The 129,442-nt window shown below is 38.7% G+C and overlaps 2 protein-coding genes, 2 long non-coding RNA genes and 1 pseudogene across 10 annotated transcripts; 3 read left to right on the plus strand and 2 right to left on the minus strand.

Annotated features, from left to right (window-relative positions):
• Positions 1-14,636: 14,636 nt before the first annotated feature.
• LOC141275883 (uncharacterized) lies at positions 14,637-95,944 on the minus strand. Its single transcript, XR_012324426.1, has 3 exons — positions 95,719-95,944; positions 94,516-94,619; positions 14,637-14,722 (listed from the first exon to the last, which is right to left on the minus strand). It is a non-coding gene; the product is annotated as an uncharacterized lncRNA (long non-coding RNA).
• On the plus strand, positions 44,522-45,451 carry LOC141275882 (olfactory receptor 5BS1-like; annotated as a pseudogene).
• Positions 63,241-65,376, plus strand: LOC141275884 (uncharacterized). The gene is made up of 3 exons (XR_012324427.1): positions 63,241-63,360; positions 63,521-63,706; positions 65,332-65,376. It is a non-coding gene; the product is annotated as an uncharacterized lncRNA (long non-coding RNA).
• Positions 67,922-81,190, plus strand: ZNF641 (zinc finger protein 641). Of its 7 annotated transcripts, none has more exons than XM_073788755.1 (7): positions 67,980-68,078; positions 68,850-69,073; positions 70,746-70,954; positions 71,578-71,669; positions 72,862-72,991; positions 73,790-73,903; positions 74,772-81,190. In XM_073788755.1, the coding sequence occupies exons 3-7, from the start codon at positions 70,771-70,773 to the stop codon at positions 75,524-75,526; spliced, it is 1,275 nt and encodes a 424-aa protein (XP_073644856.1). In that variant the 5' UTR covers positions 67,980-68,078; positions 68,850-69,073; positions 70,746-70,770; the 3' UTR covers positions 75,527-81,190. The 7 variants fall into 7 exon arrangements, with proteins under 7 accessions (XP_019790087.1, XP_019790085.1, XP_073644856.1 ...); XM_073788756.1 differs by having other exon boundaries at positions 68,054-68,078; positions 68,861-69,073; XM_019934528.3 differs by lacking the exon at positions 68,850-69,073 and having other exon boundaries at positions 67,922-68,078; positions 72,904-72,991.
• On the minus strand, positions 86,078-86,893 carry H1-7 (H1.7 linker histone). The gene has a single exon (XM_004327372.3). It carries the CDS (start codon positions 86,891-86,893, stop codon positions 86,078-86,080), a length of 816 nt encoding a protein of 271 aa, XP_004327420.1.
• Positions 95,945-129,442: the final 33,498 nt, after the last annotated feature.

Genomic DNA, 129,442 nt, shown 5'->3' on the forward strand with positions numbered 1-129,442 from the left:
GGTCTTACCAGTGGGGTTGCCTATGGATCATATGATTATTTATTTCATTAATTCTTTTACTTATTCAATAACCAAAAATATTTTTATGATCTCCTATGTGTGGTGCATTAAAAATAGAACAAGCTTATGCAAAATCTAGGTTTGTGGTGTTTTCATACGTTTATTCTATAAACCTTTACTAAGTGCCAGGCACTGTGCTATAAGCTCTGAGGAGATGATGAAAAATACTGACATTGTCTGTCTTCACAGAACTTACTCAAAAATCAGACAGATGTGAAACAAATGCATTCAGTCACTTAGTAAATATATACTGAGCCCTTTTCACATGTTAGGCACTCTTTTATGTGCTAGAGATAGAGTAATGACCAAAACAGACAAAATCTTTGAGTTTACATTTCAGTAGAAGAGAAAATTGATAATAAATGTATTTTAAAATAGCAGGTGCTGGTAAGTGCTGTGAAGACAAAGAAGGGTAATAAGACAGAGGTAGTCTGCAGGGAGTGGGGACAGGTTGAGGGAGGATGGGAAAAACTTTCTTACATGCTCTAAAAAGGTTTTTTTTTTTTTACAATTATAACTAGAATAATAAAAGAGAAACAAGTATACCAAAAGAAAATTACTGTGTCGGGATGGACAGTGAGGGCTTCCCTGAGGAAATGACCCTTGAACTGAGACATGATGGTTCTTAGCAGGTTAGGAAGAAAAAGAGAAATAGGGATGATGGGTGGGTTAGTGAGTGATGGATCTAGAGGAAGGAGTTATAGGTCACTTCCCCCTCCTTGGGACCCAGTCTCCTCACCTATAGAGGGCACTGGGCCTCATGACCTCTAGTGGACCCTTCAGATCAGAGAGGCATAGGTGCATGATTGACCATGCTGAATGAGTGCAGGGACCCTTTGTGAGTTTTTCTTTCTCTCTTTTCATTAAATTTTTCTGGTATATGAAACTCTGTCTGAGAGCATCTTCTCTTATGAGTGGGCTGTCTCTGTGTAAGCTTGTTGATGGTTCTTTAACTCATATATTCAGCCCAAATAATTTTCCTGAACTTCAGGACTCTAGCTTCAAGTGCCTCCTGGATGTCTCATCACTGTCTCATAGGCTCATCAAACACAACATATTCAAAACTGAGTTTATCATCTTTCCCGCAAACATACTTCTTTTCCCAGGTCACCTTTTTAATCAATGGGACCCCTCAGTCATCAAGGACAGAAACCTGAGAATCATTTTTTATTCACTTCCTTTTACCCTATCATCTAATTGATGATGAAATTCTTTTGGTGTTTTGTATGTTTGGTTGGTTTTGGGGGTTTTTGTTTTGAGAAGTATCAATGTAAGTTCTTCTTTTTATGGTTGGTAGAATTCCCCAGAGAAGCCATCTGGTCCTGGACTTTGTTTGCAGGGGATTTTTTAAATTACAGATTCTACTTCACTTCTAGTGATAAGCTGTTCAAATTATCTATTTCTTCTTGATTCAGTTTTGGTGGACTGTATGTTTCTAGAAACTTGTCCATTTCTTCCGGGTTGCCCAATTTGTTGGCATGTAATTGCTCAGAGTATTCTCTTATGGTTTTTTTGTATTTTGAGTATCAGTTCTCATTTTTCCTTTCATTTCTTATTTTGTTTATTTTGGTCCTCTCTCTTTTCTTCTTGGTGAGCCCTGCCAGAGGTTTGTCAATTTTGTTTACCCTTTCAAAGAACTAGCTCTTGGTTTTATTGATTATTTTTCTAGTTTTTTAATCTCTATTTTATTTATTTCCTCTCTGATCTTTATTATTCCTTCCTTGTGCTGAATTTAGGTTTTGTTTTTTCTTCCTTTTCTGATTCTTTTAGGTGGTAGATTGTTTATTTGATATTTTTTTCTTGTTTTTTAAGGAAGACCTGTATAGCTGTGAACTTCCCTCTTAGGACTGCTTTTGCTGCATCCCATAGACTATGATCATCCCACAGAATTTGTATGGTTGTGTTCTCATTGTCATTTGTCTCAAGGTATTATTTAATATCCTCTTTGATTTCATTGTTGACCCATTGGTTTTTTAGTAGCATGTTATTTAGTCTCCAAATAATCATTTTTGTCTCATTTCTTTTTCTGTGGTTTACTTCTAGTTTCATGCTATTGTGTTCAGAAAAGATGCTTGAAATAATTTCTATCGTCTTAAATTTGTTGAGGTTTGTTTTGTGTCTATCCTAGAGAATGTTCCATATGCACTTGAAAAGAATGTGCATTCTGTTTTTTTCTGATGTAATGTCGTGAAAATATAATTAAGTCTAACTGTTCTATTGTGTCATTTAGGATCTCTATCTCCTTACTGATTTTCTGCCTGGAAGATTTGTCCATTGATGTCAGTGGGGTATTAAAATCCTACTATATTGTATTCCTGTCAATTTCTCTCTTTATGTCTGTTTGTGTATTGATATTTGCTTTATATATTTAGGTGCTCCTATATTGGGTGCATATATGTTAACAAGTGTAGTATCCTCTTCTTGTATTGATCTTTCTATCATTATATAGTGTCTTTCTTTATCTTTCTTTTTGGCCTTGGTTTTAAAGTCTTTTTTTTGTCTGATACAAGTATTGTGACCTCCACTTTCTTGTCACTTCCATTTGCATGAAATACCTTTTTCCATTCCCTCACTTTCAACCTATGTGTGTCCTTTGCCCAAAGTGGTATCTTGTAGGCAATATATCATAGGCTCTTATTTTTTTTAATCCAGTCTGCCACTCTATGTCTTTGGATTAGAGCATTTAGTCCATTGGTATTTAAGGTAATTATTGATAGATATGTATTTATTGCCATCTTAAACCTTGTTTTCCAGTTGATTTGTATTTCTTCTAGATGGTTTCTTTCATTTTCTATTTGTTTTTCCTTTTGTGGTTTGATGGTTTTCTTTTGTATTATGCTTGTGTTCTCTTCTTTTTGGTTTTTGTGAATCTATTGTATGTTTTTGATTTGTGGTTACCCTGTTTTTCAAGTATGTCAACCCATTACTATATCTACTTGCTTTAGACTAGTAGTCATATAGGCTCAAATACATTCTAAAAAAAAAAAAAGAAAACGAAAACTACATTTTTACTCACCTCCCCCACATTTTATGATTTGATATCCTCTTTTACATCTTCATGTTTATCCTTTTGCTGTTCATTGTAGTTATCATTGCTTTCACAAGTTGTTTGTTTGTTTTTAAATCTGTGTGCTGGCTTATTTAAGAGATTTACTTTCCAATTGTGATTTTCTCTTTTCTATAGATTGTTTCTTTTCTAAAGATGACCTTTCAATATTTCTTTTAAGATAGGTTTAGTATTGCTGTATTCTTTTAATTTTCGCTTGTCTGAGAAATTCTTTCTCTTCCTTTCTATTCTAAATGATAAACTTGCTGGGTAAAGTATCCTAGGTTGCAGGTTTTTCCCTTTCAGGGCTTTGAATGCAACGTTTCTGTATAGAATCAGCTGATAGCCTTTCAGGGCTTCCCTTATAATTAACTCTTTGTTTTTCTCTTGCTGCCTTTAGAATCCTCTCTTTAACTTTTACCATTTCAATTACAATATGTCTTTGTGTAGGTCTGTTTGGATTCACCTTGTTTGGGACCCTCTGTTCTTCCTGTACCTAGACATTTGTTTCCTTCTTTAGGTTTGGGAAGTTTTCAGCTATAATTTCTTCAAATACATTTTCTATCCCTTTTCTCTTTCTTCTCCTTCTGGGATCCCTATTATGCATAGATTAGCATGCTTTATATTATCCCATAGGTTTCATATCTTGCTTTCGTTTTTTTTTTGTCTGTCTGTTTTGATTGGGTGATTTTCATTTTTCTGTCTCCCAGATCACTTATTTGTTCTTTTGCATTATTTAGTTTGCTATTAGGTTGGCTTTTGTCTCAGCAAATGAGTTTTTAAATTTTAATTGGCTCCTCTTTATAGTTTCTAGCTCCTTTTTACAGTGATCTGTATTTCTATCGATAGCCTCTCTTAATTCCTTCAGTATTTTTATTACCTCCTTTTTCAACTCAAGATCTAGTAGACTGGATAGGTCTGTTTCATTGTTCTTTCAGGAGGATTCTCTTGTTCTTTTAATTGGGAATGGTTCCTCTGCTTCTTTGTTTTATTTATATTTGTCTGACTCTATGAATTTTGGAGAAACAGTTATCTACTGTGGTCTTGAAGGGCTGTTTTTATATGGGAGCATCCCTGCGTAGCCTGCATGAGTCTAATATTTTTGGCATGAGGGCTGTTTTTAATATGGATGCCTGCCACGTGTTTCCTCAGTGTGTGCTGGCTGTTATCCCCTTGATAGGAGGTGTGATTGGTGTTGTGGTGACCAGAGCCTGCACCGTATGTTAAGCAGCACGTACTCTTTGCTAGGTGGCTTTCACAGCCCTGCTGGGGGCAGGGTCTGCTCCCCAGTTGGAGTAGAAGCCCCCAGATCCTTTTCTGAGCTGTGGTGTGAGATAGGCCCAACTGGAGTACTCCCACTGAGAGAGGAGTCACTGAGTATTCCTCTGCAGGAGCTGTCCACAGGGAAGTGTGTACGCTTTGTGGTGTCACCTGTCATCTGATGTGCAGGCTCACAAAATACACTGTTGTTGGCACTGACCTCAGCCCCATCTCAACCAGGGGAATGCAGGCAATAGGCCCAGATGTCCCTCAGGTGCTGTATTCACAAACCACCAGTGCAAATCTACCAGTACAGATCTGAGGAACTCAGGCATTGGGCCCATCTGTGGGAGCTATGGAATCAGCCCAGACCCCAGCCCCACCTCCACGTGCACGTGCTTGCAAAGCCCACAGCTGCTAACACTGGACCCACCCCAGCCACTGGGGCACCAGTAATCCTCTCGGATGTCCCACAGGCCCTGCGCTTACAAAGCCAGTGGTGTAAATTAACTGACTTCAAACAGCCTCTGGGACACAGCCCAAATTTCAGTCCCACCTGTGCATGTGGGCAACCCACCAGCGCTTGCACACTCCCAGAGCTCATAGAGGTGGAGCCGTGCCCACTGTGAGCAAGGTGAGAATGAGGCTGCAGTGGTGGAGCCCCGCCCCTCACCTCACACACCCATTAACAATGGGACTTCTATGGCAGACCCGAGCTCCGTCCTGTATACACTCTTGGTTGTGGCCCAGATTGAACTACAGTCTCTTCAGGCTGTCTCTATGCAACAGACCCCAGTCCTATTCCTGGATCTGTCTGCTGAAGCATGAGTTTCAGCACCCAGCCCCTGCATGCACCATCAGATGTGTGTCTCAAGCTGGGCAGTGCAGTGAGGTGGCCAGATTGTCTGTGCTGCTCTCTCTCCATTCTGCCTGCCACAATCTGGCTGCTGTACTCTCCTCTGAGTCTCTGAAGCTCCCTGTCTGTCCCAGCTGATCTCCCAGCAGAGGAAGGGGGTTCCCAGGGTGAGAGAAACTTTCTCCTTCACAGCTCCCTCCCAGGGGCACAGGTCCCATCCTGATTCCTTTTCTTCTCCTTTCTTCCTACCCAGTTATGCAGTGACCTTTCTTGAAGCTTTGATAGTATGATATCTTCCGCCAGCGTTCAGTAGGTATTCTGTGAAAACCATTCCACATGTAGATGTATTTTTGATGTATTTGTGCGAGGAGGTGAGCTCCTTGTCCTTCTACTCTGCCATCTTGATCTCCTCTCTAAAATTAGTATGTTTATCTTCTTTCAAGATAATATGAAGGCCATAAAACACTTTAACTCAAAACAACATCACCCCCAATTTATATGCCCTTTCAATCCAGTAATTTAGTTTTTCCTTTCCCCCCTTAAATTAGATATTATTACTATTTTATTTATTCAGTCAGTTTTTACTTAGGTGTGCCCAGATAGTTACCATATCATTGCTTGCCCTTTCTTTTTAAAAATACTGTAATATGGTTGTTATTTATGTGGTGCTTACAGAATGCTGAAGAAACTTGATTTATGACAATTATACTTATGAAGGTACAATTACAAACAAAATACAAATTGTTATAAGACCATAATGATGTTTTACAACATATAGAAAAACCATAGGAGACTTTATATGATGTGATTTTTCCTATACATGCTATAGATCACATAACTTATTAAATTAAAAAAACAATTATTTACTAGAGTATACAATTAAAAGTTATTTATATCAATATTGCCTATGCATGCCAATGAAATGAAATGCTAACAATAGAATTACATACTACAAATATTGACTTTTCTGATATTTATCAGTAATTTTGGTATTGTTTTATTAAACCATAACACTTGGGATTTGTATGTATCTTTTATAGAAGGCACTCAAAACACTTCATAAATATTGAATATCATTTTGGGTACAAGTGACAAATGCAATACCAGCCCACCTCCACATGAGACCTTATAAAATATAGGCAAGCTCCTTGAACTCACTATGTCTTTTTGCATCTCAAATCTTCCATTAGGGATCATTTTCTCACGTCTAAATTGGATCCTTTAGAATTCTCTTTAAGTATCCGTCTCTCAGTAAAGAAATGTTTTTGTTTGCCTGAAAATGACTTTATTTCCCAAAAGATAATTTTTCTGGTCATAAAATTCAACGTGTGGTCTGAGTTGAAGTTTCTATTTTCACAGAAAGGATATTTATTTCATTCTAATTGTTACCTGGGTGTCAGCCCCACTTTTTAAAATTGGAGTATAGTTGATTCACAATATTATATTAGTTTAGGTGTGCAGCATAGTGATTCACTATTTTCACAGACTATATACTCCATTAAAAGTGATTAGAAGATAATGCTTATAATTCCCTGTGCTATACCATATATCCTTGTTGCTTATCTATTTTATGCATAGTAGTTTTTTATCTCTTAATCCCAAATCCCTAATTTGCCACTCCCACCTTCCCTCTCCCCTTTGCTAGCCACTAGTTTGTCATCTATATCTGTGACCTGTTTCTGTTTTACATTTACATTCGTTTGTATGATTTTTTAGATTCCACATATCATACTGCTTGAGGGGTTTCAGACAAAAAACAAACAAACAAACCATGGCATGAATTCAGACCTCAAACTTTTCTGAGCACCAGCTGTAGTTAAGAATTTTCAAGAAATACCCTCCTCTTCATTTAACCAACTCCAATGTCAAAAGACCCAATTTTATCATGGCCCCTGTCCACATGGTGAATTATTCCTTATTTATGATTACACACATGTTGTTGTCCCTATTTATAACAATTATATAGTTCTTGCTATCTGCTAGGCATTCTAAGAACTTTATTTTATTTAATGTTTGATATATTTATATTTGTATAGCATTTTAAAAATGTTTTATTTTATATTGGAATACAGTTGATTTACAATGTTGTGTTAGTTTCAGGTATACAGCAAAGTAATACAGTTATACATATCCATATATCTATTCTTCCACAAATTCTCTTCCCATTTTGGTTATTACAGAATACTGAGTAGAGTTCCCTGTGCTATACTGTAGGTCTGTGTTGATTATCTATTTTATATATAGTAGTGTGTATATGTTAATCCCAAACTCCCAATTTATTCCTCCCCTCTCTTTTCCCCTTTGGTAACCATAACTTTGTTTTCTAAGTCTGTGAGTCTGTCTATATTTTGTAAATAAGTTCATTTGTATCACTTTTTTAGATTCCACATATGTGATATTTGTCTTTCTCTGTCCACCTTACTTCACTTAGTATGATAATGTACACATCCATTCATGTTGCTGCAAATGGCATTATTTCGTTCTTTTTAATGGCTGAGTAATATTCCTTTCTATATATGTACCACATCTTCTTTATCCATTAATCTGTTAATGGACATTTAGGTTGCTTCCATGTCTTGGCTATTGTAAACAGTGCTGCAATAAACATTGGGGTGCAAATATCTTTTTAAACCATGGTTTTCTCCATATATATGGCCAGGAGTGGGATTACTGGATCATATGGTAACTCTATGTTTAGTTTTTTAAGAAACCTCCATACTGTTCTGCATAGAGGCTGTATCAATTTATATTTTCACCAACAGTGTAGGAGGGTTCATGCTTCTCAACAGCCTCTCCAGCAATTACTGTTTTTAGACATTTTTGATGATGGACATTGTGACTAGTGTGAAGTGATGTCTCATTGTAGTTTTGATGTGCATTTCTCTAATAATATGCGATGTTGAGCATCTTTGCATGTGCCCCTTGGCCATCTGTATGTCTTCTTTAGAGAAATGTCTATTTAGATCTTCTGCCTATTTTTTGATTGGGTTCTTTGTTTTTTAGATATTGAGCTGCATGTGCTGTTTGTAAATTTTGGAGAATAATCCCTTGTCAGTCACATTGTTTGTGAATATTTTCTCCCATTCTGTGGATTGTCTTTTCATTTTGTTTGTGGTTTCCTTTGCTGTGCAAAAGCTTTTGAATTTAATTAGGTCCCATTTATTTTTGTTTTTATTTCCATTACTCTAGGAGACAGATAAAAAAGATATTGCTGCGATTTATGTCAGAGAGTGTTCTGCCTATATTTTCCTCTAAGAGTTTTATAGTGTCTTGTCTTACTTTTAGGTCTTTAATCAATTTTGAGTTTATTTTTGTGTATGGTGTTAGAGAACGTTCTAATTTCATTCTTTTATATGTAGCTGTCCAGTTTTCGCACTACCATTTTTTGAAGAGACTGTCTCTTCTCCATTGTATTATTCTTGCCTCCTTTGCCGTATATTAATAGACCATAGGTGTGTGGATTTATTTCTGGGCTTTCTATACTGTTCCATTGATATATGTCTATTTTTGTGCCAGTACCATACTGTTTTGATTAGTGCAGCTTTCTAGTATAGCCTGAAGTCAGGGAGCCTGATTCTTCCAACTCCATTTTTCTTTCTCAGGATTGCTTTTGCTATTTGGGGTCTTTTGGGTCTCTGTATAAATTTTAAGATTTTTTTGTTCTAGTTCTGAGAAAAATGGCCTTGGTAATTTGATAGCAATTGTACTGAAGCTGTAGATTCCCTGGGCAGTATGGTCATTTTGACCATACTGATTCTCCCGATCCAAGAACATGGTATATCTTTCCATCTGTTTGTGTCACCATTGATTTCTTTCATCAGCATCTTATAGTTTTCAGAGTACAGGAGTTTTGCCTCCTTAGGTAGGTTTATTCCTAGGTATTTTTTTCCTTTTTATTGTGATGGTAAATGGGATTGTTCCTTGAATTTCTCTCTCTGATCTTTTGTTATTAGTGTATAAAAATGCAACTGATTTCTCTGTATAAATTTTGTATCCTGTAATTTTACCAGATTCATTGATGAGCTCTAGTAGTTTTCTGGTAGCATCTTTAGAATTTTCTAAGTATAGTATCATATCATCTGCAAACACTGACAGTTTTACTTCTTTTTCAATTTGGATTCCTCTTATTTCTTTTTCTCCTCTGATTGCTGTGTCTACAACTTCTAAAACTATGTTCAGTAAAAGTGGGGAGAGTCAACATCCTTGTCTTATTTCTGATCTTAGAGGAAATGCTTTCAGCTTTTCACCATTGAGTATGATGTTAGCTGTAGGTTTGTCATATATGATCTTTATTATGTTGAGGTTTGTTCCCTCTATGCCCACTTTCTGGAGAGTTTTTATTATAAATGGGTGTTGAATTTTGTCAAAAATTTTTCTGCATCTGTTGAGATGATCATATGGTTTTTATTCTTCAGTTTGTTAATGTGGTGTATCACACTGATTTATTTGTGGATATTGAAGAATCCTTGCATCACTGGGATAAACCCCACTAGATCATGGTGTATGATCCTTTTAATGTATTGTTAGATTCGGTTTGCTAGTATTTTGTTGAGGAATTGTACATCTATGTTCATCAGTAATATTGGTCAGTAATCTTTTTTTGTGGTGTCTTTGGTTTTGGCATCAGGGTGATGCTAGCATCATAGAATGAGTTTGGGAGTATTCCTTCCTCTGCAGTTTTTTGGAAGAATTTCAGAAGGACAGGTGTTAACTCTTCACTAAATGTTATAGAATTCACCTGTGAAGCCATCTGGTTCTGGACTTTTTGGGGGTTTTTAAATCACAATTTCAATTTCAGTACTTGTGATTGGTCTGTTCATATTTTCTATATCTTCTTGGTTTAGTGTTGGGAGATTGTACCTTTCTACGAATTAGACCATTTCTTCCAGGTTGTCCATTTTATTGGCATATAGTTGCTTGTTATAATCTCTTATGATCCTTTGTATTTCTGTGATATCCGTTGTAAGGTCTCCTTTTTTATTTCTAATTTTATTGATTTGAGCCTTCTCCCATTTTTTCTTGATGAGTCTGGCTAAAGGTTTATCAATTTTATTTATCTTCTCAAAGAACCACCTTTTAGTTTCATTGATCTTTTCTATTGATTTCTTGGATTCTATGCCATTTTTATTTCTGCTTTGATCTTTATGATTTCTTTCCTTCTGCTAACTTTGGGTTTTGTTTGTTCTTCTTTCTCTAGTTGCTTTAGTGTAAGCTTACATTGTTTGTCATTTTTCTTGTTTCTTGAGGTAATATTGTATTGATATGAACTTCCCTCTTAGAACTTCTTTTGCTGTGTCCTATAGGTTTTGGATCGTCATGCTTTTGTTTTCATCTCTCCAGGTATTTTTTTTTTATTTCTCTTTGATTTCTTCAGTGATCCATTGGGTTTTGAGTAGAATATTGCTTAGCCTCCATGTCTTCTTGTTCTTTACAGTTTTTTTTTTCTTGTGCTAGACTTCTAATCTCATAGCATTTTGGTCAGAAAGTTGTTTGATATGATTTTGATTTTTTAAAATTTACCAAGACTTGCTTTGTGTCCCAGCATGTGATCTCTCCTGGAGAATGTTCTGAGTGGACTTGAAAAGAATGTGTGTTCTGCTGCTTTCAGATGTAATGCTCTATAAATACCAGTTAAGTGCATCTGTAGTCTAATGTCATTCAAGGCATTTGTTTCCATATTGATTTTGTATCTGGATGCTCTATTGATGAAAGTGAGGTGTTAAATTCCCCCACTATTATTGTGTTACAGTCAATTTCTCCTTTTATAGCTGTTAGCATTTGCCTTATATATTGAGGTGCTCTTATGTTGACTGCAAAGATATTTACAATTGTTATATCTTCTTCTTGGACTGATCTCTCTCTTTTTTTAAATTTTTATTTATTTTTTTAACATCTTTATTGGAGTATAATTGCTTTACAATGATGTGTTAGTTTCTGCTTTATAACAAAGTGAATCAATTATACATATACATATGTCCCCATATCTCTTCCCTCTTGTGTCTCCCTCCCTCCCACCCTCCCTATCCCACCCCTCTAGGTGGTCACAAAGCACCGAGCTGATCTCCCTGTGCTATGCGGCTGCTTCCCACTAGCTATCTATTTTACATTTGGTAGTGTATATATGTCCATGCCACTCTCTCACTTTGTCCCAGCTTACCCTTCCCCCTCCCTGTGTCCTCACGTCCATTCTCTAGTAGGTCTGCGTCTTTATTTCCGTCTTGCCCCTAGGTTCTTCATGACCTGTTTTTTTTTAAGATTCCATATATATGTGTTAGCATATGGTATTTGTTTTTCTCTTTCTGACTTACTTCACTCTGTATGACAGTCTCTAGGTCCATCCACCTCACTACAAATATCTCAATTTCATTTCTTTTTATGGCTGAGTAATATTTCATTGTATATATGTGCCACATCTTCTTTATCCATTCATCTGTTGATGGACACTTAAGTTGGTTCCATGTCCTGGCTGTTGTAAATAGAGCTGCAATGAACATTTTGGTACATAACTCTTTTTGAATTATGGTCTTCTCAGGGTATATGCCCAGTAGTGGGATTGCTGGATTGTACAGTACTTCTATTTTTAGTTTTTTAAGGAACCTCCATACTGTTCTCCATAGTGGCGGTATCAATTTACATTCCCACCAACAGTGCAAGAGAGTTTCCTTTTCTCCACACCCTCTCCAGCATTTATTGTTTGTAGATTTTTTTTTCTTTTTTTTGCGGTACACGGGCCTCTCACTGTTGTGGCCTCTCCCATTGCGGAGCACAGGCTCCGGACGCGCAGGCTCAGCGGCCATGACTCACGGGCCCAGCCGATCCGCGGCATGTGGGATCTTCCTGGACCGGGGCACGAACCTGTGTCCCCTGCATCGGCAGGCGGACTCTCAACCACCGCACCACCAGGGAAGCCCTGTTTGTAGATTTTTTGATGATGGCCATTCTGACTGGTGTGAGAGGATATCTCATTGTAGTTTTGATTTGCATTTCTCTAATGATTAGAGAGCATTCTTTCATATGTTTGTTGGCAATCTGTATATCTTCTTTGGAGAAACGTCTATTTAGGTCTTCTGACCATTTTTGGATTGGGTTGTTTGTTTTTTTGATATTGAGCTGCATGTGCTGCTTGTAAATTTTGGAGATTAATCCTTTGTCAGTTGCTTCATTTGCAAATATTTTCTCCCATTCTGAGGGTTGTTGGACTGATCTCTTGATCATTATGTAGGGTCCTTCCTTGTCTCTTGTAATAGTCTTTATTTTAAAGTCTATTTTGTCTGATATGAAAATTGCTACTCCAGCTTTCTTTTGATTTCCATTTGCATGAAATGTCCTTTTCTCCTCACTTTCAGTCTGTATGTGTGCCTAGGTCTGAAGTGGGTCTCTTGTAGACAGCATTTATATGTGTCTTGTTATTGTATTCATTCAACCAGTCTATGTCTTTTGGTTAGAATATGTAATCTATTTAATTTTAAGGTAATTATTGATATGTATGTCCTTATTGCAATTTTGTTAATTGATTTGGATTTGTTTTTGTAAGTCCTTTTTCTTCCCTTCCTCTTTTGTTCTCTTCTCTTGTGGTTTGATGACTAACTTTAGGGTTGTGTTTGGATTCCCTTTTCTTTTTTTGTGTGTGTATTTATTGTAAATTTTTGGTTTACAGTAACCTTGAGGTTTTGATATAGCAGTCTATATATAAACAATATTTTTTTAAGTTAATGGTCTTTTAATTTCAGACACATTTCTAATATCCTGCATTTGTACTCTCCTTTTCTCATCATTTCTAGTTTCAATATCATATTTGTGTGTGGATGATTTCCTACATTTAGTGTATTTTTGCCTTTTTCAGTGAGCTTTCCCATTTGTAATTTTCTTGTTTCTAGTTGTGGGCTTTACTTTTTCTGCCTAGAGAAGTTCCTTTCACATTTGTTGCAAAGCTGTTTAGGTGTGCTGAATTCTCTTAGCCTTGCTTGCGTGCAATGTTTTTGATTTCTCCATCAAATCTGAATGAGAGCCTTGCTGGGTAGAATCTTCCTGGTTGTAGTTTTTTCCCTTTCATCACTTTAAATGTATCATGCCACTCCCTTCTGTACGGCACAGTTTCTACTGAAAAATCAGCTGATAATCTTATGGGAATTCCCCTGTATGTTATTTGTTGCTTTTCCCTTGCTGCTTTTAATATTTTCTCTTTGTCTTTAATTTTTGATTAATAAATGTCTTGACAAGTTCCTCCTTGACTTTATCTGGTATGGGGCTCTCTGCACTTCCTGGACTCGTGTGACTGTTTCCTTTCCCATGTTAGGGAAGTTTTTGCTTATTATCTTTTCAAGTGTTTTCTCAATCCCTTTCTTTCTCTTCTCCTTCTGGAACCCCTATTAATGTGGATGTTGTTTTATTTAATGTTATCACAGAAGCCTCTTAGACTGTCCTCATTTCTTTCCTTTCTTTTTTCTTTAGTCTGTTCTGTAGCAGTGATTTCCACCATTCTGTCTTCCAGCTCACTCATCTGTTCTTCTGCCTGATTTATTCTGCTATTGATTTCTTCTAGTGTATTTTTCATTTCAGTTATTGTATTGTTTATCTCTTTCTGTTTGTTCTTTAGACTTTCTAGCTCTTGGTTAAACATTTCTTGTATCTTCTCAGTCTGTGCCTCCATTCTTTTTCCGAAATCTTGGATCATCTTTGCTATCATTACTCTGAATTCTTTTTCAGGTAGATTGCCTATCCCCACTTCACTTAGTTGTTCTTCTGAGGTTTTATCTTGTTCCTTCATCTGGGACATACTCCTCTGCCATCTCTTCTTGCCTACCTTTCTGTGACTGTAGTTTCCATTTAACAGGCTGCAGGGTTGTAGTTCTTCCTGCTTCTGCTGTCTGCCCCATGATGGATGAGGCTGGGTTAAGAGGCTTGTGCAGGCTTCCTGGTGGAAGGGACTGGTTCCTGCCCACTGTTGGGTGGAACTGGGTCTTGTTCCTCTTCTGGGCAGGGCCGTGTCAAGGCATGTGTCTAGTGGGTAGCTGTGGGCTCAGGAATAGTTTAGGCAGCCTGTCCTCTGATGGCTGGTGCTATGTTCCCACCCTGTTGGTTGTTTGGCCTGAGGTGTCCCAGCACTGGAGCTTACAGGTTGTTGGGTGGGGCCAGGACTTGGTGAGAAAATGGCAGCCTCCAGGAGGGCTGATGCCAATGAGTACTCCCCAGAACTACTGCCACCAGTGTGTTTGTCCCCACAGTGCACCATAACTGCCCCCCACCTCTGCAGGAGACCTTCCAATACCAACAGGTAGGTCTGGTCCATGCTCCTATGAGGTCAGTGCTTTTCCCCCTGGGTTCTAGTCATATGAATCCTTGTGTGCACCCTCCAAGAGTGGAATATCATTTCCCCCAGTCCTGTGGAACTCCTGCAATCAAACCCTGCTGACCTTCAAATCCAAATGCTCTGGGGGCTCCTCCTCCCACTGCCAAACCCCCAGGTTGGGGAGCCTGATGTGGGGCTCAGAACTTCACTCCTGTGGGATGAAATGATATAATTATTTTCCAGTTTGTCGGTGCCCCACCCAACAGGTAATGGATTTGATTTATTGTGATTGTACCCATCCTACCATTTCATTGTGGCTTCTTCTTTGTCTTTGGATGTTGAGTATCTTTTTTGTTAGGTTCTGTTGTTTTTAGTTGATGGTTGTTCAGCAGTTAGTTGTGATTTTGGTGTGTTCATAAGAAGAGTTGAGCTTATGTCCCTGTACTCTGCCATCTTGTCTCCACTCCCCGTCTCTAAGATCTTTATATATATTAACTAATTTAATGCTCTGAACAACCATATGAGATAGTTACATTATTATCCTTATTTTACAGATAAAGAAACTGATGCAAAGGGAGGGAAAGTGCCTTCTTCAAGGTCATTGGAAGAGCTGGGATTTAAACCCAGGCAGTTTGGACCCAGAATCTATGCTCTTAACTGCTAGGCTATAATGCTTCTGGATTCATTCCAGTGAAAGTGTAACATTCTCCCTGTTGGAGTTCTCCTATTAGGATCATTTCTATTAGAATTTTCCTATTAGACTCACTAGCCTAGATGGTCTCTACGTTTTATCTCCTGCCCTTGCATCTAGCTGGTTTGGGTAGATGCTTAACTTCTAGGATTTCTGCTTTCACTTCATTTGTGAACTGTGAAGAGCTAAAAATGTCATCTTGGCAACACATTAATTTTTTAAAATTCAGCTTGTTAGTTATTGAAACCAAAAACATTGTTTGAGTCAATTAGTGTACTATATTGTCAGAAGTAGAAGTCATCTCCTCAGTCAGTAATTCTTGATACTTTCTAATCCTACCACCCCAATTTCTGGCCCAGGTGTCTCTGGCTTCCAAATTTGTCACTGACATTTTTAGTATTTTATACTGAAAGGTAAGGAAGGTAAGGAAGATGTATCAGATGTATCAGAACCTCGTTTTCAATAAAACAATTTAATTAAACAAAAAAATCAATAACTGCATTATATTGAATTACAATACTCATACTAATTTTTTCAAAAATAGAAATTAATCCTTTGGTGTCAGCTCCTTATTTATTTTGGAGGTAACAAATTTACTCCTTCAGAGATAAAGGGTCTTGGTAAAGAACATAACCAGCCACATATCTTATTTAGAATATCTGATTTCCCTAGAACTTCATCTTTAAGAAGCCAACATCTGAGAAATATTTAGAAAGTGGAATTAAGACAACTTGATAACCCATTAGATCTGATGAATGAGGGAAAAGCAAGAATCTGGCATGCTTTAATTTGATTTGGGTTAATGTGAACTCTTTCATAATTATGGAACTATTAGACTTTTTGTCAGGTTTTTCTGTTACAAGTAATATTGTTCTTGACATCTTTGTGCCTAAATACTGGTCTGTATTTTAGGTTCTTTGCTTTAAAAAGAGTCCCAGAAGTAGAATCACCAGCTCAAATTGTTTAACATGATATCCACATTGCTCCTGGCCATACCTGGGCATGAAAGATGGAGTCACATAAACTATTTGGAAGGATTTGGCAGAGGGATGCTTGCTTTCATGAGCTACTATTAGATATGTGTTCCCTCCCTTATGACCTGCCTTCATTTACAGGAAACCCCAGGAGTGTTTATTGGTTCTCTAATCATGTCCTCCCAAGTTCCATAAACTTCCAAGAGCAGTTGAATGGGAGGTATTGAAATGGCCCTAAACCACTACCACTGATGTCAGTGCCTGAGAATATTTTGCAATATTCAGTATTCTGATCCAGAAAAGTGAAATTCTCTACTCACTGAGATCTTCTACTTAGGACAGAAATAGGTGTTTTTTCTTCATACTGATTCCACGTTTCTTGTTCAGGATTAGTCTTAGTGTTTTTTTATAGATTATATAAATGGAATCTATTTTTCTGTTATTGTGATTGTATTTCCAGTGATTGTTACTGGAAAACAGAATATATAATAGTGAAAACAATGATACCATATACATGATATTTCTGATACACTGACAAATATATATGTACTAGTAGTGTCCTGGGAAAATGCTTGGTGTTTTCCTTTACTCTTACGCTCACGCTTCTGTGACCAGATGTGTGGGTTTTTCCCCACACTGACCAATTCTGACACCAGTCAGCTGTCCTACAATTCAATTCAATTCTGATACTATCTACCTATGGTTAGCACAGACCCCAAAGTTTAAGGGCTCAGTCCCACACGACTGCCCTCCACCCAGACTTCAGATATCAATCACAATCCAGGTTGTCACCTGTGCTTCTGACCCACCAGCTATAAATCAGGGATTCCCATGACCCCCTCCTTGGATTTGATAATTTGCTAGAGCAGTTCACAGAACTCAGGAAGACATTTTGCTCACTAGATTACTTGTTTATTATAAGAGAATACAACTCAGGAATAGGCAGATGAAATAAATGCATTGGGCAAAGCATGTGGAAAGTGGCACAGAGCTTCCATGCCCTTCTGGAGGCCACCCACAGGCATCTCCACAAGTTTAGTTAGCTGAAAGCTCTCTAAACCCCATACTTTAGGAATTTTTATGGAGACTGCATCATGTAGGCATGATCAGTTAACTCATTTTCCAGCCCCTCTCTCTTCTCCAGAGGATTGGGTAGGTAGGGCTGAAAGTTACAAGCTTCTAATCATGGTTTGGTCTAATGACCATCCCTCATCCAGGAGCCCACCAAGAGTTGACACTCCTATGAGTCTGGAAATTGTAAGAGATTTAGGAGCTCTGTATCAGAGACTCTTATTGCTCAAGAAATTACAGTCATCCTCCCTTATCTGTGGTTTCACTTTTCATGGTTTCAGTGACCCACATTAAACTGTGGTCCAAAAATACTACATGGAAAGTTCCACAAATAAACAATTCATAAGTTTTTAACTGCACACCTTTCTGAGTAGCATTATGAAATCTCGTGCCATTCTGCTCTGTACCAGCCAGGACATGAAGCATGCCTTTGTCAAGCTTGTCCATGCTGTATACACTACCAGCCCATTAGTATAGGAAAAATCATAGTACAGTTGACCCTTGAACAATGCAGGGACTAGGGGCATGGACCCGACACAGTAAAAAAAATCTGCATCAGCCTTGCATATCTGCAGTACCAAATCCATGGATTCAACGAATCAACTGCAGATTTTCTAGTACTATAATACATATTTATTGAAAACTAATTCTCGTATAAGTGGACCACCACAGTTCAAACCGTATTGTTCAAGGGTCAACTGTATATTTAGGGTTCAGTACTATCTGGGGTTTCAGGCATCCACTGGAATTCCTGGAACTTATTCCCCATGGATAAGTGTTTAAGAGCCTTATATCAGTAATTGGGGTCAAAAACAAAATTTTGGTAGAAACATGGGGGCAGACCAATATATATAATGTACATATTACATATACTATGTATTTGTTATTTCACAAGTATTTATTACACACACACACACACACACACACTCATTTTCACGGTGTTGTTTCTCTAACCCAAAAAGTGTATATACCCATTTAAATAAAAAAATCTTTCAATATTATCAATCTTTTCCTGCATTATTTCATTATAACATTTAAAAATATGTCCAAACAAGAGGAAACATAACTTCCTTACCTTTATAACATATAATACTGTGAAACCAAATCAAACATATAAATTAAACATGTACAATATTACGACTCATAAAACTCCAAGTAACTACCTTAATGGGATGGATACTATCATTTGCTGTATTTGCTTGCTTTGTTTGGCCAATTTTATTCATTTGATTCTGAGCATAATGGTTTATCATTTGAGTCACTGTAATTATCATTATTTTTAACAACTGACTCTTTTTATCTCCAATGTGCTATTTTGATTAAATAGTTTAATGTTATTTCAGTGAAATACTGAATAAACATTGTTTAATTAAAAGACTTTCATTCATATTTAATAATGCAGTTACTGCTAATTACCTTTATTTTTTACTGCACTGTGATGTCTTTCACCCTTCACTTCACCCAAGAAATGAATAGTCATCAGTATTTTCTCTCGATTGCCTATAACAATTAAAATATCCCCTCACTGTGGAAAAGTCTTTTAACTGTAAATTAGCACTGTAACAGAGGAACACATTCTAACTAGTAATTAGGAAAATAATTAATCATTAATAAAACAACGGGAGAGGATTATTGTAGGGTTTCTACATTGAACATGCAAACCTAATGGCCGCCAGAGTGCTTAACATATCAAATTAACTTCCATTGTTATTCCTTCTCTGATCTGTGGGTTACATGTAATTATATTGCTTTTTCACCAAACATTTAAGGTTTTCTAGCTATTTTTATTGATTTGTACTTAAATTAGAGACCATCATGCTCTGTATGATTTCAATCCATTGGAAATTTATTTAGATTTTTAAAATATTTTTATTTTATCTTGGAGTATAATTGATTAACAATGTTGTGTTAGTTTCAGGTGTACACAGAGTGATTCAGTTTTACATATACATGTATCTATTCTTTTTCAAATTCTTTTCCCATTTAGGTTATTACAGAGTATTGAGCAGTGTTCCCTGCACTATACAGTAGGTTCTTGATGGTTATCTATTTCAAATATAGCAGTGTCCTGGCTTATGGTGAACTTTAGAAAATGTTTCCTGTGCATAAGAATGAAAACAGCATTCTGCAGTTGTGAGCTACAATGATTTGTGTATGTCAATGAAGTCAAGATGTTACTCATTCTTTTCCAATCTTTCACATACTTACTGGGTTTTGGTCTACTTTTCTATCAGATGGTTATTAAGGGTGGGGTTTGTCTATTTCTTTTTTTAGTTACATTTTTACTTTATATATATATGTATATATATTGAAGTTTTGTTATTAGGTGATCTATCAGTCATTTGTTGTTGCACAACAAGCATCCACAAAATCTTAGTGGCATACAGCAGTAACTACTTAGTTAGTTCTCACTCATGGGCATACAGATCAGCTGAGGTAGCACAGCTGCAGATTGGCTGGACTTGGTTCCTGGCTGTTATCTATTCCAAATGTCTCATTCTGGGGCTTAGGTTGAAGGGGCAGTGCCTTCCTGGGGCTGTTAGTTTCATCATGGAGGTTAGAAACTCTCAGAAAGACAAATGGAAATATGCATTCCCTCTTAAGGCCCATGCTCAGAGCTGGCAATCTGGCACTTCTATTTACATTCCATTGGACAAAGCAATTCATTCCCATGGACAAGCCTAACTTCAATGGAATAGAGAAGTGTATTTCTCTATGGAGGTGGTGAGGAAGGGTTAAGTAGTAGGTATTTGCTGAACAATGATCTAATCCACATGTGCTTACAATTAGCATTTTTATATGATCTTATTGGATAGACTCCTCTATCATTGTTAAATGTGTCTTATCTCCAGTAATTTTTTTTTGCTTTAATTCTACTTTGTTATTAATATAGTTTCACCAACTTCCTTTAGGTTAGTGTTGCTTGATATATAATTTTCCATCCTTTTAATGTCATTCTAAGTGTCTTTATATTTCAAACATGTCCCTTATAAGTAGCATATACTGGAGTTTTGTTTTTTAATCCAATATGATCATCTTTATCTTTTAATTGGAGTGTTCAGTAGATTAACACTTAATATAATTATTCATACATTCTGGTTTAAGTTGACTATCTGACTGTTTTCTTTAAGTTCCATATGTTCTACGTTCCTTTTTCTATCCTTTTATTTCCTTGCTTTCAATTTACTAAGAATTTTTATTATTCTATTTTTCCCCTTTACTAACTTGTTAGATATAAATTTTTTTCACTATTTTTAGGAGTGGCTCCAGAAATAACATGTGTTCTTGTTTTATTCAAGTCTAATGTAGAGTAGTACTTCTGTTACTTTCTAAATAGCAGAAGGACCCTAGAACCTTTTAACTGCATTTCTTTTTTTTTTGCCTTTTATTCTACAGCTAGCATATATTTTGATTATATATATTATTTATAAACAGTTGAACCTTGAACAACATGGGTTTGAACTATGTGGGTCCACTTATACATGGATTTTTTTCAATAGGAAATTCTACAGTACTAAGCAATCTGTAGTTGGTTGATCCAGGGATGTGGGACAGCAGATGTGGAGGAACCCAACTGCATATATGTAGGGCTGACTATAAGTTATATGTGGATTTTCCACTCCACGGAGGGTCAGTGCCCCAACTCTCTCTTGATTCAAGATCAACTGTATATATATATACATATGTATATAACTTCTGTATGTAGATAACTGTATATATATACATATATATAATATCACAAGATATTGTTTTTTTAACATCTTTATTGGAGTACAAGATATTGTTGTTATTTTATTATTACTGTTGTTATTTCATGCAGTCAATATTCTTTCAAATTTACCCATGTATTTATCTTTTATTTTTTTATTGAAGTATAGTTGATTTTCAATGTTGTATTAGTTTCAAGTGTACAGCAAACTAATTCAGTTATTTATATATATGTATAGATATTCCTTTTTAGATTCTTTTCCATTTTATAGGTTATTACAAGATATTGAGTACAGTTCCCTGTGCTATACAGTAGGTCCTTGCTGTTTACTTATTTTAGATATAGAAGTATGTGCACGTTAATCTCAAACTCCTAATTTATCCCTCCCTGCCCCACTCTCCCCACTCTCCCCTCTGGTAACCGTAAATTTGTTTTCTGTCTGTGAGTCTTTTCCTGTTTTGTAAATAAGTTCATTTGCATCATATTTTAGATTCCACATACAAGTGATGTCATACGATATTTGTCTTCCTCTAACTTACTTCCCTTAAAATGATACTCTCTAGGTCTATCCATGTTGTTGCAAATGGCATTGTTTCACAAGTCCAGGAAGCACAGAGAGTCCCATACAGGATAAATACAAGGAGAAACAAGACACATATTACAAGACACATAATACAAGACACATATTAATCAATATCAAAAATTAAATACAAAGAAAAAATATTAAAAGCAGCAAGGGAAAAACAACAAATAACACACAAGGGAATCCCCATAAGAATAACAGCTGATCTTTCAGCAGAAACTCTGCAAGCCAGAAGAGAGTGGCAGGACATATTTAAAGTGATGAAGGAGAAAAAACTACAACCAAGATTACTCTACCCAGAAATGATCTCATTCAGATTCAATGGAGAAATCAAAAGCTTTACAGACAAGCAAAAGCTAAGAGAATTCAGCACCACCAAACCAGCTTTACAACAAAAGCTAAAGGAACTTTTCTAGGCAGGAAACACAAGAGAAGAAAAAGACCCATAAGAACAAACCCAAAACAATTAAGAAATTGGTAATAGGAACACACATATCAATAATTACCTTGAATGTAAATGCATTAAGTGCTTCAAACAAAAGACACAGACTGGCTACATGGATACAAGAACAAGACCGATATATATGCTGTCTACAAGAGACCTACTTCAGATCTAGGGACATGTACAGACTGAAACTATGGGGATGGAAAAAGATATTACACGCAAATGGAAATCAAAAGAAAGATGGAGTAGCAATACTCATATCAGATAAAATAGACTTTAAAATAAAGACTGTTACAAGAGATAAGGAAGGAAACTACATAATGATCAAGGGATCAGTCCAAGAAAAGATATAACAATTATAAATATTTATGCACCCAGCATAGGAGCACCTCAACACATAAGGCAAATGCCAATGTTCATAAAAGGGGAAACTGACAGTAACACAGTAATACTGGGGGACTTTAACACCCCACTTTCACCAACGGACAGATCATCCAGACAGAAAATAAATAAGGAAACACAAGCTTTAAATGACACAACAGACCAGATAGATTTAATTGATATTTATAGGACATTCCACCTGAAAGTGGCAGAATACACTTTCTTCTCAAGTGAACACAGAACATTCTCCAGGATAGATCACATCTTGGGTCACAAATCAAGCCCTGATAAATTTAAGAAAATTGAAATTGTATGAAGTATCTTTTCCGACCACAATGCTATGAGACTAGATATCAATTACAGGAAAAAAAATCTGTAAAAAATACAAACACATGGAGGCTAAACAATACACTACTTAATAACCAAGAGATCACTGAAGAAATCAAAGAGGAAATCAAAAAATACCTAGAAACAAATGACAATGAAAACACGACGACCCAAAACTTATGGGATGCAGCAAAAGCAGTTCTAAGAGGGAAGTTTATAGCAATACGCTCCTACCTTAAGAAACAAGAAACATCTCAAATAAACAACCTAACCTTAAACCTAAAGCAATTAGGGAAAGAAGAACAAAAAAACCCCAAAGTTAGCAGAAGGAAAGAAATCATAAAGATCAGATCAGAAATAAATGAAAAAGAAATGACGGAAACGATAGCAAAGATCAATAAAACTAAAAGCTGGTTCTTTTAGAAGATAAACAAAATTGATAAACCATTAGCCAGATTCATCACGAAAAAAAAGAGGACTCAAATCAATAGAATTAGAAATGAAAAAGGAGAAGTAACAACTGACACTGCAGAAATACAAAGGATCATGAGAGATTACTACAAGCAACTATATGCCAATAAAATGGACAACCTGGAAGAAATGGGCATTGTTTCATTCTTTTTTATGGCTGAGTAATATTCCATTATATATACTTATATACACCACACCTTCTTTATCCATTCATCTGTCAATAGACATTTAGGTTGCTTCCACGTCTTGGCTATTGTAAATAGTGCTGCTATAAACACTGAGGTGCATGTATCTTTTTGAATTAGAGTTTTCTCCAGATATGTGCCCAGGAGTGGGATTGCAGGATCATATGGTAACTCTATATTTAGTTTTTTGAGGAACATCCATACTGTTCTCTATAATGACTGCACCAATTTACATTCCTACCAGCAGTGTAGGTTGGTTCCTTATTCTCCATACCCTTTCTACCATTTATTATTGGTAGACTTTTTAATGATGGCCATTCTGACTGCTGTGAGGTGATACCTCATTGTAGTTTTGATTTGCACTTCTCTAATAATTAGCAATATTGAGCATCTTTTCATGTGCCTGTTTGCCATCTGTATGTCTTCTTTGGAGAAATGTCTGTTTAGGTCTTCTGGCCATCTTTAGATTGGGTTGTTTTGTTTGTGATATTAAGCTATATGGGCTGTTTGGATAGTTTGGAAATTAATCCCTTGTCGGTCACATCATTTGCAAATATTTTCTCCTAATTTGTAGGTTGCCTTTTCATTTTGTTTACAGTTTCTTTGCTGTACAAAAACTTTTAAGTTTAATTAGGTCCCATTTGTTTATTTTTGTTTTTATTTCCATTACTCTAAGAGACAGATCCAAAAAAATATTGCTACAATTTATGTCAAAGAGCATTCTGCCTATGTTTTCCTCTAGGAGCTTTATAGTATCTGATCTTATATTTAGATCTTTAATCCATTTTTAGTTTATTTTGTATATGGTGTTAGAGAATGTTCTAATTTCATTCTTTTACATATCCAGTTTTCCCAGCACCACTTATTAAAGAGACTGTCTTTTTCCCATTGTATATTCTTGCCTCCTTTGTTGTAAATTAATTGACCATAAGTGTGTGGGTTTATTTCTGGGCTTTCCATCATGTTCCACTGATTTATATGTCTGTGTTTGTGCCAGAACCATACTGTTTTGATTACCGTAGCTTTGTAGTATAGTCTGAAGTCAGGGCGCATGATTCCTCCAGTTTCATTCTTCTTTCTCAAGATCGTTTTGGCTATTTGGGGTCTTTTGTGTTTCCGTACAAATTAAAAAAAAAATTTGTTCTAGTTCTGTGAAAAATGCCCTTGGTAATTTGACAGAGATTGCATTGATTCTGTAGATTACCTTGGTTAGTATGGTCATTTTAACAATATTGATTCTTCCAATTCAAGAACATGGTATATATTTCCATCTGTTGTTTTGTCTTCAATTTATTTTACCAGTATCTTATAGTTTTCAGAGTACAGGTCTTTTGCTCCCTAAGTAGGTTTATTCCTAGGTATTTTATTATTTTTGCTGTGATGGTAAATGGGACTGTTTCCTTAAGTTCTCTTCCTTTTTTGTTGTTAGTATATAGAAAATCAGGAGATTTCTATATATTAATTTTGTATCCAGCAACTTTACTGAGTTCATTAATGAGTTCTAGTAGTTTTCTGGTAGCATCTTCAGGATTTTCTATGTATAGCATCATGTCATCTGCAAACAGTGACAATTTTACCTTTTCTTTTCCATGTTAGATTCCCTTTATTTCTTTTTCTTCTCTGATTGCTGTGGCTAGAACTTCCAAAACTGTGTTGAATAAAAGTGGTGAGAGTGGGCATCCTGGTATTGTTCCTAATCTTAGGGGACATGCTTTCAGCCTTTCACTGTGGAATATGATCTTATCTGTGGGTTTGTCATATATGGCCTTTATTATGCTGAGGTACGTTCCCTCTAAGCCCACTTTCTGGAAAGTTTTTAACATAAATTTATGTTAAATTGTATCAATAGCTTTTTCTTCACCTATTGAGATGATCATATGGCTTTTATTCTTCATTTTGTTAATGTTAATATTATTCTTTAATTTGTTATCACATTGATTGATTAGCAGATATTGAAAAATACTTGCATCCCTGGGATAAATCCCAGTTGATTATGGTGTATGATCCTTTGAATGTATTGTTGGAGTCCATTTGCTAGTATTTTGTTGAGTATTTTTGCATCTATGTTCATAAGTGATATTGGCCTGTAATTTTCCTTTTTTGGTGATATCTTTGTCTTGTTTTGGTATCAGGGTGATGGTGCACTCATAGAATGAGTTAAGAAATGTTCCTTCCTCTGCAGTTTTTTGGAATAGTTTCAGAAGGATAGGTATTAACTCTTCTCAAAATGTTTGGTAGAATTCACCTGTGAAGTCATCTATTCCTGGACTTTTGCTTGTTGGGTGTTTTATAATCCCTGATTCAATCAGTACTGATAATTGGTCTATTCATATTTTCTATTTCTTCCTGCTTCAGTCTTGGAAGATTGTACATTTCTAAAGATTTGTCCATTTCTTCTAGGTTGTCCATTTTATTGGAGTATAGTTGCTCATAGTAGTATCTTATGATCCTTTCTTTGTATTGCTGTGGTGTTAGTTGTAACTTCTTTTTTATTTCTGATTTTATTGATTTGGGCCCTCTCCCTTTTTTTCCTGATGAGTCTGGCTAAAGGATTATCAATTTTGTTTATCTTTTCAAAGAACCAGCTTTTAATTTCTTTGATCTTTTCTATTGTTTTCTTCTGTATTTCATTTATTTATGCTCTGATCCTTATGATTTCTTTCCACTACTAACTTTGGGTTTTGTTTGTTCTTCTTTCTTTAGTTGATTTAAGCATAAGGTTAGGTTGTTTGTTTGAGATTTTTCTTGTTTCCTGAGGTAAGCCTGTCTCACTATAAACTTCCATCTTAGAACTGCTTTTGCTGCAAACTGTAGGTTTTGAATCATCATGTTTTCATTTTCATTTGTCTCTAGGTATTTACCTTTTCTTATTGATCTTCACTCCGTCTTGCTTCTGGCTTGATTCATTGTCCTTTTTCCTGAAGGACTGTTATTAAATGTGCTGATGATGAATTCTCCAATTTTTTGACTGTCTATAAGTATCTTTCTTTAGCCTTTTTTTTTAAAGAATATTTTTACTGGCTGTAGAATTCTTGACAAATATTTTCTCCCAGTGCTTTGAGGATCACATGACTTTGTCCTTCAGCTTCCACTGAGAGGTTAGCTCTAAGTTTTAGTATTGCTAATTAGAAGGACTATATCATTTTATTCTAGCTGCTTTTGTTATTTTGGTCTTGGTCAGCTATTTCATTATATATTTTGTTGTGGAATTCTTTGTATTTATCCTGTTTGGAGTTTAGAGATCTTCTTAAATCAGTAGCTTGATGGAAGCTTGTGTCAGATTGGGATAATCTTTAAATATTGCATCTGCCTAATTCTCTCCTCCCTCTCCTTCTGTGCATTAGATGTTTCCACCATTCGCTACATGTCTTTTATGCTCTTCTCTATATCTTCTGTCATGTTTTTCTCACTACTTAAGTCTGGATATTTTCTTCCAACCCATCTTCATCAAATCTCTCTTCTGTTATATCTAATAGCTTATACATATCCATTAAATTATTAATTTGGGTTATTTTTGTTTTCTGTTCTAAAACTCAAATGTGGTTTTTTTTAATAGATTTCAAGTCTCCTGAAAATGTCCATTTAGTCATCAAATTTCTTAAACATATTAGTTATATGCGAGTCCATGTCAATATCTGGATCTCCTATGGATCTATTGCTTTCTAATTTTCCTATTATTTTCCAATCATGTGGTATTGCCTCCTGGCATCCCTGATTCTTTTTTTAAACTGAATTCTGAGCATTTTGTTTAACAAATTATAGAAATAATTTTACCCTATGTAATATTTTCTTTCTTCAGAGAAGATATAGCAATGAAGGTAGATGAAAGATAACCTTAATCCAATCAGATTTATGCTGCTTTGAAACTGACCATCAGCCTTTAATGATAGCTGGTCTATTTCCAGTTTATACTTACTCTCTTAGCATGTAGCTCTTCTGAGGTCCTAACTAAAAATCTGAAGTGCTTACCAGATCCTCTCTTCTTTGGTGGTGTTAAGCACCAATTTTTGTCCTCTCAGACTTATAGGACAATTAGCATTTCTGCTCAGATGCCACTTACTGTTCTGATTTTTAACTACTCTGCTTCTGATTTTGTGTTAAAAATCAATGGACGACTTAAGGCAGAAAGCAGTATCAAATGTCATCATAACTTCTCTTCAGTTATATTGATCCCTCAAATTTCAGCTGTTTTGGTACATCTCTGGTACTATCAAAATTCAAAAAAGTATATACTTATACATTTACATTTGCTTAATTTTTAAAGTTGTTTTGGGGAGGGAATTTGGTCTTCAATACACTAGTCTGCCATTACCAAATACGACATCAAATTTAATTGCTTTCACTTTAATTTGGCATCCTTGCCATAATCAGAATGCATATCAGGTGCTAAAATCAGATTCCACTATCCAAATGATTTAGAATTAAAATAGTTTTATATTGTTTTGATGTGAAAACAATTAAAAGTTGTTCTAAAGAAATACAGAAATATCCACTAGACCAGAGAAAAAATACCTGATCTAGGAGCTGCTGATAGGAATACTCCCGTTGAAATGGCGATTAAACAACCTAATTAGAGTCTCCTAATTTATGGACACTAAAGATAAAAGTCATAGGCTCAATGTTAGAGAAACAATATCCATGAGGAAAGTGGATTAGGGCTGCCTCTAATCTGAATGTACTCCAATTCCAATCCAACAACCTCTCTCTTTTTCTTAAACTAATCTGACATTCTCCTTGTCCCTTAATGACCATAATGTGATATCAATCATATTATCAATAAAAAAGCAAGTTAGGTGTCCTCCTTTCTCATCCTTAAAATGTCCATTTCTTACTCCTATCTTTTAACATACACTAATAATTCCGTAATAACAGGAAAAGAATAATAGTTTGAGTGGTCAGTCTTGTTTAGTATCTAATTGTAATAAAAAAAGCCTCTGATAATTCACTGTTAGTATGATGTTAGATGTCAGCATATAGCCCATGTTTTTATCAAGTTATAGTGATCCATTTTAGTTGTAAAGAGATATTATCAAAATAGATATTGAACTTTGTGGATTTTCAAAATTTATTGAGATTATTATATATTTCTTCTTGTTGGACCAATTATAAAATTTTCTAATATTAAAAGATCATTACATTCCATGAAAAAACCTATTAATTGATACACCATTTCATAAACCATTAAATTAACATGTATTTGAGAAGTGTTAACATATATTTATAATTAAAAGTGATTGATATTTAGGTTTCAGTATCTAGATTTTCGTAACTTAGTTATTTTTCTCAATTTAATTTTTTATATTGGAGTATAGTTGATTTACAATGTTGTATTAGTTTCAGGTATACAGCAAAGTGATACAATTATACATATACATATATCCACTCTTTTTCAGATTCTTTTCCTATGTAGGTTATTACAGAATATTGAGTAGAGGTCCCTGTGCTATACAGTAGGTCCTTGTTGATTATTTTATATATCGTAGTGTGTATATGTTAATCCCAAACTCCTAATTTATCCCTCCTACTGACCTTTCCCCTTTGGTAACCATAAATTTGTTTTTGAAGTCTGGTGAGTCTGTGTCTGTTTTGTAAATAAGTTCATTTGTGTCATTGTTTTAGACTCCACATGTGATATCATATGATATTTGTCTTTCTGTGTCTGACTTACTTCACTTAGTATGATAATCTCTAGGTCTATGCATATTGCTACAAATGGCATTATTTCATTCTTTTTTATAGCTGAGTAATATTCCATTGTATATAGGTACCACATGTTCTTTATCCATTCCTCTGTCAATGGGCATTTAGGTTTCTGCATGTCTTGGCTGTTGTAAATAGTGCATGTATCTTTTTGAATTACATTTTTTTCCAGATATATGCCAAGAAGTGGGATTGCTGGTTCATATGATAGTTCTATTTTTAGTTTTTTAAGGACCCTCCATACTGTTCTCCTTAGTGGCTGTACCAATTTACATTCCCACCAACAGTGTAGGAGGGTTCTTTCTCCACACCCTCTCCAGCATTTATTGTTTGTAGAATTTTTTGATGATGACCATTCTGACCAGTGTGAGGTGATACCTCATTGCAGTTTTGATTTGCATTTCTCTAATTAATTAGTGACACTGAGCATCTTTTCATGTGCCTTTTGGCCATATGTATGTCTTCTTTGGAGAAATGTTTGTTTAGACCTTCTGCCCATTTTTTGAATGGGTCATTTGTTTTTTTGATATTAAGCTCATGAGCTGCTTGTATATTTTGGAGATTAATCCCTCATCAGTCACTTCAATTGCAAATATTTTCTCCTATTCCATGGATTGTCTTTTTGTTTGGTTTATGGTTTCCTTTGCTGTGCAAAAGCGTTTGAGTTTAATTAGGTCCCATTTGTTTATTTTTGTTTTTATTTCCATTACTCTAGGAGACAGACTGGAAAAGATATTGCTGCAATTTATGTCAAAAGTGTTCTTTCTTTGTTTTTCTCTAGGAGTTTTATAGTATCCAGTCTTACATTTAGGTCTTTAATTCCTTTTGAGTTTATTTTTGTGTACAGTGTTAGAGAATGTTCTAATTTCATTCTTTTACATGTAGCTGTCCAGTTTTCCCAGCACCACTTATTAAAGGATTGTCTTTTCTCCATTGTATATTCTTGCCTCTTTTGTCATAGATTAATTGACCATATGTGCATGGGTTTATTTCTGGGCTTTCTATCCTGTTCCATTGATCTATATTTCTGTTTTTGTGCCAGTACCATACTGTTTTGATTAGTGTAGATTTGTATTATACTCTGAAGTCAGGAAGCCTGATTCCTCCAGCTCCACTTTGTTTCTCAGGATTGCTTTGAATATACAGAATCTTTTGTGTTTCCATACAAATTAAAAATTTTTTTTGTTCCAGTTCTGTGAAAAATGCCATTGGCAATGTGATAGGGATTGCACTGAATCTGTAGATTGCCTTGGGTAGTATAGTCATTTTGATATTTATTCTTCCAATTCAAGAACATAATATATCTTTCCATCTGTTTTTGTCATCTTTGATTTCTTTCATTAGCATCTTATAGTTTATAGAGTACAGGTCTTTTGTTTCCTTAGATAGGTTTATTCCTAGGTATTTTATTCTTTTTGATATGATGGTAAATGGGACTGTTTCCTTAATTGCTCTTTCTGATCTTTTGTTGTTAGTGTATGGACATGCAACAGATTTCTGTGTATTAATTTTGTATCCTGCAACTTTACCGAATTCATTGATGAGGTCTAATAGTTTTCTGGTAGCATCTTTAGGATTTTCTATGTATAGTATCATGTCATCTGCAAACAGTGACAGTTTTTTCACCTAGAATTTTATTAGTTTTAGATTTTACATTTAGGTCTATGAGTTGATTTTGCATAAGGTGTAGGGTATTGGTCAAGGTCTTTCTTATCTATGTATACATACAAATGTATGTGTATACATATATATATATATACACACACACACACATACACACATATATAATACATATATTATTTGCTTCTAAATGTCCAAATGTTCTAGCACATTTCTTAAAAAATACTGTAATTTCTCTGTTGAACTGTTTTGTAGCTTTATCAAAAATCCACTGACCATAAATAAAATGGTTTATTTCTGGACTCTCAATTCTGTTTCATTGATCTATATTCCTATCCTTTTGACATTATCATACTGTCTATAAGTCTTGAAATTAGGTAGTATGAGATCTTCAACTCTGTTCTTTTTCTAATTTTTCTGTTTGTGTATTTTAAGCTATTCTGGTTCCCTTGACTTTCCATATAAAATTTTTGTTTGTTTGTTCTTGTGGTACGCGGGCCTCTCACTGTTGTGGCCTCTCCCGTTGCAGAGCACAGGCTCCAGACGTGCAGGCTCAGTGGCCATGGCTCACGGGCCCAGCCACTCCGCGGCTTGTGGGATCTTCCCAGACCGGGGCACAAACCTGTGTCCCCTGCATTGGCAGGCGGACTCTCAACCGCTGTGCCATCAGGGAAGCCCAAGAATTGACTTCTTAACAATGCTGAATCTTCCAATTCATGAATAGTGTATGTCTCTGCATTTTTTAAGATCTTTGGTTTTTCTCATCAATCTTTTGTAGTTTTTAGCATATACATTCTGCACAAGTTTTGTAGGTTAATACCTAAGTACTTCACTTATTTTTGATACTATCGTAGATGGTATTTTTTAAATTTTGAATTAATTGGGATTCCTTTTATTTCTTTTTCCTCTCTGATTGCCATGGCTAGGACTTCCAAAACTATGTTGAATAAAAGTTGTGGGAGTGGACATCCTTGTCTTTTTCCTGATCTTAGAGGAAATGCTTTCAGCCTTTGACTGTTGAGTATGATGTTAGCTGTAGGTTTGTCATATATGATCTTTATTATATTGAGGTTTGTTCCCTCTCCAGTTTCTGGAGAGTTTTTATCATAAATGGGTGTTGAATTTTGTCAAAAGCTGTTTCTGCATCTGTTTAGATGACTGTATGGTTTTTATTCTTCAGTTTGTTAATGTGTATCACACTGATTGATTTGTGGATATTGAAGAATCCTTGCATCCTTGGGATAAATCCCTCTTGACCATGGTGTATGATCCTTTTAATGTATCATTAGGTTCGGTTTGCTAGTATTTTGTTGAGGATTTGTGTGTCTATGTTCCTCAGTGGTATTGGCCAGTAATCTTAGTTTCTTGTGGTATCTTTGTCTGGTTTTGGTATCAGGGTGATGGTGACCTTGTACAATGAGCTTGGGAGTATTCCTTCCTCTGCAATTTTTTGGAATAGTTTCAAAAGGATAGGTTTAACTCTTCTCGAAATGTTTGATAGAATTTGCCTATGAAGTCATCTGGTTCTGGACTTTAGTTTGGTGGGAGTTTTTAAATCACAGTTTTAATTTCAGCATTTACTTGTGATTGGTCTGTTCATATTTTCTATTGATTCCTGCTCAGTGTTAGGAGATTGTACATTTCTAAGAATTTGTCCATTTCTTCTAGGTTGTTCATTTTATTGGCATATAGTTGCTTGTAGTAGTCTCTTATGATCCTTTGTATTTCTGTGATGTCAGCTGTAACTTCTCCTTTTTCGTTTCTAATTTTATTGATCTGATCCCTCTCCCTCTTTTTCCTGATGAGTCTGCCTAAACGTTTATCAATCTTTTTATCTTTTCAAAGAACCAGCTTTTAGTTTGATTGATCTTTCTATTGTTTTCTTCTCTATTTCATATATTTCTCTTCTGACTTTGTTCTACTAATTTCGGGTTTTGCTTTCTCTAGCTGTTTTAGGTGTAAGCTTAGGTTGTTTATTTGAGATTTTTCTTGTTTCCTGAGGCAAGATTGTACCACTAAAAACTTCCCCCTTAGTACTGCTTTTGGTGCATCCATAGGTTTTGGATTGTCGTGTTTTCATTCTCATTTGTCTCTAGGTATTTTTTATTTCCTCTTTGATTTCTTCAGTGATCCATTGATTCTTTAGTAACATATAGTGTAGCCTCTACGTGTTTGTGTTTTTTACAGTTTTTTTTTTCTTGTAGTTGACTTCTAATCTCATAGCATTGTGGTCAGAAAAGATTCTTGATATGATTTCAGTTTTCTTACATTTACCAAGGTTTGCTTTGTGTCCCAGCATGTGATCTATCCTGGAGAATGTTCCATGTGCACTTGAGAAGAATGTGTATTCTCCTGCTTTCGGATGGAGTGTTCTATAGATATCAATTAAGTCCATCTGGTCTATTGTATCATTTAGGGCCTGAGTTTCCTTATTGATTTTTTTCAGGAGTCTGTCCTTTGATGTAAGTGGGGTGTTAAAGTTCCCCGCTATTATTGTGTTACTGTCAAGTTCTCCTTTCATAGCTGTAAGCATTTGATTTACATATGAGTTACTCCTATGTTGGCTGCATATATATTTACAAGTATTGTATCTTCTACTTGTATTGATCCCTTGACCATTATGTACTGTCCTATTTGTCTCTTGTAACAGTCTTTATTTTAAAGTCTATTTTGTCTGATATGACTATTGCTACTCCAGCTTTATTTTGATTTTCATTTGCATGGAATATCTTTTTCCATACCCTCACTTTCAGTCTGTGTGTGTCCTTAGATCTGAAGTGGGTCTCTTGTAGACAGCATATATACAGGTCTTGTTTTTGTATCCATTCAGCCAGTCTATATGTCTTTTGGTTGGAGCAGTTAATCCATTTGCGTTTAAGGTAATTATTGATATGTATGTTCTTATGGTCATTTTGTTGATTGTTTTGAAGTTGTTTTTGTAAGTCTTTTTTTTCCCCTTCCACTTTTCTTCTCTTGTGATTTGATGACTATCTTTAGTGTTGTGTTTGGATTGCTTTTTATTTTTTGTGTACGTATCTATTGTAGATTTTTGCTTTGTGGTTACCATGAAGTTTTGATATAGCAGTCTATATATAAACAATATTGTTTTAAGTTCCTGGTTTCTTAATTCCATATGTATTTCCAATATCCTGCATTTGTACTCTCCTTATCTCATGATTGTTAGTTTTGATGCCATATTTGTTTGCAGATGATATCCTACCTTTCCTGTATTTTCACTTTTACCAGTGAGCTTTTCCAAATTCATAATTTTCTTGTTTCTAGTTCTGTGCTTTTCTTTTCCACCTAGAGAAGTTCCTTTAGCATTTGTTGTAAAGCTGGTTTGGTGGTGCTGAATTCCCTTAGCTATCCTCTTCTGTAAAGCTTTTAATTTCTCCATCAAATCTGAATGACAGCCTTGCTGGATAGAGTATTCTTGGTTGTAGGTCTCTCCCTTTCATCACTTTAAATATACCATGCCACTCCCTTCTGGCTGCAGAGTTTCTGCTGAAAAATCAGCTGATAACCATATGGGGGTTCCCTTGTATGTTATTTTTTGCTTTTCTCTTGTTGCTTTTAACATTTTCTCTTTGTCTTTAATTTTTGATTAATAAATGTCTCGGCAAGTTCCTCCTTGACTTTTTCCTGTATGGGGCTCTCTGCACTTCCTGGACTTGAGTGAGTGTTTCCTTTCTCATGTTAGGGGAGTTTTCAGTTATTATCTCTTCAAATATTTTCTAAGGCCCTTTCTCTGTCTCTTCTCCTTCTTGGACCCCTATAATGTGAATGTTAGTGCATTCAGTGTTATTCCAGAGGTCTCTTAGACTGGCCTAATTTCTTTTCAGTCTTTTTTCTTTATTCTGTTCTACAGCAGTGGTTTCCACCATTCTATCTTCCAGCTCACTTATTCATTCTTAGGCCTCATTCATTCTGCCGTTGTTTCCTTCTAGTGTATTTTTCATTCCAGTTATTGTATTGTTCAACTCTTGGTTTGTTCTTTAAATCTTGTAGCTCTTTGTTAAACATTTCTTGTGGGGACTTCCCTGGCAGACCAGTGGTTAGGACTCCATGTTTTCACTGCTGAGGGCCTGGATTCAATCCTTGGTCAGGGAACAAAGATCCCAGAAGCTGTGCAGTGTGACCAAAAAAACATTTCTTGTATCTTCTGGTCTGTGCTTCTGTTCTTTTTCCAATATCTTGGATCATCTTCACTATCATTATTCTGAATTCATTTTCAGGCAGATTTCCTATCTCAACTTCACTTATTAGCTCTTCTGGGTTTTTATCTTGTTCCTTCACCTAGAAAATATTTCTCTGCCATCTCGTTTTGTTTAACTCTCTGTTTGTAGGCTCCATTCTGCAGGCTGCAGGATTGTAGTTCTTCTTGCTTCTGGTGCCTGCCTCCTGGTGGGTGAGGTTGGTCCAGGGGCTTGTTCAGGTTTCCTGGTGGGAGGGACTGGTGTCTGCCCACTGGCGGGTGGGGCTGGTTCATGTCCCTCTGGTAGGCAGGGCCATGTCAGGTTGCATGTCTAGAGGTAGCTGTGGGATCAGGAAAACTTCACGCAGGCTGTAAAGGGTGTGGCACTGTTCACACTCTGTTGGTTGTTTCACCTGGGGCACCCCAGCATTGGAGCCTGCAAGCTGTTGGGTGGGGTCAGGTCTCAGTGCCAAAATGGCAACCTGTGGGAGATCTCATACTGAGTAATATTCCCTGGGGCCTCCACCACCAGTGTCCTTGCCCCCACTGTGGGCCATAGCCAACCTTCACCTCCCCAGTAGCACCTCCAAGACCTGTAGGTAGGTCTGGCTCAGGCTCCTATGGAGTCACTGCTTTGCCCTGGGTTCCAGTGCATGTGAAACATTGTGTGCACCCTCCAAGAGTGGAGTTCTGTTTCCCCCAGTTCTGTGGAGCTCCTGCACTCAAGTCCCACTGGCCTTCAAAGCTGAATGCTCTGGGGGCTCCTCCCCTGATGCCAGACCCCAAGGCTGGGAAGCCTGATGGGGGCTCAGAACTTTCACTTCTGTGGGAGAACCTCTGCCATATAATTATTTTCCAGTTTGTGGGTCACCCATCCAGCAGGTATGGGATTTGATTATATTATAAAAAGCACCCCTCCTACCATCTCATTATGGCTTCTTTTTTGTCTTTAGTTGTAGAATATCTTTTTGGTAGGTTCCAGTCTTTTTTTGTCAGTGGTTGTTCAGCAGTTAGTTATAATTTTGGTGTTTTGTGAGAGGAGGTGAGCTCAAGTCCTTCTACTCCATCATCATGTCCTTGTTCTATTTATCATACACTCAAATCGTTTGCAATGGTGTTGACTTTCACTTCATTTCTTCTGTCAAAGACTGAAAAAATATGTATAAGTTTGACACCAACATTGTGCCTCTGGATGTATTTCATGGTATTACCATGTTTTTGCTTCATTTATTTTGAAACTGAATTTTGTAGCCTTAAAAGATCATGAAAGTTTTGTCTTCACTGTGGGTTATACCTCTTATTATATTATAATGATATTATAAAATGGAACTCTTTTATAGTTTAATGTTTTTTCTTTGAATTTCACTTTCTGTGATGTTAATATTTCCACCTTGTTCTTTCTTTTTTAGAAGTCACCATGTATATCTTTGCCCATCATGGCAGCTTTAATGTTTCTGTATCATTTTGTTATATGCTTAAAGCACCATATCATTAGATTTTTGTTTCTTAAATCTGTGCCTTTTAATGAGGTTACTTAAAACTTTGTATTTAATACCACTGTGATTTTTACATACAGTTATAAATTATGGGTTTAATTTATTCAACTGTCTTATTTGATCATTTTTGTTGTAAACTTCCTTTCTCTACTTTTATTTTTGCCATAAAAATAGACAAAAGAGCTAAAGTTCATCAAGCTATCAGCCAGCAGTGTTCTGTATACTATTAAAAAAAAGTCTTTATTCATTATAACATCCTTGTAAGGTAGAAGTTCCATTTTTAAAAACGAAGATACTGAGTGTGTCTGAGACCATTAACTTGCCTAAGTCACTTAGCCAGTAAGTGATGGAGTCAGGATTGATGTCCAATACTTCTTCAGTACAAAATGAAAATTCATGACCAATCTCTTTCCCTTTCTCTCCCCCCCCCCCTCAGCTTCATTGTTTTATCATCTCTAGTGAATTGGAACATATAGCTTGTGACCTTCTGATTATAAAATGGTCTACTGAGCATATGATGCAGTATTTCTTTTAAGAAACAAACCATGGAAAAATATTAAAGAGGGTTTTTAAGTGAATTTACCTATTGTCAAATCAAAAGGGTGATTACTTAGAAGACCAGATATTAAGCAGTTACTGAGAAACTGAAAGCAGTTCTGATGGTACTAAAGAGAGAAATAGTAACTTGAAAGTATGCAGGGGTGAACAGAAAAGTACCAACACAAAAAAGTAGGAGAAAAATCAGAAAGTTTCCTGATTAGACAAGTAGAAGCCAGGAAGAGGGGAAAGTAAAAGGGTACCAATAGGGACTTTGGTTGGAGTAATGCATGAGCAAATACACGTGGCATCAAACAGGCAACTGCAACTGGGTGACATGTTTCATTGTAGGACCAGAGCTCGGGAAGAAGAGAGTGCCTCCCTTTGGCTGATGATGTCAGGGAAGAACAATAAGTACTGGAGGCCAGAATAATATTACCTGGTGTACCCTATCTGGCAGCATATGCCCACATAAAATCAAATTTCTCCATAAAGTATGGAGCTCAAGCCCTAGAAGCTGCTGCTACTTCTCCACAAAGCTATGTAGTTGGGAACCTCAACTGCAAAGTTCATAAGCAAAAGAGCAAAAAAAAAAAAGTATATATAATACACAGACAAGCTCTACCCACCACCAGTCCCTCCCATCAGGAAACTTGCACAAGCCTCTGAGATGGCCTCATCCACCAGAGGGCAGACAGCAGAATGAATAAGAACTACAGTCCTGCAGCCTGTGGAACAAAAATCACATTCACAGAAAGATAGACAAGATGAAAAGGCAGAGGGCTAGGTACCAGATGAAGGAACAAGATAAAACTGAAGAAACACAACTAAATGAAGTGGAGATAGGCAACCTTCCAGAAAAAGAATTCAGAATAATGATAGTGAAGATGATCCGGGACCTCGGAAAAAGAATGGAGGCAAAGATTGAGAAGATGCAAGAAATGTTTAAAAAACACCTAGAAGAATTAAAGAACAAACGAACAGAGATGAACAATACAATAACTGAAATGAAAACTATACTAGAAGGAATCAATAGCAGAATAACTAAGGCAGAAGAACGGATAAGTGACCTGGAAGACAGAATGGTGGAATTCACTGCTGCGGAACAGAGTAAAGAAAAAAGAATGAAAAGAAATGAAAACAGCCTAAGACAGCCTCAGGGACAACATTAAACACAACAACATTCTCATTATAGGGGTTCCAGAAGGAGAAGAGAGAGAGAAAGGACCAGAGAAAATGTTTGAAGAGATTATAGTCAAAAACTTCTCTAACATGGGAAAGGAAATAGCCACCCAAATCCAGGAAGTGCAGCAAGTCCCATAGAGGATAAACCCAAGGAGAAACACGCCAAGACATATAGTAATCAAATTGGCAAAAATTAAAGACAAAGAAAAATTATTGAAAGCAGCAAGGGAAAAATGACAAATAACATACAAGGGAACTCCCATAAGGTTAACAGCTGAGTTCTCAGCAGAAACTCTACAAGCCAGAAGGCAGTGGCATGATATACTTACAGTGATGAAAGGGAAGAACCTACAATGAAGATTACTCTACCCGGCAAGGATCTCATTCATATTCGATGGAGAAATCAAAAGCTTTACAGACAAGCAAAAGCTAAGAGAATTCAGTACCACTAAACCAGCTCTACAACAAATGCTAAAGGAACTTCTCTAAGTGGGAAACACAAGGGAAGAAAAGGACCTACAAAAACAAACCCAAAATGATTAAGAAAATGGTCGTAGGAACATACATATCGATAATTACCTTAAATGTAAATGGATTAAATGCTGCGACCAGAAGACACAGGCTTGCTGAATGGATGCAAAAACAAGACCCATATATATGCTGTCTACAAGAGACCCACTTCAGACTTAGGGACACACACAGACTGAAAGTGAGGGTATGGAAAAATATATTCCATGCAAATGGAAATCAAAAGAAAGCTGGAGTAACAATGCTCATAACAGATAAAATAGACTTTAAAGAATGTTACAAGAGATAAGGAAGGACACTACATAATGATCAAGGGATCAATTTAAGAAGAAGGTATAACAATTATAAATATATATGCACCCAACATAGGAGCACCTCAATACATTAGGCAACTGCTAACAGCTATAAAAGAGGAAATCGACAATAACACAAAAATAGTGGGGGACTTTAACACCTCATTTACACCAATGGACAGATCATCCAAAATGAAAATAAATAAGAAAACAGAAGCTTTAAATGACACAATAGATCAGATAGATTTAATTGATATTTATAGGACATTCCATCCAAAAACAGCAGATTACACTTTCTTCTCAAGTGCGCACGGACCATTCTCCAGGATAGATCACATCTTGGGTCACAAATCAAGCCTCGGTAAATTTAAGAAAACTGAAATCATATCAAGCATCTTTTCTGACCACAACGCGATGAGATTAGAAATGAATGACAGGGGAAAAAACGTAAAAAACAAACACACGGAGGCTAAACAATACGTTACTAAATAACCAGGAGACCACTGAAGAAATCAAAGAGGAAATAAAAAAATACCTAGAGACAAATGACAACGAAAACATGATGATCTGAAACCTATGGGATGCAGCAAGAGCAGTTCTAAGAGGGAAGTTTATAGCTATAAAAGCTACCTCAAGAAACAAGAAAAATCTCAAATAAACAATCTAACGTTACACCTAAAGGAACTAGAGAGAGAAGAACAAACAAAACCCAAAGTTAGCAGAAGGAAAGAAATCAGAAAGATCAGAGCAGGAAGAAATGAAATAGAAACAAAGAAAACAACAGCAAAGATCAATAAAACTAAAAGCTGGTTCTTTGAGAAGATAAACAAAATTGATAAACCATTAGCCAGACTCATCAAGAAAAAGAGGGAGAGGACTCAAATCAATAAAATTAGAAATGAAAAAGGAGAAGTTACAACAGGCACCACAGATATACAAAGCATCCTAAGAGACTACTACAAGCAACTCTATGCCAATAAAATGGACAACCTGGAAGAAATGGAAAAATTTTTAGAAGGTATATCCTGCCAAGACTGAACCAGGAAGAAACAGAAAATATGAACAGACCAATCACAAGTAATGAAATTGAAACTGTGACTAAAAACCTTCCAACAAACAGAATTCCAGAACCAGATGGCTTCAAAGGTGAATTCTATCAAACATTTAGAGATGAGCTAACACCTATCCTTCTCAAACTGTTCCAAAAAATTGTGGAGGGAGGAACACTCCCAAACTCATTTTATGAGGCCACCATCACCCTGATACCAAAACCAGAGAAAGATACTACAAAAAAAGAAAATTACAGACTAGTATCACTGATGAATATAGATGCAAAAATCCTCAATGAAACACTAGCAAACAGAATCCAACAACACATTAAAAGGATCATAAACCATGATGAAGTGGGATTTATCCCAGAGATGCAACTTTTCTTCAATATACTCAAATCAATCAATGTGATACACCATATTTACAAATTGAAGAAGAAAAACCATATGATCATCTCAATAGATGCAGAAAAACTTTTGACAAAATTCAACATCCATTCATGATAAAAACTCTCCAGAAAGTGAGCATAGAGGGAACCTACCTCAACATAATAAAGGCCATATATGACAAACCCACAGCAAACGTCATTCTCAATGGTGAAAAACTGAAAGCATTTCCTCTAAGATCAGGAACAAGACAAGGATGTCCACTCTCACCACTATTATTCAACATAGTTTTGGAAGTCCTAGCCACGGCAATAAGAGAAGAAAAAGAAATACAAATTGGAAAAGAAGAAGTAAAACTGTCACTGTTTGCAGATGACATGATACTATACATAGAGAATCCTAAAGATGCCACCAGAAAACTACTAGAGCTAATCAATGTATTTGGTAAAGTTGCAGGATACAAAGTTAATGCACAGAAATCTCTTGCATTCCTATACACTAATGATGAAAAATCTAAAAGAGAAATTAAGGAAACACTCCCATTTACCATTGCAACGAAAAGAATAAAATACCTAGGAATAAACCTACCTAGGGAGACAAAAGACCTGTATGCAGAAAACTATAAGACACTGATGAAAGAAATTAAAGATGATACCAACAGATGGAGAGGTATACCATGTTCTTGGATTGGAAGAATCAATATTGTGAAAATGGTTATACTACTCAAAGCAATCTACAGACTCAATGCAATCCCTGTCAACTTACCAATGGCATATTTTATGGAACTAGAACAAAAAATCTTAAAATTTGTATGGAGACACAAAAGACCCCGAATAGACAAAGCAGTCTTGAGGGAAAATAACGGAGCTGGAGGCATCAGACTCCCTGGCTTCAGACTATACTACAAAGCTACACTAATGAAGGCAATATGGTTCTGGCACAAAAACAGAAACATAGATCAATGGAACAAGATAGAAAGCCCAGAGATAAACCCACGCACCTATGGTCAACTAATCTACGACAAAGGAGGCAAGGATATACAATGGAGAAAAGACAGCCTCTTCAATAAGTGGTGCTGGGAAAACTGGACAGCTACATGTAAAAGAATGAAATTAGAACGCTCCCTAACACCATACACTTAAAATAAACTCAAAACGCATTAGAGACCTAAATGTTAAGACTGGACACTATAAAACTCTTAGAGGAAAACATAGGAAGAACACTCTTTGACATAAATCACAGCAAGATCTTTTTTGATCCACCTCCTAGAGTAATGAAAATAAAAACAAAAATAAACAAATGGGACCTAATGAAACTTCAGAGCTTTTGCACAGCAAAGGAAACGATAAACAAGACAAAAAGACAACACTCAGAATGGGAGAAAATATTTGCAAACAAATCAAGGGACAAAGGATTAATCTCCAAAATATATAAATAGCTCATGCAGCTCAATATTTAAAAAACAAACAACCCAACCCAAAAATGGGCAGAAGACCTAAATAGACAATTCTCCAAAGAAGACATACAGATCGCCAAGAAGCACATGAAAAGCTGCTCAACATCACTAATTATTAGAGAAATGCAAATCAAAACTATAATGAGGTACCATCTCACACCAGTTAGAATGGGCATCATCAGAAAATCTACAAACAACAAATGCTGGAGAGGGTGTGGAGAAAAGGGAACCCTCTTGCACTGTTGGTGGGAATGTAAATTGATACAGCCACTGTGGAGAACAGTATGGAGGTTCCTTAAAAAACTGAAAATAAAATTACCATATGATCCAGCCATCCCACTACTGGGCATATACCCAGAGAAAACCATTATTCAAAAAGCCACATGAACCCCAGTGTTCATTGCAGCACTCTTTAGAATAGCCAAGTCATGGGAGCAACCTAAATGCCCATTGACAGACGAATGGGTAAAGAAGATGTGGTACATATATACAATGGAACATTACTCAGCCATAAAAAGGAATAAGACTGGGTCATTTGTTGAGACATGGATGGATCTAGAGACTGTCATACAGAGTGAAGTAAGTCAGAAAGAGAAAAACAAATATCATATTAACACATATATGTGGAACCTAGAAAAATGGTACAGGGCAGGGAAGAAATTGAGACACAGATTTCAGGGCAGAAATTGAGACACAGATGTAGAGAACAAACGTATGGACACCAAGGGGGGAAAGCTGCGTGGGGGTGGGGGTGTGATGAATTGGGTGATTGGGATTGACATATATACACTGACGTGTATAAAATTGATGACTAATAAGAACCTGATGTATAAAAAATATAGACAAAAAAGCCTAGGGCCTATGTGAAGAAAATAAAAAATTATACTGTAAGCAAAAAGAAAAGGCTGAAACAAAGAAAAGGTAGAACAAATTGTAAAGCTTACTGCCAAAGTAATATTGACATATTGGTGAAAAAACAACTCCAGCTGAAATCTCAAGGGAATTTTTCAAACTATAAATCCAATTACGAAGTGAAATTATAAGAATAAATGAAAAAATAACATAAAAGTATAAACATTAGAAACCAGCATCGTTATATATTAAAGTATATACCGTATCTACAGTCATTAGAGAGTGTGGCACTACTGTAAAAACAGACACATCAAAGAATAGAATAGGAAACCTAGAAATAAAAGCCAGTGAATATAGAAATTTAAGACAGGTTTATAAGCTCTCATCTCCAATTCCAAAATCTCCAAAAATCTCTAAAAGCCAAACTTTTTTTTCCAGAACTAGTTTGGAGGAAACACTGGAAGTTAATTGATATGAGGCTATTTGTAGACTCTTAAAATCCCATGTAGAAGGGGTACTCAGAAGTTTCATTATAGAAATAGTAATATGTTTGACTACAGGGTGCAGCAGAGGTGTTATATAATATGTGGTATATTCCATATACATTTTTTCTGAAGGATTGGGGTAACATCAGAAATATACTAAAATCTAGATGGGTGAGTAAAATTTTCACTAATGTGGACTTTATGTCTCAGACGAAAAGTTATCTAAGTCTTAGTGTTTTTACATGTAGAAAACTTTAAAGGCAATATATTTTATTACCCAAGGAAGGGTGCCAAATTCTATTATATTTTTAAGGCTTCTTATGGAAGAAAGAAGGTTATTAATTGTTTCTGCTCTATTTTAAATGGATAAATGTGAGTAGTTCTGCATATAAACTGAGTGGATATGCTTGATGGAAAGGGAGAGACAAGGGAAGTGAAAGAGCATCGTTGATTCAGAGAGATGCTCAAAGAGAAGGGTTAAGATGGAATACAGAGCAGAGAGAAGCACTCACCAGAGGTGAAGGAGAAGGGCCTCCTTCCCGCGCTGGAGGGGAGAAAAGAAGAATAACTCCATGTGTGGGGATTAGGGAGTTAGAGATCGCCCATAACAGGAACAGGAACATGTCCTCTGCCAATTATCAGCTGAGAGTTAGGAGTGTGAGGTTAAAGGAGCAGGGAGCTTCAAGAGAGTAATGAAATGACTGAACTTGTCACAGTGAGAAAGGAGAGTATATGTACTTGGTTGAAGAGAGAGAGAGAGAGAGAGAGAGAGAGAGAGAGAGAGAGAGAGAGAGAGAGAGAGAGAGAGAGAGAGTGTGTGTGTTTTCAGAATGCTAGGACTATCAGGGAATAAAGACTCTAAGCAGAGTCTCACACACTGGAGTTCACCTGGTCCCCTAATAGTAAAGCCATTTATAGCCAGAAGCATTCTGCAGTCCTGTGTCCTCCACTGGCCACAGCAGGACTAGTGGCTTGTCCCTCTCTGGACTGAGAACCACTTTGGCTCTGGCTACTGCTGCCTCTCCCATGGGCAGTGAACTGGTCCTGGCTCCCAACAGTTCTTACTCAACATCTGTCTCCAGGGCTCAGCTGGCACAAGATTACCAATGAGTTGATGAAAAAAGAGATATAAGTCACATAAACTGGGCAGGCGCTGTCCTCAGGACTGAGGGAGACAAAAGGAGAGGAAAATGATAAGGAAGAGTACCAGATTCTCTTAGCTGAGACCAAAAGACTCAAATCAGCGCAACTGGATACTGGGACACTTTAGCCTTAAAGAGTGGATCTTTTATAGATTAAAAAGTCCTATTCACTGAGTGTGACTCAGATCGTTGTCCCACCAAATGAATAAGTATTTGTTTCTCTCCAGGGATAGGATATCTAAGAAACCATGACAAATCTTAGCATTATTGATGAATTTGTGCTGCTATGATTGTCTAGTGACCCGGATATCCAGACCATGCTCTTTGTTCTCTTCCTGGGGATTTACCTCCTGACCCTGATAGGGAACCTGATGATGATCCTGTTGATCAGGGCTGATTCTCACCTCCACATGCCCAGGTACTTCTTCCTTGGACATTTATCTTTCCTAGACATATGCTACTCTTTAGTCACTGTGCCCAAGATGCTGCAGAATTTCCTATCTCAGAAGAAAACCATTTCGGTGTGGGGCTGCATTACCCAGAGTTTCTTTTTCATGATTTCTGGAATCACTGAGAGCTGCTTGCTCTCTGCTACGGCCTATGACCGCTATGCTGCCATGTGTCACCCTCTGCTCTCCACCGTGGTCATGAATAGACCTCTCTGCACTGCAATCGTTGGTACAGCATGGGTGATGGGGTTTCTGAACTCACTAGTGAATAATCTTTGTGTTCAGAACTTACAGTTCTATGGTCCCAATCTCATCTCCCATTTCAGTTGTGAACTGCCTTCACACTTCCCTCTGTCCTGCAGTGATACCACACCTAACACCATCCTGCTGGCTAGGTTTTTTGCATTTCTAGGACTTGAGACACTTCCCCTGATTCTCTTCTCTTACTCAAAAATTATTCTTGCCATTCTAAGTACCTCTTCCTCTAAAAGCCAAGGTGAAGCCTTCTCCACCTGCTACTCCCATCTCACCATGGTGCTCTTGTTCTATGGGACGGCTCTATTCAGGTACATCAGCCCCTCTTCAGGACCAGTACTGTAGTGAGTTATCTCTATACGGTATGGTGTGATCACTTCCTTATTAAACCCTCTCATTTACAGCTTCAAGAACTAGGAGGTAAAGGCAGCTCTGCAGAGGATGCTGAGGCAGCAAATATGTGTCTCAGGGTAAGAAACCTCAACATGATGTTTGTTCTATAAGAGAACCAATCTACAAGGGCTGAGAACTTTGTAAGCTTAGAGCTCATGTATAACTTGATTTTTAATTAAATTCAACTGTTTTTATTTCTTATTCAAAGTTAAGTAACTTCCAAAAGATAAGCAATATAGTCAGAGAAGTATTTGGCCCATCCTGGGTTTTAGGGGAAAGGTTCACAGACATTAGCTCCTACCATAGCCTTTGGAAACTAATCCAGAAAGAATGACTTCCCTACAGTTGAGGAGGCTGAACCAGAACAAAGACTCTGACAAGAACTAAGATTCTGAGCCCAGGACTTTTACCTGTGGAGTTACACAAAGGAACCCATTAGTAGAAGGGCACAGAACAAGTAAACTACACGCAGACAATGCTCCAGGATAAGACAGTTCAGCACCCTCCATTCACCTGACCTGGTGGCACCATAGGCATCAAATGGCATGTGTGCCTGCAAATAGTCAAAGAATAGTGAACACAAAGAATGAACATATTAAATGTCCATGAACAGGTGACTGGATAAAGAAAATGTGATATATACATACAATGGAGTATTATTCAGCTTTAAAACAAGAAGGCAATTCTACAGTGTGTGACAACATAGATTGAGGCCATTGTGTTAAGTGAGAGAAGCCAGTCGCAGGAGAAATACTGTGTAGCTCTACTTATATGAGATATCTAAAGCAAACTCACAGAAGCAGAACGCAGAATGGTGGTTGCCAGGGACTAGGGGAAAGGGGGAACTGGGAAGTTGCTACTCATTGGGTATAGAGTTTCAGTCAAGAAGATAAAAATAGTTCTGAAGATCTTCTACACAGCAATATGCATATAGTTAACAATACTGTACAGTTAAAATTTGTTAAGAGGGTAAAATTTATGTTTTGTGTTTTTTACCACAATAAAAATAAATATATATATAAGAAGATTGAACATATTGTTATGCTAAAAATTGATTTTTCATTCTGCTACAGCCTCTTGCCTGAAGGCATACATTATAAAATGCAGCATTTGTATTTGATGTATAAACATTCTGTAAACAAAAAAAAGCAGAAGTAAATTAAAGCAAATTAAAACATCAAGAGAGCATTATTTTTATATTTATCTTAACATAAAGAAATATCAAGAAATACAATGATAAAATGGGCACACAGATATGTGTATACATTGTTGACCATGTTTTATTTTAGCTAAACCTTTCATAAATCAATCTAGTTATATGTATCAATGTTAAGAGTTATAACATGATCATACAGGTTTTAAAACACCACTGTTATTATAAGTGAAGAAGTTCTTACACCTTCCCCTAAATGAAGATGCACACTGTCCCACTAGTCATTGTAGCTACCCTGGCTAAATTCATCACTACACATATTCCACCACAGTATCACGAAATAATCTGTTCCTTAAAGATCAAACTGCGAGTGACATCAGCAAAATGAAGAAATAGGAATACTCAATCGTTGTTCCCCCATAGAAACAGCGATGTAAAAATTATACATGAACCAAAATACCTTTATGAGAATTCCAGATTCCAAATAAGAAGTTTCAGCACCCCAGATAAGCACAAAAACCAAGAACAGCCACGCTGAAATGGGTAAGAAGAGCAATTTCACTTTAACTGCATTAGCCCCTCCCTGCAAACTGCACAGCCCAGGGCCAAGAGAGATCTCCTCAGCCAATGACTTCTCCCATGGTGGGGAAAAGAGATTAGAGTGTGCGCTCAGCCTCCGAGCCTTTCAGTGCACTCACTCCCCAAGGGTCCAGGTCCTGTCTCACCTCACACCAAGTGCTAAAGGAACTAGCATAGTCCAGATGCCTGGGGCAGCTAAGAACAAAGGAAAAGCAGAGGGTGGCTTCCTACAGCTAGCAAGGATCTTCAAGATTGGGAAAATGTGCAGAACTGAGGCTTCTCCCTCAGAAGGGAGGCAGAGGAGTAGGGCATGCCTCCAATGTCTTTACCTTTCAGGGTCCTACCCACGGCACTAGCTTCTGTGTAGCCTCACATCAAGTGCTGACAGAACCAGCAAAGTTAGACACCAGAGGGAATGAGAGATTACAGCCTCCATTAAAAAAAAAAAAAAGGCTGGTCATCTGGAGCAATTTAGAGTGTCTGTGTCTTCAAAAAAATGCAGACATCAGCACAAAGCTACAAGGGACTCGACTGATCTTTCAGGAAAATATAACATAGTCAAAGGAGAAAAATAAATCTCTAGTAACTGACCCTAAAGAAATAGAGATCTATGAATTTGCTGACAAAATTCAAAACAATCTTCTAAAAGAAGCTCAGTGAGTTACAGTAGAACTCAGTCAATTAAGCGAATTCAGGAAAATGATATATGAACAAAATGAAAAACATCAATAAAGAGATAGAAACAATAAAAAGAACCACTCAGAAATACTGGAGATGAGAGCAGATTGGTGGTTGCCAGAAGTGGGGGATGGGGGTTGGATAAAATGGGTGATGGTGTCAAAAGGTACAAACTTCCAGTTATAAAATAACTCCTGGGGATGTAATGTACAGCATGACGAATATGTTAATACTCTATTGTATACTTGAAAGTTGCTAAGAGAGTAACCTTAAAAGTTCTCATCACAAGAGAAAAAAAAACGTAACTCTGTGTGGTGATGGATGCTAGCTAAACTTATTGCGGTGATCATTTTGCAGTGTATACATATATCAACCATTATGTTGTACACCTAAAACGAACACAATGTTATATGTCAATATCTCAATTAAAAAAAAAAACCTCACCATTTAAAAAATGACCATAAAGATACAGAAAAGGAGAAAAACTGGCAACAACACTATGGATTTTAAATGAGAGAGGAACAGTTGCTAAAATCCAGGTGGAATTTCAACCAACTGTTTCATTGATGATGGACTGAAAACATACTTTTAAACTACTTTTCATGAGCCCTTCCCTCTGAAACATGACAGATGTCAAAACCCAGGGAAAATTTGGCATCCCCTACCCACACTGTCTGCATTTAACTCCAGTATGCAGGTACTCTGCTGACCATAAACAAACACCTACTGAGGCAGAGAGAACTAAAGTTCTATTATTTACCTTCTCTTCCACCTCCTAATCTCATTAGCATCTATCTCTCCTTTAATTCAGAAACAAGTCCCAGAAACAACACAGCAGAAAGAGGGATTCTGTGGGTCAGAAATTGGAAAGGGCACAGTAAGGATGACTTTTATGTGCTTCACCCCATCTGGGCTTCAGCTAGGAGGAGTCAAAGGCTTGGGGTGACTCAACAGCTGGGAGCTGAGATTACCTATATGCTCCTTCAGTCACAGAATCTGACACATAGGCTGGGAGGACTTGATGACAGAGAATGCCCATCAGAGTGGTTTGGCTTCATCACTGCATGGTACCCTTTGGATAGTCAGACTTATGCATGGCATTCCTGGGCTCTGAGTATGAGAGTTCAAGAGAAGAAGGTAAAAGTAGCATGGACTTTTCTGGCCTTACCTAGGAAGTCATCCAGCATCACTTCTACTTCACTCTGATTACAAGTGAGTCTAAGCCCACTCAGATTTGAGGTCAAGAGCAGACCCACTAATCAGTGAGAATGTCAAAGGAGATACTGCATCATCTTTAGAAAATAGAATCTGCCATACCCTGTAAAAGAAACTAATAAAATAAAATAAAAATACTGGAGCTGAAGAGTGCAATGACTGCAGTGAAAAATTCAACAGCAGACTTAGAAAAAAAACAGAAGAAGCAATCAGTGAACTCAAAGACAGAGCATTTAAATTATACAGCCAGAGGATCAAAAAGGAAAAAGAATGAAAAAGGTGAAGAAAGCCTAAAGGGCTCAGGGAACTCCATCAACTGAGCCAATGTACACATTTTAGGAGTCCTGAAAGAGAAGAGATAGAGAAAGGGGCAGAAAGCTTATTTAAGGAAATAATGGCTGAAAACTTCCCAGATGTGGAGAGAGAAATGGGCATCCACATTCAGGATGCCAAAGGATGTCAAATAGAAGAAACCAAGAAGTCTATACTGATACATTATAATCACATTTTCAAAGATAAAGAAAGAAGTTTCAAAGCAGCAAGAGAAAAGCAACTCATCACATATAAGGGAACCCCATAAGGCTATCAGTGGATTTCTCAGCAGAAACCTCTCAATCCAGGAAAGATTGAGATGATATATTCAAAGTGCTGAAAGAAAAAAATTAACAACCAAGAATACTGTACCCAGTAAAACTGTTCCTTAGAAATAAAGGCAAGATAAAGTCTTCCAGAAAAACAAAAGAAGAAATAGAAAACCTTAACTGGCCAATATAAATAAAGAGATTATCAGAAAAAGTAAATAACCACATTAAAAAATGGGCAACAGAACTGAATAGACATTTTCCACAGAAAACATACAAATGGTCAACAAGTATATGAAAAAGTGCTAAATATCAGTAATCATCAGGGAAATGCAAATCAAAAACAGTGAGATATCACCTCAAACCTATTAGAATGACTATTACAAAAACAAACAAAAGATAAAAAGTGTTGTCAAGGATCTGGAGAAATTGGAACCATCTACTCTGTTGGTGGGAATGTAAATTGGTACAGTGGCTGTAGAAAACAGCACTTATATTAGGTGCATATTTGTTTATGATTGTTATATCTTCTTCTTGGATTGATCCCTTGATCATTATGTAGTGTCCTTCTTTGCCTCTTGTAATAGTCTTTATTTTAAAGTCTATTTTGACTGATACGAGAATTGCTACTCCAGCTTTCTTTTGATTTCCATTTGCATGGAATATCTTTTTCCATCCCCTCACTTTCAGTCTGTATGTGTCCCTAGGTCTGAAGTGGGTCTCTTGTAGACAGCAAATATATGCGTCTTGTTTTTGTATCCATTCAGCCAGTCTATGTCTTTTGGTTGGAGCATTAATGTAGAACAATGTTAACTCTCATTTGGGAAAAAGGTTTAGTTACCCATTATGTAGTAAAGTTAATTCGGCCCAAAATTGTACTATTAGGGATTTATCCTAGAGAAACTCATACACACTGTACCAAAATAAATGTACAAAAATGTTCATGGTAGCCATGTTTGTAATAACCAAATATAGGAAATAACTCATGGACACGTACAATAGAAATTAAAAGATAAATTTTGATATATCCATACTGTGAAGTGAATACAACCAAAGAAAATGAATAAACCTTTTCACATGAAGTAGCATGGATCAATCTTAGATATAATATTGAACAAAATGATACATAAAACATTATTCCATTCATATAAAGTTCAAATAAAGGCAAACAGGACTATATTATTTAGGGTTGCACGTATAAATGAAAAAACTATTTAAAAAGTAAGGAAGTCAGTAAGAATGTTAGGGCAACCTGTATTATCACTAAGAGGAGAAGGAACAGGGTTCTTGTAGCAGAGTTGTATACAGTCCCAGTGCTGGTAATGTACTATCTCTTAACCTTTAAAATTTTTTCTTGTACAGTGGTCACATAGATCTTTGCTTTACAATTATTTGTTAAATTGTACATATATGTTCTGTGTACTTTTCAGTATATATGGCATATTTTGCTTTCTTGAATAAACTGTAAACAACAAGATAAATGGTGAAATACTAAAATAATTTCTATTAAAACCAGATATTGGGCAGAGATGCCTGTTTTCTCCACTATTTCCTAACATTGTTTTGAAAGTTATAACTAATGTAATAGACACGAAGATGAAATACTTAGAATAATTATAAAATACCAAATTACTTATTTTGTGTGCACATGATATGATTATATTCTTGGACTCAATAGGCTGAGGGTTGGGGGGAAGAATGAGAATTAATAAGAGAGATTAATTTGGCAACACAAAAAATAAATACACAAAAAATAGTCTTTCACTATCCTATTAATAATCAATTTGAACTGAAAATAGGAGAAAATCCATTCACATTAGCAACAAAATCATAAAATAACTAGTAATAAATTTAACCAAAACAGGTATAGAATTTGTATGACTAAAACTATATTTAGTGTCATAAAACAAGATCTGTATAAAAATTTCTGAAAACAAATGTTTGTAGAATTACTATCCTTTTGTTTAAGCTTGATCAAATACACCAGGAAAACCACCTGGACCTTGGGTTTCCTTCTGATTTATGGTTACAAATTCAATTTATTTAGTTGATATGGGACTACTGTGGTTTCCTATATTTTCTTGTAATTTGGTAATTTGTGTCTTTCAAAGAATCTGTCCACTTCAGCTAAATTGTCAAATTCAACTAAATTGGCATAAAATCATTTATAACATTCTCTTATTAGGTTTTAAGTCTGTGAAGGATCTGTAGTGATACACTCTTTTATTCCTGATACTGATAATTTGTCTTTTCTCTTTTTCTCTTAATCAATCTAATGGAGGTTTATTAACTTTACTGACTTTTTAAAAAAGTTTTTGGTTTAATTCATTTTCTTTATTGTTTCTTATTTTGTTGACTTCAACTTTGTTTCTTTATATTTATTTTCAGTCTACGTTGATTTTTTCTGACCTCTTAAGATGGATTTTAGACCTTTCTTCTTTTCTAATATAAGCATTTAATTTCCCTTTAAGTATTAATTTAGCTGTACCCCACAAATGCTGATGTTTTCATTTTCATTCAGTTAAAAAATAATTTACTATTTCCTTTGTGGTTTCTTCTTTGACCTCTGGGGTTATTTGAAAGTGTGTTGTTTGACATTTAACTATTTTGGGATTTTCCATATACTTTCAAATATTGATTTATAATTTAGTTCCGTTGTGATCAATTTCCTTAATGGATAATCATAGTTCTAGCTTCAGACTGTTCCATGTGTATTCAGCTGTTGTTGAATGGAGTGTTCTATAAATGATTACTAGATAAAGTTTGTGGTTATGTTATTCAAGTCTTCTATATCCTTACTGATTTTCTGTCTACTTTTTGTATTAATTAGTGAGAAAGGAGAGTTAAAATAAATTCACAAGTATCATTGAGAATTTGTCTATTTCTTCTTTCAATTCCATTAGTTTTTCCTTCATTATTTTGAAGCTCTGTTGTGTCTTCTTGGAAAATTGATTTTTTTATTATCATGAAGTGTCCTTATTTATCCCTAGTAGTATGGCTTGTTCTGAAGTATACTTTTCCCTATACTATGGCTTGTTCTGAAGTCTACTTTGCCCTAGATTTCTATAACGCCTTCACTTTCTCATAATTGTATATAATGTTATATCCTTTCCCATCCTTTTACTTTTAAACTAAGGCAAAGGCTGCCATTGCCAATAAGAGTGTGCACACATAGAGGGAAAAGAGTTGACTTGAACTCCAGACCTGCCTCTGACCAGGGCAGAAGCAACCTTTCCAGTGTATGTGTCCCTGCCTACATTTGGGAGGAGCAAAACTAGTTCCAGGGTGGAGACCACCAAAGCCTGTAGGAGAAAAACCAGCTTAATAGTGTAGCGCCAGGCACTGAGGCCCCAACCCAGCCTCTAACTAAGGCATATACACAGAGGAAAAAGTGAAACCAGCATAGAAGTGCAGTCCCTCAGGCCCCAGCCATAACCCAACCAAGGCAAAGACTACCATCACACCCAGGAGAAATACAACTGCTTCAGGGGTCCTGCTCCAGCACCTTGGGCCCCAAACCTGCCTCCAACAGGGTGGTAATAGCCATTAAGCATAGGAAAAGTCCTGATCACACTTGGCTCTGGCTCTAGCCCTTCAAATCCATCCCTACTTCCCACCAAGGTGGTGGTTGCCAGCAGAACCCAGGGTAAGATGTGGCCCATGCTCACTTCATATCCAGCTCTCCTACCAAAGCCACTGGGCACATGCAGACTACATAGGGATGCTCCCACACAAGGAAATGACTTCAAGACTGAGATAGGTAACTGCTTCACCTAATTTCATAAAGAAAGAGAAAGTTAAAAACAAGATGAGAAGACAAAGGAATATGTTTCAAACAAAAGAACAAGAAAAAAACCACCCTAATGAAACAAAGATAAGTAATTTACCTGATAAAGAGTTCAAAGCAATAGTAATAAGAATGCTAACTGAACTTGGGAAAAGAGTAAATGAACACAGCAAGAATTCTTAAAAAGAACTAGAAAATATAAAAAAAGAGCCAGTCAGAGCTGAAGAATACAATAACTGAAATAAAAATTACACTAGAAGGAATTAACAGCAGCTTAATGATACAGAACACACAAGTGATCTGGAAGATAGAATAATGGAAACAACCTTATCAGAACAGCAAAAAGAAAAACACATTAAAAAAATAAGGATAGTTTAAGGGACCTCTATGACAATGTCAAACATACACCAAGAAGGAGAAGAGAGAGACAAAAGGGGGTAGAAAATGTATTTGATGAAATTACAGTTGAAAACTTCCTGAACCTAAAGAAAGAAATAGATGTCCAGGTACAGGAAGCAAAGAGAGTCCTAAACAAGATGAAACCAAAAAGACCCACACCAAGACATGTCATAATTAAAATGCCAAAAGTTAAAGAGATAATTTTAAAGGCAGCAAGAGAAAAACAAAGGGTCACATACAAGGGAACCCCCGTAACGCTATCAGCTGATTTTTCTGCAGAAATTTTGCAGGCCAAAAGGGAGTGGAATAATATGTTTAATGTGCTGAAAGAGAAAAACCTACAATCTAGGATACTCTACCCAGCAAGGTTATCATTCAGAATTAAAGGAAAGATAAAGAGCTTCTCAGACAAGCAAGATCTAAAGAGTTAATCAAAACTAAACTGACCTTACAAAGTGTTTAAGGGTCTTCTTTAACTGAAATAGAAAAGACTACAACAAAAATAAGACATTATAGGAAAGGAAAAATCCCACATGTAAAGGCAAATATATGGTAAGGCTGTGGATCAACCACTTAAATAAGTTAGTACAAAGATTAAAAGACAAATTGTAAAATCAACTATAACTACAATAAACAGTTAAAGGATAGACACAAAGGTGTAAAACATGATATTGAAAACACAAAACATAGTGGGGGAGGGTAAAAATGTAGAGCTTTCAGAATGTGTTTGAACTGAAATAACAAGATTAAAACGAGTAGGTAAGCTATAATAGGTCAACATATATGAACTCTATGGTAACCACAAATCAAAAACCTCCAATAGATACATAAAAACTAGAGAGAAAAGAATACAAGCGTACCACTAAAGAAAATCATCAAACCACAAGGGAAGAGACTAAAAGAAGAAAAGAACAGAGGAGAACTACCAAAACAACTAGAAAACAACTAACAAAATGTTAATAAGTACATACCTATCAATAATCACTTTAAATGTCAATGAACTAAATGCTCCAATCAAAAGAAACAGGATGGGTTGTTTGTATAAAAAACAAGACCCATCTATATGCTGCTATAAGAGACTTATTTCAGAGATAAAGACACAGAATGAAAGTGCAGGGATGGAAAAATATACTCCAAGCAAATGGAAACAGAAAGCTGGAGTAGCAATACTCATGTCAGGCAAAATAGACTTTAAAACGAAGTCTATAACAAAAGACAAAGAAGGGCATCATGTAATGATAAAGGCATCGATACAAAAAGAGGATATAACACTCATAAACAAATATGCACCTAATATAAGAGCACTTTAATATAAAACAAGTACTAACAGACATAAAGGGAGAAATTGAAAATAATACAATAATAAGAGGACACTTTAACACCCCACTTACATCAATGGACAGATCATCCAGACAGAAATCCACTAAGAAAACTATGGCCTTAAATGACACATTAGACCAGTTGGACTTAATAGATATCCACAGGGCATTCCATCAAAAAACGGCAGAATAAAACAAACAAACAAAAAACAGCAGAATACATATTCTTTTCAAGTGCACATGGAACTTTCTCTGGGATACCTCACATGCTAGATCACAAAGCAAGTCTCAACAAATGTAATAGGATAGAAATTATATCAAGCACATTTTCCAACTATAATTGCATGAAACTAGAAATCAATCACAGGATGAAAAATGGAAAAAACACAAACAAGTGAAGACTAAACAACATGCTACTAAAAATCCAACGGGTCAACAAAGATATCAAAGAGGAAATTAGAAAATAGCTTGAGACAAATGAAAACAAAAATACAACTTTCCAAGTCTATGGGATGCAGTAAAAGCAGTTTAAGAGGGAAATTTATAGTGATATGGGCATACCTTAAGAAACAAGAAAAATCTCAAACAACTTAAACTACCACCTAAAGAAATTAGAAAAAAGAGAAAAAACAAAGCCCAAAGTCAGGGGAAGGAAGGAAATAATAAGGATCAGAGAGGAAATAAATAAAATAGAGACCAAAATAATAGAAAAGATTAATGAAACCAAGAGTTGGTTCTTTGGAAAGATAAACAAAATTGATAAGCCTTTAGCCAGGCTCATCAAGAAAAAAGAGAGGGCCCAAATAAAATAAGAAATGAAAGAGGAGAAATTACAACCAATATCACAGAGATACAAATACTACAAGCAATGTATTCATGTAGTATTCATGAGAAAATACTACAAACAATTACATGCCAACAAATTGGACATACTAGAAGGAATGGATAGATTCCTAGAAACATACAATCTTCCAAAACTTAACCAGGAAAAAACAGATAATCTGAACAGACTGATTACTAGTATTGAAATTGAATCAGAATGAAAAAAACTCCTAAGAAACAAAAGTCCAGGACCAGAGAGCTTCAAGGGGAAATATACCAAACATATAAAGAAGAGCTAATACCTATCCTTCTCAAACTATTCAAAAAAACTGGAGAGGACAGAATACTACCAAATTCATTCTATGAGTTCACCATTACCCTGATACCACAACCAGACAAAGACACTACCAAAAATAAAGAAAACTATAGGCCAATATCCATGATTAATATATATAAATCCTCAACAATATATTAGCAAGCTGAATTCAACAATATATAAAATGAATCGTACACCGTGATGAAGTGGGATTATTCCAAGGGTGCAAGGATGGTTTAATATTCACAAGTCAATCAATGTGATACACCACATTAACAAAGCAAAGGATAAAAATCACATGATCATATCAATTGACACAGAAAAAGCATTTGGCAAAATTCAACATCTCTAATGATAAAAAACCTCAACAAATTTGGTATAGAGGGAACATATCTCAACATAGCAAAGTCCATTTATGACAAAATCAAAGCTAGCATCATACTCAATGGTGAAAGCTGAAAGCTTTTCCTCTAAAATCAGGAACAAGACAATGATGCCCACTCTCACCATCTCTATTTAATATAGTATTGGAAGTCCTAGCCACAGCAATCAGACAAGAAAAAGGAATAAATGGCATCCAAATTGGAAGGGAAGAAATAAAACTGTAACTATTTGCAGGTGACATGATGCTATATATAGAAAACCCTAAAATCTCTACCAAAAAAATTTAGAATAAATGAATTTAGGAAAGTTGCAGGATACAAAATTAATATACAGAAATCCATTGCTTCTCTATACACTAATAATGAGCTATCAAAAAGAGAAAGCAAAAAAACCCATTCAATATCACATCAAAAAGAATAAAATACCTAGGAATAAACTTAACCAAGGAGGTGAAAGACCTGTACTCTGAGAAATATAAGACATTGATGAAGGAAAGTGAAGATGATACAAATAAATGGAAAGACAGCCATGTTCATGAATTACAATTAGAAAAAGTAATATTGTTAAAATGGCCATACTACCCAAAACAATCTACAGATGTAATGCAATCCCTATCAAAATACCCAGGACGTTTTTCACAGAACAAGAACAAACAATCCTAAAATTTATAGGGAACCACAAAAGACCCTAAAATAGCCAAATCAATCTTGAGAAAGAAGAACAAAACTGGAGGAATCATGCCCCCTGACTTCAGATTATACTTCAAAGCTACAGTAATCAAAACAGTATGGTACTGGCACAAGCACAGACACATAGATCAATGGAACAGAATAGAAAGCCCAAAAATAAATCCATGCACTGCGGTAAATTAATCTATGACAAAGGTGGAAAAAACATACAATGGGAAAAAGACAGTCTCTTCAATAGCTGGTGCCAGGAAAACTGGACAGCTACATGTAAAAGAATGAAATTAGAACATTTTCTCATGCCATATACAAAAATAAACCCTCAATTTGGATTAAAGATCTAAATGTAAGACCAGAAACCATAAAACTCTTAGAGGAAAACATAGGCAGTACACTCTTTGACATAAGTCTTAGCAATATTTTTTATGGATCGGTCTCCTTAGGCAAGAAAAACAAAAGCAAAAATAAACAAACAAATGAGACCTGATTAAACTTAGAAGCTTAGAAAGCATCAACAAAACAAAAGGACAACCTACCGAATTTGGAGAAAATATTTACATTGGTATGTCTGATAAGGGGCAATATCTAAAACATGTAAAAAGCTCATACAACTCAATATCAAAAGACCAACCTGATTAAAAATGGGTAGATTGCCTGAATAGACATTTTTCCAAAGAAGAGATACAGGTGGCCAACAGGCACATGCAAACATGCTCAACATCACTAATAATCAGGGAACTGCAAATCAAAACCACACTGGGTTATTACCTCACACCTGTCAGAATGGCTATCAGCAAAAAGACAACAAATAATAAATGTTGGCCAGAATGTGGAGAAAAGGGAGCCCTAGTACACTGTTGGTGGGAATGTACATTGGTACAGCCCCTGTGGAAAACAGTATGGAGTTTCCTCAAAAATAAAAATAGAACTATCATATTATTCAGCAACTCCACTCCTGGTTATATATCCAAAGAAAATGAGAAAACACTAATTGGAAAAGATATATGCACCCCAATGTTTATAGCAGCATTATTCACAATAGCCAAGATATGGAAGCAATCTAAGTGTCCACCAACAGATGAATGGATAAAGAAGCTGTGATTATATATATATATATATATATAAAATCATACATACACACACACACACACACACACACACACACACACACACACACACACAATGGCATATTACTCAGCCATAAAAACGAGCATGAAAATTTGCCATTTGCAACAACATGGATGGACCGGAAGAGTATTATGCTTGGTGACATAAGGCAGACAGAAAGACAAATACTGTATGTTTTCACTTATATGTGGAATGTTAAAAATAAAACAAATGAATGAATATAACAACACAGAAACATACTCAGAGGTACAGAGAACAAACTAGTGGTTACCAGTGAGGAGAGGGGTGAGGGGAGAGGCAAGATAGGGGAAAGGGATTAAGAGGTACAAACTAGTAGGTATAAACTAAATAAGAAAGGCAAATATATTGTACAGCACAGGGAGTATAGCCAATATATTATATTTACTTTAAATGGGGTAAAATCTATAAAAATATTAAATCACTGCTGTACACCTGAAACTAATATAATATTGTAAATCAACTATACTTCAATTTAAAAAAAGACAACAAATAACTAAATTAAGAAACTATACTATGTCAATGAGAAATCTGCTTAGAGTAAGTTTGTGCACTATAAAATAATGGCAATTTGAGATTACACCACTTTGAAGCCGTCTGCCTGTAACATGATATTTCACAAGTGCTAGAATTCCCTGGTGATCCTGTGGCTAGGACTCCGTGCTTCCACTGCAGGGGGCCTGGGTTCGACCCCTGGTCAGGGAACTAAGATTTTGCAAGCCTCACAGCATGGCCAAAAAAAAACACCAAGTGCTGTCTTGACCCAGTCTTCCTGCCATGACTGAAACCCTCTATTCCACTTAACCTGCAATTTGTCAAATCCCCATCCCAACTACTTCCCTTATCAGGCTCTAACATTACTGGGTTATTTCTTTTTCTTTATTTTTTTGGCTGTGTCAGGTCTTAGTTGCGGCCTGAGTGGTCTTCGTTGCAGCCTGCGAGATCTTTGTTGTGGCTTGCGGGCTTCTCTCTAGTTATGGCCTGCAGGTTTTCTCTCTCTAGTTGTGACGCATGGGCTCCAGAGTGCATGGGCTCTGTAGTTTGTGGCATGCAGGCTCCAGAGCACGTGGGCTCTGTAGTTTGTGGCACGCAGGCTCTCTCGTTGAGGCGTACGAGCTCAGTAGTTGTGGCACGCTGGCTTAGTTGCCCCACGGCATGCGGGATCTTAGTTCCCCGACCAGGGATGAACCCGCATCACCTGCATTGGAAGGCGGATTCTCTACCACTGGACCACCAGGGAAGTGCCCACTCTTGGGTTATAATACATATATACCCAACTGCCAGAGGCCCCCTTCTCCATACCTATACCGAGGGACAGCCCCTTCTTTCTTAGGCCTGAAGAATTATTCAAAATACCCAATACCCTAGAAGCCTATGAAACCTAGCTACTCCTGTTTGCCATACATAAGCATTTCCTGCAGTTCCAGCTTACTGTTACCTATCCCTGGGTGCAAATTCCTGTGTGGCCCTGTGTGACAGCCTTGTCTAGTTTGGAGCTATAAGTAACAAAGAGTTCTGCCTTTCATCTATCTGTCTTTGAGTTGTGTCCCATCATCAAAAAAACTTTAAATCTTATGAAACATCTAGTCTTACCCTGACTGCAACACCAGCTGTCACTAACTGACAGCTGCCTGTACTTGGTTCACTATTTACACTGACTACAAATTATTTCTGCCAAGTAGTGCCAATTGCCAACTTCTTGCCTTTAAATAGTGCTTTATAAGTTTTATACCATATGCCTATATTTTTCCTTAATTTAGTCCTCACAACAGCTTTTAAGGAAAAAATGGCATGATATTACACCAATTTGATTGATGAGGTTAAGGCTCTAATCTGTCACCCAGAGGCAAAGCCAGAACTAAAAACAAATCTTCTGGTTCTTAGTTTAGTGCTATTTCTAGCACAACTTTGTGCCCACCATTCAATTTAGCACTATCTTTTAAATTAAAATTTTCCTATTTAAAGAGTACACAAGAAACTGTTAACTCCTTGTAAGGCCACTCCTTTCCTCCCCCTCAATATCAAGGACAATAGGACTTAAGGGTAAGCCACAGAACTCCCTAAGCCTTGACACCATCACCACCATTGCCAAGCATGATTTAAGGGACCTCGGAACTCTGGCACTTCTGGAAAGACAGCCCCTCTAGCCTTAACTCTGTCCACAATAGGATTGGAAGAGGGTCCACAAGTGCAGCACACTTCTAATGAGATCCTCATTCTACCACACACACCTCATCTACTCACTCCCAGCCAACCCTTATACCTTACCTCACCATTGACAAGATGACTAGACCAGTCCCAAGAAGGGGGCTATAATTAGAACTGATTATCCACCTACCCCTGAGAGTACTAATCCCCTCATGTCCTATATCTCTGCTTACAACACAAGAATCCTTGGCCTCCAGATCATTCCTCATCATAGAGATTCTTACCCTATCATAGTCCTCTACACTGCCTAATTTGAATTAGACTCTAACCCCCCAAATAACATCTAACTCCTTCCACTGTGACCTCTGGAATTCAGGATTTGTCATCAGTAAAATCAAGTAAATATTCTCTTTGCTCTTCATTGCTGCCTCAAGTACCACTTTCCTCCTTCCTCCCTAAATAATGTCCTGATCCTTTGAGACATCAAGCCATACCACACACTACCCTTCCTTGTTATTATCACCTACCATAGTCCTGGTCATTCTCCTTCTTTCATTAAAGACTCCCTCAACTAGCTTGCTATCTCACTTTCCATAACCCCATCATCATTCCTGGTAATATCCATGTGGACGATCCATCTTATGGCCTGGGTTCAACTGGACAAGTATGATCATTAAAATACTGAAACATTTTCATGGCCACTAGTGCCTCCAAGACCCTGCATAGCACGATAGCCTACATTCATTTTGATGGATCCATGCCTACCCCTAGTACTGGCAGTTAAATATTTTGATTACTATCCCTGCTAATACCAAGCCTCCCAGTTCTTCGACTTTTTCTTACCTTAAATGATCTTGTCTACCACCTCAGTCACCCACTTTCACAATCATATCCTATATCTAGTTAGTACCAACAACTGCAACCCCCATCCTAATCTCCAGTTAAAGCATCCTACTCTGCCACCTACACCTTCAGCTTCAACCAATTTGTCTACCTCACTGTGACTCAGGAATAAAATTTATCTTTCATCCCATCTTTGCTCTGTCCCATGCTACTGAAGTCTTCTTTTCACCCATTATGCAGCTTCAATTCCTAAGTCTTATCATTTACTCTATTCTTACTATGTATTAAATTGTCTATTTTGTCAACTGAAAAAAAGTGCACAATGTGAAAGTTGCGACTTAAGTTTTATTTGGGGCAAAATGAGGACTATAGCCTGGGAGACAGCCGCTCAGATAGCTCTGAGGAATTGCTTCGAAGAGGTGTGTGTGGGGGAGGTCAGTATATATGTGATTTTGCTGAAGGGCGATACGTGCAATCAAGCACACATTTTGGCAGAAGGTTACTGCTGGTCACAAGAAGGTTGCTGATAGTCACAAGGCGTAGATGTCTCCATTAATGATTTTAGTGCTTTCCTAGATATGAGAAGATGCAAAAAATTGGGCTCATTAAAACCTTCTCCTAAAAATATCTATCTGAAGGCCTGTTCTGTCAGTTTTTCCCAGAGCACAGAGTGCCTCATTCCTGACCTCCACCCTGAACTCCTTTTAGGGTGTGTTGAAGGTCAGCAACTACAGTGGCTAGTGACCTAATCCTTGTAGAGGCAGATGGCGAGTGACAATTTTTTTTTTTTTTTTTTTTTTTTGCAGTATGTGGGCCTCTCACTGCTGTGGCCTCTCCCGTTGCGGAGCACAGGCTCCGGACGCGCAGGCTCAGTGGCCATGGCTCACGGGCCCAGCCACTCCGCGGCATGTGGGATCTTCCCAGACCGGGGCACGAACCCATGTCCCCTGCATCGGCAAGCGGACTCTCAACCACTGCGCCACCAGGGAAGCCCAACGAGTGACAATTTTAAGGTGGCAATTTACATCATCTCATTTACTCTTCACAACAACCCTACAAAGTAGGTATAATGATTTTCATTTTATTAATTAGGAAACAGGTATATCTACATAAATCTGCCCAGGATTATAAAAATAAAAAGTGAGATTCTACTATTTTAAATGTCTGAACCACTATTTCCTTAAAAATAAACTAGGGATAAAGATAATTTATCTATCTCCCTGAGTTGTGAAGATCACATGTACAAAAAAGCATTTTGTAAATTGTGAAGTGCTCTACAAATACCAGTTTTAATTATCGACTACTGACTAGGGGACCCTTACCCTTTCTTTCCACAGGAATCCTAACCTGACACTTCCCTCAACCTTCCTCTTTCTTTTATAGTCCTAGACATAGTGGACACAAACAGCTGCACTGCCCTGTTGGTAGAAAACTCATCTCTGACATCAAGCTTCAAAACTTTGAATGGAAGAAAAGCAGTGTTATAAATGGTGATTAGACTCTAATTAGCAACTGGAGGTATGGTTTATTATAGCGGAAAAGGTTTTTGTAAGCCAAGCTGCTAATTCATTGCAATCAACTGACTAATAAAGAAACTCTTATAACACAATCCTAAACTGGTGAACACCTGCATTATATGTTTTTATTCAAACCACAGCAGAACAAGAGTTCAGAAATGAAGGAGCTAAGGCTGACAGGCAAGAGACTGAGTCTCTTAAGGTCTTTTGAAGTCCAAAGGAGAACTTGGAACCTTAAATGATTGTGACCTCTCCCTGAGCCCCAGGAAGAACACAGCTGTGTCCTGAGGAACTGTACTGCACACACTAGAATCTGGCTTTGGGTCCAACTCATCCCATTCGGTCGTTCTGAACTCTATCAACAGGGCAGCCCTGGATGACCAAGTTTCCTTAGAATGATATAATTGGACCCACCAGGTATATCACTTCCTTATAACACTAAATATAGTGACTCTCTATTACTTGATATGGCAAATTAAAAATCCTTGACCCACTATTCTAATCTTTCTATCAATTTCCCCATTTCTTCTCTACTCTAGATAGGCATGTCCACACCTGTTTGTTCTTCACCCCACAGCAGGTACACTTCTGCCTTCTGATTCTACCCAAGATGCTGTTCCTACATTTTGCCCTCAAAGCTGATCTTGAAACTCTTCCACCAGAAAGTCTTAAAAAGATGGAATCACCTGCCTGCTACTCACTGCATATTTAATTACCCCACCTTACACAGGAGTTTGGACTTGTCCATATATTACTGTGAAAGGTAAAGTACCACTCTGGTGACAGGTGCACCAGATTATAAGTCTAAGGCCAGGGTTCAAGTCCTAATTTTGCCTTTTGGCTCACTGGATGCTCTTAAACCCACGCTGAGATAATATCTGCAGTTTGCTGATTGAAAGCTAAAGAGATGGCACATTAAAGCTAATAAGCTAAATATAAAGGTATTTTATATTTTTTTCCCTGTGATGTTAAAAAACAAAGTTCTGGCATAAAGTAGATGTTTATTAAATATTAATGACCCATTATTGGGCCATCAGGCCAAAGATGACTATTTTGCCTCCTTTTTCTTTCCTCTTTTGATATAATCTGCCAGCTCTCCCCAAATCTCTCTTTCAAGTAAAGACAGCTTGGTTATTTAACTTAATTTAATTATATGTGTGACAGAGGCAATGCTAATTGTTCATCAAACCCCATTTCCTTTTCTACTGGGGTGCACACACTGTACAGCCACCCTGCAGTTAGGTGGAACCATATGAGCATGCACCTTAGTCATGAATTCTGGCTAAGGAAATGTGTGAAAATGACGGAGAGCACTTCCAGGGCTTGTCCCTGATATCTCCAATAAGTCAGCCACAGCTTTCCTCCTTTATCTGAGGCCCACAGATTGGATGATTCCAAGGCAACAGGGGATGGTAGAACCACAAGATAGAAGAAACCTGGTCTTTCCATGATTGCAAGGAGCAGACACCCCACCCACTGGCTCCAACAAGCCTGCTACACACTGTGACTTATGAGAAACATAAGCTTTTATTATGTTAAACCATTGAGACACTGGTATTGTTAACATACCCAGATTAACATACCTTGTATTTCTCACCTGTGGAAACATAAATGCAAAGAACCCCTGGACTTAGTTCCAGGACCTGAGATACAAATCCTGGCTTAACACCTCCCCCAAATACCCTATGATCTGCTCTACAACATGGTCTATACCCTTCCTCAACTGCATGTCTAGCACATTCTCCTCGTTTTTTTTTTTTTTTCTGGTACGCGGGCCTCTCACTGTTGTGGCCTCTCCTGTTGCGGAGCACAGGCTCCAGAGGCGCAGGCTCAGCTGCCATGGATCACGGGCCCAGCCGCTCCGTGGCATGTGGGATCTTCCCGGACCGGGGCACGAACCTGTCTCCCCTGCATTGGACTCTCAACCACTGCGCCACCAGGGAAGCCCACATTCTCCTCTTTTTCATTAATGGAGACCTCCCCACTCTTCTCTCCCTCAAGACTTCTGTCAGGCCTATCTCTGACCTCCCACCCATACATGTTTACTTCTTTGCTCCTAGTGCAAAGTATATTCCTCTACTTCAGCATTTGTCACATTTTATTGCAAATATTTGTTGACATGTGTTTCCACAGACTGAGTTCTTGAATCCACAGACAGACAATTCCTTTGGGACCTTTGACTTCCAGGATTTAGTTACAGTGCCTGGCACATAGCAAAAAATAAATATATATTAAAGGAATGTTTGTCACCTATGACCTTAAGTGAGTCACTTATTTTTTAAGTCTATAAAGTAAAATTGTACAGAATTGTTCAGATGATGAAGTAATGAATGTGATTGGTAGATTATAAACAGATTCTAACAGTAATCTGTTTATTCTGTTTTGTAGGCCCTTTCTCATCTTTTCCAGTCAAATCTGTCTAATGCTTCGAGGTAGCTTTGTCCAGTAGAAATAAAATGTAAGCGGCAAATATAAACACCTTAGTACCCATAATTTTAAAAGTTGAAAGAAAGAATCAACATTGTGAAAATGACTCTACTACCCAAAGCAATCTACAAATTCAATGCAATCCCTATCAAACTACCACTGTCATTTTTCACAGAACTAGAACAAAAAATTTCACAATTTGTATGGAAACACAAAAGACCCCGAATAGACAAAGCAATCTTGAGAACGAAAAACCTAGCTGGAGGAATCAGGCTCCCTGACTTCAGACTACACTACAAAGCTACAGTAATCAAGACAGTATGGTACTGGCACAAAAACAGAAAGATCAATGGAACAGAATAGAAAGCCCAGAGATAAACCCACGCACATATGGTCACCTTATCTTTGATAAAGGAGGCACGAATGTACAGTGGAGAAAGGACAGCCTCTTCAATAAGTGGTGCTGGGAAAACTGGACAGGTACATGTAAAAGTATGAGATTACCCAATAAAGATGTTAAAAAAAAAAAAGTATGAGATTAGATCACTCCCTAACACCATACACAAAAATAAGCTCAAAATGGATTAAAGACCTAAATGTAAGGCCAGAAACTATCAAACTCTTAGAGGAAAACATAGGCAGAACACTCTATGACATAAATCACAGCAAAGATCCTTTTTGACCCACCTCCTCCTACAGAAATGGAAATAAAAACAAAAATAAACAATGAAACGTATGAAGCTTAATGAAACGTAAAAGCTTTTGCACAGCAAAGGAAACCATAAACAAGACCAAAAGACAGCCCTCAGAATGGGAGAAAATATTTTCAAATGAAGCAACTGACAAAGGATTAATTTCCAAAATTTACAAGCAGCTCATGCAGCTCAATAACAAAAAAACAAACAACCCAATCCAAAAATGGGCAGAATACCTAAATAGACATTTCTCCAAAGAAGATATACAGACTGCCAACAAACACATGAAAGAATGCTCAACATCATTAATCATTAGAGAAATGCAAATCAAAACTACAATAAGATACATCTCACACCAGTCAGAATGGCCATCATCAAAAAATCTAGAAACAATAAATGCTGGATAGGGTGTGGAGAAAAGGGAACACTTCTGCACTGCTGGTGGGAATGTGAATTGATACAACCACTATGGAGAACAGTATGGAGGTTCCTTAAAAAGCTACAAATAGAACTACCATATGACCCAGCAATCCCATTACTGGGCATATACCCTGAGAAAACCATAATTCAAAGGGAGTCATGTACCAAAATGTTCATTGCAGCTCTATTTACAATAGCCCAGAGATGGAAACAACCTAAGTGCCCATCATCAGATGAATGGATAAAGAAGATGTGGCACATATATACAATGGAATATTACTCAGCCATAAAAAGAAATGAAATCGAGCTATTTGTAATGAGGTGGATAGACCCAGAGTCTGTCACACAGAGTGAAGTAAGTCAGAAAGAGAAAGACAAATACGGTATGTTAACACATATATATGGAATTTAAGAAAAAAACGTCATGAAAAACCTAGGGGTAAGACAGGAATAAAGACACAGACGTACTGGAGAACGGACTTGAGGATATGGGGAGGTGGAAGGGTGAGCTGTGACAAAGCGCGAGAGAGGCATGGACATATATACAGTACCAAACGTAAGGTAGATAGCTAGTGGGAAGCAGCCGCATGGCACAGGGATATCAGCTCGGTGCTTTGTGACCGCCTGGAGGGGTGGGATAGGGAGGGTGGGAGGGAGGGAGATGCAAGAGGGAAGAGATATGGGAACATATGTATATGTATAACTGATTCACTTTGTTATAAAGCAGAAATTAACACACCATTGTAAAGCAATTATACCCCAATAAAGATGTTAAAAAATAAAGTATTAAAAAAAAAGTTGAAAGAAGTAGGTGAAGTGAATATCAACAATACATTTTAGCCGAACATATTCAAAATATTGCTTATTAGCTATTGTACATTTTGTTAATTAAGTCTTCTAAATCTGGTGTGTATGTTACAACACACCTCAATCCGGAGGCTGGTGGCTCCCGCAAATTGGACAATGCAGGCGCAAGGCCGACTTCAGACACACGTCTTGGTGAAGTCAACCTCGTTCAGAATTAGTGACTCCTCCTCAACGCTCTCTCCAGCCCCTTATCATCACCCTGGCTATCCTGAAACCTAGAAGGTGAGCTCCTTGAGGAATTCCAGACCGTTGTCTCGAGAAATCTCTCTCACATCGATCGTTGGCATGTGAGGATAGGTTGTTAAATGTCGAGGTAATTAATGAACCTGTGTGCAAAGGACCCCACGGGAGGCCGCGTGGCCAGGACGGAAGATGGTCAGTCAGGGAGAGGGCGGGGTCGAGCCGCCAAGGTCGGCCGGGATCCTGGCGCCTGGGCCCACGGCGTCCAGGGGCGTCGGGCGCCGAGATGCGGGTCCGGGCCGCCTGGGGGCCCTGGAGGCGCAGCCCGTCCCCCGCCCCGGCCCCCACGCCCCTCGGCGCCGCCGCGGCCGCCGAGCCCCGGAAGCGGGCGGGGATTTCCTGTGCCCGCCCCGCCCGCGCCCGCTGGGCCGCCGTCTCCGCCTGTCGCTGGCTCCGCGGCCGCCGGCTCCGAGGAAGCGAGGGCAGAGGGGAGGGGCAGGCGGCGTCCGGGAGGGAGGCACCGGGCCACAGGCCAAGACGACCGGGGTGAGTGGGGCCGGGCGGAGGGAGTCGCGGCTGGAGGGAGGGACGCCTGGCTTCCCGGGGCGGTGAGTGGGGCCGGTCACCCGTGGGGGCGGGGAGGAGGGTCGTCGCGGCCTCTGGGTCGCTGCCATTCTGGGGGGATGTGGGTCGGCCACACTGACACTCTGTGCTCGCCCCTCCCGTCTCCCCGTCCCCCCATCGTCGCTGTCAGGCCCCGCGGGTTCGCACCGCTGTCACCGCTCGCAGGTTACCCCGCGGCTCCTTTTTCTTCACTTGCTCATGCCCCAGTTCACGAGAAACCTGTTTTCTGACCTCACTTCCCCTGCTCCAGCTCTGCCTCTCTCGGGTTCTCTGAAATCTGACCCTCTCCAGGGGCACTGTGACAAGGAGGGCAGAAGCAACCTTACTCTGGAGCGGGCGCCCGTCCCGCCCACGCCCCGCCCGGGACAGGGGCCAGGCTTCTCTGACAGCGCGACTGTCCCTGTGTCCTTGGACTACTCATTTCGGTAGCATGGCCCTTTCCCTATCCAACAACACTTGCTGCAGAAACCAACTTCTGCAGGTGCTATGCCCCCCAGATATGTGAGGAAAAGGGGGAAGTGAAAGTCTTAGAACCCCGACTCCAGTAGGCCTGGGATCATCCTGGAGCCGGGAGAAACCAGGTTAGGGCTGACACCTTAACTGCCCAGATGCTGGCTCTGAGAGAGCAAATATTTTAGCAAATGCAGTTTGAGGACAAGTACCTGCCCCCTCCTTTGCTGATATTTCTGCTAGCACTTCCACAGGTTTTCTGTCAGTGGTCTGGAGAGGCTCACATCTGGCCTGTGAAAGAGGCTTCCTATCAAGGGACTCTGCTGCTGGAGAGATGGAGAAGTGGGTCTCAGAGGTGTCCAGATACTTACCTAGAGGTAAAGTCCTGAAAGAGGACTTTCAAACGGAGCTAGAGAATGAGGAAGACATCTGGTGAAGAGAGGGAATCCATGCTTTACATGTTAAAAGTTAAGTGAATACAGGGGCTGGAATTCAGAGGAAAAAGCTAAAATGGAACTTTTCCTTTATTGCTTTATTGGGAATTGTCCTTTCTCATGAGAATTCTCTGAAAAGGAAACCTTGTAAGCTGGGAATCAGTCCAGGATGCTCCCATGAGGCCCTGAGACATCTCTGGACTTCTGAGATGAAAGGGAAATTTGTTCCCTTCCTGTGCATTGAGCTTAGAGTTCCCACCTACCTCTTTTGTCGAAGACAAATAGGCAAGAAAATAAACAACTTGACAGTTGTCATTACCAATCCTGGGCTCCTGGATTCTTGCAAATGTTTTTGGGTGGATATGAGTGAGCCAGAACAGTTACCAAGGTTCTGACCTGTTTTTGGAAGACTTTCACTGGCTCTGACTGCTTGGGCATTGAGTAAGAATCACAAAAATATGACGTTGCCAAGCAAAAAGGGACTCTTCACAGTCTCATAGACTATTTCCCTGCTGTAAGGCAGGGAGACCGCTATCACAACACAACCTGTCCTGCTCCTAAGATGTCCAGAGCAAAAAGCCTTCAACCAGGTCCTATGCACTGCAGGATTATTAGGAATGTTTTTTTAATCTAACCTAAATCTCTTCTCTTGCAATCAAGAGAAGAGATCTACATAGAGATAGAAAACATCTCTTTTTATTCATTGGCAGCATCATTCATCAGCCTTCTTCCCTAGTCAAGAGAAGACTATGTCCACTGTTTTGAACTTTCCCCCAGTGTACATATTTCCCATCCCTTTCTTCACTTTTGTTTCTTCTGATGGAACACACTCTGGCTTGACCATACGCTTCTTTAAAATTGAGTACATTTTTATAATGAGATCTGACTGGTTCTATCCTGTGTCTCAGGTTCTTTCCTGTGTCTTAAATCACAGGGCTGTTAATTCACCCCAGGGTCATGTTAGCAGCACCTGCTTCCCCTTTTCTACCTAGTCCAAACCCTTTCTTTTTTTCTTTTCCCAATCAGACATTAGCTCCTCACTGACCAACAGTTTCTCTTATCTTTTAGGGTTGCTTTAGAGTCTTATACTTGCTTTCCAAGTTATTGATCTTTCTACCATATTTACTACCAGTTCTCATTTTCTGCAACAGAGTGACAAGTTATATGTCTGTCTGTTGAGGCTTGTCCTAAGTAAGGCACCATTTGGTACAGCCTCATAAAAAATACACCCTTTGACTAGGATTTCTACCTATAGTAATCATTTCATTCTAAACTAACTGATGAGAATGGGATTTGTGGCAGAAAATCTTATGTGTAATTACATCTGTTTTTGTTGAATGCAAGTCTGTTTGCATCCTGTCCTGCATATTTCCAGATTGCTTACATTCAGTGGTTGAAATTTCCAGTTAAGTATTTTCAGTTGTTGAAATTAATTGATAGCTTTTGAATTTCCAGAATTGTTCTTTTTTTTTAAAATGAAGTTCTTCCAGCCCCAAAATAACCATTTGTGACTTTGCTATGTAGCACCTGCTCTTTTCTGGCTCAGCTTCAATTGATTGGAACACATCAAGCTTTTAAAGTTCATCTTTCATCAAGCTCCTCCTATCCAGTGTCATCTTTTATCCCTGGGCTGTTCTCCATAACTCCCTTAGGAATATCACCCCTTTCCATTTTCATGGGCATAACTGATATGAATTTGTTCCAGGTCACAATTTGGGTTTGTAGCAAAGATGCTTTCAGAACAGACTGCAGCCTTGGGGACAGGATGGGAGTCAATGAGTGTTCAGCTGGATGGAGCAGAGCCCCAGGTGGAAAGGGGAAGCCAGGAAGAGGGGCCATGGAGGACAGCACCAGGGCCACTGGAGCACCTGTGCTGTGACCTTGAAGAGGAGCCACAGTCGCTTCAGGAGAAGGGTGAGAGCCCGGAGGGGGTGTGTGTGGGAAGCACAGTGCAGAGAATAGTCTTCTAATCTCTGTTGAAAAAGTAGAGTTAAAAATCCCCAAATCGCCATGGACTGACTGCACAGCATAGTCAGTACCAGGACTAGGTCACAGAAATATAAGGAACTTCTGGACTCTGGTCACAGAAATACTAATATAATGAACACCTGGATTCTGCAAACCATGTAACTGGGCTTCTCCCGTTTCTTGCATAATCACTCCCTCCACGTGCTACATGGTTAGTGGTAACAAATATGGGAGACAAAGGAAGTGACAGAAACACTGACTGCTGTTGGAAAACACACTCAGTAAAATGCACTTTACAAGATGAAAATTACATTCAAATAATATAAGTTCAAACCACAGCTAGTCGAGTAGAAATGGATGAGATAAATACTCTACTAACAACCACTCAGTACCCTTTCAGGATATTTTGAGGGAGGGTCTTTTCTACTACATTTATGCATTGGAGTCTTACCAATGGGTATAAATATAGAAAAAAAAAGTGACCCTTAAGCCCCTCTAAAATAGGGCCCAGGCTCTAACTGGGAAAGATGGATGCTCCATGTCTAATGGTTCCTCTCTCCCCTCACCAGCTCAGTCGGCTCCCTGGGTTCCTGCCATTCCCCAGGAAGGGAGCACTGGAGATTGGGAGATGGCAGCTGCACTGCTTGCAGCTGGATCACAGGTGGGCTGTGTTCTTCCTTTGGCCTCTCTCAGGGTTTTCTCAACGCTGCCTTTCTACAGCCTTTGCATCATTCCATTGATTTGTCATTTCACATGACCACTAATGGTATGTCCATTTTATGTCTGAACAGATTCTGTCCCTTTCCAAGGGGCTCATAATACCCTTTTAAAAAATGAATGGAGGCATGATGAGAAGAAGGGAATTCCTAGAGGTTAGGTGTTTTGTTTTTTTTTTTTTAATGGATGGCTGTGCTATCCACAGGGGGAATTTAAGAATAATTCATTAATGTCCTTTAAGAAATGAATCTGGAAATATTAGGAAAAGAGGACCTGAAGGAAGCTTAGAAGAACATAAAGTAGACAGGATTGGGTGGATGATAGAGCATTTATGGAAAAGAATAGAAGATAGAAAGATGTAAAAAGGGGCAGAGCCAGAGAGAGAAAACAGGTTTAGATTCAGAAGGCAAGGGGAGAGCCGTGGGAAGACAGTAATAATAGTAGTAGTAGTATCCATACTCCCAAAGTGCTTACCATGCTTGCTGTTCTCTGAGTGCTTTATGTATATTAACTCATTTTACCCTGAGAGAAACTCAGTTGTCCCCATTTTACAGATGAGAAAATTGGACAGGAAAAGATTAAGGCACTTGTGTAAGGTCATACTGCTAATAAGTGGCAGAGCTAGGAGTCATTTGGCTCCAGAATCTGGGCTCCTAACTGCCACACTATGCTGCCTTAAAAGACAAGGATATGGCATAATAGGGGAAGGGGGCAAGAAAGAATATTTTCTCTATATTCTTTTGTGCTGATAGGAAAGGAAAGGTCAAGTGGAGAAAGGAGGAGCTAGGACACAATTTCTACAAGGAAAAGAATAAGGCCGGTGAGAAGAGACTGGGCAGACACCTGTAACTAAACAGAGGGCCCAAAGAGTTTGTGGTGCTTCCAACTTCTCATGGTCCCAATTTGGGAAAATCCTCTACAGCCGTTTTCCTCACTCATTCACAGACCATTACCTTTACCCCTTTCCTCATTTCCTCTTCACCAAAACCATGTGCCCTGCCCAGGGACCTCTGGGCAGTTCTTTTTCTAGACACTCTCTTGCCCTCTCCCCTCTACTACTACCTCAGCCTTTTATACTGAGAACCCATTTCCCTTAAGGAACAGCTGCTGACAGATGATGCTACATTTTGTTTCAGGGCCTGGTAACCATCAAGGATGTGTCACTGTGTTTCTCTCAGGAGGAGTGGCGGAGCCTGGACCCTTCTCAGACAGACTTTTATGGAGAATACGTCATGCAGGAAAACTGTGGGATAGTAGTCTCTCTAAGTAAGCATGACCTTCCCCAGCCACTAAATGACTGTGCTCTGGGAGAATGGAGTCGTCTGCTCCAGGGCTGTTGGAGAGCGTCTATTTGGGGTTCTTTTCTAGGCAGAGAATCTGTCTAAGCTTCCACTAGAGAAAGAATGCTAGAGTTAATTCAAAGGGAATGGAAGTAAAGTGTCATATTTTTAAAAACAACAAAATGATGTGAATTATTAGAGAAGAGAACTTTAGGCTCTTCTTGGTTGGGAATTGGGAGGTTCTTTCAAAGCAGAGAGAAGGACATCTAAGAGATGGAACTGAGTCCTTGGAAACTCAGAAACCACCTAGGGAAAGATGGGAGTGTAGGTGGTGAGACAGCTGCAGTAGGGCTAATTAAGTGAAGTTATGACCAGAAAAGACAGTGGGACTGGAAGTATTTGAAATTTGAGTGGAAGAGAGCACTCATTGGGAAGAAAGTATGATTTTCTGAAAGAAAGAAGAGGGACTGAACAGAAACGGGAGGGGGGAAGAGGGAAAGCCTTGTATCTGGCCTTCTATCTTTTCATGTTTTAATATTTCTCTGCTGATGTGGTTGCGCTGTGTCTTAGCTGCGGCACACGGGATCTAGTTCCCTGACCAGGGATCGAACCAGGGCCCCCTGCCTTGGGAGCATGGAGTCTTAACCGCTGTACCACCAGGGAAGTCCCCTGGCCTTTCTTTTATCTATAGAGTTCCAGGGAATAATCTAGGAAACAGCTTTTTTCAGAAATGAGAATTACGGTTGAACTAATTGACATCTCTGTTTTCCTTTCCCATGGGCAGGATTTCCAATCCCCAAACTGGACATGCTTTCTCAACTAGAAGGAGGGGAAGAGCAATGGGTTCCTGACCCCCAGGACTTAGAAGAGAGGGACATTCTGAAGGTCACATATACAGGTAATGACGTAGAACACACTCAGCCACGGCCTTCACCCCTTTTGGAGTTTCATCATTACACGGCCCTCTAATCCGTCCTCTGCCTCAGAGAGTTACAGTACTGAAAGGTTTAGAGATCTTTTTCTTCAAAAGCAAGACGGTGTAACACAGTGGTTTAGAGGGCAGGCTCTGGAGCTAAACTTTGTAGACCTGAATCCAGGACCATACCTGTGGAACCTTGGAAAAGTAATTAACTTATCTTTGGGTTCCTCATCTATAAATTATCGTGAGATTTAAATATGTAACCATAGTAGAACAGTACCAGCCACATAATAAGCACTCAGTAAATGTTAATTGTTGTGGTTGTTCAACCTGCCACCCATTGTGGAAATGCCTTCCACAGTGTCTCTAGTGCTGACAGGTGGTCACCCAGCCAGTGATGATTGTAGCACGTTTCTTAACTCTCTCCATCTATGCTTAGGCAGGAAGATGGTGATTAATAGTTTTTTTTAAGTGCTAAATAAATAACAGTAATAAATAAGTAACAACAATAGCATAGACCATTTACTAGTGCTTACTATATGCAGGTACTATCTGTCTTATAACATCTATCTTATAATGATTCCCATTTTACAGAAGAAGAAATGAAAGCCTACAGAAGTTAAGTGGGAAAGCTGAGATTCGAAATTGGGTATCTGTCTCCTAAGCCTAGGCTTTTAACCTCTGTACCTCTTGCACTGTCTTATACAACATTAAAATCTGTTCTCTCAGCCTTTATGGGGTGAGGTTTAGGCCCTAATAGGCATCATACAACCTCACCTCTGACTCAGGTCCTGGGGTACTCCCTTGTGACTCCCCTCTTGGGGTCGGTATTTTCCCTTTTCCACAGGAGATGGAAGTGAGCACGAAGGGGATACCCCTGAACTAGAAGCAGAACCTCCCAGAATGTTATCTAGTGTGTCTGAAGATACCGTTCTCTGGAACCCAGAGCAGGATGAGAGCTGGGATTCCATGCCCAGGAGCTCCAGAGGCATGCTCCTTGGCCCACCATTTCTTCAGGAAGATAGCTTCTCAAACCTTCTGTGTAGCACAGAAATGGATTCCCTGTTAAGACCGCACACGTGCCCCCAGTGTGGGAAACAGTTTGTGTGGGGCTCCCACCTTGCCAGGCACCAGCAAACACACACTGGGGAGAGGCCTTACAGCTGCCTCAAGTGTGAGAAGAGCTTTGGGAGAAGACATCACCTGATCCGACACCAGAAAACCCACCTACATGACAAACCCAGCAAGTGCTCTGAGTGTGGCAAGAATTTCCGATGCAACTCCCATCTGGCCAGCCACCAGAGAGTACATGCAGAAGGCAAGTCCTGCAAGGGCCAAGAGGTTGGAGAGAGCCCTGGGGCTCGGAAGCGGCAGCGCGCTCCCCCAGTGCCGAAGTGCCACGTGTGCACTGAGTGTGGGAAGAGCTTTGGCCGACGGCACCACCTCGTGAGACACTGGCTGACGCACACCGGGGAGAAGCCCTTCCAGTGCCCGCGCTGTGAGAAGAGCTTCGGCCGTAAACATCACCTGGACAGGCACCTGCTGACCCACCAGGGACAGAGTCCCCGGAGCAGCTGGGACAGAGGGACATCTGTCTTTTAAAATCTGTTTCTGTTGCAGCTGTGGTCACATCTTTCAACCGGTGCTACCAGGAGTCTCTGCCAGAGCTGACCCTCTCCTGCACCCCCGTGGCCAGAGTCATGAGTCCCAGTCCATCCCTAGAAAGATGAGGTTCCAGCATTGGCCAGAGTATTTCTCACCAGTTCTATGAGATGCCACATAAAGTAGAGTTCTTTGGGCAAAACTTTTGGGAAACAGTGCCTACTGCATGGGCTGATATTCAGCCTGAGCCCATTCTCCAGGGTACAGTGGTACCAGCAGTTTTTGGCTAAGGCCCAAACTGCTTGGATTGGTTGGTTGGAGCTTATGCCATACCAGTCGTTAAATATTTTGAGTATCACCCTTCCGTAACATAACTATTCTCTCTCTCTCTCTCTCTCTTTCTCTCTCTCTATATATCTATATCTATATCTATATCTATCTATCTATATATATACATATATATATATATGAAGAGAAAGACCATATTGGCATATTAAAGGCTCTGAAAATTTATGCAGTAGAGCAAATGGTTAAGCCTCTTTTAATGCAGTGTTTCCTAAATTTATTTGACTTCAGTATCCTTTTTATCTCACATCCCACAGAACTGGTGACTCCATGAAACATACTGGTGAACACTGGGTTAGAGAGTAACGAGGAAACAGGAAAGAGATAGTGATCAGGCACCCAGAGCCCCCTTTTTTATCCAGATGAAAGCTGAGGGGCCGACCTTCTTATTGTGTGGGCCCATCATCCTTACACCGATCATCTGAACATACATCCAAACCTCTCACCCAACCTGCTGAAAAACAGAAACAATAACCTTCTCACCCCTATTCCTGCTCCCTTCACCCTGCGTATACATATATCCAGCTGAGAGACCACACTACAGTGCTAAGAGATGGACCTTATACCCCCAAGTAACCCAGGCCCACGCAGAAGAAAAATACTTTATCCCCTTGAACAGACCCCTTTCCTCTTGACAGTGTCTTTATGTGTCTGTGTATCTGTGTGCAGGGTCTTTGAAGAGAGCATGCAAAGTGCAAACTGTATAAGCTAGATTTTCTAGGGGCTGTGTTCTGGGGATGAGGGTAGTGGGGATTGTAAGGATTTTTTTGTTTTGTTTCAAGATAGTAAGTAAGCTGAGTGATCAAGGGAGCCCTAGTGGAAAGGGTTAAGTTGTGGGAGTTGAGATATAAAGCCTTCCCCAGTATCACTGAGATCAAGACAACTGTGGATATTTAAGTCTAGGTCTGAATCTCTGGGCCACAGATTCTTTTTGCCAAAGTGGAGAGAGAAAGAGACATCCTCAGTGAGGTGAGCTGTTTCTTAATTGATTTTAAGCAAGGTACATATAGAAGCTTTGTGCTTAGTGGATTTTTTGGTCTTGTTTGAAGTGCTGCGAAATTAAGGCAGGAGTCACAGTGCCTGCAGGTTGTTATCATCACTCTTGTTTGACCTTGACTGCCTCATCAAGGGGGCAGAGTTATTCTTGTGGATCTCATTCCCCTAAACAGAACTTTAGGGGAAATGGCTGTGGCTTAGCTATTCAGCTGATGCAGGGTAATGAGCTTTCTGGTTGATTTTCCTCCCAATTCTGGAAAGGTGTCTGCACTAAGACTCTTAACTCCAGAACTTGCATAAGTATTCTAGCATCCATTAGTTGATGAGTTGGTCATTGTTTCTCTTTGTTGATGATGTGTTAATACCAATCTTATCATTTAAAAATTACCTTGTATGTAAGAACAGTTTGGGGTTAGGGAGGGAGAAAAGCAAAGAGGATGGAAGTGGGATATTTTCTCTTTAATGCTTAGATTCCGGTTTTTCCTTAACACACGTTTCTCAACCACAGTTGGTGGAATTAACCAGAGAGGCAAGAGGAAGTTAGCTGCAACAGTCTAGTTTAATGACTGTTCCACTTGCTTGGGAAAAACTGGGTGAATCATAGCTCCTTAGAGTCCTGGGCCCAAATGGAGCCAAAAATAGGGTCATTTTGCTCACTGGGCTTCTTAGAGTGGATATGACTTGAGCAACCCAGCCCCTACCTCCCTTCTACTCAGAGCAACCTTCCCTCTTTGCCCAGAATGTACTTCTCTTGCTTATGTTCCTATGAATAGAGCAAAATGGCCAGCCCTTTGTAAGGCATCCTTGTCCCAGGTCCTCAGAGACAGGAGCATTTTAGGATCAGTATTAGGAGATGCCCCAGGGCACAGGAAAATATTGGGTTCCACTGGCAAAACTGGACTATGCCATTTCTTTTACCCTCCCACTATGCCTCATTCATTAATACACATCAGCTCTTTGTGAGCAATGGTTCAGTACCTGTTTTGGATCACAGGCCCTTTTGAGAATCTGATAAAAACCAGAAACTCACTTTTGAGGAAAAAAAGATCTTAGTAATTCACTTAGTTTTGCATACACATTTAACAGGTTCAGAGCTCATCCATGGAGTCACTAAACAGGGGTCACAGAAAGGGAGTCACCCTGACCCAATATGGTCATTATATATTTGTGTCAAGAATTACAAGGCAAGGATCACTAAACATTTTAAGGACTAAGATACCAGAGGCAATAGGATATAAGGAGTGTCTAGTCTTTAATGACTTGAAGGGTAGTGCTTACATTCTACTCTATGTTTTTTAAAAAATTCATATGACATGCTGACAAATCCAGCTCCTCACGAACCTTGTTTTAAAGACTTGTATGAGGTGACTGTCCGTACCATCGGATCATGCCTCTTAACGACCAGGTGTTAACCTCCAGCCTTTGATCTGTTTTAGTAATTGTAAGGTGAGAAAGTGAAGCCCCCAAAGTGTAGGTGCACTCATAGCACCCAACTGAAAGGCAGCATGGCGTCTAAGGGCATTCTGCAGAAGGGGCATCCCTTTAGGTCATTTCTGCTGTACTGCTGTCTTCTCTACCTCCGTCCAACACCACTTCCCTTGGACGAAAAATAAAATAAGCAACAGCCATCAGCTGGGCAAAGAGATTTGAGTGGTTTTTCCCACAGGGAACACTCCCATCTTCCTCCCAACTGCCTCTGCCACATGTCTACCCTATCCTATCCCCTTTAAATAAAAAATATCTCCGTGTTCTCTCTGAGCAAAATGTAAAATAGGGAAGTCCATCTTTAGGGACCTGTCACCTTTTTCCCTCTGTGTGGTGCCTCTACCCTATTCAGAGCCCAAGTATCCTTGCCTTTCCACCCCATCAGAGTATCTCTGCAAAGAATCCCTTACAATGGAGATTGTAACCAAAGGGTTAGCTTTCTCAGAACTATCTACATTTTAAACTGTAGTTCTGATAGTGGAAGTGGAAAAGGGAAAAGATTTTCCCTTGTTAAAGTGATGTTACGCCTTCAGGGAGCAAAGGGGTGATGACTGGGGACAAAATCCTCCCTTTTCCAGCACTCCTACAGTCAAACCACTGTTTCCTATTTCCATCAAGGGCAAGGTGAGCCCTGACTCAGAACCAGAGGTTCCAGAAGACAAGTTCTTTCCATCTCTGTTAAGTTGAGTACACTGGATGGGGGTGAGTGGGGTTGGGCAACAACGGAAAAGTGAAATCTATTCCCTTAGGCCCCTTAGAGATCCTGAGATGGCAAAGTTTACTTCTATTCCTCAGAGTGCTGTACTAGGCCATGGATCTCAAAATGCAATCTTCGGACCAGAAGCATCAATATCACCTGAAACTTGTCTTAGAAATGCAAATTCTCACCCTGGACAAACTGAATCAGAAACTTTGGGGATGGAACCCAGGAATCGGTCTTTTAACATGCCTTTTAACCAGGGTATTTGATGTAGGCTTAAGTTTAAGAACCACTGGCTAGGAGATTCAAATTCCATTTTAATCAGTGGTTCCTCACCGTCTTCAAATAGGGAGAGATGGAATCTTCACACCCCTGTTCTCAGATTTATTTTCTGCAAAATCCTAGGCTAGTTGCTCCTCAGTTCAATTCCTCTCGAGTCCCAAGTTATTCCCCCACCCTTAAGTCAGTGAAAGAACTGGGTTAGTCACCAATTTCAGAAACTGTGGTGGGGTAACTACCAAGCTGTTGTAATTGGTTGGGGCTGGAGCTTCTTAAATGGGTATTGAGAATTCATGGGTCTAGAAATCTGAAAAGACAAAAAGGAGCAGACACCTCAAAGAAGGTAAATCCAATGTAAAACCGAAAAATCCAAAGAAATGGTCCTCCTTTGTTAGTTATCTGGTCCTTTTTCAGGCCTAATAAGTTGCCCTGGAGGTAGGCGGGGTGGGCATTTAGCACAAAGGTAGAGAGTAAGGCCATCTGTCCCAAGCCCCTAAGGACCCACGTATTCCTACCCCACAATTGCACTGGAGACCAATAAGGGGCCATGCAGAGGATTCCTAACCATGATTTGGTCAACCCAAATCATGGGCAAGGGCAGCAGGAGTATTAGAGAGCCCCCAGGACATAAGAGGAAACCAGGGTCATTTAGTAAGATATGACACAAGCAAGATTTGAACCTAGACTCTGTTTACTAGGTAGAGGTTGTAACCAATTAAGCCATGGTACCTATGTCAAAACTGCTTCCTCCTGCTTTGAAGATTCTGTCCAGTTCAGGCTACAGGAAGGGATCTGTCTTGCAGGCCCTGGCCCTGATACCTCCTCCACCCCCTCTCCTAGACATACCCATGAAGATAGTTGCAAACCTGCCACCTCTGTGGGGCTCTGCAGCGTCAGAAGGTTAGAGTGAACCCAGGTTTCTTTAGGGGAGGCAATCAACCCCTGTCTCCTAAGGCAGAGAAGGGTGGCTACAGCTTTCTTCAATTCCAGGCCTCAGGCTCTCCCTCTCTCCTTTCCTGCCACAGCCTCCATCCAGTAAGCAGAGCTCTTCCTCCACTCTTCACTCCCACTTCTGTTTTTCAGTTGGTTTGGTTTGGTTTGGCTTTCTGTTTTGTTTTGCCTGGGGAATGCCACACCTTTCCAAGGGTATTTGTTCTTCCCAATTCCCCTCCTTCTTCCATTATAGTTTCTCACTTCACGTTTCTAGCCAATTCCATTCCATCGTGAGCCCACTTGCTACCTGTCCCTCTGCCTATTGTCGCGTTTCTTTTCTGTCATCTTCAAGCCTAAGTAGAGTCCATTGCTCCTATTTCCCACTTTCTTCCCTCAGATTCTTGGCTTGGCTGTAGCATCTCAGCTGCCATCTCCCCACTCTACCTCTCTCTCTCATACACATCTCCGCACATCTGGGCTTGGCCAAGGTTGCCTGTACTGCCAAATCCAGGCTCTTTACTCCCTCCCTACAGGCTCTTCTTCCCTTGATGAAGTTTCCATTTTTGGCGTGCTTACTACGTCCCAGGCACTGGCTGTCCCAGGCCTGGGAGACTGAGTATGGTGATGGCCCCTGTACTTAGCATGTTCCTCAGCCGACCCCTCCACTGCCACCACTTTCCTGCCACACCTCAGGACACTGTGCGCCAAGGGACCCTCTTCCAGGCAACTCTGGGGGTGTATGCCCACTGGCCTTCCAGCCCAACAGCCTAGTGCCTGCCAGATTTCTAGCTATTGTCTGACTTGGTTCCCTCTGATGGACAGTGAACTTCCCATTGATTACCCAACTAGGGACCTTCATCTGTATCTTTAGAGATCTATAATACAGTATGATCCCTGTCAGTTGAATAAAGGATGTATTGGCTGTGTCGCTGACTTCCTTTCTCCATCCTCTCCTCTCCCTTCCATTCTCAGCTCTTCTCTCCTGATAAAAAGGCTGCAGCAGAGTGGGAAACACCAGATGGCTCCAGGGGGAGTCACGCAGCCATGCAGGAGCCCCCTCACTGCCCCTCCCAAAACACACACCTCAAGATACCACAAGTTAGGTCTCCCCACCTCCCTCCTAGTGTCTTGGCTCCCAGATGTCACTCCCAACAACTAGGGAGGCAACCCATTCTGGAGCCTCAGGGAGCAGAGTGCTGAGCAGGCCGGGCCAAGGGTGAGCTGAGTGAGGGCCTAGCACATGAATTTAAGGACACCTTCCATCTCAGGGTCGTTTAAGGGCTGATCCACTCTTGAGAGACCCTTAGAGTGCTGAGCCTGAGTCTGGAGCCTGAGGTGGTGGTGGTGACTGAACTGACCCCCTAGACAAATTTGCAATTATTGGAGGTTTGGGGGAAGCCAGAGGAAACCTGCACAGATGGGGTTAGACAGGAACTGGGTCCACCAGATGCATTCACCTTTGAGGGTGAAGAGGATGGGCATCTGGTAGAGGGTATCAAGAGGACAGGGTAAGAAACAGTGTGGGGAAAAAACATGGAAACCTGGCCTGGGTAAAACCACCAGCCTGTGACCCACTGACATGGCCTCTCACCCATGGAGCTTCACTGGGGTGGGGAGAGGGAATCACTTTGCAGGCATTGGGTGCAGCCCAAAGGCTTTGCTCTTCTTCATGGGAGTTGCCTTCAAGAGCTTCAGTCCTACTGCTTAGGGGGTGATCTGCCTCTGCAGCTTTCTTAACACCAGCCAGGCTGTTTTGCTACCTGCCTCGTACTGCATATGTTTCATTATTTTCTTGCGTTCACTCTTACTTCCCCCCCCAGGCACTTGGAGTAAAACGTTTGACATGTCTGATCTTTCCCCTAACCAAAAAGGGGAAGAGGGAAGGAACTGACAGAGGGAGGAGAAACACAACTGTGATTGTTCATTGATGGGCCTGTTCTCTCAGCCAGTTCCAGTGGTCGACTGAAATCCTGACTTCCTTCTACTTACTCTCCTATCAGTGTCTTTCCTAGCATTGACAGGACTCATGCTGACACTCCGTCAGTCTGCAGTTCCTCTCTTCCAAATTCTTTGGCTTTTTTAAAGTCCTTTCCAGCATGGTGTCCATCAATTAATTCCCCAAGCAACCTGTCTTCCTGTCCTTGCTAGGCCCTTAGGTTTTGGCTGGATCTGCAGCCCAACCAGACAGCCTTGCCATGTTAGAAGTCCTCAGAGGAGAAAGAAGAATAGGAGAAATCTATTGCTTTGAGACCACTGACAAATGGAAATATTTTCATGTTCTGAAAACACACTCCCCCCAATGTGTTGGAGAACACTTTTCCCTACAAGAAACCGCTAAATTATTAAAACACTCAAGTGTATAAATGAATTCTAAACTTCTGACCTTTCCCTACATAAAAAAAGATGTAAAGCTAATGAGTAGATGGTGAGGCCCCACTCAACATCTATAACTGTAGTGAAGAGAGCACTGGGTTTGCAGTTAAAAGTCAATTTCTAAATTGTACATTTTCTAAACATTAGCTTTTTAATTTAAAATCTAAGAGATTGTAGTGAAGTAAAATGAAATAGTGCATGCGAAAGTATAAACCACCTTATAAACGAAAAAGCTATAACTGACAATTATGTGGAAATTTCTACCTTCTTTTTGAACAAGTTACAATTTATACGAATCTGAAAATGTGTTAAATGAAACACATTTCTATGTGTTTCCTACAATTCCCATCACCTTCCCTCACAATAGAGAACCACTTAGATTTTTTGTGTGTAATCTTCCAGAGTTTCTTTATACAATTGCAAAGAGATATGTTTTCCTTCATTTTACACAAAAGGTAGTCTGTATACTCAACGTCTTGAATTTTTTCCACTTAATTTATCTTGGGGAGCTTGTCATAACAATACATAGAGAATCTCCCCCTTTTTGTAGCTGTATGCTGTTTCACTGTATTGAAGGTTCACAGTTTAACCAGTCCCCTAGTGATATTTCCATTAATATCATTTAGTGCAATGCTGCAGGAAATACCTTGGACATAAGTCTTTTCCCAAATGCATTAATATCTAAAAGGTAAATTCCTAAAAGTGGTTCCACTGGGTCAAAGGACATCTGAATTTGTAATTCTGAAAGCCAAATTTCTTCCACTGGGGTCATGGAGATTTACACTCCCACTAGCATTGTATGTGAGTGCCTGTTTCCCCACAGCCTCACCAATGGAGTAGGTTCTTAAACATTTTAGATTAAAAATGCTGTCTTATTGTTTTAATGTGCATTTCCCTTATGAGTAAAGTTACACTTTTTTCATATATATATATATATATATATATTTTTTTTTTTTTTTTTTTTTTTTTGTGGTATACGCGGGCCTCTCACTGTTGTGCCCTCTCCCGTTGCGGAGCACAGGCTCCGGACGCGCAGGCTCAGTGGCCATGGCTCACGGGCCCAGCGGCTCGGCGGCTCGGCGGCACGTGGGATCCTCCCAGACCGGGGCATGAACCCGCGTCCCCTGCATCGGCAGGCAGACTCTCAACCACTGCGCCACCAGGGAAGCCCACTTTTTTCACATTTTTAAAGGCCATTTGTATTTTTTTCCAACAACTATTGAATATTTGATGCTAGAGGACATTACAACTCTAAGGTCCAACAATTTTCTGATCATCGTTACACTAGGCAGTTGAGATAAAAGAAGAGCAAAGAATTGATGTCAGGGATGTCCTATTTGCTCTGACCAAGGTTAAATACCCGAATATGCCACTAGAATGTGAGCACTGAAAAGTGGGGATTATGTTTTATCCATCTTTAGTCCCAGCAAAGGGTTTAGACTCTCGCAGACACTTAGTCATTTGTGAACAATAGGGATGAGATGAGTTATTCTTAGGAATTTCTTCCACAGAAGTATGGTCTAGATAATCTGGATAGCCTACCTATGAGTTAAGGTCATTTCTCATATTTCATCAGAACCACCCTAAAGCTTATCAATGAAAAATAATCTGAAATGACCATTGTTAGCTATGTAAGTTATATAAGTCTGGCACTTAATAAATTTGATAAGTTTACTGAGTGAATGAAGTTTGCTTAAATGAAGAAATCATCATAATACAAACAGAAGCATGAAGATTCTTAGGAAATCTAGAAAACAAATTGTTGTCAGTGTCCTTCCCATCCTAACTTAGGGGAAAAGGATTTCTAATTCCAGACCATCTTGTTCTTTAGGTAAAAACATCCTGGGACTATGAAGGAGCAATACATCTGGCTATCACAAGAGCATTTGATTAATTTTGTTCTGTGTTCAATAGACAATGTTTCTCATTACCTCTTTTCAGGTCTCTATTTTCTGACTGTTTGCTTCATTCTGCCACTCACAGACAATTCAAGTGCACAATAAACCTAACTACAGCAGGGGCAGATTTCAAAGTTCAAATCATCTATTGATGAGATACACTGCAAGCATTTTGCTGTTACACTGTATAGGCTTAAAGCAGTGATTCCATTTAAGGGTGTGAGAGTGAATATCAGCATCACTTAAGTCTGTTTGTTTTAAATACAAATCCTGTTCCCCCTTGTAGAAGATATCAGACTTTCCTGGGGAAAGACTGGTCAGGTATACTCTAAAAAAACACTGATGTTTACTTCCCTAGGCATCATTTCTGTGTCCTGTCATGGCCTATGGCCTGAGAACTACTCTCGCACTGTGCTTAAGCCCTGCTTTCAGAACCCAAAGAAATCGTACATTTGCTCCAATTTGGTATATAATGCTTAGTACATGTTGTTTTTTTAAGAAGAGCAAAGACCTAGCTATTCATTATTTAGCCTTCTCCGTCTTATATTTCTGATATGCATTCTGTATATCTTAATAGTTTCCTCTCTAGGAGCTATTACTTTCCCAGTTGATAATTCCCTTAATGCATTTTGTCAATCAAAGCATATACCATGATGTCTAAGTCCCTCTTATCATTTTGCTGACACTTAATATCACCTAAAATAATCCTAGTCCAATTCCAACTTTTTTTTACAGAGAAGGAAACCAAGACCATGAATGATTAAGTGAATAACTCAGCTAAGGTCAGAGTGGCAGAACTCTGACTAGAATCCTGGTCTCATTAAGTACTGATCCAGTGTAGTTTTCTGCTGTAGCACATTATCACTCCATCACAAATTAGTTATACTCATATTTAACTCTCTGTGATAAGCACCTACCATGTGTCAAGCCTTGTGCTAGCTTTCACACACACTGTTACTTAACTAAGGATTAACATATGAGACATATTTTCTAAGTTAAAACAATTATCAAATCAGGGCAAAAACTACCAACCCATTACAATCAATTTTGGGAGAAGGGATTTTTTCCTAAAAGGAATTTCAGGTAAGAACACTTTGGATCAGTGGGACCACTTAGCCTAAAGGCTGTCTATTCTTCTCTTGCCCCAGTGATCCCCACACTTCTCTCCTTACATGCCCGTCCCCCCAGAACTCAATATGTATTTGCTAGGGTATCTAACATTAATTCAACACTTCGTCTAATCCCATGAAGTTGCTGGCTTTCTTCTACCTGTTTTCTTTCCTTCTGAAAGGCGTTTTCTTGGCTCCTGCAACAGGAACCGAATCTCAACTCCTTTTTCTCTCTTCACCCGTCAAGCTTCTGCTACAGGTCTCACCTCAATACCCACCCTTTCCCTTCCAGGTGCGGCAGAGAGGAAACAGACACAATGTGGTGGAAAGGTCTTGTAAATAGTTTTGCCCATTTCAGTGAGTATGGAGCTGCTCTCATTGGAGCCTGCGGGGAAAGGCATCTGTGCCCGGAGGAAGGGAAGTTGCTCCCGCACTATGGATTCCTGGCTGCATTCTGAGGACCTTCAGATTTAACGGAAGTCTTTGTGCGAGCAGCCCTTGGGTCACGAGTCCTCCCCCGCCTATTCGAAGCCCTGTCGGTTTTAACGGAGGTTGGCTTCTGGATGGTACATTTCACCGGCTTCTCCGGGGCCTGTTTCTTTGCTTCCCTGGGCTTCGAGCGTGGCCTCTTCTTGTCTGGGGTCCTGGGCCTGATGTCTTCCTTCTCGGTCCGTCCTCTCCCCTCGTCCACTGCCTTGGCCCTCCCTTCCTCCTTGGCTCTGGAACTCACCGGTTCCCTGGCCCTTGGCCTTAGCCTCCTCATCCTCATGTCTGCCCTCAAGCTCTGTCTCCACACTTCCTGGGCCTTCTTGGCCGCCCTGCGTCTCCCGCAGCGCCTGCGTGGGCTCCGCGTCCAGAGAAGGGTTCTCCTGGGCGAGCGGACACCCTCCTCCAAACTCTGGCGTCCCGGCTTTCTCTTCGACTTCATAATCTTCCAGACCCTGAAGCAGCCGGCGGCGTCGCTGCCGCTGACCCGGAGGAGGGTGCCCTTCACACGAGACCCGGACCCTTCGTGCAAGTGGTGGCCGCAGTTCCTGCTCACTCTGTAGCCGGCATTTCTGAGCTCCTTTTTGAGAGCTGCCAGAGTCAGCCCTTTGTGTGCAGCGATGGCTTGGAGCAACAGCTGGGACACTTTGAGCACGGAGAGCGGGCCCCGCCTCGGCGGTCCCCCGAGGACGTTTTCCGTGGTCTGCTGGGTTTTAACGTCAGCACCTTGGGATTCGCCCATGGTCTCGGCCCCCTCAGCCATGGCCCCGCTCCCACTTCCGCGGGGCCGCTGGCTTTGGACCTCACTCACCAAGGTGTGAGCTAAGGCTGAGGCTGGCTGGGCCACGTCACAAAGGCAGGTACGTCACGTCCTAGTAAGAGGGCGGCAGATTCCAACCAGGTAGCGGGTCTTTCTCACTTTGAATAGCCAACCAGACGCCACTTCCTTCTAGGTCTAAACCAATCCGGATTTTCAGAGCCTATGCAGACCTAAAGAATCACCTTCATAATGTCCAGGGTTTTGTTTCCTGCTCTTATGTTCATACTTCTCATTGATCTTGATCTCAGCTGCTTTCTGAAGGTCACTATTTTTCCTGTGGTCCTGCACGCCATCTACCCACATTCTCCAAAGTGAGAGAAGTTGCTCCCAACCATCCACAAGTAATACGATGCCTTCAGAAAGTAGGTGTAGTAGTCTATAAAACACAACCCGGCCGAGAAACTCCCACCTTTAGGTCCCACCAGATAGATACATGCAGTCATATCTCCCTGACTCTCTGCACGGTCGATTTTTTGCAAGACTATGAAACAAAGGAAGAACCCACTGTGGTCCCTCTATCCTAAACATAATTCCCACACCTAGGAAGTTCAGATGCTTCATTTAATTGGATTGGAACAATCCAGATTCCAAATAGCCTAAGAACATTGGTCTAATCATTATTCTCCGAACAGACTTTGTGCTTTTCTGCTTCTTGTCCTGATTGCCTATCCCTTCCCTGTCCAGATAAATCCTGCTCATCTTTCAAAGTCCTACTAAATGCTTCCTTCACTGAAGCCTCCTCAGACTCTTTCAGTCAAATAATCTCTCCTTTTAACTCCCACAATTACTTCTGCAATCCTATACTGTTTTTTCTTTATCTTAAATTAATTTGGTATTAGATGGTACAATGTGGCACAATATTTAAAAAAAGAAAAAAACCTGCACCTGGAAAATATGGATACATATCCTAGCTCTTTAATAGCCATATGACATTAATAATCTCTTAATATTTTTGAATCCTACTTGTTTATCTAAAAAAATAAAATAAAAAGGCTTAATAATCCCTTCCTACCAATATCACAGAATTATTGCAAAGATTCAAAAGAGGTGATGGTAGATAACAAAGGGCTACTCAAATATAAAGCATACAATTAGCATAAAGTTATTTTACTCTGAATGTTAATGTCTTTCCAACTAAATAAAAAGGTCCTTGAGAGTCAGACAGTCTTTGAATTTCTATGCCCCATGCTGTACCTAACACTATCCTTCATTATATATAGCAGGCATTTGATTGAGTCTGCTTAAGTTCCTTGCTGGTGAGGAGGCTTTCTCTGGATTCAGAAGGAAACTCCCAGAAAATCAGGAGAAAAGAGCAGGATGAATTTCAAAGGACTGGAAATGAAGGCAACCAAGGAAGCCAGTTGCTCAAGGACCTCTTATTCTGGACACAGTTTAGCTGGGATAATTCAAAGAATACGTCAAATTGCAAAGCATATCATACTTTTCCAGAGAACATTCACATATAATCTGCAGTCATAGGCTAGACTGTGGCATTGTTTCTTCCAGGAATCAGAGTTCCAGGAAGTTGCTTAGACCAGTGCTTCTTAAACTTTAATGTGCACTTACTTCATAAAGTACAGATTCCAATACATTAGATCTGGGATGGATCCAGAGATTTTACCTTTCCAACAAGCTCCCAGGTAGTTCCTGGTTAAAACACAAGTGTTGGGGGGTGGGGGAGAGTAGACAATGAGAAGGGAAGTGGCAGGAGATGAGGCTGGAAAGGTGGGTTAGGGCCAAGGTGTGAAGGACAGATACAATAATAATGACACAGATGTCAGTGGTCACACAGTAGTATATGGCAGAGTTTGGATTTAAACCTAAGTCTACTTAATTCTAAGGCCTGAGCTCTTAAAACTACTATGCTAGGTTTCCTTTTCTCCAAGGTTGACCCTCCCCACCCCCTTATACATCTCCATTATAGACTAGAGGGAAGTTTATAATCACAGCTCAGAATCAAGAGTATCTATAAGCACTCACTGTACCTTCTCCCAATCTTTTAATCAGGGCAGAGTACTGTGACGCTGAGGATCTCCAGGGGCAGGGGCTAACACATCAGCACAGGGACAGTGCATCAAGGAAGAGTTGCCAGATGGAGAGGCAGAACCACATGGTGCTGATTTCTCCCATTTGTGGCTATTCTTCATGGCTGCATAGGCCAGTGGTCACAGGATGGGGCAACCACCAGAGAAAAAAAGAAACAAAAGCGTTTGCTTTGAGAATAGGAGGAAAGTCAATGAAGTCTGACCTTCAAATCAGCTGACTCCAGGTAAAAACAGGTTGGCTGCACATAATGGTATCATCACAAAAGAAAGACAAGAACCAGATCAAACAACCATGTTTATTGATACCCCTGTGATTAGAAAGGAGGCCAACTGGAAACCTTTGGGAGAGGTTGAAATCAAAGGAAAAGAAATACATGAAAAAAATATCAAAAACACCTATGGCAAAAAAGAGCAAACATTTTGATTTATATATAACCATTCATTTCACATAGATTTCTGTATAAATATGCTGTAAGTAATAGAGGAATAACCAAAAATGGGAGGTAGGAAACAAATGCCCCACCACCACTCAGCTGGTTCAGAGGGCAAGAAAGCCAGTTGACATTTTCCATAGCACCAATCCCTCCCTCTTTAGAATAAATCTACTTGCTAACCCCCATTATCTGACACCCCAAAAGGAAAAGATACTTCAGGAAAAAATGATTTCTTCAGGAAAACAGTCAGTGCAAACCAACATCATACCCCCAATCAGGAATTACCAACCCCAGCTGCAGAAATATAAGACTGAACTATCCCTTCCAATTTTAATAGTCTATGATTACAAACTAGAATTTATCACCTAGAGAGGACAGCACCACCCTGTTGTGAGAAAGAACAATAGCTCTTAATTTCTGGAAGTCCTGGGGGCTGGAGGTGGCAGGGGGTGGGGGGAGAGGAAAAAGTATACTTGGGAATAATGTCTGGTCGTAATCCTTCTGCTTCAAGTTCCAGAGCAAGATCGTTTTGTCCTTGGTTGGAAACAAGACCCTTCCTCTAGGGTAGTCATGCCTCTATGAGGTGTCTATAGAGTATCTTCGTTGATTTAGACAATAAGCAACCTTTAATTACTATACTAAATTCTAAGAACATCAAGGTTTTATTAATCTCATTCCCTCATACAGAGTTATATAACTCTAACGTCACCAAGGATAACTCCATGTCAGAGCACAGCAAAATTTAGTAGCACACTCTGATCTAACCTCAATCTATATCTCACTGCCCTTCCCTGATCCACAGGCCTGGGGTTCCCAGGGGCTAGGTCTTTCTGACTCAGTTATCTTGCACTGATTTGATTTATCTCTCCCCAAACTGAATGACAGAAACCTGTTCAACAATCTATTACAACTGACCTTAAACTGCTAGCTCTTTTTTTGCAAAAGTAACTTGCCATCTCATTTTGTTTTATATTCTAAAACCCTTTTCCTCTCCTGAACTATTGTGCCTTCCACTTTAATGCAAAGAACCCCACAACAGTTATCTGAGCAAATAAGCCCACTAGTCCACTCATGGCTTTCGGGAGGACTAAAGTGGTTTCACAAAAAGGAATGCAAAGATAAAATATCAAGATTCCTTAAAAGCATGGAGACAGTCTGGCAATTGGACATCATCATTTTAATCCTCAGCCCAACTGTTCAGAAGTGAGTACAGAGAATCTAGATCCAGGTGATCTTACTGGAGGGCCAGGCAAACCTCTCAGCAATTAGCCTGCAGATATGAAGATCTGGTCTCCCTAACCCCTCCCAAGAAGCTCTAAGAATACCCATCCCCACATACATAAAATCTATATCCCCCCAAAAAATGACAGCAAGAAAGAAATATGGGCTTTGGTATTACTGAAATCTAACCCAAACAAAGATATGCTATACAAATTAAGTCTTTCATCCAAGGCTTATTAATAGTTAAGTCTTTCCATGAGTCTAAAATATGGGACATCTAAGAACTGTTCTACTACAGTCAGTTACATCTCAAGCTGAAAACCCATTTCTCTGAGGATTTATACTTTCAACATGAGGCTTGGGAAATCGTAAGACACAGTCATACTGCAGCCCCCCAATAACACTACATCCTGGGGATCATTCAATTCTGTTATCATAATTCCCAGCCATCCACCCCTTTTCAGATTCCCAGAATATTGTACAAATGAAGCCAAAGCAGAAACAGAAATTTGCAAAGTAGCAATCATTTACCATGTATATGTTAACTCCTATAGTCCGAGAATTAAAACATCTCATACCTACATGCCCAATTTGATATACCAATCCCACCATGAAGAACTTTATTTCTATCCTAATCTCTAAACACCTAAAGTTCCACAAAACTGAATTCACTTATTAAAAATTGCTTTTTTTTTCCATGCTAAAGAATACAGCCAAAAGCAGGCTTTATTTGCATTCCCATTTAACAATACACATTCTTGTATTATACTGTATAACTTCCCCCAATTTTTTCTTCAAAATTCCAGTTTTAAATATTTCAATTCAAAAAACAATTCTCGGGCTTCCCTGGTGGCGCAGTGGTTGAGAGTCCGCCTGCCGATGCAGGGGACATGGGTTCGTGGCCCGGTCCGGGAAGATCCCACATGCCGCAGAGTGGCTGGGCCCGTGAGCCATGGCTGCTGAGCCTGCGCATCGGGAGCCTGTGCTCCGCAAGGGGAGAGGCCACAAGAGTGAGAGGCCCGCGTACCACAAAACAAACCAAAAAAACAATTCTCCATTTCCTGGGAAAATAATACCCATTTTTAAATTTTAACACAACTACTCTCCCATGGATTTTTGTCAGCCTTTGCTCCATCTAGGGAAGAAGAGCTACTATTTATTGAAGGCCTATGGACCAGGCATTACAATTAGTTATAAATTATCACTAATTCTTTCAACAACACTGACAAGTGGATAATATTATTCACATTTACAGATGAGAAGGTAAATGGTGTATAAAAGAAAAATTTCAGAATGAGAATTCTCCACATCTCACAAGTAAACCCAACAAGGATCTCAAATTTTCCTCTTCCACCTAGGGAAGAGAAATTGCAGCACCATCTCTCTTTTCTTATATCATTTCACTAATCAAAGCTTTGAACAAGCAATACATATTCTCCTTTTCCTACCATAATTTCTACCATACTAGCTATTCCAGTTACCAGTTTATTGCCTCTCCACCAAATTCACCCTTTGTTGTGGGATATGTGAAAATGGATCTGGGCCTTTTAAATACTTTTCCTTTTCCAGCTGACATGATGTTAAGCCTTGTCAGTAGAGGGCACTGGAGAGACACTGCAGGAGGAAAGGGTTTTTCCTCCTTTACTCAACACAAGAAAATTCCTACTGGTGAGAAATGCTGTGAATGTAATTAATGTGGAAGATGTTTCAGTACTACTCTTAACTTTCTATGCATATGGGAATACATAATGAAGGGAAACCCTAAGAGTGTAAGAACTATAGGAAGGCCTTTGGTTATCACTCATCCCTTTGGATACATATGAGAATTCACACTAGAATAGAACACTATGAACATAAGTGTGTTTTTGAGTCTTTAGCATTAGATCTGTCCCTGGAGGGCATGAGAATTCATACTGGGTACAATCCCTATAAATGTAATTGATATGGAAAGGCTTTCAGTGTAAATTCTACCTACACTGCACACAAAAGACTGGTGAGAAACTCTATGAATGCCATGATTGTGAAACAATCTTCAGGAAGCACTCATGAGAACTCACACCTGAGAAAACCCTATGCTTATAATCAATATGAAAAATCCTTCAGGAGTAGCTTTTCCCTTATTGTGTAAAACAGAACACAAAATGGAATTCACTGACTGTGGGAAAGCCTTCAGTGCTACTTTATCCCCTAGGAAACATGACAAACCACATCAGAGAAAAGCCCTATGAATGTAATCAGTAGAGAAAATCCTTCCACTGAAGTTCTTTGCTCACTGTGCATAAGAGAGTACTCAGTAGGGAGAATTCCTATGAATGCAATGAGTGTTGAAAAGCACTTATTGATCTTTCATCCCTTAGACAATCTAAGAGAATTCACACTGGACAGAAATCTTATGAATGTTACCAATGAGTAGGGGGCAATTTCTCTATCCTTAGGTAATGGATGAGCAGTCACACCATGGAGAAACACTTTGAATGTCATCAGTGTGAATGAGCCTTCTATTTTGCACAAGATAAATAACACAACAGGAATACATAAGGAATGCGTATCCCTCATCTTTTACACTGGAGAAAATTTCTTTAATGTAATTAGCAGGGCCAGGTTCTTGGGCATGTGACTAGTGCAGTCACACAGGGCTCCATGTGTGAAGTTTAATACTGAGGTTGCTATCTTAAAATTCTTAATAACTTTATTTTTGAATTTGTGTCTGGTAAGTGAAATTGTATGGGACAATTAAGCATGAGCTGGAAGCCTGGAAGCTCATGCATGGTCTTGCCTCATACCACCCCCTGCCTCTTGGGGACAAATTCTCTATATCAATATATATATGAGAGTTCTGAAATTATTTTTACAGCTAAGTATTATACAAAAAAGTCTCCTTTGACACTAATATACAAAAAATATGCCAAAAAGAGGTGCAACTTTCTCTACAAATACTAAAAGAAATAAATACATGGACCTGTGGACCTAGGCTAGAAATCTGGATTATCTACCAATACTACAACTGCAAGACGGCTACAAACTTAACAGATTAAAGAACTAACTTTACAAAGCACTTAAACTGATTCAGAAGTTATACTATTAAAAACATAGAATTCTACTATTCATATTATGTGCTAGAGAATCATTTATCTAGCATAAACTGACACAAAACAGCACATGTTGGAAACAAATCCCACATATTTCAATCCCCACCCTCATCACCACCAGAAGTAGTTTTATCCTTCAACAACTACACTGCTCTTCTAAAACAACAGATATGATGGTCCAACACTCAAGGATAACTCCAACTTGAAATCAACCCAAAGTTTTCATATATAAAATACTTGGCAAGCTTTTCCTCTTACACTGGATTCCTGTTGGCCTATCAGATTCCACCTTTCATAGATTTCAGGAAAACCGAGATACTCTTTCTTTGCCACTCATTTCCAATTTCCCTTATTGGATGCTTGGGAAACATTCCCCTTTATAGTTCCTGTCCCACTTTCTTACATGCTTCCTCCTTCAACCATCAAAAGAGTAAAAGTTATGGTTTAAACTTATTTTTTAACTATTTTTAAAACCAATAGGGAAAAAGCCTCTAGGGTCTCTGTCAATAAAGTATGTTTAAACATTAGCAAAAAAATTAGGTTTCAAGATTAGTATCCAAAGGCCTTAATTATCCAAAAGAGGGTAAAATCACATTCATTTCATATATCAGAATTCTAAAATATGACTTTCCAGAAGAAAAGGACCAGGCTACAGATAAAATACCTAGTCTGCTGAGAACTATTATTTCGGCACTTTAAGAACTTTCAGATACAGCTGCTCCTTTTTCCTAATCTACTAGTTGCTTTTATCAAGCGATTCTTCATATGTTCCTCACCTGTGTCCTTTCGCCAGGATTCAGTTGCCTTAAGATCCTTAAGATACAGTACCAAGTCTCTTTGTGCCTGTAGCTGGATAAGGTTGAAGAAGGCACCTTGAGTCCTAAAAAATTGAAACAATATGTTAGATAAACTAATTCTGCCCTGTCTGCAGCCTCTGAACTTCAACAGTTATTTTTCTTTTCAAATAATATTTATATCCTATTTTTCTGATTCATATAGGTGCATTATTAAGAATGTGGAAAATACAAAAAGTGCTACAGATAAATAAATAAATAGGGGCTTCCCTGGTGGCGCAGTGGTTAAGAATCCGCCTGCCAATGCAGGTGACACAGGTTCAAGCCCTGGTCCAGGAAGATCCCACATGCTGCAGAGCAACTAAGCCTGTGCGCCACAACTACTGAGCCTGCGCTCTACAGCTCGCATGCCACAACTACTGAGCCCACGTGTCACAACTACTGAAGCCCGCACGCCTAGAGCCCGTGCTCCGCAACAAGAGAAGTCACCGCAATCAGAAGCCCGCGCACCGCAACGAAGAGTAGCCCCTGCTCGCCGCAACCAGAGAAAGCCTGTGCGCAGCAACGAGGACCCAATGCAGACAAAAATAAAAATAAAAAATAAATAAATTTATAAAAATAGATAAATAAATAAGAGTATTCCTAAAGGAGCCTTAAAAATGAAAGCATCTACTCTGAAGAAGTTAGGGTAGGCCTTTTTTAGAAAGAGAAAATTAAGGACAGGGAAAGAATGCCCAAATAAATTAAGACTCCAAGGAGGACTGCTCCTCCCGTGGTCACAAAGATGTAGGGGTTTTCAATCCATAAAAGACAGGGAAATTTTCTCAAAGAAAATTTGAGAAATTTTCTCAAAAAAGTGAATCTTCCTCCTGTTCGCTTTACCCGCACTGATTACATAATGAATCTCCATCTGCCTCTTCCATTCCTTCCACAGTTGTTTATCATTTATACATTCTCAAAGGCATAAACTAGCAGTAACACTGGGAGTTAATTTTAATAACACTACTTGTCAAAACTTGCTGATGGGCAGGAGAATGAGGTAAAGAGAAAGCGTGAGTGCTCAAGGCCACTACAAGCACGCTAAATGGAGAGCCTGTAGTGGGAAAGAACATCAAAAAACCGTCAGAAAACCTCCATTAACGGGTCTTCTAAAACCCGGTTTCAAAAATTCTTAATCTTTCTCACCTCCAGAAGCGAGGGGTCACAACAGGAAGTCCTGTGAGTGATGTAGGCAGAAGGCTTGCCAGGGAGGTTGCGGGGCGCTCAGGAGCTCAGAGTAATCCACATTAAAACGATGGTTTCCAGAAAACCTCCTTCAGAGAGAGGGTAGAACCTCCCGGAGCTGCCCCGCCCACAGAGGAAGGTAACCCAGTGCCTTGAGGACCGGGAAACCATGCGCCCAATAGCAGTGAAGTCCAGTAATTAGGGCAGTGCTTCCCCTCCCAGGAACCACCCCTTCCCCAAAGGTGGGGGGGGGGCAGGGAAGCAAACGTTGGCCAATGAGAGCAGCTTTCCCCTGGCCCCGCCCCTGCTGTGTTCCCACCCTTTGCTCCGAGGCGGTAGGTAGGAGGCGCCTCAGAGCCTAGAACGGGAATTGTGAAGGGAATTGGTAACCGCTGGCGAAGAGCACGTGCCGAGAGGGATACCCGGAGCAAAAAAAAAGACGAACAGTTAAGGCGTGAAAAGTCTCTATTAGGGTAAGGCCAAAGAGCAAAAGAAACGCAGAGAACAAAGGTTACTTCGCTAGGCCGGGGAGAGGAACACGCTGGCCAAGTGGACAGCTCAGGAGACTCCTGAGGTGAGGAAGAGTTGCTTATCAAAGGACTAGGCTGGGCAGAGAAAAGGAAACAAGGCATTTAGTCAGAATGAATGGCATGGGCAGAGCCAGGAGACGGCCTTTCCCCAGCGCTTAGAGATTTCTGAATAATTAACGAAAATACCCTTTCCCTTCCTGCGTTTCCTCCGCCTTTTGATGTTCTTTCCCACTACAGGCTCTCCATCTAGCGTGCTTGTAGTGGCCTTGAGCACGCAGGCTTTCTCTTTACCTCATTCTCCTGCCCATCAGCAAGTTTTGACAAGCAGTGTTATTAAAATTAACTCCCGTATTACTGCTAGTTTATGCCTTTGAGAATGTATAAATGATAAACAAGATACTTGTAAATATATCTTCAGGAGAATTTCGGGTTTTTTGTCATGCTGGGAACTAATTCTCAAACTATATATATTAGAATCACTTGAAGAGCCTGTTAAAAAAACATTGCTGGGTCCTACTCCAGAAGTTTCTAGTTTAGTACATTTAGGGTTAGGCCCAAGAATTTGCATTTTGTTTGTTTTTATATAATTAACATATAGCATTATATGAGTTTCAGGTGTACAACATAGTGATTCTATATTTGTATATATTGTCTAGTTACCATCTATATAGTTACAAAATTGTTTTTCTTATAATGAGAACTTTTAAGATCTACTCTTAGCAACTTTCAAATATGCAATGCAGTATAATTAACTCTAGTCACCATGCTGTACATTACAACCCCATGACTTAGCTATTTTATAACTGGAAATTTGCACATTTTGACCCCCTTCACTTATTTCACCCACCCACACCCCCCACTTCTGGCAACCACCAGTCTGTTCTCTGTATCTATGAGCTTGTGCTTTTTTTTTAGATTCCACAGATAAGTGAGCTCATATGGTGTTTATCTTTCTCTGTCTGAGCATAATACTTCCACATCCATGCTTGTTGTCGCAAATGGCAAGATTTCATTTCATTACTCAGCCATAAAAGGCTGAGTAATATGCCATTGTGTGTGTGTGTGTGTGTGTGTGTGTGTGTGTACACATGTACATACCTCATCTTCTTTATCCATTCACCTGTTGATGGGCACTTAGGTTGCTTCCATATCTTGGCTATTGTAAATAAAGCTGTGATGAAATTAGAGGTGCATATATCTTTTCTAATTAGTGTTTTCGCTTTCTTCAGATTAATTTCTAGGAGTGGTATTGCTGGAACATATGGTAGTTCTAGTTTTAATTTTTGAGGAACCTCCATACTGTTCTCCATAGTGGCTGCACCAATTTACAATACCAACAGCAGTGCACGAGGGTTCCCTTTTCTCCATGTCCTTGCCAATACTCATTATTTCTTGTGTTTTTGGTAATAGCCACTCTGACAGGTGTGAGGTGATAGCTCATTGTGGTTTTGAGTTGTATTTCCCTGATGATTAGTGATGTTGGGCATTTTTTCTGTACCTGTTAGCCATCTTTATGTCTTAATAATTTGCATTTTTAATAAATTCCCAGCTGATGCTGTTGCTGTTCTGGGAACCACATTTTGAGAACTACTTGTCTAGCATATCTAATTAGTAAAATTTATTGAATTTCAGGCATTCTACTAAATGAGTGGTTTATTTTACATGAAATTCTTATAAAAACTGTAACAGAGGGCTTCCCTGGTGGCGCAGTGGTTGAGGGTCCGCCTGCCGTTGCAGGGGACACGGGTTCGTGCCCCGGTCTGGGAAGATCCCACGTGCCGCGGAGCGGCTGGGCCCGTGAGCCATGGCCACTGAGCCTGCGCGTCCGGAGCCTGTGCTCCGCAACGGGAGAGGCCACGGCAGTGAGAGGCCCGCGTACCGCAAAAAAACAAAACAAAAAAAACAAACAAAAAAACTGTAACAGATAGGGGTTAATATTTCTCTAACAGCAGAAGAAACCTGACTGAACATAATGACTGATATTATTCATTCTCAGAGAAGGCTACTGGAGTTTACAAAAAACACACCTCTCCACCTTCAGGCCAGCCACCAGCTTCACATTCTTCTCTGATCTAAAGAATAAACAGTCACAGAACACTATTGCCCTATGGTTTAAAATACCTGTGCAGATAAAGACAGGCATATACACTACTGGGACAGAATAGAGAGCCCAGAAATAAACCCTCCCATACAGTCAAATGATTTTTTTTTTTTTTTTTTTTTTGCGGTACATGGGCCTCTCACTGTTGTGGCCTCTCCCGTTGCGGAGCACAGGCTCCGGATATGCAGGCTCCAGACGCACAGGCTCAGCCGCCATGGCTCACGGGCCCAGCCGCCCCGCGGCATGTGGGATCCTCCCAGACCGGGGCACGAACCCGTGTCCCCTGCATCGGCAGGCGGACTCTCAGCCACTGCGCCACCAGGGAAGCCCCAGTCAAATGATTTTTGATAAGGGTGCCAAGATCATTGACTAGAGAAGGATAGTCTTTAAACAAATAGTGCCGGTAAAACTGTATATCTACATGCAAAAGAATGAAGGTGGACCTTTACCTAATACCATACACAAAAATTAATTCAAAATGGATCAAGGACCCAGATGTAAGACCTCAAATAATAAAACTCTTAGAAGAAAACATAGGACCAAAGCTTCACAACATTGGACTTGGTAATGATTTATTGGATATGACACCAAAGGCATGTAACAAAAGAAAAAATAGACAAATTGGACTTACAAAAATTTTTTAAATTTGTACATCAAAAACCACTATCCACAGAGTAAAAAGGCAACCTACAGAATGGGACAAAATATTTTCAAATCGTATATCTGATAAAGGATTAATATCCAGAATATACAGAGAACTCCTAAAATTCAACAACAAAAAAGCAAACAACCTGATTCAAAAATGGGCAAAGGACTTGAATAGACTTTTCTTCATAGAAGATATAGGAATGGCCAATAAGCACATGAAAAGATGGTCAACATCACTAAGAATTGGGGAAATGCAAATCAAAACTGCAATGAGATACAGCGTCACACCCATTAGGGTGGCTACTGCTGAAAACAAACAAACAGAAAACAAGTGATGTGGAAAAATTGGAGCCCTTGTGCTCTGTTAGTGGGAATATAAAATGGTATAGCTGCTATGGAAAACCGTATTGTTCTTCAAAAAATTAAAAATAGAATTACCATATGATCCAGCAATTCCACTTTTGTGTATATATCCAAAAGAATTGAAAGCAGGGTCTCAAAGAGATAGTTGTATACCCGTGTTCATAGCAGCATTATTCATAATAGCTAAAACATGGAAGCAGTCCAAATGTTCATTGATAATAAATGGATAAGCAAAATGTGGTATATATATCTAATGAATATTTTTCACCCATAAACAGGAAGGCAATTCTGACATATGCTGCAACATGGATGAACCTTGAGGACATTATGCTAAATGGAATAAGCCAGTAACAAAAAGACAAATACCATATGATTCCGCTTATTTGAGGTACTTATTAGAGTTGTCAAAATCATAGACAGAAAGTAGAATGGTGGTTGCCAGGGGTGAGTGGGAGGGGAGAATGGGGAGTTATTGTTTATAGGTATAGAGTTTCAGTTTTACAAGATGAAAAAGTTATGGGGTTGGATGGTGGTGATGGCTGCACAGTAATGTGAATGAATGTATATATAATACCACTCAACTGTACACTTAAAAATGGTTAAGATGGTAAACTTTATGTTATGTATATTTTAACACAGTAAAAAACATTTGTTTACATACCTTTGTTGAACCGTGTTCCCTAGGAGAGTAGCTTTGGGCAAATTATTTCACCTCTCCAAGCCTAGGTATCCTCAAAATGGGCAGGTTGACTACAGCAGTGAGACCATCAGGAACCCTAACTTGTTACTATTTTTCCTCCTTGGATCTCATGCTTTGAAAGATTCTGTCTTGTAAGGTACATACCATATTTATTAAGAAACTGTTTTCTATTTCTTATTAATTAAAGAAATTTTTGTTTCTGATTAGCATAAGATAAACATGATTGCCACCCTGAGTTGCTATGTCAGTCAAAACCAAAAAACAAGGTTTGATTTAGCATGCACAGACTTAGGTAGCTATGTGATTTCTATGAGAACATTTGAAATATTGAAAATTGTTTATGAATTCCTACAGATTTGGAGACCACAGGCTTGACATCCCAGAAATGTTTGATTTTCAAGGTTATTCTTCCTAATACTATGATTCTCTGAAGGTCTGGCTTCCTATAGGCTTAGTGCTGACATAAGGTTATGGAAACTTGTACTACATCAATTATAATTGGCTTGACCAAGGCTTGAGTCTGTAGGATAATTCCGTAGATATCTCTGTTTCTTTACTTTGGCCCAGAGATGAAATAGGAATGAGAAGTGAAAATGGAGTTCAGAAAAATGAAATTCAGTTTATATCAACACCTTGCTTGGGATCTGGAGCCCAGTTCCAAGAGTCAGAGCACAAACTTCAGCCACAAAGCCTGGCTTGCACTGTTGTCATGTTTAAAAGCATAGACTTTGGAGTTGGGCCGACTTGGGTTTGAATCATAGCTCTGTCACTTATTTGCTGTGTGACCTTGGGGAAGGGACTTAAACCTCTCAATTTCATCTACAAAATGTAGATATTTTGAGGAATAAATAAGGCTAATATTTCTAGAGCGCTCAGTGCTTTATAGACAGTGTTGTTATCATTTAAGAAAGCAAATACAGTAGTCTTTTACCTTAGCTCTTAATATCCTCCATCTCATTCAACATGTGGAAATCATAAATTCTCCTCTACTTTGAGACCAGTTTCAAAATATACCTCTTCATGAAGTTGTTCTGATTTCCCTCAATATAATATAACCTTTGCTTCTGCTTAAAATTCAAGCATTTTGTGCCTCATTAGTGTGCTCCTTTTGTCCCTCAGTAGATTATAAGCTCCTTGGCACAAATACTTCCTAGAACCTAACACATTACCTTGCATATAATATAGGGTCAATACATGTCTAGTGGAATTTATCACCAGTTACTTTTATATTTATGCTGTCTACGCTCTTCAGCCAAAAGCTACAGGAACACCTGCAGTTAAATTAGTTGAATCTATTACTCATTGTAGCAAGGTAGAACACACACCATGGGAAGCTGTGCGGTGTCTCAGTAAGAGAATGTTAGCAAAAACTTATTCTGGGATTTTGACTTTGATAATTTTGGGGAGAGTCTAAGGAAGCGGACATTCTAGATTTGGTGGTGTCAAAAAGCAGGGACAACACTGTGATTGGATATATCAATAAATTTTATCTATAGGGAGAGGAAACTAGAGCAAAGGTATATATATAACATTTACTATAATGGTAAAGAAGAAGCAATCATTCATTTAGGTGACAGGGAAATTTTTGGTATTTTGTGGGGTTGTTGAATAATCTTATCTGAAGTGGATGTTCTTGTGAGATTGTTTATGTCCAGGGACAACATAGCCTAGCTGTATCAAATCGGTTCCTGGATATTAAGGGTAGTTTTTTTTTTCTTTCTCACCACATTTCACTTATAAAAACCTCATTTGATGTTTCTAATTCAAAAATTATAAAAGGTAGTTTTGCTTTGCTCTTGTTGTTGAACTCTAAAATTTAGGCTATCACAAATAAGTGTTGGAGGACTCTCTAATTGGTCTTGGAACTAAGAAAAATTTTTCCTTTTGGGAACTTTCTTCTCCCCTCAAAAGTTTTGCATTTTGAGCAGTATAAGAACTCCTTGATATACATGTAGATAGAAATATTTTATTACCCTTGATTAATTAACCATGGTCATAACATAAAGGTTTTAAAGTGACCTTGGAGTCAGGCCATCTAGGTTTATTTCTCAACTCTGACACTTGCTGGCTTTGTGATTTTTAGAAAGTTGTTTAATTTCTCTGTTCGTCAGGTTTCCTTATCTATAAAATAGGTTTAATAATACCTATGAGACATTGTTGGAAGGATTATATAAGATAACTCATGAACTCTACTAGAAAATAAGCCCAGTGAAAGCAAGAATCTTGTCCAAGTTGTTAACCACCCTATTCTCACTAGCACAGTGCCTACTAGCACATACCAGGTGCTCAATAAATATTGGTTAAATGATTGAATGTAAAGCACTTATCATGGCCTTACAACATATTTAGCATTCAAAACTGTTGGTTATTATATTTATTGTTATCACTATTATTATTCTCATAAGGATATGAGAATATCCTTTTACCCAAATGAAATTACCCATTCATCTCATTCTCTAGAGCTATACCAGCAATGAGGTATAATACTGTTTGGATCCAGTCATATTACAGCAGCTGTACTTTGCTTATATCTTTTAATTGGGTCTAAACTTTTGATTATGCTCATAAGCTTTCTACCATCAAGTTTAACCTGCCATCACAGTGTTATATAGTGAACTCCTTCAGCAAACCCACTGAAGCCCTTATTCTTACCCCTCTCTATAAAACCATTTCAAAGTCTATGTGGCAGTTTCACTTGGAGCCTGACCCTTACCACACCATAACCCTGAAATATGTGTGAGCCCTGCTCTTATGCCTCTTTACCAGTTGGACTTCCTTAGACTTGCTTCTTGGTTACATTTTCTATTCTCTTCTTATTTATGGTGGAATTACTTCCATAAGCTCAGATGATATCTGCAACCGTGGGATACACTTTTGTCAAAATTTTAAAAGGCCTGGAGTTTGATCATATTCTTCTCCAAGTTCTGTGTTAATTATTAAATAATGGCTCATGGTGAGAGGAAATGATATATTTGGTTTTGAGCATTTTGCATTTGAGTTAATAAAAGGAGATATTCCAGAAGGAAGTGAAAATATGAAAATTAAGCTTCAGTGAAAGTTAAGCATATAGAAACAGTTTTAAATATTTTATCATGAATAGATTTATATCCTATTAGTATATTACAAATTTTTCCCTAACCTCATTCCTGAAATCTCACCCAGTCCTTGACCCTATTTGGCAAAGCTCAGAATTGGAATAAAGCCAAGGATTTGGGTAAGGCTTAGTGATAAAAATAATAGGGCCTGATGCTTGGTAATTAAAAATAACAAAAGCTTTATAAATCAGTATTAACATGTCACCAGGGTCACTAAATCAGTTTGGAACATGGCAGCACCTGTGCATAAGAGCAACCAGATTTTAAAATGGGTCATGGAGTGTGGGTACTTTTGGAAAATCTTGTTTTTCCTTGTGAACTCTTCTCTGCATAGGGACTATTTTTTGACAATCGTTTAGCCAGTCCAGCTAGTCTGGATTAGTACTTGCTGACGTGTTGTAGGCTGCTACATTTTTTAAATGTTCCTATTGATTTCTAAAAGAAATGCATACTAATTAATCACAGTTTGGAAATACTGAAAATTAGAAAGAAGGGAAAAAATTTCCCATAGCCCCTCCATCTAAATATACTATTCGTATTTAGGAGTATTTCCTAAATCTTTTTTTTTTCCTTTGGAAATTTTTTTTAAAATAGAATCATACTGATGTATAACTATGAGTGCTGCTTTCCTTATTAAATGTTATGTCATAATTGTGTTCCTATGTTGCTACTTAGAGCCATAAATATTGACTTTCAAGTGTTTTTTTTTAAAATTAAATAACAAAGTTAAATAAGATCAAACTTAAACTACTGTGAATTATTCCTTTTTGCCAGTTATTTAGGTTTTCCAGTTTTTACTATTATAAACATGCTACAATAAATATCCTTTTATATTCCTCTTTGTGTACATGTGCATATAATTCTCTAGGAGAGATTTCAAGAAATGGAATTCCTGGTTGAAAGGTACTTGCGTATAATATTTTGGTAGATATTGTCAAATTGCCATCCAAAAAGCCTGGACCAATTTAAATGAACACCAACAGTGTTTTACTGTTTTAATTTGCATTTTCCTATTGGTGCAGTTGAGCATCTTTTCATGTGTTTAATTATTCATTTTTATTTTTTCTTTTGTGAATTATTGTTCTTATACTTCCCTAATGTTTTATTGTGTTGTCTATTGTTTTGTTATTGACTTCTATGAGAAACAAAAATGACAGGTGTCAGATAGAAGGAGCTAGCCTGCAACTAGTACCTAGGCCCAGGCGTTCCCTACTTAATATAAACAACTACAGAGAATAACCAGTGTCAGACAAGGTTATTCTGTGATTCCAATGGAGCAGGACAACAATACAACCGTTCGGAAATTATCTGAGCACAGATAAAAACAAGAACACTGTACAAATCACAAAAATTGACCAAACATCCCCTTCTCCCAGGGAACAGGAGGGCCTGCTGCTGCTTTACCAATTACAGCTTCAGCTCCATTCGGTTTCTGTCACATCCTAGATAAAAATGAAGATATCCAATCATAGAATTGCCCCGATTTCTGAAAGACTCTCCGCAAATGTAACACAAGCCCAAATCACAAAACAATCCCCTCTTAACCCCATCTTACGGAAATGTCCCCCTTGTTGCCCATGGTGTGCAGTCTTCCTTGCTGCAGTAAGTATTAGACTCAACTCTGCTTGCCTACTGTTGTGTTTCCTGGTACTTTTGGCTGGTGGGCACAAACATCTGGATGTTGATTGCTCTCGTGCATGACACAGATATTTTTTTCCTTGTCTGTCTCTTGTCTCTTAACCTTGTTTATGGTATTTTCTGTTATTGATAAGTTTCTAATTTTATGTTGTCAGTTTTTTTAATTAATTTTTATTGGAGCATAGTTGCTTTACAATGTTGTGTTAGTTTCTACTGTACAGCAAAATGAATCAGCTATACATATACATATATCCCCTTTTCTTTTGGATTTCCTTCCCATTTTGGTCACCACATTGCATTAAGTAGAGTTCCTTGTGCTATACAGTATGTTCTATGTTGCCAGTTTTATCAGTCTTCTCCTTGATGACTTCTTAGTTTTGTGACTTGTTTCCCTGCCTTAGATCATAGAAAGAGTATTAGTATCCTATATTTTCTTTTAATACTTTTACTTTATTTTTTTTAATGTTTAGCTCTTTAATCATCTGGACTTCACTTTCTTTTTTGGACTTTAATTTTGTGTACAGATAATGAGGATTGAAGTTCTTTACAAATATAGGTCACTTCAGAACTTAATTCACATCCATCACTTTCTCTGGACGGCTTTCCTTGACTCTCTCCCCCTCCATTTTAATGGTGGTTAGGAATCTTTGCCTTTTGTTCCCATACCACACGTCACAACAATCATCGCTTCTGTCTTAGAATAGTTTGCAGGAGAGCAAGGGCAGCACTTTATTTATTGTTTTACCTCCGTGTCTAATGTGTTGCCAACATAGGAGTTTAATAAATATTTATCGATTGACTGTCATCTTTACTTCGTCTCCTAGAGAACAAGGGCCAGATCTTATTTGATGGGCCTCTACCGGTGTTTGTTGATCTGAGAATGAAAGAAAAGAGAAATTTTTGTCCCTGGGCTATTTATGTTGCCTTGGTAACGGGGCGGGCCTTTCAGGCCTGCAACTGCACTTGTGCATTACAATTGGATAAAAAATTGACTGCTTATCTCATTCTTGTTAACAATTTTCTCCCCACCTATTACACTTAAAACTAAAATTATGCAAGCTGCAGGAATAATTTCCATGAAGATTCGCCAAAGCCCCTTTTGTGGGGCTTTGGCTCCTCCTTCTTGTCTTAAGGCTGAGGGGACGCACGCAGCGGACTCCCGTCCTCAAAGGACGACGGGCATCGGAAAGAGGGACGATGTGGGGTCCCGGGACTACCAAAAGAGGTGGAGAAAGACTGGGCGCCTGGAGTGGGTGAAAGCCAAAAGCTCCGGTCTTGTTGCTCACCCCTTTCCGGTACTCTGAAGGCTGGGCGGGTCTAACTTGTCAATACTCCAATCGCGGGGTTGGGGGAGATAGGGGGCGGAGGAGAATCTGGTGCTAATGGTCAGAGCATGCGCGCCCCCTCAAAAAGCTGTTCTGAGACCACAAGCGGAGCGGTGGTTTCTGGGAAATGTAGTCTCAGAGCCTCCTGTAGCCTGGGGCTGATGTGGAGCCTGAGAGGCCGCTAAGCCTCAAGATGCTGTCGTGGTCATTTGCCTCTGAAGGAAAAAGGCTGCTGTGCTCCTTATTAATGAGACAGAGAAGAATAAGAAATAGGTAGAAAGATAGCTATAGACAATCTGGAGTAGAATTTGGCAGCCTCCTAAGTTTCACCCTCCTGAACAGGCCCTACTCTCCTTCAGTCTCTTGCCTTGGAACCGCGGAGTGTTCCAGAATCTGACTAGGACTTTTATTTTGTTCACCCAAGCATTAGGTGTGGAAGTGAGGATGTGTTTAGTTTTTGTTTCTCCCTGAGAGTGCCAATTGGAAAGCCCCAAATATGTGAAGGTGCTCAGCACAGTGCTTGGCACAAAAAGCTAGTAGATATTGGTGTTTGTTTGTACCCTAACATGGTAAAGGGCTCTGGGAATAAAAGTATTACCCATTACGGGTTAGGACCTTGGAAGGGAGCAATATATGGTGTGGGTCAGAGGCTCCATGGATCTGCCCTTGTCCATTGCTTGACTACTTACAGTAGGTCTTGGCCAGCTCTCTCATTTCACAGAAGAGAAAACAGAGATAAAAGGCCCCGCCCAGGGTTCCACCACTGTATAGCAAAAACATTGAAACTAGTACCCAGGGCTCTCCCTCCAATGACTTAGCTCTAAGTGAGCCAATGAAGTATGGAAATCAGCTTCTCACACCTCCGGGGGTGCATAAAGGCCAGGCAGGCAGTGTCAGGGAAAGGTAATGTTAGAATCTGGGTTTTCTGCCTAGACAAATGGAAGCCTCCTGCTCTTAGGGAATATGTTGTGTAGCTTGGCTCTACAAAGAGAGCTTACCCTTCCTTTGAGCTTCAGGACAGGAGGATTAACTGTTTGAATCCCCAGTGACAAGGAACTTGGGACACATGAAATTAGTAAAGTGGACATATTCAGCTGTATCACACAGTCCGGCCTAAGCTAGATTATCCTTTCCATTTCCTGTCTCTTCCTCATCTTAATGATTCTTATCAATTCTAAACTAACCTCTGAAATGATGGGTTTAGAGGGTTTCATTCTTTCTTTCCTAGATAACTTTAGAAATTGAATTTCTAATTGAGTGATGACCCCCAACATGGAAAATCGAAAGAACAGAGGCCTTGGTCTTAGAAAAGCCTAGATTCAAATCGCAGCTCTATCATTAAATCTGACATAATCAAGTTACTTCTCTGAGTTTTCTCATCTACTAAATGGGGATACAAATACTTCATAAGGCTGTGGTAGATAGTCTTGAAAAAAAACCTCACAAATGAGATTTTTATCAGAGTAAAGCACTAACACATGGTAGAAAGCACACTGGTTTCAAGGATTTTGAACTTGGCTTCTCTCTGGTCCCCAAATGTCCGTGAATTATAGTTGAAGAACTAGAAAAGCAGGATACACAAATAAACGCTTTTAGAGGAAATCCTGGAAGAAGATCTTTCTCCCTGAGGGAACAGTGTATGACAGAAATTTGGAATGCTATCACATAGACTGAGATAGTGTTTAATTTCCATATAGCTCCTGTATTCACAGGGCTGCACTTCTGAAGCCTGTATCTCTTTTCACCTGGGAATAAAGGAGGCCTAAGGAGGCCAAAGACCTGTATGCAGAAAACTATAAGATACTGATGAAAGAAATCAAAGGTGACACAAACAGATGGAGAGATATACCATGTTCTTGGATTGGAAGAATAAATATTGTGAAAATGAATATACTACCCAAAGCAATCTACAGATTCAATGCAATTCCTATCAAATTACCAATGGCAGTTTTCACACAACTAGAACAGAAAATTTTACAATTTGTATGGAAACACAAAAGACCCCAGATAGCCAAAGCAATCTTGAGAAAGAAAAACAGAGCTGGAGGAATCAGTCTCCTTAACTTCAGACTATATTACAAAGCGACAGTAATCAAGACAGTATGGTACTGGCACGAAAACAGAAATATAGACCAATGGAACAGGATAGAAAGCCCAGAGATAAACACACACACCTATGGTCAACTAATCTGTGACAAAGGAGGCAAGGATATACAATGGAGAAAAGACAGTATCTTCAATAAGTGGTGCTGGGAAAACTGGACAGCTACATGTAAACGAATGAAATTAGAACACTACCTAACACCATACACAAAAATAAACTCAAAATGGATTAAAGACCTAAATGTAATACCAGACACTATAAAACTCTTAGAGGAAAACATAGGCAGAACACTCTTTGACATAAATCACAGCAGATCCTTTTTGACCCACCTCCTAGAGTAATGAAAACAAAACCAAAAATAAACTAATGAGACCTAATGAAACTTAAAAGCTTTTGCACAGCAAAGGAAACCATAAACAAGACAAAAAGACAACCCTCAGAATGGGAGAAAATATTTGCAAATGAAGCAATGGACAAAGGATTAATCTACAAAATATACAAATAGCCCATACAGCTCAATATTAAAAAAGCAAACAACCCAATCAAAAAATGGGTAGAAGACCAAAATGGACATTTCTCCAAAGAAGACATACAGATGGCCAAGAGGCACATGAAAAGCTGCTCAACATCACTAATTATTAGAGAAATACAAATCAAAACTACAATGAGGTATCACCTCACACTGGTTAGAATGGCCATCATTTAAAAAATCTACAAACAATAAATGCTGGAGAGGGTGTGGAGAAAAGGGAACCCTCTTGCACTGTTGGTGGGAATGTAAATTGATACAGCCACTATGGAGAATAGTATGGAAATTCCTTCAAAAACTAAAAATAGAACTACCATATGACCCAGCAATGGGCATATACTCAGAGAAAACCATAATTCAAAAAGACACATGCACCCCAATGTTCATAGCAGCACTATTTACAATATCCAGGACATGGAAGCAACCTAAATGTCCATCAACAGAGGAATGGGTAAAGAAGATGAGGTACATATATACAATGGAATATTACTCAGTCATAAAAAGGAAAGAAATAGTGCCATTTGCAGAGACATGGATAGACGTAGAGACTGTCATACAGAGTGACATAAGACAGAAAGAGAAAAACAAATATAATATCGCTTGTATGTGGAATTTAGAAAATGGTACAGATGAACTTATTTGCAAAGCAGAAATAGAGACATACAAGTAGAGAACAAATGTATGGACACCACGGTGGGAGGGGGGTGGGATGAATTGGGAGATTGGGATTGACATATATACACTGTTGATACTATGTATAAAATAGATAACTAATGAGAACCCACTGTATAGCTCAGGGAGCTCTTTTCTGTGCTCTGTGCTGACCTAAATGGGAAGGAAATCCAAAAAGGAGAGGATACATTTATATGTATAGCCGATTCACTGTGCTGTACAGTAGAAACTAACACAACATTGTAAAGAAACTATACTCCAAAAAAATTAATTAAAAAAAATAATAATTAAAAAAAAAAAGCTGGCTTCCCCCTGGCCTGAAGTTGTTCTCTGAGCTAGGTAATGCCTTTAGGCCAGGCATTGGAGCCAGAAGGGTACCTGCAGTGAAACTCAGGAACATTGCCCCCATGGAATCAGAAGTTCAGCCTAAGTGGGATCTCTTTTGGCCCCAATATTTTCTGCCATAGCTTCTTTGGATTAGTTCTGACTCAATTCTGGCAGCTATGCCTTGAGTTCAGGTCAGAACCACACCAAGGAACAATTCTGCCCAAGAATATCTAGTCCTGGGTTCAGTAGCAGCATCCAAAATGTGGTGAAGAATTTGTGACCATGACATAAGAGAAAACTTGCAGAAAGAGTCCTGGAAGCTCACACAGTAGATGAAATGGGGTACTCGTATTAAGGGGGGGTGCGGAGCTAGAAGGGCAGAGTTGGAGAAAAGGAATGGAGCTCATTGCCTCTTTGTTTTCTGTAAGGACACATACAAATACAGTATGAAGAATACTTGTAAATGTTTTTGAGAATTTTCTCCCAGAAAGGAAAACAATGAACAGAGAGGAAGGAGTTTATGTTTGGGCCAGTACCCTTCCTTCATGTTACGAAGATTTATATTTCTTTTGGGCCCCTAATCTTTTGAGAGAAGAGGTTAGTGATTCTTTCCTGAGGCCCATTAGCCCCCAGTATTGACTTGTTTCTTTGCTTGAAGTTATTAAATATTGAAGCACAGCAGAGGTCATGATAGGTATGAATGAAACTAGAGGGCAAGTAGAGTAGTGACTGGAAGGTCCTGCTAACTCTCATTACCCTGTATCTTAGTAGATCCTAGCTCAAGCTTTAGGCCAGAAGTTTTTGGAAATTTCTTTATTCTCCTTAACAACCCCTGAAAACAGGACTTTATTTTCTGTTTTCCCTTCTCTTATTCTATTCAAAAGTCAGGTCACTTTTTTCAAGAAGCCTCAATCCTGAATGCTACAGCAAACAAGGAATGGTGTTCAGGTCACAATCCAGAAATAGGATCAGAGAGTTCTTTTGGTGGAGTTAGCATCACTGAGTTCCCCAGTAGCGAAAACTGTACCATAACCTGAAGAAGAAGAGGAGTCACAACATCTGTATCCCAGATTAGAGGAAGAGGGAAGGCCTAGGTAAGTGAGTGGAAGTTTCAGAAGTTTAAGCCCGATATGGACTCATGGGACAGAGAACTGTTTATGACCTCTATCCTTTGTCCCCACCCAAAACTTTTTAATCTCACTTTCTGAGAAGCATATTCAGATTGGGACCAACCAAACTAACTTTCTAGAATCAATTTTATGGAGAGTGGATCTAGATTTCAAATTAATGATAAAAAAAGCTACATTTCAGTTTTCATTTTCTTAGGGTCGCTACTAGTAGTACCTTTGGGGACATAGACCCTCTTGTAATGAAAAAAATCAAAATATTGCTTTTTTCTAATTACTTTCTTTTATGGATCATCCACCTTCCTAGTTTCCCTCTCTTCCTACTGACAGTAATACTAGACTGGAATATGGCATCCCTAGTTTTCTTACAGTCAGGTCCTCAGTTTTTCTCTGTTCTTAATTGAGAAGATGACAGACTAAGTTAATGATTCCAAAATCATAGTGCTGGGAAATGGGGACTGCAAGGAAATTTCGGTGATGAAATTTGACAAAAAGCTTCAGTAGTGAAGCTAAAGGAGATGATTTTCTGATAGTTTAGAGTGTGTGTTCGCTTATATGTGCATGTATTTCTGGAATATGATTTCAGAAAGGTGCTAAAAGAGGAAGGATGGTCCTATGTGTACCCATCCTGTGATACTAAGCTTCCAGGTTATGGTTATACAAACCTTTTCTGTAGAGGGCCAGATAACAAATATTCTTTACTTTTCTGGCCACAGTCACTGTCATAACTACTCAGCTCTACTAGTAGCAAAAAAAAAAGCCATGGGCAAAAAATAAACAAGTGAGTGTGAACGCCGTAATATGAATTTCATATAATTTTATGTGTCATAAAATATTCTTCTTTTGATTTTTTTCAGCTGCTTAAAATTGTAAAAGCCATTCTTACCTCATAGGTCATACTAAAACAGGTGGCAGACTGATTTTCCCTAAGGGGTATAGTTTGCCCACCCATATTCTATGTCCATGAGATTTCTTTGTGCATTTTGGGACATAAAGAGGGGAGTGTAAGCTGTGGGCATTTACAAGGGGAGAGCAAGCTGGATATTCAGAGTGAATATCCAATTTATATATAGGCCAAAATCAGGTATTATGGCCTCTCTTGGAACCCAGGAATTTTAAATATTACTTTTGATTTTGATTAACATAATACACGCACTAAGTATAAAGAGTTATCAAATAGTACTGAAAGACTTAGTGTAAATATAGTGACTACCCCGCTCCTCTTTGCTTCCCCAAGTCCTCCTCCTCAGAAGCAACAACTTCTGACTCCTTTTCTAGCTGTGTCTTCTGGCTTTTATACATCTCCATTTACTTATCTCCAAATTTCTAATCTTGTTCATTCATTTATTTTTGACATTGTCCTTTGACATCCTATTTTGGTAGATAGGAATGGTAGAGAGAGGATTTAGCTCTGGTGTGCTTCCATTCTCTCTGGCTTTTCCTTCCCCATCCTCCCAGTGGAGTTATAGTATAGTTTTTTATTAATCAGTATTCAGTATTTATATGATTATTGTCTGTCCAGATATGTCTATGATATTATTGTAAGGTACTAGGATTACATTCTTATGTCTTTTCCTAAAGTACATGGGGAGGGGGAAGGGTAAGCTGGGACGAAGTGAGAGAGTAGCACTGACATATATACACTACCAAATGTAAAATAGATAGCTAGTGGGAAGCAGCCACATAGCGCTGGGAGATCAGGTAGGTGCTTTGTGACCACCTAGAGGCGTGGGATAGGGAGGGTGGGAGGGAGATGCAAGAGGGAGGGGATATATGTATACATATAGCTGATTCACTTTGTTAAGCAGAGACTAACACAACATTGTAAAGAAATTACACTCCAGTAAAGATGTTAAAAAAATAATTGCTTTGTTTTTTTCGCAGTTTTTACATAATTTTTCTTTTACCGATTGCTATTTCTTCTCATATCTTCCAATAATCTCTCACTATAATTTTCCACAAGAGCAATTTTATCAGCTAATATATCAGTTCCAGAGTGTGTGTGTGTGTGTGTGAGTCTATGGGGGATTGAGAGAGAGACAGACACACAGACAGATACTTAAGACTCTTCCAAGAGATTCATTCTGCCCTGATTGCTTTTTGGTCCTGCTCTGAAACTATGATCCTGGGACTTCCTTTTACTGCCATCCTAGGAATTCCCTTTGGCTTTCTTCTGATTTGGATTCCCTGTTTCCTGGATCTCATGCCTTTGTGTTTTGGGGGGGGGGAATACACTTACTGGTAGCTTTGTGAAGATTAAAAAATGGAATAATGACAGGGAATGGGGATGACAGCCCTTAATATGTATTTTTTTGAGTGGCACTGCTCTAATCTGGTACAAAATTCTCATTTTAGGATATCTCTTCATCCTTGGGGATTTCTTTTCACCTCTCACTTCTGCTGGATCTCCTGTCTTCTGCATCCCATATCTTCCTCTTAGTTTACTCCCTTTTTCTGAAGTAAACTGTCCTCTAGTATCTACTGAGAAAAAAGTGCAAAGAAGATAAATGTAAGAACTTGCATGTCAAAAATGTGTTTATTATACCCTCTCATTTGATTGGTAGTTTCACAGGATACAGTATTTTAGTTTGGAAATACTATTTTTCTTTGGTATTTATCCATTGTTTTCTAGATTCTGGAGTAACTTTTGAGAAGTACAAAAACATTTTCGGTTTATGATTCTTTTTAACTTATTATTTCTATCCTATTTTTCCATATTTCTATCTATCTGGAAGCTTATAGAATTTTCTTTGTGCCAGTGTACTATAATTTTACAGTGGTGTACTTCAATGTTTTTTTATTTTCTTTATCACAATGATAAAGAACCCTTCAATCTGAAAATTCATGCAGTGTAAGAAACTGTTAGGTTCTAAGAAAAAAAATTATCATGGTGATGGTTTTCTCCCACGTGGTAGCCTCTTTGGCTCTTTGCCTTACTTCCTGGGAGATATCTTTAACTTTGTTTTCCAATTCTATTGAAATTTTCATTTCTGTTATCATATTTAATGCTAAGAGCCCTTTCTTTGTTTTCTAAATATTCCTTTTTATACTTGCTTCATGGATGCATTTCATCTCTCTGGGTGTTGTCTTTTGGTTTTCTTCTCTCTGCATATTGTCTGTTTCTTCTAGCTGCTCTTTTTTTTTCTATTAGTTTGATTTGGTCTTTATCTTTCATATTGAAAGCTTTCCCCATTTGCCTAGTAATACTTTGTTGCCTGTTCATATTTACAGTGGAAGACGAAAATATGGATGAAATTCCAAGTTCTTTGCTGGGACTTGTCAACTTTGAGGGTTTTTTAATTGTTTAATTTGGTTGGGTCTTTGGTTAAGAAGCCCTGATGTCAATACATTTAGGCCTTTCCTCTTAGGCTGCTCTGATTCCTCAGAGAAGACTCTTCCAGTCTTCTACCTGGAGGCTTAAGACGTGGCTGTCAGCATCTGGAAGTTAAGGTGGGAAAGAGATCTGGGCCTCTTAGCATTTAGGAAGCATATGTTTCTTTAATCCCTCCTATTTTAAGCATAATATTAATGCTTTCAAGTAGACCTAGTGTGTCTGAGACCAAATCACTGCTTCTTCTCTGCAAAGAATAAACTCCCAATTTTCTGCTAGGGTGAGTGAGAGATGATCTCACAACAGTGTGCAATGGGGAAAGGGATGAAAGGATTGAAAAGTTTTTAAGGTAGCTTTCAACCAGTTCTTCCTATTTTAGCCTTTACCTCATACCTTTCACTCCCAATTCCAGAGGATTTTGCAGTAGACATCAGTTTATTCTCAGTTCCATACCCCTGCCTAGCTACTGGCCTGGAATTTATCTTTCTTATCTCTGCAAAATCAGATACCACACATCTATCTACCTTCAGTTTCCAAAATATATTGTTGCTGTTTTATCTTTTGTTTACTCTGTAGGTTTGTATCTTTTGGAAAAAAAAAACCCAAAACCCTCTTTCCTATAGTTTATGCAAGGTTTAGGAGAGAGCAAAATTAAATGTTTGTGTTCAGATTACAGTCTTCTGGCTCCCATAAACTTTGACCTCTCTGGTTGGCCCTCAGTTAATTCACTAACAATATGTAGAATGCCAGTTCAACAAAAGCAAATGGCCAGTTTGCCAAATTGTCAATTCACCAAATCATCATTTCAACAAATTTACCTCTTTATTTTAACTATATACTACTATTTAAAGCTTTTTAAAAATTATTTGTTGCCTAACAGTGTTTTAAATAATGTTTTGTTTTCTTTACCCCATCTCTTGCTACTATAGCTAGATTTTGAGGGACAGATAGAGGAAGAGATTAAAGATCATAAAAATAATAGAGTAATAAGAATGTATTCTGGAATATGAAGACTTCTCGTGATTTTATTTAAGAATATATTTTTCATGAGTATATTTTAATAATTACTTAAGTAGATTCTATTTATTAGGATAAAAGTATTTGTTGAAAAATTCTTATTAATAGAATATTAATGTTCTATTATTATATAATAATTAATGCCAATAAAGTTCTTCTTTGGGCAGAAATCCTTATTTTTTAATGTATTTTTAAATTCTTGTTTAAGAATTCTTTCTCAGCAGATTATTTCATAATTGATGCTAGATATAATAAGCTATCTTGAAAGCAAAAAGAAAAGTTCAACCAGAAACTTATTCATTTGACTTCCTCTATGATGAAGTTTTTATGAATCCTACTGTAGAGAATTTTGTTCCCTATACAAGTAAAACGAAATTCAGACTCCTTCCCTGACCTACACTCCCTGCATGAACTGTCCTCTGGACACCTGTGCCACTCCTCTCCACTTTGCTCACCCTGCTCTAGTCACAGTAGTCTTTCTTATTTCCCTCTTAACACTCGGCACTTTCTGTTCTTTCTGCCTGTAACCCTCTGTTCCAAAATCTTCATACTTGCTCCTTCATATCATTCTTTTCTCAGGTCATTCCTTGAACACCCAATATAAAGTAGTATAGCATTTATTATTATCTGAATAATATCCTGTTTGTTTACTTATTGATTTGATAGTTAACTTCCCCTTCCCCTAGAATCTACAATCCATAAGAGCAAGGGACTTGTCTGTCTTCTTCACTGCTACATCTCCTGCATCTAAAAGAGTGTCTGGAGCATAGTAGATGCTCGATAAATATGAGGCTGAATCTCAAATGTTTAAAGTTCTAGAATACAGTGGTCTAGAAGCCCCCTGATACATGGATAAAGGAGGAACCCATATGACACACACATATAACAGTGTGTGAAGACTTAAGTGTATCTTTCTTCCAGAAAGAATGGAGGAGCAAAATTCCTCAATCAGAAGAGGGACTCAAGCAGGAGACCTGCTGAGATATTGTTTCACTGGATAATGATTTGTGCTGGCTTTTTTTCATTAAGCAAGAGCTGACTTTAATTTTATATAAAGCAGAGTGAATGGCCCATAAGTAGAAAAGGAATTACAAGAATTTAATGGAAATAATTGAGCAGTGATCTATCATTAAGAGGAAGTCTATGCCAATAGGAAGTCTCTGCCCCTTCTGCTCACTTCTGTCTTTCCTTAAAAAAACTTCTTACCTTCTATTTGGCTTTCACCTCTTTTGCTTGTTGCCTACCCTTTTCCTTTTAACTAGACCCCTTTCCATCACTTACACAATAACTTCTTGGGTTATAAAGAGAGATTTGGTTTCTCTGTTAAACAGTGCAGGAGTCAGGAAATACTACCACATTCCTCAAGTATTAAATCTCAAATTTACTTACCTTTGTGCATTTAAAAAATTTCTGTAGACTTTTGCCTTTCTACTATTTGAAGAAAACATCCAGCTAAGGAAAGAAAAAGTGAGGAATTTTTTAATGGGATACTACCAAGGTTATGGGCAGACTTCATGTGGGGGAATGAATGGTAAATCTTGCAGGATAGTACTAGACTGGCACTTTATCTAATATTGTTCTTCCTTCTGAAATTTCATTGGGCCTATTCATGACTGACCTTATCCTAGACTTAGAAATAAGAAGTGACAGAATGGGAATCGTTAATTAGTTGAGTCAGTGTCTAGAAATTCCTAGTATAGGACTTTCTGGTAAATTATGAGTTAGCAGGTATTGCTTAGGCTCAAGCCTTAAATGAAGGCTTTCTCTTTTCTCTGATCCCCAGCTCTAAATTTTGGGACCTATACTCCCAGGTGTGCTTGCAAAGAGAAAATAATAGTGTGGCTCCCCAAGAGGAGCCCTAAGTCCACTTATGCATTTAGCTCTATGTGGAAGAGAAATGTTAATAAGGGTAGCTGGCCTGCCCCCTAGGGACTAAGGTCAGCGGAGGCAAGAAGGCAAGAAGGTGCCTGGGGACTTTAGAGCTTATATAATTTCCATGGTTTCTAAAGCTTCATGCATAAATGTGAAAACAGGCTGTTTTTTCACTGATGATGCATACTTGCAATAACAACAACCATTTAATGGACCAGTGGAATATATTGTGGAAGGAAAAGGTGATCAAGATCCCTGCAAACTAAATTATGAAGTAGGGCTGGAGAGTTGGTATATCTCTGAGGTAGGACAGTGAAGGTGTATTGCTTGCCTTGTCAACTGAAAGTGAACTGCTTCTTGTGGTCTTAACTAACAGGTATCAAGAAAAAAGCATTTGGCTAAGCATTGAAACCACATCTGGTACAGAAGCTGCAATTGGAGTCACCACCTGATAAGCTTATGATAATCCACTCTCATTCTCCAAGATCCATCTGCCTTCTGCACAGGCCACATAGGAGAGTTGAATGGGGATGTAGTGGGACTCACCACTCCTGCATCCCTCAAGTCCTTGATGGTGGTACTAATCTTTGCAATCCCTCCAGCAGTATGGTAGTGCTTTTGGTTTATGATTTTCCTAGGTAGAGGCAGTTCTAGTGGCTTCGACTTTGCCTTTCCCACCATAATAGCCCTCACTCCGCAAGTCAGAGAACTAACGTGGGAATTCTGCCAAGCATGTATTCTTATTTTTTAGTAATCTTTTATTTATTTATTTGTTTATTTTTATATTTATTTTTGGCTGTGTTGGGTCTTCGTTTCTGTGCGAGGGCTTTTTCTAGTTGCTGCAAGCGGGGGCCACTCTTCATCGCAGTGCGCGGGCCTCTTCACTATCGCGGCCTCTCGTGTTGTGGAGCACAGGCTCCAAATGCGCAGGCTCAGTAGTTGTGGCTCACGGGCCTAGTTGCTCCGCGGCATGTGGGATCTTCCCAGACCAGGGCTCGAAACCGTGTCCCCTGCATTGGCAGGCAGATTCTCAACCACTGCGCCACCAGGGAAGCCCTAAACATGTATTCTTGAAATGGAGAAATAACCACACAATAGGTTTGGTGACCCACTGCGCCCTCTCAGATGGATCTGACCTAAAACTTCATTGATCACCTAACTTCTATAAGCCTGTATTCTGCCTGGTGGACCACAGTGACATTTTGGGTTTCCTGGAATTTGTGTCAGTTCAGAGTCAGTGTCCAGTAGTCCCTGAAAGGTTTGATTATTTCATTTTCTTCAGTGCACAGTAACTCTGATAAAAGGCCATAAGTCCCTTTGGGGAAGGCCGGGAGAAAGATTAACAGTATAAATTTCATATATCTCAAGAGGTTTATTATGAGGAACTGGCTTGTATGATTATAAAGGCTGAGAAGTCCCACAGTCTGCCATCTGCAAGCTGGAGACCCAGCAAAGCTGGTGGTATAGTTCTAGTGCAAGTCCAAGGGCCTGAGAATTGGGGCACCAATGATGTAAGTCCCAGTATAAGGGCAGGAGAAGACCAGTGCCAAAACTCAAGCAGTCAGAGAGCACAAATTCTCCTTTCCTCTGCCTTTTTATTCTTTTCAGGCTCTCAACAGATTGAATGATGCCCACCCACACTGGAAAACACAATCTGCTTTACTCAGCATACTTATTCCAATGCTAATCTCTTCTGGAAACACCCTCACTGACACACCTAGAAATAACATTTAACCAAATATCTGGGCATCCTGTGGCCTAGTCAAATTGACACATAAAATTAACCATCATACTTCCATTGCCCCCTATTACCCTACTAGCTCAGGTTACCGCAGCAAGCCTCTTACAATCAGACATTTCAAGGCAAAATGTAGGCACACATCTCTAGGAACATATAAATATGACAAGATCCCTACAAAATTTGGTGGCAGCTCATCAGTTCCACCATTCTGTGAGCATCCAATCAGGGATTTACACACCTGCTTCCCTTTTCTAAATACAGCCCCCCAAATTAACTGGAGGTTTTCTTGGGACCTCCCTCCTCACTTGTCTGGGGTGGTGGTGGAGGAAGCTGCCCTGTCCTCTATGAGAAAGAAGAAGCTGCTTAGGGTGAGAGTAGCTGGAGGAGGAACTAGAGCAAGCAACCCCAGGCCTGGGCATATATACCCTGAGAAAACCATAATTCAAAAAGAGTCATGTACCAAAATGTTCATTGCAGCTCTATTTACAATAGCCAGGACATGGAAGCAACCTAAGTGTCCATCAACAGATGAATGGATAAAGAAGATGTGGCACATATATACAATGGAATATTACTCAGCCATAAAAAGAAACGAAATTGAGTTCTTTGTAGTGAGGCGGATGGACTGAGAGTCTGTCATAAAGAGTGAAGTCAGGGCTTCCCTTGTGGCGCAGTGGTTGAGAGTCTGCCTGCCGATGCAGGGGACACGGGTTCGTGCCCCTGTCCGAGAATATCCCACATGCCGCTGAGCGGCTGGGCCGGTGAGCCATGGCTGAGCCTGCGTGTCCGGAGCCTGTGCTCCGCAACGGGAGAGGCCGCAATAGTGAGAGGCCCGCGTACCAAAAAAAAAATAATAATAAAAGAATGAAGTCATAAAGAGAAAAACAAATACCATATGCTAACACATATATATGGAATCTAAAAAAAAAAAAGGTCATGGAGAACCTAGGGGCAAGACGAGAATAACGACACAGACCTACTAGAGAATGGACTTGAGGATACGGGGAGGGGGAAGGGTAAGCTGGGCCAAAGTGAGAGAGTGGCATGGACATATATACACTACCAAATGTAAAATAGATAGCTAGTGGGAAGCAGCCACATAGCACCGGGAGATCAGCTCGGTGCTTTGTGACCACCTAGAGGGGTGGGAGAGGGGGGGTGGGAGGGAGGGAGACACAAGAGGGAAGAGATATGGGAACATATGTATATGTATAACTGAGTCACTGTTATAAAGCAGAAACTAACACACCATTGTAAAGCAATTATACTCCAATAAAGATGTTTAAAAAAAATAAAATAGAATAAAATGGTGCCCCATTGAATCTCGAATAAAACGGATGCTAAATGGAATTTTAATGGGCATGTGCAGCAGTTTTTGTATTCTAATAAAAACCATTATTGATTTTCAAAAGTGGAAAAAAATATGCAAGGATCTCTCTCCTCTCCAATTCAGATGCCTTGCTCTAGATCATGTTAAAAAGTTTTTTATTAATTTCTGAATTTTTGTTCTGATTTTGCAAGGCATTGTTGGATATTAAAAAACAGACCCTCTTTCACTTTTAGGAATTTATCATACAGAAATAGTTGTTTGTTTACCTGTGTCAAGGATATGTGTTCATTTACTTGTAACAGTGAAAGTTTAGAAAACTAATTATCCAACAATAGGAGAATTGTTCAATAAATTATGATTCATCTTTGGAGGCAGTACATGTAACAGTGGTTAAAAGCATGGGCTCTGGAGCTAGAAAGTCTGTCTTCAGAGTTTTGCTTTACTGTTTACTAGACGTGTGTCTAAACCCCAATTTCCATATCTATAAAATAGAGATACACTAATCCCTACCTAATATAATTATTGTGTGACTTTGAATACATTTTTTCTCTCTGCTTGATCTCATTTTTTCACCAGTAAGATAAAAGTAGTAATAACTACCTGGAAAGAAAATAATGACTGTGTAAGTTGCCTAGTTTAATGTCTGACATAAATAATAACAACAACAGTAATAATAATATCTCACATTTATTGCACCCTTGTAATATGTGAGTCATTGTTTATGTACATTGATGGATTTAATCTTCACAAGAGATATGTGACATAGGTATTATTATTACTTCCATTTTGCAGATAAGAAAACTGAAGAGAGGTTAAATTACTTGCCCAATGTCACAGACTTTAATAAGAGTTAGATACTCAGTGTGGCATAGCTGCTGTTTAACAAATAAGTCACAGTATTGTCTGTCGGAATACTTTTAGTTGAACTTAATATAAATTCAACCAAAAGTGACACAACAATGAATACATTGTTAAATCACATAACAAGGACTATAGAGATGGATGATCTGGGGTTGGTTAATTCAGCAACATTATCAGAATCCCAGGTGTTTGCTAAATCTTTCTGCTCTGCCATCTTCACTTAGTGTTGGTTTGCCTTCTTAGTCTGGATGCCCACATGCTTCCAAGATGGCTGACATGGTTCTGGGCATCAGATGCAAAAAAACTACATTCATAGGAGCAAGAAGTGTCTCTGTGTTTGTGTCCCTTTTAAGAATGAGGGTGATCTTCTCAGAAGCCTCCCAGGAGGTTAGCCTCACATAGTTTTTGCCAGAATTGTATCATACAATTATACTTAAAGTAACCCTTGGCAAAGGAAATAGGATAACCATGTTTGGTTTAGGCTAATTAAGATCGACCCCCTGGAGCTGGGAAGGGACCCAGCTACCTCTGAAGCATTTGGTTGTTAGGAAGAGGGGAACAAAATTAGCCCTCTATTAGAGAGAATGAAGGGGGCCATGTTGTTCACATTCTTATTTAATTCTTTCCCCTTGAGTGTGGACTAGACCTACTGACTTGCTCCTGATGAATACAGTACAGGAAAAATGATAGTGTGTCACTTCCATGATTAGGTTATAAGAGACTCCAGCTTCCATCTGGCTGGGATTTTCTCTCTCTGGATCTTCTTTAGTCTTTACTTTGATGAAGCAATGTAAAAGGCCCACATGGCAAGGAACAGCCTCCCAACAAGTGCTAGGGAGGAACTGAGGCCTCAGGCCAACCATACAAACATTCATGACACTAAATAAATATCCAGTGTTCTAGGTAGCTTCCTTTTGCCATTACAACTCCATTCCTCACTCTGCTTAGTGCTCCCAGAGGATGATGTGTATGGTCTCCATCATAGGCTTCCTTGCCCTCTGGCTTCCATTTAGGTTCTACCATTTGGCTAGAGATGGGAGATAGAACAGAGTAAAGTCTGGGTATTTATTCTCCCAGCAACCTCTCTGTGAATGTGACCTTATTTGGAAATAGGGTCTTAGCAGATGTAATCAAGTTAAGATGAGGTCATACTGGATGAGGGTGGACCCTTATCTAATGACTGGTGTCCTTATAAGAAGAGGGAGATTTGGACAAGAACACACAGGGAAAATGCCATGTGATGATGAAGTAATGTTTCTACAAGCCAAAGAATGCCAGGGATTGCCAGCAACCACCAGAAGGAGAGCTGTATGGAACAAATTCTCCCTCAGAGCCTCCAGAAGGAACAAACCCTGCCAACACCTTGATTTTGGACTTCTAGCTTCCAGAACTATGAGAGAATAAATTTCTGTTGTTTTAAACTACCCAGTTTGTGGTAATTTGTTATGGCAGCTCTAGGAAACAAATACACTGATCAGTGATTTTTCTTTGGTGTTATGTGAGACAATCATAACTCTGTGCTGAATGGCTCCATTACCATTTTAATGTGTTTTTCCTTATTATGATAGCAATACATGCTATTGAAACTATAGAAACATTTAAGGAAAAATAACAAGTAGGAAATATTATCTATAATACTTCCATTGTTCTCATTTTGGTATATTTCCATTTATTCCTTCCCTAAATGTGATTTTATATAGCCTTTTCATATTACATATAGAATTCTTCATCCTGACTTTTCACTTAAAATTATAGGTAAATAGGTATTCATGGAGTAAACAACTCATAAATATTTTTATGACTGCATAAAATGTCATTATATAGGTGGTCCATATTTTATTTAACAGTTTATCTATTGTTGAATAATTGGATTGCTTTTACTTTTTTGTTATTGCAAACAATCTGTGATACAGGGTAAATAAGATGAAAGTCTTGTTTCCAGAGGAATTTAATCTGTCTATGGGTGATTGGGATGGATTAGAGAAATGCACAGTTAACAGGGATATCCCAAAATCAGAGATCCGCCTTTCCTGACTAACCCAAAAGAGACTGCAAAGGAAAGATTTGTGGTGGGAGTAGAGAGAGTCTTCCAGGAACAGTCTTTAAGTTACTCAGCAGGGACAGTTGGCCCTGGAGTTGCCAGGCTACTCAGGATGTTCAGAAGAAGATCTGCAGGGACATCTCCTGGACGTATGCCCTTTGCTCACTCCTTTAATAAATCCCAGCTGCTCCTGATCCTCTTTAGGCTGTCACTCAGGGAGTTCCTGTAGGCATCTTCTTAACTAACCTCCTGAGACTCATTTCGAGTAAAAGCAAAACTCAGTCTGGCCTTAACTGGTCTGAAGTAAAGCTGCCTGTTGGGATGTCCACACTTGGAACCTCTGGGAATCTCTAAGTAACAAATGCTAATGAGGCCGTGAGGGTCTCAGTTTGATTCTACCTTCTCTTCCCCTTAAACCTATTCCCACACACACCAAAGGAGGGAAGAGACTGGCTGGGACCCAAGTGCCTCCTCAGAGTGTGTTCAAGACTATTACCAGGTTTCCCCAGGGAGAAAAGTTTGCAAGTTCAAAGTAATTTCTATTGGCCTTACTGGGTTGTGCTGGGAAATGCTCTGTATTATAATCATTTGGGAAATAACAGGCTTTTTACTCAAGATTATTAATTCTGGAAAGAGGTCAATCCATTATTTGTATCTTTCTTTGGTCTCCCTCAGAAAGTGAAGCATGGCAAGCTCATGCCCTGGGCAAAGAACTTTTGTAATGAGATTGGAAAACTTCCAAGAAGCATGAGCCCCTCCCTCCCCTCATCCTAGAACAGGAAAATGTTCAGATCATCCCCTCATCCTTTCATTCAAAACATATATTCAGTCTACTATTTGCCAAGTCAGGTGCTGCATATTATGGGAGATAGATGAATAAAATATACTCTTTGCTTTAAGATAGGTAAAAATCTGACAGGAGAGAGTAGTTGTTCAAAACAATCACTACAAGAGTTAGAGAATGTTACGTACCACAAATTAGGCACAAACAAAAATCAGAGATCGTTCAGGCATGGAACACTGTACTCAATTTCTTAATAGAGAGATAAGGAGAGGCCTCAGAAAGGATTGGACATTTAACCTGGGTCTAAAAAGTTTCAAGTGTTCTTTCTTTTCTTTCCCCATGGCCACTGCACTGGATAACAACTTCATTATTTCATTTATTCATTAATACACTCATTTATTCAACATTTTTTTTAAACCTACAAAGTACCAGAGTCAAGGCCAGGTGTGGGGATACAACAGTGAGCAACACAGAAGTGGTTCCTGCCTTCATTGTGCTTACACTCTAGTTGAGGAGATAAGTAAACCAACAAATAAGAGTTATGATAGAATCAAACAAAGAGCTAGGTAGAGAATAGCAGGGGGACAGACTTTAGAGAGGAGGGTCACAGAAGGCCTATCTGAGAAAATGATACATAAACTAAGACTTAAGGGATGATGATGAGCATTCTAGAGAGATTGAACAGCATATGCAAAGGGAATGATACAGGAAAGAGCTTGGAAATTTTTTTCTGAAATAAGACTCTTGTGGCTGGAATATAGTGAATAAAAGAAGAAACCAGAATGAGATGAGATTAGAGAGATAGGCAGAAGGAGGATAATACATGGCTTCCAATGCTGTTAGGAGTTTAAATTTTATTCTAAGTACAATAGAAAGTCTTTTTTTAAGTGAGTGAACAATGCAAACAGATTTACATCTTAAGATCAGTCTTGCTGCAGTGAGGAATATTGACAGGCGAAGTGTAAGAGTAAAAGTGAGAAGACCAGTTAGGAGACTCTTGGAGCCCAGGCAAGAGGTGATGGTATCTTAGATTAGCGTGGCAGAAAGAAAATGTATGGACTCTATGTACTTTGACAAAAGATTCAACAGGATGTCCTGATGGAGTAGATGTGAAGAGTGAGGAAAATGGAGGAATCAAAGGAGACTCCTAGGTTTTTGGAATGGCAATTGCATAGCTTGATTTAATAGACTAGTTTCTATCTCCTTGCAATAGGACAATAATCCCTATCCATCATCATGTGACTATACATTTCTACCCATTGAATCTAACTTGACTAAGTGACTTTCTTTGACCAATAGAATGTAGGCAGAAGTGATAGTATGCTAGTATCCTCGAGGTCATCTCATAGTCACAAAGAACTTCTGTTGTCAGTTGTTTCAAGAAGAAAAGAGAATTAATATCTTTAAAATATCCATACTACCCAAAGCAATCTACAGATTTAATGCAATTCCTATCAAAATACCTATGACATTTTTCACAGAAGTAGAACAAATAATCCTAAAATCCATATGGAAACACAAAAGACCCCAAATTGCCAAAGCAATCTTGGGAAAAAAGAACAAAGCTGGTGGTATAGTCCTCCCAGATTTCAGACTGTACTACAAAGCTATAGTAATCAAAACAGTATTGTACTGGTACCAAAAAGAAAAAAGAAAAAAAAAGACATATAGATCAATGGAACAGAACAAAGAGCCCAGAAATAAACTCACACACCTATGGCTAACTAATCCATGACACCGGAGACAAGAATATACAATGGAGAAAAGACAGTCTCTTCAACAAGTGGTGCTGGGAAAACTGGGCAGCAACATGTAAAAGAATGAGATTAGAACATTTCCTCACACCATATACAAAAATAAATTCAAAATGGTTTAAAGACCTAAATGTAAGACATGAAACCATAAAACTCTTAGAAGAGAACATAGGCAGAACACCCTCCAACATAAATCATAGCAATATTTTTTGGATCTGTCTCCTAAGGCAAAATAGCTAAAAGCAAAAATAAACAAATGGGACCTAACCAAATTTTAAAGTTTTGCACAGCAACGGAAGCCATTAACAAAATGAAAAGATAACCTATTGAATGGGAGAAAATATTTGCAAATGATATGACCCATAAACTGTTAATATGTATACAGCTCATATTAACTCAATATCGTAAAAACAAAGAACCCAGTCAAAGAATGGGCAGAAGACCTGAATAGATATTTTTCCATAGAAGACATACAGATGGCTAACATGCACATGAAAAGATGCTCAACATCTCTAATTACTAGAGAAATGCAAATCAAAACCACAATGAGCTATCACCCCACATCTTTCAGAATGGTCATCATTAAAAAGTATACAAATAACTGCTGGCAAAGGTGTGGAGAAAAGGAAACCCTTGTACACTGTTGGTGGGAATGTAAATTGGTGCAACCACTATGGAAAATAGTATGGAGTTTTCTCAAAAAAACTAAAAATAGAACTACTATATGCTCCAGAAATTCTACTCCTGAGTATACATCCAGAGAAAAACAAAAACACTAATTTGAAAGGATACATGCACCCCAATGTTCATAGCAGCATTGTTTACAGTAGCCAAAATACGGAGGCAACCTAAATGTCTATCTTTATGTTATTGATTTCTAGTATAATTTTGTTATTATCAAGTAACATAATTTGAATGATTTAAGTTCTTTAAAATTCCTTATTTATTGCCCAGAGTAACGTCTATCTTGGTGAATTCTCCTTGTCCATCTGGAAAGGACATGGTATTTATATTGTTAATGCTAGGTTCAGTGTTCCGTAAATGTCACTTTGGTTAACATGAGTGATAGAGTTGTTCAGATCTATTATATTTTGGGATTTCATCTACTTGTAGAATTGATTACTGTGACATCTCTGACCGTAATTTTGTAGTCTTTTTCTCCTAGTTTTATTTACTTTTGCCTCAGGTATTTTGGAGTTTTTTTTTAGTAAGTTATACTTGACATACAATATTATATTTGTTTCAGATGTACAACAAAGTATATAGGTTCAGTATTTTTATACATTATGAAATAATCACCACAATCAATCCAGTTACCATCAAGCACCATACAAAGTTGTTACAACATTACTGACGCTATTTCCTATGTGTACATCACATCCCCATGACTTATTTATTTTATAGCTAGAAGATTGTACCTTTTAATCTCCTTCACCTGCACCCATCTTTCTTCTGGCCAGCATCAGTTTGCACTCTCCATCTATGAGTCTCTTTCTGTTTTGTCTTGTTTGCTCATTTCTTTTTATTTTTAAGATTCCACATGTGAATGAAATAGTACAGTATTTGACTTTCTCTGTCTGCCTTATTTCACTTAGCATAATACCCTAAAGGTCCATCCTTGTGGATTTGATTTGCACTTCCCTGATGATTAGTAATATTGAGCATCTTTTCATGTGCATTTGTATGTCTTCTTTGGAAAGATGTCTATTCAGGTCCTCTGCCCAATTTTTAATTTTTTTTTAGTTGTATGAATTCTTTATGTATTTTGGATATCAACCACTTATCAGATACATAGTTTGCAAACATCTGCTAGTTGCTATCTTCTACATATTGTTGGTGGTTCCCTTCAGTGTGCAAAAACATTTTAGTTTGGTAGAGTCTCATTTGTTTATTTTAGCTTTTGCTTCCCTTGCCTGAAGAGACAGATCCAAAAAAATATTGCTAAGAACTATGTCAGAGACTGCCCTGCATATGTTTTCTTCTAGGAGCTTTATGATTTCAGGTCTTACATTTCACTCTTTAAACCATTTTGAGTTCACTTTTGTATATGGTGTAAGAAAGTGGTCAAATTTCATTCTTTTGCATGTAGCTGTCCAGTTTTCCCAACACCATCTATTGAAGAGACTGTCCTTTACCCATTGTATATTTTTGCCTCGTTTGTCAAATATTAATTGACCATATAAGTGTGGATTTATTTCTGGGCTCTCTGTTCTGTTCCATTGATCTATGTGTCTGTTTTTGTGCCAGTACCATACTGTTTTGATTATTATATCTTTGTAATATAGTTTCAAGTCTGGGCATGTGATACCTCCAGCTTTGTTCTTATTTCTCAAGATTGCTTTGGCTTTTGTGGTTCCATACAAATTTTAGGATTATTTGTTCTAGTTCTGTGAAAAATGCCATTAGTATTTTGATAGGGATTGCATTGAATCTGTAGATTACTTTGAGTAGTATGGACATTTTAATGATATTGATTCTTCCAATCCATGAGCATAGTATATCTTTCCATTTGTGTGTCATCTTCAGTTTCTTTACTCAGTGTCTTATGCTTTTCAGAGTACAGGGCTTTCATCTCCTTGGCTAAATTTATTCCTAAGTATTTTATTCTTTTTGGTGCAACTGTCATTGAAATTGTTTTCTTCACTGCTCTTTCTGATAGTTTATTATTAGTGTATGAAAATGCAACAAATTTCTGTATATTAATTTTGTATCCTGCAACTCCACTGAATTCACTTATTAGTTCTAATTGTTTTCTGGTGGAGTCTTTACAATTTTATATATATAGTATCATGTCATCAGCAAATAGTGACAGTTTTTTCTCCTTCCTTTCCAGTTTGGTTGAATTTTTGAGTTCTCTTGCCTAGTTGCTCCAGCTAGAACTTCCAATACAATGTTGAATAAAAGTGGTGAGAGTAGGCATCCTTGTCTTGTTCCTAATCTTAGAGAATTGAGTTATGATGTTAGCTGTGTGTTTGTCATATTGGCCTTTATTGTGATGATATATGTTCCCTCTGCACCCACTTTGTTGAGAGTTTTTATCATACATGAATGTGAATTTGTCAAATGCTTTTGCTGTACCTATTGAGATGATCATATGACTTTTATCCTTTGTTTTGTTAATATAATGTATCACATTGATCAATTTACAGATGTAAAATCATCCTTGCATCCCTGAAATGAATCCCACTTGATTGTGGTGTATGGTTTTCTTTAGATGTTAACTTCAGTTTTCTAATATTTTGTTGAGAATTTTTGCAAATATGTTCATCAAGGATTTTGGTGTTAATTTTTTTTGCATTGTCCTTGTCTGGTTTTATAATCTGTCCTCATAAAATGAGTTTGAATATGTTTCTTCTTCAATTTTTGGAATAATTTGAAAAGGATAGGTATTAAATCTTCTTTATAGGTTTGGCAAAAATTCACCTGTGAAGTGTTCTGGACCTGGAATTTTAGGATGCAAGTTTTCTTATTACTGATTTAATTTCATTACTAGTAATCAGTCTGTTCAGATTTTCTAATTCTTTATGATTCAGGCTTTAAAGATTATATGGTTCTAGGAATTTATTCACTTCTTCCAGCCTAATTTGTTGGCATTTAATTGTTCATAGTATACTCTTATAATCCTTTGTATTTCTGTAGTGTCCATTGTAATTTTTCCTCCTTAATTTCTGGTTTTATTTATTTGGGCTCTCTTCTTTTCTTGGTGAGTCTGGCTAAAGGATTTTTTATTTTTTTAAATTTTATTTATTTATTTTTAACATCTTTATTGGAGTATAATTGCTTTACAATGGTGTG

This window comes from Tursiops truncatus, chromosome 11 (genome assembly GCF_011762595.2).
Source record: "Tursiops truncatus isolate mTurTru1 chromosome 11, mTurTru1.mat.Y, whole genome shotgun sequence".
NCBI classification, from domain to species: Eukaryota; Metazoa; Chordata; class Mammalia; order Artiodactyla; family Delphinidae; genus Tursiops; species Tursiops truncatus.

Excerpts from the sequence above, each read along its gene's own strand:
- ZNF641 (XM_019934526.3), top strand. The coding sequence starts at position 70,771 with ATGCTTTCAGAACAGACTGCAGCCTTGGGGACAGGATGGGAGTCAATG. Across the intron at positions 71,670-72,861 it reads TGCTTGCAGCTGGATCACAG|GGCCTGGTAACCATCAAGGA; the intron begins GTGGGCTGTGTT and ends ATTTTGTTTCAG. Across the intron at positions 73,904-74,771 it reads TCTGAAGGTCACATATACAG|GAGATGGAAGTGAGCACGAA; the intron begins GTAATGACGTAG and ends CCTTTTCCACAG.
- H1-7 (XM_004327372.3), bottom strand. The coding sequence starts at position 86,893 with ATGGCTGAGGGGGCCGAGACCATGGGCGAATCCCAAGGTGCTGACGTT.